Source organism: Hydra vulgaris, chromosome 12 (genome assembly GCF_038396675.1).
Source record: "Hydra vulgaris chromosome 12, alternate assembly HydraT2T_AEP".
In the NCBI taxonomy this organism is placed as follows: Eukaryota; Metazoa; Cnidaria; class Hydrozoa; order Anthoathecata; family Hydridae; genus Hydra; species Hydra vulgaris.
In genome coordinates, this window is record NC_088931.1 from 2,015,224 (window position 1) to 2,141,508 (window position 126,285).

Genomic DNA, 126,285 nt, shown 5'->3' on the forward strand with positions numbered 1-126,285 from the left:
TATATATATATATATATATATATATATATATATATATATATATATATATATATATATATATATATATATATATATATATATATATATATATATATATATGTATGTATGTATATAAGTATATAATATATATAGATATACATGTGTTTTTTATAACAAAAGCAGCCCATATATATATATATATATATATATATATATATATATATATATATATATATATATATATATATATATATATATATATATATATATATATATATATATATATATGTATACATATAATATATAGAGATTTTTATAAATAAATATATATATATATATATATATATATATATATATATATATATATATATATATATATATATATATGTATTTATATATAGAGATTTTTATAAATAAAGTAGCCATTATGAGTATTTTCCCGCAAAGGTTTTAACTTGTCTCAGACTTCCGCATATGAATTCGGATAATGCTGTATTGCTGAGGCAACAATTCTTAAACTCCTAATTTTAAAATATAAGTGTCAAGTGTGTTGTTACAATAAACTTATATTATAAAGTTAGGAGTTTTTCTTTGAAGCCCTGGGTATCTTTTTAATTAAAGTAAAAAAAAATTATTGTCATGTGTGCGCCCCTTCTGATCCTGCGCCCGAGTAAAAAGTACCTCGTAACTCCCCACCCCCCACCCCCCACGCGGCGGCCCTGGTTGTGCGTACACGTATTTTTGTATTTATGTGCGTTTAGTTATGTATATATGTATGTATGTATACTCATAAATATCCTGTTTTGCTAGTTTTCGAAAAGTCAAAAAACGAAGGACGAAGGACTAACAAAAAAAAGCTTTTATGACACACCAATTAGAAAGTATAAATACTTAAACGATGAATTGAAACTTAAAATAAAAATAATGAAATAAAAACTACAGAATGAGATATTGCATAGATTTTTAACAGAACGTTTAGTTCAGTTGGAAACTGGAAAAGTTCAAAAAAAAAAGAAAATTATTAATGGCAAAACTTTCAATAACGCCATACAAGGAGCCTATCTAATTATATAAAAATACAATATTAAATAATTTTAATTGCAAAATAGAAAAACTGGATACAAAAATGTGATATATTCAAAAATTAAAGAAAACTCTAAAAATTGTAGTCTCCGAACTGTATAAGACGTTGGAACTAAAAATATTTAAATAACCAAAAAATATGAAACTAAATATTAAAATATAAAATATAATTAAAAAAAGTAAAAGAAAAAATATTTATTTAAAAAGCCATTGACATATATTTACATAAATCAACTCCTTATAATTTAGTAGGAAAAACTCAATCATTTGATTATTACAAACACCCCAACCACTATAAACACCCAAAATAAGTTTAAATCTTGACGATTCTCTGCAACAAGAACTCACGGTCTTTTCTGAGTTTCCGTATTCTTTATTCTTTTTTTTTTATTATTGATACTATTCATTTATATATATATATATATATATATATATATATATATATATATATATATATATATATATATATATATATATATATATATATATATATATATATTATTTCACATATTGTGTAAAGATAAATAATAAATATAAAATAAGGAACAAAACATTTAAAAAATCAATAAAATCAAAAACAAATATTGTCCACAGTTTTATCTTCTATTCTGCATCGCAACTTATTAAAACTAAACCGGTAGCAACTTTACAACTGTAACCCTCAGACTCAGCGCTTGTCAACCAAACTATTGAAATAAGATCGTTTGTTTGAAATGTTTTTCTTGCACACCTTCCTCTTCAAAGAGCGTTTTCGTTTTTTTAGACACTTTTTTTTTTTTAGATATTATGTCAGCAGTATTTTTTTTTTTATGCTTGTTTTTTTTAGGTGCCCTAAGAAGTCCTAACGGTCTTGTGACAGAGCACCGCGGAAGTGCATTTAACCAGGAAGTTCTAACCACTGCGCCACGTACGCACAAAAACGAGCAGTATGTTTTGGTTGTTTTCCAAGAACCTAATATTTCATTTGTTTACAAATGGCTTTGTATATCTATTTTCTCTTGTTGATTTCTCAGAATTTAATTTTGCATTAATCTCTACTTTACTAACCTCAAAGTTAAGAATTTCCTTTTCGTTCTCTGCTGTAGAGCTCTTTGCTCTATTGCAGAAAGCAAAGTACAGAGTTTTGAATCTAAAGTCTTTTCTGATTTACAATACCCAACAGTGAATTGAAAATTTCTCGCTTTAGATTGTTGAAAATTGAAATCTATTGAGTATGTGTATCTAATAGATTTAATTTTTATCTGCATAAAGCTCTAGAAGATAATATAAATATCACCTGATAATATTAATATCACCTGATGATATAAATATCATCTGATGATATAAATATCACCTGATGATATAAATATCACCTGATGATATAAATACCACCTGATGGTATAAATATCACCTGATGATATAAATATCACCTGATGGTATAAATATCACCTGATGATATAAATATCACCTGATGATATAAATACCACCTTCTTAAGCTTTATGCAGATAAGAAACTATATCAAACAACTCCGTTTTTCATGATCAGAGGTCTATTCGTGGGATTTTCAATGATTAAACTTTGTTACTTTAGTTACTCATAACGAAAGTATACATACTGGTCATGTGACATACTGGTCATATGAGATGTTCACCGAGTATTACTATTACTCAGCCCTTTTGATTGTTGCAGTCACTTAAACAACATTGTTCGAAACATATATATATATACATATATATATATATATATATATATATATATATATATATATATATATATATATATATATATATATATATATATATATATATATATATATATATTTTATTGTTATTATTATTCAGTGATCAAATACAAATACAATAATCTATTTATAATTTGATGAAGAGGTGCTACACCAGGCCGCTCTATGCTGACGAACATGGAGATACAGACGCTACAGACAAAACAGCAATTGTATCTATAAAGTTACTTTTTTATCTTGTTTTTGAAAGCGTTGATGAATTGAGCGTTCACTGCTTCTTGCAAAAACGCATTCCATGGGGCGACAATTCTATTTGAAAAAATGTTATATCACTCCTCACAGTTTTTTACCGTCTGACGTTCTAGTTTATGGTTATGGCCTCTTAGAATATACTTATCTTTTTATTTTTTGAAATTTGGACTTGCTCGAGAATGGCAATGTCTGACTTTAAATGCGGTGACCAGGCTTGTACAGCAAACTCAAGATGGGGGCGAATGTAAGTGAGATACAGAGTGCGCCATAAATAAAAAATGCGATTGCGAAATGTTTTTGTGAGTCGCCCTAGCATTCTATTTGCTACTGATGTGGCTGACTCTACTTGCGGTCTGACGTTAAGGTCATTCAAGACCATCACATCAAGGTCTCTTTCGACTGCGGTTTCTTCGAGAGGACGACGGGTGTCGTCGGCGTTAGACATTGAGTATTTGTACGTTGACTTGTTACATCCGCGCTCAACATGCATTACTTTGCATTTCTCAACGTTTAAATGCAAGAGCAAAATATGTGACCATTCCACTGCTCTGACAACGTCATCTTGGAGAGTGATGTTGTCCGACTCCTTTTTAATTATCCCTATTATTTTGTTGTCGTCGGCAAACAGTTTCATATGATGAGTAATTCTGTCCGGCAGGTCGTTTACAAAGATTACGAATAGCAGTGGGCCCAAGACCGAGCCATAGGCACTCCACTAGTGACTGCTTTCCATTCAGAATTTATGCCGTTTATAACCAATCGTTGACATTGATTGCTTAGCCAAGCTGCGATCAAGTCAACGAGAGCGCCTTGAATACCGTACGCTCTCAGCTTATAAAGAAGGCGTTTATGTGGTACTTTGTCAAACGCCTTCGCAAAGTCTGTGTAAATGACGTCTACTGCGTTTCTGCAGTGAGTTGCTTCCGTCATGATATCCCGAGTTTCTAAAAGGTTTGATACGCATTCCTTACGATGAACAAAGCCATGCTGGTTTGGAGAAATTAGACCATTATCAACGCAGTTTTCTATTATTCTTTTTTGTAAAATACTTTCCATAATTTTGCAAGGTATGGAAGTGAGTGAGACTGACCGGTAGTTGGATGCTTTAAATTTTCTTGAAAATAGGTGTTACATTCGATTTTTTCCACAAGTCAGGAACTAAACCAGTTGCAAACGAGCACTTATAGATAAGCGAAAGAGGCTTGGCAAAGGTAGCTGAAAATTTACTAAGGACCCTTGGATGTAATCCATCGTAGCCGGTTGATTTTCTTTCATCAAGGTTGTTTAGGCATTTTTGTACTATATCGATAGAGAAACTTGCTAGATCGATGACACAAACCGCTTCAGTACAACTTTCAAAGCCTGGCATTGAAACTTCGGGCTTTAAAACAAAGACTGATTGAAAATAGTTATTTAACGATGCGCTTATATCGCCAGTATCGGTTGTGATGTTGCTATTGACTGTTTCAAGCGATGTAATGTTGTTACTGACGCGCTGCTTGCTTGCTTCTTACATATGCATGTAAGCGTTTAGGGTTGCTTTCGGAGTCCTTGACGAGTTGCTCTTCGTACTTCTGCCTACCAGCTTTGACCATTTTTTTTAACTTTTTTGCAGGCAGTGCGATGCGATATTTTGAGAAATTTGTGCGTATCTCGACCTGCATTAATGTACTTCCGTCAATCGTTATCTTGCTCTACAATCTTCATCTTTTCTCTTTCAGTAACTTACAACTTTAATTAGTGGCTGCTTGCAGCCTTGTTGGAAGCGAAGATTTTTAAAAAAAAAAAAAAAAAAAAAACTTGGCCCAAGAGGTGCGTTTAGCTTTGACTACCTCAATAAGTTCTGGTGTTACCCATTGCTCCTGTTTTTCTGTAAAGGGAGTGGTAGTTGACGGAATGTGTAGGTTAGTGGCTTCATTATACACGTTTGCTATATATATATATATATATATATATATATATATATATATATATATATATATATATATATATATATATATATATATATATATATATATATATATATACATATATATATATATATATATATATATATATATATATATATATATATATATATATATATATATATATATATATATATATATAGAGAGAGAGAGAGAGAGAGAGAGAGAGAGAGAGAGAGAGAGAGAGAGAGAGAGAAACTTGCTAGATCTAGATATATATATAGAGAGAGAAACTTGCTAGATAAAATTATGTCACTGAGTGTATCAACATTTTTTTTTTTTTTTATTATATTAATTATTTTATTACATATATGACGTTTGCTAATTTATTTACGTTATTTCTATGAAGTTGACTAATTTATTTTTGTTATTTCTATGGTGTATATTAATTTATTTACTTTTTATTTTTAAATCTTACTTTAAATTTTTAATTTTTAAATAAATGATAATATCTTATTTATTTTTTCTTATTCTGAAAAAATGATCTTACTCTTTCCTTAAAGTTTTATTCTTTAAGTTTTTCTTTAAATGACAACGAATTGTTATCTATTTTACTTTTTTATTTTTATTTTTTTTTATAAATAGTTTGTTAACTATAGATATTTAAATATTACGGTTTTTGTTTGTTTATGCGACACAATGGTCGCAAAAAGTGACCAACGGAGCCGTCCAGTCACGTAGATCTGGGAGATGTGAAAATAGAAGTAGATTGTAGATGATGTCATTGGGTGAGAATCATAAATGAATGTAAAGACTATTTTGTAGGAGGAAGAAAATTTTTGGACTCAGGGATTAGGTGAACAATAACTCACGCTCTAGTCATACTAAACAAATGATAAAACAATGGTCTATGAGTAAACAAGTCAATATCGATCCGCTGGTTCATTAAAGGCAACCATGGCTAAAATTATCGCACCATACAAAAACAATAAAATAAGTAGATAACAAAATATAAAGTAAAATGATACAAAATATAAGTACGAGCATTATAAAAAGAAAAAATAGGCTAGTAAATGTGTTACTATATATGGTCTAAACTCTAGATAACCAACTGAAAACTGATAATCACCTGTGTGAGATAAAAGTATATAAATGTCATTAATGTAACAAATTCATAATATAAAGCTCGCAAAGCGCTATAATACGTGGGTGTAAGAGGTAAAAAAATGTTGGTGCTATGGTAACCAATCAGAATTAAGTAGTGCATAATGGTGATCCCCCTCCTCAGGAATGCACTGCGATCACCAATGACGTTTCGGAGAGCCCGAGACCTGCACTAACGCCACTCGTCAGGGGCGTGTCCTTGCAACAGATCTCACCGCCTGCACTCTACGTCATGCTAGTCAATATTGCAATATAACAGGACTACACTACAAAAGCCAAAAATCCCAATCCCTATCTCAGTTTTTAATACAGCTCCAACATTCTTAGAGATCTCATGAGGGTGGTAAGGGATGCGCGTGGTGTAAATATAAGCAAATATGTTGATACATATAAATATCATGTACACTTACATTAGAAAAGACAAACGTGTACACATGCATGTATGCGTATGTATAAAAATAAACAATTTAATGTATAGAAATAACACAAAGTAAATAGGAAATAGAAACTAATAATTATGAGTAACTTACCGTTTCTTTTATGGCTGAAATGTGTCTTATAAATATAATACGTAAATATCACTTCATAATCATCGAAACTCAGAATGTTTGTCGTTAGTATAAAAGTAGTTAGTTGAAAATATGGTAGAAAATCTGGTGACTCCAATAGTATGAGAAATATAAATCTTGCCTGATAAGTAGAGACAAAAGCTATCACACAAAACAGACTCAGATAAATTAAAAAATGATTGGCCAGAGATAAAAAAATACAGACATATAATCAGTAGGCAGAGAATAGTGAAAAAAATAAACAGATGAGACAATAAATGCGATTTTATACTAATAGCTTATAACCACTGAAAAACGTAACGTTTAAAAACAATATTGTTGACAAAACGACCTAACGAACGTTAGTGAACACTGTATAGTGCAAACCACAACAAACTAACTTAGCGACGTCAGATCAAGAAAACTAGATAGAAACAAAAAAGAAACAAAAAACCTTATGAGATTGTGATATGTCTAAACTTATCTAGTGGTACAGTTCAGTACATACAAACCAAGAATACATTTGTTTTAAAAATACGCTAATACGTAATTTTGTGAAGAATTTTTTCGCGCTCTTTTGCTTCTCACAAATATGCGGTCTCATTCACACGTAATAACACAAATCTGAATAAATTTACAAGGATAAGGTCAAAAAAAGATTACGAACAAAAGTATATAATAAAGAACAAATGTTTGATAAACTGATTTTAGAGACTGTTGATGTCTACAGGTGTGATGGTGTAGTGCATTAGTATGTTTCGTTTGGTCGTCTCGTCTGGTCTCGTTATGTTTTCGTTCACTTTCAAATCGGGTGAATAGAAAGCTAAACACACTCACTCCTTGCGCTTATGGGCTAGCACATCAGAGCCAGACGTAAGACCTACAGAATGGATTTCAATTGATCGAATGCACACATTAGTCACCGTAGGCCACAAGCCATCGCTCTTAGTCAAAAGAGCTACTGCCCCGTGCTGGTGTGGAATGATGTGCTATGGAGTGAGATTTTAGATCCGAGCACATAGTCAGCGAGCGCTGATCCGATGTGCATTGTGGAGCTTCCGAATGAGCGTGTGCGTGAGTGTTAGCGTAGCCATTAGGTTATTGAGCGCCGTAACCACATCCAGCGGGATAGCCTAATGTCCGTATTGTCGTTGTAGTGTACATTGGAAGAAGTCGGGGCTCACCAGCCACAAAGAATAAATTTGTTTGTTTATGCGACACAATGGTCGCAAAAAGTGACCAACGGAGCCGTCCAGTTACGTAGACCTGGGAGATGTGAAAATAAAAACAGATTGTAGATGGTGTCATTGAATAAAAAATAAAAATCATAAGAAAATATAAAATGTGTGGCAAGACTTTTGTGAAGTAGAAAAACGAAGAATATATGATAAGGGGGTATGGGGAGGAACAACTAACGCTCTAATCACTCTGAGTGTTGAACATATGCAACAAAGAACAAATATTTGATATAATGATTTTAGAGACTGTTGATGTCTACAGGTGTGATGGTGTAGTGCATTAGTATGTACCGTTTGGTCGTCTTGTATGGTCTCGTTATGTTTTCGTTCACTTTCAAATCGGGTGAATAGAAAGCTAAACACACTCACTCCTTGCGCTTATGGGCTAGCACATCAGAGCCAGACGTAAGACCTACAGAATGGATTTCAATTGATCGAATGCACACATTAGTCACCATAGGCCACAAGCCATCGCTCTTAGTCAAAAGAGCTACTGCCCCGTGCTGGTGTGGAATGATGTGCTATGGAGCGAAGATTTTTAAAAAAAAAAAAAAAAAAAAAACTTGGCCCAAGAGGTGCGTTTAGCTTTGACTACCTCAATAAGTTCTGGTGTTACCCATTGCTCCTGTTTTTCTGTAAAGGGAGTGGTAGTTGACGGAATGTGTAGGTTAGTGGCTTCATTATACACGTTTGCTATATATATATATATATATATATATATATATATATATATATATATATATATATATATATATATATATATATATATATATATACATATATATATATATATATATATATATATATATATATATATATATATATATATATATATATAGAGAGAGAGAGAGAGAGAGAGAGAGAGAGAGAGAGAGAGAGAGAGAAACTTTCTATATCTAGATATATATATATAGAGAGAAACTATCTATATAAAATTATGTCACTGAGTGTATCAACATTTTTTTTTTTTTTTATTATCTTAATTATGGTATTACCTCTATGACGTTTGCTAATTTATTTACGTTATTTCTATGAAGTTGACTAATTTATTTTTGTTATTTCTATGGTGTATATTAATTTATTTACTTTTTATTTTTAAATCTTACTTTAAATTTTTAATTTTTAAATAAATGATAATATCTTATTTATTTTTTCTTATTCTGAAAAAATGATCTTACTCTTTCCTTAAAGTTTTATTCTTTAAGTTTTTCTTTAAATGACAACGAATTGTTATCTATTTTACTTTTTTATTTTTATTTTTTTTTATAAATAGTTTGTTAACTATAGATATTTAAATATTTCGGTTTTTGTAAATACGTGAGAATAGGGCTCGGTGATAAGGCTAAATTAGTCTTCTTCTTGCCCTGCCAATATTTATTTTTATTTATGTGCTTCGAAACTGTATGTATTATTTAACGGCAAAAAAAAAAAAAAAAAAAAAAAAAAAAAATATATATATATATATATATATATATACAGTATTGGACAAAACATTTGCAACCAACATCAAACAATGCTAAAAAGTGTTCCTAATTTTACATGTCTTAAAAGCGAAACGAACTATACTACCACAGCAAACAGTTCAGGAGTCTGGAGTCATAGCATGCCATGACATGAGCAATCAGCTGACAGGTGACAGCACGCAGGCAGAATTGGATTGGAACTAAGAAAGAAAATTATTGGCGATTACGTAAGTGGAATGTCACAAAAAAGTATTTGTGATAAATATCGCGTGAAAAAATGGACCGTATCAAGACTATGTTCCAAATATCGTTCTACAGGGAAGTTGGCAGCAGATAACAAAGGTGGAAGACCGCGTTCTACCACTTCTAGATAAGATTCTATGATCATCAGATCCGTCAAGAAGGATCCCTGGATATCATCAGTCGAGATACAAAAGCAATTAGAGCAAATAGACCAGAAGAAAAGACTCCTGTTTGCTACATCTCATATTGACTGGAATGTGCAGAAATGGCGAACTGTCCTGTTCAGTGATGAATCGAAGTTCAACATCATTGGGAGCGATGGCATTTGCCGTGTATGTCGACCGGCCGGAAAACGCCTCGATTTACGTTACTGCCATAAGACCGTGAAGCATGGTGGAGGCAATGTAATCGTCTGGGGGTGTTTTTCTGCTAACGGTCTAGGTCCAATACATCAAAACGATGGAATAATGGACCGTTTTATGTATAAAAATATCCTGAAAGATGTTATGTTACCTCATGCTGAATGGAGTATGCCAATAAAATGGGTTTTTCAGCAAGACAACGATCCGAAATACACTGCAAAAGTAGTCAAGTAGTGGTTTCAAGACAACCACCTATCGGTGATGGATTGGCCGCCTCAATCTCCGGATCTCAACCCTATCGAGAACCTGTGGGAGATCGTCAACCGCAGAATTAATCGTGAAGGTGTTCGTAATAACAATCAACTGTTTGAACAAATCCAAAAGGCCTGGGCAGCGATTCCACAAAGTTACATTGATCACCTGATCGAATCTATGCCTTGAAGATGCAAGGCTGTGATCGACAACAAAGGATTCGCCACAAAATATTGATAGCGAAATACAGCTTGGTCAACATTTTTTCGAGTTGCATATGTTTGTCCAGAAGGAAATCAACTTTTTTTAATACTTTTGATTAATTTATTAATTTTCGTGTACAAATAATGAACTTTGTGATGAATAAAACTTGAAGAACTTTGTCTCTAAACAGTTACATAGTTATTTCTCTAAATTGAAAAAATGCAGCACTTTTATATAAAGAAACTAAGTTAGCATTATTTGGTTGCACTCGTTTTGTCCGATACTGTATTTATTTTTTTTTTTTTTTTTTGTTCTTTATTTCAATATTTATGATACAGATACAAATAATATAAAAAAATAAAAGTTAACAAGTCAAGATATCGTTAAGAAATAAAGAATAAAAATAAATATAAAGAACATCCAACAATTAAAGGTTTGTCATTATGGGCTTGACAATCTCAGAAAAGGAATGTGCCACTTGTTATTGCTTAAATTCTTCTTTTTTTTTTTTTAAAAAAAAAATACACATAAAAAATTATAGTTTATAAGAATTATTCACATATTTCAAAGAATATGCTGGTGTAAAATCAGGATTATGCGTATTTGGTTGCATGCTTTTTAGTAATATAGTTTCTTTGTACTAATTCTTTTTTTTTCTTTTTTTTTTAATTTTTTTTAACCAATACAAAACAATAAGTTAAAGCAGGACTTTAGGACCAATGATTTCAATTTTACGGTTTGCATCAATCAAGTTACTGTGACTTCCGAACAACTCATGCGAACAATAATGTCCATAATTTTCTAGATAAATCTCTTGCGCACACTGAATCTAATTTGTCAAAAATAATCACTGAATCTTATCAATCGCTATTTATTATTTACTATATATCACTGAATATAATCAATATAATCTCATTTCCAGACTGAATACAATACATGTCCAGATTGTTCAAAAGGTTGTGCAAAAGGACCTAGATAGCCATACGATGGTTATCGCTGTGTGTAAAGCTACCAAAAACTACCAAATTTCCGTTTACGCTTCTGACAACAATAAACGCCAAGCCACTGCCAAATATATAAATTAAAGTTTACGCTTCTGAAGACAAAAACGCCAAGCCACTACCAAAGGATGGTTCACCTCCAAACGTAGCCTACACACATATATCGGCAGATACGCATACATCCATTCTTTTTTATTTTATTTTTCTTTTATATATTTTTAATATTTTTGTGTTTTTTTTAATTATTATTATTTTTTTTCAATGTTTTTATTATTGTTACTTATCTATTTTGGTTCAATTTCTTTTTATTACAAAATTAAATTTAATAATAAAAGTATATAGAGTTCGTTATATAATATTATAATTAAAAATAAAAATAAACATACAATATTACAATAGAAGAGTTCTAAAACTTAAAAACTAAAACATGTTAAATAATTCACTAAAATTATTAATAATAACAATCATAACAATAATAATAATAACAATAATAATAATAATAATAATAATATTTTTATTTGCATTAAAAACCATACAAAAAGAGTTTTAATACAAAAAGGTGAGACAGGTAATCACAAGATTACCTTTACGTAACACCACTAATATAAAATTTTACACAGATAATTGCAATATAATTAATAAAGTACACAATTACATTTTATATCATAAATATTTAATTTTTTTTTGAACATAGATAGTGAAGGAGAATCAACAATGTGAGCAGGTAAAGAATTCCATAATTTTACACTTCTTTCGCTGAAGAAGAATCTTCGAGAATCATTTGTACATATATTGTGTGATATAAATTTTTTGGTGTGATATCTAGGGCTGTAGTGACAGTTGAAAAAGGTAAAGAAATTACACAGAGGTAAATTGACAAGATTGTGTACAATTCTGTATACCATAAAAAGATCAAATTTGATTCTACGGTATTCAAGAGAATCGAGACCTAGAAGAATTAGTCTCGATGAATAATCAAAATAAGTAATATGGCATCTTTTACAGGTAATTCTGTTGAAATACCTATGGACTTTTTCGATACAACGAATATCTTTTAGAAGATAAGGACTCCACACTGGGCTGTAAGATTCTAAGATAGGTCCTACATAATTTGTAGGCTTTCACTAGGAGATGAGGATCAGTAAGTAAAGACGAGAGTAGGCTTTTTTGGAAATATGAGAACAATGCTTGGAGAATTTTGTATGAGATGATACAGTAATACCAATATCGTAAATACAGTTAACCTTGTTTACCGCGGTATCTGAAAAAAATGAGTACGAGGGAACAGGTAATGAAGACTTTCCAAATCATATGTGAAAACATTTATTGAACGCTATTTTTAGTTACCAATAAGTTGACCAAGCGGAAAAGTTTTTTAAGGAATTTACAAGGTCTGCATTAATGCTTGTGCTTTAATCTCTCGTTTGGTATAATTTGCTGTCATCTGCAAACAGCTTTATTGCGCAGTCACCCTCAATAATGGAAATTATATCGTTGATTAATATTAAGAATAAAGTGGGAGCCAATATAGTTCCTTGGGATATTCCACTCTTGATAGGGATATAATTTGAGTAAGAGTTACTAATGCAAACACATTGAGAACGGTCAGTTAAAAAGTTTGTAATCCAGTATAGAAGTTCATGCCTAAAGCCGTAAGATTTTAATTAGTGCAATTATTTGGGATGTGAAACAGAGTCGAAGGTCTTTTCGAAATCAATATAGATAATATCAACTGCCTTATGTTTGTTAACAGCTGTGGTCTATTCATTTAGAGAAGCTAACATTTATGTACATGTAGATCTGCGTTTAAGGAAGCCAAACTGATGGATAAAGATAAAGTTATTAAGCAGAAGATAAGTTTTTAACCTTTTGTCGACAATAGACTTCATAACTTTGCAAATAATACAAGTAATTGAAATAGGTCTGTAGTTGGAAGGTAAGCAGGGGTTACCTTTTAAACATGTTAAATAATTGCTTGTTGATAAAAAAAACAAAAATAAAATAAATGAAAAGAATATACATTAAATATATACATATACTAATATAGATAAAGGATTTTCAAAAACTTAAAAGTAGATTAGTATATTTTCAGTTGAAAAAAAGAGTTTTTTTAAGATTTTGTTTAAAAGAATCAAAATCACATTCTTGAGAAAAATGTTTAGAAGTATTTAGATCTTTACTATTCCATAAAAGTGGTCCGCAAAATGAAATAAAAAATTTTCCAAAATTAGTTTAAGAAAATGGTTGTCGAATTAAATTATCGTTTCTTAAAATATATTTATCTCTATCCCTCTGTAAATACAAGTTACGAAAAGAAACGGGTGAAAGGTGGTTCTTGCATTTATACATAAAACAAAGGATATTAAAAACATTGAACTCCTATATATTGAGTGCTTTCATATTATATAAAAGAGGCTTGGCGTGAGCAAAACGGTCATTGAAATTTATAAGGCGTACTACATGCTTCTGTTGCCGATAGAGAGGTTTACTTTTATGCCGACAGTGAGTTTACTTTTATAAGTGCTACCCCAAGCAATGTTTGCATAGTTAATATGGCAATGAATTAACGAATAATATAATTGAATTAAGATATGTTTATCAAGAAAGTATCTTATTTTGTATAAAATGTCTATACTCTTTGAAATTTTATTGTACAAGTTAGCAATATGGCTTTTCCAAATAAGATTTTCGTCGATATATACACCTAAAAATCTTGTCACTAGAACTCTTTTAAAAATTATGTTATCGATAAAAAGAAAAGGTAAGTTGCTAGGCAGCTGGTGCTTTTACCATAAGGATGAAAAAGAATCCACTTCGTTTTATCAATATTTAATGATAGTTTGTTTAATCTAAACCATTCGGAAATTTTGACATTTCAATGTTCATGTTGCTAAAAAGTGTAAAAATGTTGTTATGAGAAAGAAACAAAAAAAATTAAAAAGAATTTCGTGATTAATAGTATCAAAAGCTTTTGCCAAGTCAATGAAAATACCTTAAGTAAATTGAGGATTTTTTAAATTAGTCAGATATATTTCTTGTAAATTGTAGAATGGCATCTTCAGTGGAATTGTTTTTTTGGAATCCATATTGATTGCAGTATAGTAAATTGTTTATAGTAAGATGATTATAAATTTTATTGTACAAAATTCTTTCTAAAACTTTAGAGAATACAGAAAGTAGTGAAATTGGACGATAGTTGCTTATATTCTCAATGTCACCACCTTTCAATATTGGTATGACTTTTGCTAATTTTAGAGCTTGTGGAAAAATTCCCCGTTTAATTGATATTGAAAAAATCTTAGAGAGTATATTTTTTAAAAACCAAATGAACTTATAATAATGTTACCGTTAATACCATCAGGGTCTACTGCTTTTTTAGATTTTAACATTTTAAAGGCAATATCAAACTCTTCAAAATATAATTCAAAAGAGGTCAAGTAAGAGTTTAGAGGGAAACATAGATCATTCATTAAACTGTTAGCTATAGGAATACTTTTTTTGCAATGTTTAGTCCTACAGACACAAAATATTTATTCTTCCGTAATTTGTCTTTTATCATATAAAAATTCATTATTATGTTCAACCGTGTTTGGCAAAGAGTGAAATGTACATTTTTTGCTGCCAGTAATTTATCGTATTATAAATTATAAACCAAGTGGGTTTAAAATTTAATTTATATTTATCTAGTAAATTTAAATAATATATATATATATTTTTTTTCTTGAGGCTTTCAAAAAGTTTAACGTAATTTTTATATATAATTTTATTTTCATTTGTTTTACATTTTAACTAATTAATGCATAATTTTTGTTTAATTTTTGAAGACCTCCGCAAACCCTTTGTAATCCAAGGCGATTTAATATTTTTAGCTTTGAAATTTAAATTAACTTCAGGGAAATTAGTGTCGTAAATATCGTAGAAAGTTTTAAAAAAGGAGTTATAAACTAAGTTTGTATCATCAGAGGTGTTAATAATGCTCCAATCAATTAGAGATAATTGTTCTTTAAAAGATTCAAGGTTTTCATTTGTAAAAATGCGCTTTTTAAAAACTCGTTTTTCATTAGGAAGTAATATATATATATATATATATATATATATATATATATATATATATATATATATATATATATATATATATATATATATATATATATATATATATATATATATATATATATATATATATATATAGAGTTGTGAGAAAGTGTCTGTTGTATTGGTATTTTTTAAACAAATTTAAAGTTTAAATGGACACAGTGTCTCTAATACATCTCACAGTTTATCAAAACATTGTTTAAAATTACATAACAGTAATATAGTTCAGTTTTACACATCACTGATATCTGCTACACTGTCCCTTATTCTTAATTACTTCAGCGATTCTCGCAGGCATAGAATTTGCGAGATTTCTACAAACATCAACTGTTATATCTGTGCACCACACACGTGTAATGATGGCACAAATATCATCTAAACTTGATGGTTTCTCTTTATCAATCTTTAGTTTCATTATATGCCACAATTTTTTGATGGGGTTAAGGTCTGGGCTCTGCAACGGCCAAGGACCTAGAACCTCAACCCCATGATCCCGAAGCCAGTTTTTCACTAAAGCTGCTTGATATTAGGGAGCACCGTCATGCATAAACAGTTTGCTGTTATGTATCTGCATAACTGTTAAAAGCTTTTCATCCAGTATGGTAACATATTTCTGTGCATTCATAGTGGTATTTTGTGGGAGAAAGTAGAGGGAGCCTCGGCCAGACGCTGAGAAGCTGCCCTGTACCATCAAGTATGCTGCATGTTTAACAGTTCGTATGCAAAAATTTAAATCAAATCTGTTATTGGCAGGACGGCGAACATATCTTGTTGCTGCAGAAAACAACTTTATGTTACTTTCGTCACTAAACATTACTTCACTCCACATTTCACTAGTGTAATGTTTGAATTTCCTGCAAAAAAGTAATCTATCACGAACATTCTTCTTTGGTAACAGCGGTTTTAGTGCAGGTCGGTACGTTTTTAGATTAAAGTGTCACTCAAACCTCGTCGAATGTTTCTTGTACTAACTCTTGTGTGGCAACTCTGTGACTTGCTACGGCAGAGGATGATATCATTAGATTCTTAAACACGTGTCGTTTTATCGCACAATCTGTAGCAGGAGTTGTAACCTTAGGGCGTCCAGTTCGACGTTTTAATTTCACATCACCTGTCTCTCGCCAACGTTTCATTGTCGCTGACACAGCTTGCTGGGAAACATTAAGATGTTGTGCTAAACCCAAGTTAACTAATGCAACAATCTGACCACGTTTTTTAGGTGAAAATTTTTGGTATGAAATTATTGATCTTAAGTAAACAAAGAACACAACATAAACAAATAAGAAATGAAACTATTTCATTTTTTAAAACGAAATAGTTTCATTTTTTTGAGATAATCTTTCAAAAAATGAAACTTTTTAATTTTTTAAAAGATTATCTCAATTAGTTCAAGCAATAAAACCAACTGCTTTTTGGTTCATTTCTAGGCTTTCAACAAGCTTAAAACAGCAAAATGACGCAAAATGACGCAAAATGACGCAAAATGACGCAAAATGCAGTTATATTTGAGCATACAACAGACTTTTGGCCACAATTGTATATATATATATATATATATATATATATATATATATATATATATATATATATATATATATATATATATATATATATATATATATATATTAAACTGGTGAAAAGCGCTCGCTTCCTTGCTAAGCCACTGCACTTACCAAGTAATTCTCATTTGTTTATTGCTACTTTTTATTTCTATATCAAAAAATAAATAAACACTATAGACAGTATCCCTTGAAAATTTTATTTTCCCGATTGAAAATTTGACTACTCTACGCCCATGGTTAGAATAATAGGAAACTGTTCTGAAATATCTGTTTTTAAGATATCCAATTTGATATCACTATTGAAAAAGAGTGTGGAAATGATATTATCCAGTAAAGTTGCTAAATTTTTTATTCTTGTTGGGTGATTTATTAAAGGAATTATATATATATATATATATATATATATATATTATATATATATATATATATATATATATATATATATATATATATATATATAAATCATGGGCTGATCCAGCATTTTTTGATGATTAAGATAGCCAACTTCTAGACAGAACAAACTCCAAACATTTATATGTTTATACTTATGTCAAATAAGGATGCTTTCCAAAAAGTTTTGATGATGCCTGGCAAAAAAAAAGGCCCTAAAATTTTGGTCACAAATGCCACAAGCTGGAGAGCAACAAGTTGATTAAATATTTTATGTACTGTTCCTTAATAATTTATATTCATCGATAAATTTTAAATATGCATTTAAATTTGCAATTAACTCTTTTTTTTTTTTTTTTTTTTTTTTTTTTAGATTATTCACCTCCCCAAGGCCCGAGGGGGGGCCACTACAGTCGAGGAGGCTACTCATTTTTTTTTTTTTTTTTTTTTTTTTTTTAGTTGTTATTCGTGGTACAACCCTCTCTCAACTCTTTAACTCCGAAACACAAACCTTTCCGAGCAAGGCCGCTGCGCGGAGAAACTCTTATCTCGTGTTCATAAGCTATCACCTTATAAGTGTTTGTAACCCCTTCTAATTGAGGGGAGGGGGTTCAAACTTTATACAATAATAACTTTTAAATGCTAAAAGAATATTGTATGAAATTTAAAATTTATCGAATAAATATTTAAAAAAAATAGTGCATAAAACGTTTTATCAACTTGTTGCTCTTTTTAAGGCTTTTTTGCTCCAAAGGCTCCAATCAACAATATTTATATATTTGTATAACTTTTTTTTTCAGTTTAATAATGGGTTATTAAATTTTTTTCAGTTTAATAATGGCTGAAAATTTATTAAACTGAAAAAAATTTATATAATAATATACCTCAATATCACTGTAAAATAATAAAAATAATATATAATCAAACATGATGTAATTTTTTTATCATTTAAATATTTAAATGTTTAAATGATAAAAAAGATTAAAATTTAAATTGGAAAAGCTAAATAAAGTTAGTCGAGAATAAAGTTTCAAAGATTCTGCGGATTATGTTTAAGACAAAGCATCTTTTGAATAAAACATGTTTAAAAAAATATACTATTTACTTATAAATATCACAATATTGCCTGGGCAAACAATCATTCATCTCTCCTAAAAAACATTTGTACATTATAAAAGCAAGTCGAACAGTATTAACCGCAGATAGGTACGAAAGTGCCGAGCCGATACTCAAGGAAATAAATGCTCTAAACGTATGCAAAGTAAATAATAAAAAGTTCTTATCTGATCTTCTTATCGTAGAACTCGGTTTTTGCCGAAAATATGAAAAAGTAAAAACTATTGATATATTTAAAAGAACTATAAAAAATACTTACTAAATTTAAACAATACATACACTTTTTTTTTTTTCAAAAATAATTTTATTTTATGATATATCTTTTTTGTTGTATTTGTTTGTCTGTTTTAATTTTGTATGAAAAACATAAATGGATGAATTTAAATATTCAAAATGTTTTAAATCTTTTTAAATTCTAAATCTCTTTTAAATATTTAAGTATATATAAATATATACTACGTATTGCATTGAATATTTATACGTATATGTAACGATTTGTAATTTCATTTTGAAATCTTTTTCTTTTTTGCAAACTTTATAACTTTTTTAAAACTTTTTTTTGTTTAAACTTTTTAATTTTACTCTTTTGTATAATATTAGAACATGTAAATTTTTATTTTATTTCACAAAGGAGCTTGATGATAAGACATTTTGTCTTATGCTTACCCCAGTCAGATTGCAATTATGTATATATATATATATATATATATATATATATATATATATATATATATATATATATATATATATATATATATATATGTTTATTAGATCTTAAGGATAACATTATAAAATGTGTGCATATTGACAAAATAAATACAACTAATAGCTAATTTATATATATATTGCTTATGTATATATATATATATATATATATATATATATATATATATATATATATTATATATATATATATATATATATATATATATATATATATATATATATATATATATATATATGTATGTATATATATATATATATGTATGTATATATATATATAAGCTTACATATATAAATATATATATATATATATATAAATATATATATATTGCTTATATATATATATATATATAAATTTATATATATATATATATATAAATTTTTATAATTATTTAACTTTTATTTTGCTGATTAAACAATATTACAATTTTTCATATAAAATAAATAACATCGTAAAACCTTTATAAAAAACGTTTTTAATCTTTTTAATTTATAATATATATATATATATATATATATATATATATATATATATATATATATATATATATATATATATATATATATATATATATATACTATTATAATCAGTCAGGGACTCAAAGAAGGTAAAGATGATGCGTTTATCATCACAACCTTTTCATAGAGCCCCTTTAGTTTTAATAAAAATTTTAATAAAAATAAAAAAACACTTTAAATTTTTAAAGTAAAATAAAAATTTAATAAAGCAAAACACATTTTTTTTTTGTTTTTTTTTTTGTGTAAAAAATTGAAAACAATATTAAAAAATAAAATAATATTAAAACAATATGAAAACAATATTAAAAAACAATATGAAAAAAATATTAAAATACATTAGAAAAAAAAAATAAAAAATAAATAAAAAGAAAAAATACAAAAAAATCTGAAAACAAATACTGTAAACTATAATATATATGTCAGGAATTAAGGAGATGCATTTTAGTTTCTTGTTTAAACGATAAAATGCTTTTTAGGTCTTTAATATTTTTATTTTGGAAACGATTCCATATTGATGGACCTCGGTTTGTAATTAGAAAACTTGACTGCTGTGATATAATTTTTCCTAGTTGATAGTCGTTCATGGTATTTGAACGCAGATTATATTTTTCAGAAAATGATATAAGAAAGTTATCTGAAAAAACCCTTGGTAGAAGATTGTTTTTATACTTATACATAAAAATAATTATCTGTAATGTGTCAAGTTTCTCAATATCTAGAACTACCATGCTTTTCATCACTGGGGCCGGGTTTACTAACCTATTTAAATAATTAATTGCTTTGCATGCATGGTTTTGCGGACTTTGCAATTTTAGCAATTTGGTTTTATGGGGGCTGGCCCATACAATATTTGCGTACAAAAGCTGACTATGTACAAGACTAAAGTGAAGCATATTACGTGATTCACTATCGATAAAAGGTCTTGACATATACAAAACACCTATTACAGAGGACACCTTTGTTTCAAGAAGACCAATATGGTTTCTCCATGACAAATTTTCATCAAAAAGTACTCCCAAAAATTTTGTGAATTTTTCACGTTTAGTTTGATTTTTATTAATAAACAGTTTAGGCAGCTTTAACGGAAGATTAATTGATTGTTTTTTTTTTATGAAATAGAGTAGAGCTAGTTTTTTTACAATTTAGGGATAATTTATTTGCTATGAACCAGAGGTTGAAATTTTTGAGTTCAATATTCATAGTTTCAAACAAAGTCTTTGCATGAGTATGGTTAAAAAATAAATTTGCATCGTCATCATACATAATTGTAGATATTTTTTGGGAAGCTTTATGCATATTGTTAATATATATTAAAAACAATAATGGACCTAGGATTGAACCCTGAGAAACTCCACACGTAATATCAAGGGCTCCTGACTTTTCTAGAAGTACAAATTGCTTTCTGTTAGACAAGTAGCTTTGAATCCACTTAAATGTTGAACCTATTATGCCGTAATATTTTAGCTTGGAAAGTAAAATACTGTGATCAACTGTATAAAAGGCCTTGGAAAGATCAATAAAAACTCTTAATACCAGTTCATCACTATCAAACGACTTATATATTTTGTCAGCAAATTTAATAATAGCATGTTCAGTAGAGCAATTGCTTTGAAATCCAAACTGATTTTTGTATAATAAATTGTTTAATGTAAAGTACTTTTTAACTCTATTATAAATTACTCTCTCATATACGTTCGAAAAAACTGCGAGTAGAGAAATAGATCGGTAGTTAGAAGTATTATTGCAATCACCTTTTTTGAGAATGGGATTAATTTTGGCTAATTTAAGTTTGTCAAGGAATATACTATTTTCAAATGAAGATGATATTAAATAAAATAATGGTTAACAAATGCTGTCTATAACATAAATAGCTACATTACTGGAAATACCATCATATCAACGTGACTTGTTGCGTTCAATAATTGCTCTATTAAATTCAAGTTTAGTTATCTTTTCATTATTTATACTAGTGTTGGGTTTTTCTCCCAAAAAATTATTAAATGTTTTATTTGGTTGCGCAATGTTAGAAGCAAGAGAGGGCATTAACAAAATATTTGTTAAATTCTTGACATATATTTGTTTCACTTGTTATAATTTTTTTATCGGAAATTAATTTTTGTGGGAAGCAAGTATGCTTCTTTTTTTCTCTTCCTGTTAGTTGGTTTATAACAGCCCAAGTTCTTTTTTATATCGGATTTATGCTTATCAAGCTGATTAGAAAAATATCTTTTGTTTCTTTTATATTATGTTGAAAAAACTTTTTATAGTTTTTGTAGATTTTTTCATTATCTTTATTTTTTGATTTTAAACATTTTACGTAAAGTTTTTGTTTTCTCTTTGATGCTTTAATTAAAGTTATTGTCATCCATGGATTCTTATATCCTTTGTTTTTTTATTTCTGTAGTTATTTTTGGGCATATTTATGCCCAAATATATATATATATATATATATATATATATATATATATATATATATATATATATATATATATATATATATATATATATATATATATATATTGTTAGTTAGTTAGTACGTTTTGCTGTAACTGGCTTGGTAAGCCAGCTTGGTATGCCTTTAGGAATACTGTGACAGCCTAACCAATTGATTTTTGTTCGTCCAACAGTCGAATCTTTTAAGAAAGTTGAAACTTTAAAGGAGTTAACAGTCAAAAACTCCACAATTTCTGAAGACATTGAGCTCCATAGTTTTGCAAATCTGTTATTAAAAAAATTATGTCTAATGGATTCCTCTTTGTTTCTTTGTAGTGTTTAAAACTTGATTTTTAACAATTTTAATGCTATTTTCTGTTTCATTTATTTTACTCGTGATTTTTTATAGTTGGATCATATTCCCCCTTTTTCTCCGTTCAGATAGTTTTGTCATTCTAGATAACTTTCATAACATTCATAATTTAACCATTAGATTGATTTAACCAATTTTGTGGCTCGATGCTGCTACTCTTTCAATTACTTTATAGTCTCTTTTTAAGTATGGGGACCAAACTGACACTGAAAACTCTAGAAGAGAACGGATAAAAGTGATTTAACAATCCAATTTGGCAAAAGCTTTCTTCACACGACCCAACAATCTACTTGCATTACTTGCAGAGATCACTTGGTCCCTTCACTTGAGATTTTTTGAAAAATTAACTCCAAAATCTTTTGTACTTTCTGATTTAGGTAATTTTGTTCTATTAATATCGAGAGGGTTCTTTTTATTGTTTACTCCATAGTGCATTATTTTACATTTTTTGACATTAAAATCACTCTGTATAATTAAGGTACTTTCCTCAAAAATTACCTTGGATAGAATCTTGTTATCATTAGCAAATAATATGCATATATTGATTAACTTGTCTGGTAGATCATTAATATATAGAATAAACATCAACGGTCCAATAACAGAGTCCTGTGGCACGTCACTAAAAATTTCAAGCCACTCAGAAACAGCTTCATTATAAACAATTCTTTTTCTTTTATTTTCTAAAAAGCATTCTATCCATTTTAAAACTAAACCCTGAATACCATGGGCATTTAATTTAACTTTGAATCTCTTGTGCGGAACAATTACTACATCCACAGGAATACCATTGCTAATGCAAGAAGAAATAAAGTCTAAAGTTTCTAATAAATTTGTGGTTCAAGATTTCTCTTTTACAAATCCATGTTGTTAGGTTGTCAATAAATTGTTTTTGTAAAGATCAGTGACGGATCCAGGATTTTTTGGTGTTTGAGATAGCTAACTTCAATACATGGAGCAAACTCCAAACATTTGTATGTGTATACTTATGTCAAATAATGATGCTTCGCTAAAAATTGCGTAAATAGAGGTTGGGAACGAAAACACCCACTTTTAAAACTTGTAACCCCTTTAAATTGAGGGGGGTTTAAAATCTACACGGTCATAATTTTTGAACGGCAAAGATATGTTTCAATTTTTTCTCTTATAATAGATTCTTATATTTTGCAGGGAACAGATATTAATAAGATATGGCAATAGTTGCGGACTATAGTTTCGTCACCTTTTTTTTAGACTAGAGTTATGTTTGCAGACTTGAATTAAATTGGGAGCTGACTGGTCAGCGACAGTGATACTAAAAGATAAAAGTTCTAAAGATAAAAGTTAATGGTAAAGCAAACTATATAGCACAATTTTTAAGGACTGTTGAACAAAGTTTGTCAGATCTAGGGGATTTTTTTTTCTTCAGTGATTTAAATTTTGATAGAACTAATATAAAGTTTAATATCATCAGGTTTAATGTCTTCAAATTTAATTTACCATTTAGTTCAAGTTGAAAGACGGGAGGTCTCCTTCTTTTTCAGTAGTAAAAACATCCTGAAAATGTTTATTGAGATGATTTAAAATTTCTATTGGTTCATGTGATAAATCACCATTAGGATTCTCATTGCTTTTATTGAATCCTTGATTGATTTGAACAAATTGCATAGCAGATTATATACTTTAGTCCAGGTTATCATCCTTCCATTTATGAGCACAATTTCTGTATCTTAATTTTTTTTTATCATTATTAATTGCTTGATATCATTGTTAATCCAAAGGGCTATTGAACCTTTGGTAAGTGAAGTGTTTATAGTTGAATAAATAAGTTACATGACTCAGTTGTATAGTAAATTAATTCGTTACACATGTCCTGCACAGACTTTGTTTCGTATAACTTCACCTAACCAATATTAGACATATAATCAGAAAATAAGTCTTTGACCTTTGGCTATGTTACTAAGCACAAAACTCGCGTCAACATCATATATTCACACCATAGATTCAGTTGTGAATATTAAGTCAAATATATGAGAGGTAAAGTCATTAGCTAATTGAAAAGCATTGGTATGTTTATATGTTGATAAAGAAAAGTATCATTTAAAGTTTTAAAGAATTTATGTTTAATGCCACGGTCATTGGAAATAAATATTATGCCACTATTGAACCATTTAATGGCTGGAAACTAAAATCACCTTTAATTAATACATCTTTAAATACTTTAATGTTGACAAAATTTTTCGCTGACTTAAAAATATTATCCATATTGACCATATCAACAACATAATTTGGTCTGTAGAGACAACCAACTAGGTACTTGTTTCGGTCAAAGTATACTACAGCCCAGACTTGCTCAATCTTGCTAATCTTAAAACCAATGTCGACAAACTCATATGAATCTATTAAGCTTTTTATATATAAGCATACACCATCTCGCGCCTTCTCATACTTGTATTGTTTATCTGCAATACAAGTATGAGAGAACTGGCGATTGCCTCTGCGATCACTAGTTCTATCACACTTGTATGTATTGTATCCATTAAGGTCAATAACTGAGTTATTATTGAACCAAGTTTTACTTACTCCAATAATTTTTGGACAATGCACACTTATCACAACCTTTAATTAACAATATTTATTTTCTATTGAGGTATCATTTCAATGAATACACTTAAGTTCTGAAATACTTATAGATAAAGATGCTTTAAATAATCTGATGGTTCTTCTTGAATTTCTGTAATTGAGTTCCACGAATGCCATATTGAAATGGTGAGTTTGTTTCAAGGTTTGCATTAAGTCTGTTTCTTTTTTGTCGCAGCGATAAAATTGAGTTGTCTTTCAGTCTCAGTTAGATATGGCCTGATATAATGTTTATGATCATTGCTGTTTCTTAATATTTTTGCTGCTAAAAGAACTGAATTTCTAATGGATGGTTTATTCAGTTCCACTAATAATGGGCCAGGCTTTGTCTTGTCTTTTAATCTAAGTCTTCTAGTATAACTGGTTTAATTTCTGGTTTGCCAACAAAATCAACAAGCTTTTTTCTATGGTGGCCATTTTTATGCCTTTTGTAACAATTTCCATTCACTCGTTGCCAATATTGGTAGAAGTTACTGATTGCTTATATTCACTTAAATCATCTTTCAAACTTTCAATGATTTTCAAATTATTTTTGTTTTTATCCTCAAGATGTTTGACTTTGTTTAATAGTTCTATGAGATACTTTGAAATTTTTCTACACCATTCATGTAACATTTTAGAGGCATGAGAATGATTACCTAGTCCAAAAGATGACCAGTTTACTTAGTTTAAGAAATGACATTCCGTTTCCATTTATTCTTTTTCTTTATTGGAAGGCTACGACCCTTAACAGTGAATTACTTCCTATTGTAAACTATATATATATATTATATATATATATATATATATATATATATATATATATATATATATATATATATATATATAATATATGTATGTATGTATAAATGGAGCCGTAGCGCTGCGATCAGCGCGCTTGCCTAAGAAGCTAGAGATCCGTGGTTCAATGCCACCTTTGGGCAAGTTAGATAGATGTGAAGAGGCTAAGGTTATCGTTCTATACATTTCAAAAGTTATTGATAAAGTTTGGCATACTGGTCTTCTCCATAAGCTTTCTTCTTAAAGTGTATCAGGTAACATCTTTTAGATTAATGAATTTTTCCTTACCAATCGTGTATAAAAGTTGTACTCGATGGACAGCACTCTTCTTTATATCCTGTAACTTTAGGGGCTCCCCAAGGTTTTATCTTTGTCCCTATACTCTTTTTAATTTACATTAACGATCTTCCAGATATTCTCACATCTAAAGTGGCATTGTTCGCTGATGATACTACCATTTATTTATAACACTCTCTGCTTAGAGGGGGCATTTGAGCATGAAAAGGATCTCACTTCTGCTACAGCATGGGGCTTACAGTGGCTGGTGAATTTTAACTCAGATAAAACTCAATCTTTTTGGAGCTAATTGTTTACCATAATGATCTAGATCTTCGTATATTTATGAATGGTAATGTGCTCGATGGGTCATCTACCTATCATCTTCTAGGATTAACTCTTCTAATTTTTCTTGAAAACCATATATCAAATCAATTGCAAAATTAACATCTGCAAAGGTTGCATCTCTTTATCGTACTCGTCACTTTCTAACTCAGAATTCTATTTTTTATTTTTATAAATCTTCAGTCCGTCCTTGTATGGAATACAGTCGCCATATCTGGAGCGGATCTTCCAATGATGCCTTTTCTCTTTTAGACAAAGTGCAAAAACGCATTGTAAACATAGTTGAACTTGTTCTTGCAACCAACCTCTAACCATTCTCACATCGTCGTAATTCTGCTCTTTTTATTAATAATTTAATGGACTGCTCTAAAGAGCTAGCGTTTCTTGTGCCATCTATTAAAACCCATTCTCGTCCTACTAGTCATTCAATTAAGTCTCATCCTTTTACTGTGACTTTCCCTAAGAGCTCCAAAAGTTCTTATTTATCTTGTTTTTTTCTACGAGCATTATCTTGTTTTTTTCTTTCGGTTCTTTGGAAATCGTTTCCTTCATCTTGCTTTCCTGATTCATATAATTTGCAATCCTTTAAGTTGTCTGTCAATCGTTATCTTGCTTTATAAACTAGGGCCCTGCGAATCTTCGAGATTCGATTCGAATTTGCGAATCTATATGGAATTCGAGATTTGATTTCGAACTTTTTTAATTCGAATCCTTTCAAATCGAATCTTTACAATAATTTGAAAGAAACATTTGACAGTGCAATTCTGCATTATGAATGTAATTACTAATAATGATAAACTAATCTGGGCAAGAGCAAACAAGGACTTAGTTTTTCTTAGTTTTTGTTGTTGGTATAGGCCTGACTGGCCTACCAATTGATTATGTTGAAATTTAAATATTATTATTATTATTATTATGTATTTCGCCGATAAGAAAAGTTTACAAGTTTATGCAATACAAATATATAAATACATGGCTGGGGCAAGAAAAAGACAAGTTCTGTCTTATCACCAAGCCCCTTTAAATAAAAATGTCAATAATAAAAATACAAAACAAAGTAACTCGTTAAATAAACGTTAAACAAAACGTTGCGTTAAAATAAAATAACGATAAATAAAAACTAAAAAACATTTTACGCTATATTACAGTGTAATATATCCAAAAGTATACGAAGATTTTTTAGTTAATTATTTTAATTAAATTATTTTTTTCCTAACTGGTTTTAGATTTATAAACTTTTTGAATTTAAATCATAAAATAACAGATAATACACGAACAACAAACAAACAAACAAAAAAAACAAACATTTTTAAAAATATTTTAGTATCTTAATGAGTCTTTTATATATGTAAAGTTTATTATATCAGATAAAAAACAACGTCATAATGTACAAATTGAAATGTATATAGAATATATATATAAACCATATCTATAAAGAAATAGACAAACGTGATTACTCCTTATCAAAGGCTTCAGAAAAATAAATAAATAAATGTTTTGTGGAAGAATTTGTTTTTAAATCGAGATTCAGATTTGAGATTCGATTCGAAACTCGTCATTTCATTAGATTCGATTCCAAATCAAAATTTAGGATTCGCAGGGCCCTACTATAAACCTTATCTTTTTTCTTCTAGTAACTTCTAACCCTAACAGTAGTTGCTTGCAGCCTTGTTGGAAGTGAAGATGTCAAAACAAAATAAAAAATGTACATTATGCAAACATTAAAATTAGTACCTTTTAAAAAAATAATTCTAAATTCGAGAAAACACCCGCAACACAGATGTTATTCCGACATGCGTAAACGAGTAAGCGTTTTGAGTATTTTATTTTTTAATTATATTAAATATTTTTAAATTATACATTTTTAAAAAATGGCAGCGCTTTTTCCACAGAAATTAGATTTTCACAATTTAAATTTAGACTTTTTTGAGGACAACTTTATAAATAACCTATCAGAAGAAAATATAAATATTTTTCAAGAAACTCAAATGAACTTAATTAACACACCGTATATTGATCCTTTTGAATTTAAAGTAATAGCAGATGATGGCTCATTTTCTGTATTACACATAAACATTAGAAGCATGCAGCAAAATTTTGATAAACTTAAAGAATTTTTAAATATTTTAAACTACACGTTCGACATCATATCTATTTCAGAGACTTGGCATGATACAGAAAGTTCTCTTGAATTAAATTCTAATTATATATTACCATTTTATAAACTAATAAGTCAATCAAGAGGAAATGGGAAAAAAGGAGGAGGATTAGGAATTTATGTCTTAGAAAAGTATGCTTTCAAGATAAAAAATATACTATGCTTTTCAAATGATAACTATGAAAGCCTTTTCATTGAAATTATTAATAAAAAATACCGAAACATTTTAATTGGATGTGTTTATCGTCCACCGAGTGGAAAAATAAAAAATTTCGAAACCTTTATCAAAAATACGATTATGAAAATAAATAAAGAAAATAAGACTTTATATATAACTGGTGACATAAATCTTGATGCTCTTTCTAACACAAAATTTCCAAAAATAAAATATTTTTTTATATGCTTTTTAAATTTAATGTCTTGTCAACTATTAATAAACCAACGCGAGTAACAAAAACCTCTGCAACAGCAATAGACAATATTTTTATCAATAATTATTTAGAAACGACATTTGAAACCGGTATATTTTTGACAGATATTAGCGATCATTTCCCGATATTCATAAAAATAAAAAACTTTATATCTATGTCTGATTGTCATTCAAAAATTATACATTTAATAAAACGAAATTTAAAATTGAGTAACACTAATAAATTAACAAGTAGACTAAAACAAGAAACATGGAACAACGTATATAAATGTAAAGATACTAATGAAGCTTACAATGCCTTTTTAAGTACATTTTTGGAGTACTTTAATGAAACCTGTCCAAAAGAGATAATAACAACTAAGTCAAAAGCAATTGCTAATCCGTGGATGGATAAATCGTTATTAAAGTGCTAAAAAAAAAAAAAAAAAACTATACAATAAATTTTTGAAAAATAGAAACAATGATAATGAAAAAAATTACAAAAATTATAAATTTTTTTATCAAGATCTCATTAAAAATGCAAAAAAAAAATATTACAGTAATCAAATTAACAAATGCAAATTTGATAGCAAAAAAACATGGTCCATCATTAATCTCATAATAGGAAGAGAGAAACTAAATTCACCTTCTCTTCCTAAACGAATTGTTATTGAAAATAACGATATATTTTGTCAAAAACTAATTTCGGAAGAATTCAATAAATATTTTACAAATATTGGTCCTAATCTTGTAAATAAAATTGTACCAACATCTGTATCATTTAAAACCTATCTTAAAACCACGAATAACGTTACCATGCTTGATTATGAATTAGGCTATGAAGAATTAGAGGCAGCCTTTGCCTCCTTAAAAAAAAAAAAGGCTCCAGGATTTGATGAGATATCTAGTGATATAGTTATTGCAAACAAACACAGTCTTAATAGACCCCTGATTCATATACTTAAGCTCTCATTAAATTCTGGGATATTTCCGGATGTACTTAAATTGGCAAAAGTAATTCCATTATACAAATGTAATGATCATTCTGACATTTCAAACTACAGGCCTATATCAATACTTTCTGTATTTTCAAAACTCTTCGAACGTGTAGTTTATAATAGAATCTATGATTACTTCATTAAAAACAATTTTTTTTACCCAAATCAGTTTGGCTTTCAAAAAAATCTCTCTACAGAACATGCAATCATTGAAATAGTAAATCAAATAACTAATGGTTTTGAAAATAATAAATTTACTTTAGGAGTGTTTCTTGATTTATCAAAAGCATTCGATACAGTGGACCATTGCATTCTATTAGATAAATTAAGGCATTACGGAATAATAAATAAAACTTATTATTGGATTAAAAGCTATCTTACAAACAGAAAACAATATGTAAATAATGTCCAATCTGGAGTATTAAATGTCATATGTGGAGTCCCGCAAGGATCGATTCTTGGTCCACTTCTTTTTCTAATATATATAAATGACTTTTGTAATGCATCTTTAAAAATGAACTCGGTCATGTTTGCAGCTGACACAAACTTATTTCTCACCAACAATGATATCAAGAAATTATATGCAGACATGAATATTGAATTGTGTAAAGTAAACAACTGGTTTAAGGCAAACAAACTCTCACTTAACGCTGAGAAAACAAAGTATATACTATTTCACAAAAAAACACAAGAAGAAAATCTTCCTCTCAAGTTGCCTAACCTATCTCTAAATGATAAACTAGTAAATAAGCAATCCAATATAAGATTCTTAGGAATCATTGTTGATGAAAAATTATCCTGGCTTCCACATATAATATATATCCAGTCAAAAATCACCAAAATAATAGGTTTGATGTATCGAGTTCGCTCCTACGTCAATAAAAATAGTCTTAAATTAATCTACTTTGGGCTAATTCATAGCCTCATCAGCTATGCAAACATTTCATGGGCAAGTACTCAAGCGGCAAAGATTAAAAAAATTTATAGTCTTCAAAAACATGCCTGCAGAATCATTTACTCAAAAAATAGGCGTGAACACGCTAAGCCCTTAATGAAAGATATGAAAATGATGAATGTGTTTGAAATAAATAGCATTTAATTTTCATGTATCGTTATAATCACAATATCTCTCCTATAAGCTTTAATAACAAGTTTAAAATAAATAAAAATGATAGCTATAATCTAAGAGCGAATATGACCAACACATATAAACTGCCTCGGATAATAAACAAATATTCAGAGTACAGCATTCTATATCGAGGTCCAAAAGTATGGAATACTTTTCAAAAAGGATTCAAAGGTACGGTAAATTCGTTAAGTTCATTCAAGTTTTTAACAAAAAAAGAAATTTTTAAAATATAAGAAACGTTTTTGGTTAATGATACTTTGAATAATTTCTCATAAATCTGTTTTTGTTTTATTTCTACTTTTGTTGGTTGCTTATCAATTTTATTAGCGAATTACGCGTTTTATTACGATATTTTATTGAAATTTTATTACGCATATTGTAACATGTTACGATATTTTTTTGAAATCTTGTTATAGGGGCTCTATGAAAAGATTGTGATAACGTACTGTCATCCTCATCTTCTTTGAGCCCCTATCTGTTTTACTTATTTTATTTATTGAAATTTTATATTACGAAGTTGTAAAATCTTATATTATTATATTAAAACAAAGAATTCTTTTCATGAATAATTTCTTAATTTTGATGCAGTTGATGCAACTTCCTGGTTGCAAAATAACTACAGTTATCGCATAACTGATTATAACAACTCCCAACTTCCTGTGGAATAATTTTTCTATAATTTGAATTTTTTTTGATGTTTAGACATTCTTTCTAATAAACCTACTGATGGAGAAACAATTTTTCGAAGAAAAATCTTGATAAATGTTTTTACTAATTTATTATTGCTCTGTTCTTTAAGAGCATTGAGCACTATATTTGTAGAATACATTTAATTTATAACATAATATATATATATATATGTACAGGAGGCAATTACTTCTTTACTACCCTTTCTTTGTACCAACTACTGGTAACTACTATCTACCGTTAAATTTTAATTTATGAGTAGTAAATAGTTAATGCTAAGCAGTAATTAAAAGTTAATAAAAAAAATAATAATAAAAAGTTAGTTGAACGCGCGCACAAATTATAAAAGAATTAGTTGTACGCGTGTCCTACTAGATATATTATTCTTTTGAAATGATAGATACTCTTATTTTACTCGGAACCATCTTATTTCTTAATCCTTCAACTTAGAACTTTTCTCATCAAATTTATTTTTTAAAATATTGACATGACAGCAATAACAACAGTATTGGTATTTATTGTTCCATTTATTTCAACAAATATTGTTAGGATAAATAAATGTTCTTGATACTTTTTCTACGCTTATCAGCTGCAATTTTATACATGCAATTTTATGCAATATTGAATTTTCTTGTTCAAAATTTTTTTATTTATTCAAAATCCTTTAATTATATTTAAAGATTAGTTGAAAGATACCGTGATAAATAATTTAAGCTTTAAAATATATAGATACGTATATTTCAGATTTTTTAACGCGGCTTCGTATAAAATTTGAAAGCGGATTTTCTCCCATGGACTGTGTAACTAAATTTTGAAGTTTGTATCCTAATAACCACTTATCATATTAAATGACATCAAGCGTTTTTTCGTCAGTGCAAGAAAGATTAGAAATTAGTTGAAGCGTTAAAGAAAAAAATCTGAAAAAATATTTTTTTTCAGATTTTTTTCATTTACTTTATTTTTTATTTACTTTCTAAACGAAGAATTAATGATAATTTTTAGCATTATTTTGAAAAATTTACTTTATCTATTACAAATATAGAAAATAAATAACTTTTTTTTTTGCCAAATAGAGTACATTTGCTTTTGATAATCAGAGCTAATACTAAAATAATAATAAAAGGGATTGCGATCTGGTGGTTTTACACGAACCCGAACCCAAGCCCAGACACATAAAAAATGTTTGGGTCCGAATTAATTTATACACAACACAGATCCAAACTATTACAAATCCTAAAAAAACCCGTAAATAATGAGAGTTCAGTACACTAAAAACGATACATATATACATAAGATATTTACAAACTAAGTTAAAAACAGGTTAAAAAAATTCGGTCACATGTAATGACAACCACAGCCACACACAACTCAATGTAGTGCCACTCCCACAAAGTGTGGGGTGGTGCTAATCACACCCACACAAAGCCATATGTAGTTACAATCATAATCACATATAGTGCCAATCTAAACAAATTTTGTTTACTGACTAACGATTTGATTACTGAAACGCTCCAACGTCACATTGTCACATTTTTTTCTAAAAAAAATTTGTCACATTGATTTCTAAAAGTAAATAAAAATCAAGGAAGGATTTCTTGGTGATGTAATTTCATCCTCGGTGATGTAATTTCATCCTCGGTGATGTAATTTCAACCATTTCAACGAAAGGTGTCTTTTCATAAATAGCATAAATAAATCATCTTGTCTTTCGAAGTTTGATATTAAACGGGTGCTCTAAAAACAACAACAATAATGCTACGCAGATGTAAAACTATTACTAGTAAAACAATAAACATTATAATCTTAAGCATAATCTTAGTCCAAATATTTTGAAATCTAATCTAATAATAATCTGTTAATAACCTGTTTTTAAATAATTTTTAGGTTTTCAACCGCTAGTCATAAAATTCTTAAACTCATAATCCGAAATTTCGACTTTACTATTAGTTTTCAACCGTTAGTCTCAAAAAAAAAATTTGAAATTCTCAACTTTATAATTCGAGATTTATACTGTTCTCAATATTGACTGCCAGGTTGAAACCCTATCCACGCCTGATTATGCATTTAATAAATCATTTTATAAACTCCTGATTTTGCATTTAATAAATCATATAAATTAGTGAACACAATTTTACTTGTCAGAGAGTTCTAAACTAAGTACTAAGTATATATATTTTCAAAATTAAAACTTATAACTTTTTACCTTTTTTCAATATGTTTTATTAAAGTCAGCCATTATGGTAGTCAAAATAGGCCATTTCCGGCTGCTTTCCAAGTCTAACTACCATTTTCCAATATGGCGTCAAATTTCAAGCTATGTATTTTGTATTATGTATTATATATTACTATGTATTATCAAGCTAACTATGCAGTTGATAAATAATGATATCAGATCAAAATTTTCAACACCTATAACACCCTCAGTACGTGAAAAAATTCAAGAATAAATCCGGCCAAAATTCAACTCTGATCTTGAACTTTATCCTTCAGTAGTTTGTTCCAACTGCAGAAACTTGTTTAGTCTAAATAAAGGAGAGAATACATATCTTTTCAACTGGTTCAAGACTATGATATGAATTTCTACTTAAAGATTCAATTGTTATTTTTTGTATACTTTAACGCCCATTGTAGAATTTAGAGAAAAGAGAAAGAGAAGCAACATGACGATGTGACAATGGTTAAAGGTTGGCTGCAAGAGCAGGTCTAACTATGTTAGACCTGCTCTTGCAGGTCTAACATAGTTAGACCTGCAAGAGCAGGTTTGGCATCATTTTTAGACCTGCTGCACATAGTTAGACCTGCAATAGAGAATTGGCATCATTTAAAAATCCCCTCTAGATAAGGCAACAGTATTCCATTCAAGGAAGGATTTGAGATTTATAGAGATGAAGAATAGAATCCTGAGTAAAAAAGTGGCGACCACGATAAAGAGATGCAACCTTAGCAGATGTTAATTTTGCAATTGATTTGATATATGGTTTTAAAAACAGATCGGAAGAGTTCTAGAAGACAAAGGGTAGCTGATTCATCAAGTACATAACCTTTCATAAATATAGGAAGATCTAGATTATTGTGATAACAATTAGCTGAAAAATATTGAGTTTTATCTGAGTTAAAGTTCACCAGCTGAAATCCCCATGCTGTAGCAGAAGTGAGATCCTTTTCAAGCTCAAATGCATTCTCTAAGCAATCAGAGTGTCAGCTTCTTATTAAGACAAGTATAAATTGTAATATTATCAGCAAACAATGCTAAATTAGATGTGAGAATTTCTGGGATGTAACTAAAATAAGTATAGGGCCAAGAAGAAGAGTGTTGTCCATCAAAGAAGGAGAGTGTTGTCCATCAAATAAAAAAATTGTTGTCCATCGAGGACAACTTTTATGCTACGATTGGTAAGGAAGGATTCAATAATCTTAAAGATATTACCTAATACACAATGAGATCAGAGCTTATGGAAAAGACTGACATGCAAAACTTTATCAAAGGCTTTAGAAATGTCGAGAGCGATAGCCTTAACCTCTTCACATCTATCTAATGCACGATAAAACCTATCAGTTATTACCGTTAACAAACCAGCAGTAGAACAAGAAGATCAAAACCCATATAGAAGATTAGAGTGTAAGTTGTTAGATTCAAGATGAAAGATTAAGTGTTTGTTAGTTAAAAACTAAAAAACTTTGCTTATGATAGGGAAAAGACTAATGGGATGGTAGTATATCAGGTAGAATGTAATTAGTGGAATCAAGAGATGAGATTAATGAAAAGTTCTTAGCAAACAACTCAGCTTTGTCATTAGGTGAGGTAACAAAATCTGAACCATGCAAAGAGATGAAATAACAGATTTACCCTTATTATAGACATTGTTAAAGATTCTCCAGAAGTCTTGGAAACCTAATTTTTGAGATGAAATACAAGATTTCATGACCTGAGAATATCATGTTATTTTTTGGTTTTTTGGCTTTGGCATTAGACAAAATATTTTTTTCAATGGTTTCTGCCAATAGTAAACAGTTGTCTGTTTTCTGGAAAATTGTTTTAGTGATAGATATGGAAGAAAAATCTGAATCCAAGAATTTACATAAGAACCACATTTGTCAGCAGTAAAATGAAAGATTTCTACCCAAGGGCCATCACAATGAAAATCACCTTTAAAATAGTTGTGAAAGATTGGGTGATAGGGAGTTTCTAATGATGAAGAACAATGAGATAATAGTTTTAGTGAGATCAAACTGTGATCACAAGCACCTAAGGGTGGATGAATGTAAAGAAATTGAGCACTGACTAGGATCAGAAACAAGACATAAGTCTAGTAGAGAAGGTAAATGATTCGGATTGTTTGGAAAGCGAGTTGGAAAGTTGACTATTTGAGTTAGAGATTGAGAAAGGCAAAAGTTGTGAGCTTTAATGCCAGCAGAATCACTGACATTAGAGCCAAGCCATTCAGTGTGATGAGCATTAAAGTCACCGACAACAACAATGTAGGTTGATGGATAAAGAGAGAGGGCTTGGTCAATATGATCAGAAATAAGATCAAAAAGAATACAGTTTTGAGATTAAGGAGAGCAATATAGGATAAAGAGAAAGAAAAGAATAGTCTATGGATTTAAATCTAGCTTCCAAACAAATAGGTTAATTCTTATGAATTTAGATGCCCAGGCCAAGCATGTGGCTATTGGAATCTTTACGAAGTAAAGGAAGATAACCATCAACACTAAGATCACAAGATGAGACAGCTGAACTCAAATTAGTCTCATAAAGAACAAGTAGGCCTGGTGAACTTTGCAAGAGATAGAAGTCTCAACTTAACAGAAGAAAAGTTACTTTGAAGACCACAAATATTAGTGAATGATAGATTTAAAGAACTTGTTGACAACGATGGTTATTTGTGTTTTATAGTTTTTGGTACTTTAGTCATTTTTGGATTTGTTAAAGAACTTTACTCAAAGCACAGACAGTACTCAGTGCACTATTTAATACTCCAAGCAATTGCCTCTTCGACAGAGGAACTATTTGAAGGTGATCAAATACTTGTTAGGGATATAGTTTATGTTAAGAATACAACTGAGTTCATCAAACTTATAATTGAGGAAAGAGATATTGATATCTTTAATGCAATGGTAAGAATATCTACAGATGGCGGTCAAAACTTCTTAAAAATTATCATTAATGTTTTTGATCCAAGAAAAGATTACTATTTTTATCTGAAATATATTAAGATTCTTAAGTTGTTATAACCTTGTCGTTGTGGAGTTTCAGAGGATACTCTCCAAAAATTATTGACACCTTTGAAACTCGAAGAAGTCAATTTTAGTTTAGCATTTAATCTAAAGTTTGCAAACAGTATTTTTGGACTTTCAAGCCATTCTGGAAAATATGCTTGTCTGTATTTTGATGGATAATGCTCCTTCGAAGCAGGGAAACTAAGAACATTGGGTTTCATAGACTTATGTTATGATAAATATGTATGTGATGGAAAAAAAGATTAAAAATGCAGGAACACAAATATTATAAATCCTTGTTTAATATACATAGAAGAAGAAATATTTTTTGAACACATTGTTCCTCCACTTGACATCCACATTATGATGAGAGTTGTGGATAAACTTTGTACTTTACTTTTTTTGCAATTCTTTTCAAAACAGGTTGAAAACACATTACAAACTAATAAGAGGGTGGAGTAGGTTTAGATAGAAACAATGCTAATAAATTTATGCTCATCAGATGTTTTGGAGAAGGATGTTACTTTAACTGTAACAATTGATATGTTAGCAATAATTAATTGTTTATTAAAAGTTTTCATTAGTGAAATCAGCAGTGTTCGGTTCAAAAATGGGTACATATATTTCTGTTAAAATTATAGACTTCAAACATTCATTTTCAAGTTTCCAATTATATGTAAAGTATAAGACTACAACTGAAAGTTTCTTGGAATATACTTTAGCATGTTACATTCTTCTCTTTGTAGAACACATACATACTTTAGTGTATCACATTCTTCCCTTTGTTTCATGGAAAATACATACTTCAGTGTGTCACATTCTTTTCTTTGTTTAACACAACAATATTAGTTTAGGAAACTATGCAGATCTATGCAAAATTTATTGAAGCTGTTTATTACAAATTTAAAAAAACTTAGGTGAACTATAAAAGAACCATACGGCTTAAGGACAATAAAAAAAACATAGGACACAAAAAATATGGAGAAAAGCCAAAATCTGCTGTAGTGAATTTTAATTTAAACAATCAATAGCATTAATATAATTTGTGCTGTATTTTTTATATGTGCTTTTTGTAAAAAAACTAATATATGTTGATGGCTTATTTGTAATGGCTGACTTTAATAAAACTTATAAAAAAATAAAGAAAAAAATTATAAGTTTTAATTTTGAAATTATTCATACATAGCATTATATTTGTATTATCAACCTCAAAATTCTGAACCAAGGTTCAGAATTTTCTGACAAAATTGTTTTTACTATTAAACAACTTAAATTGTTTTAAAATTAAATTTTTTTTTGATTAAAAAAATCAGGATTGGGGAGAATTTTAACTTGGCGGTCAATTTGAAGAACAATGTTTCAACTTTACTGTTAGTTTTGAATCGTTAGTCATAAAATTCTCAAATAATTTGAGATTTCAACTTCACAATTAGTTTTCAACCATTAGTCATGAAGTTCTCAAATAATTCGAGATTTCAACTTTACAATTAGTTTTCAACAGTTAGTCTGTATTACATGACTTCATGATTAGTGTAGGATTAGTGTACCTCTCATACTTAACTAACTTTTACTCTCTTCGACAATCTCTAACTCTTTCGCTTTTGCAGCGCATCTTGCTTCATACTCTGCATCTAACTGCATCCAATGTTGCTTGTTATTTACACAAGCCATTAAAAACGATTTGAATTTTGTATAATGCATTGCCAAGTGCTACAAAAAAAAAAAAAAAAAAAAAAAATCATTTTAACATCTGAATGAACAAAAATAAAAACAAAAACCTTATACATAATAATTTTAAACTTAACTGAAGTGATTAATATATAAATAGGTTATACATAATGTTCTAGAATATGACTGGTCACTGCAGTCAATGTCAACGCTGTTTTTCAAAAGTTTTGTCTGCATATATATATGTCATTAACAGTTAAGGGGTTAAATCAGATTAAATTAAAATATTTTTGTAAATTAAATAAAAAGTTAAATTATGAAAGATTTTTTAAATCAATTCCTTCCAGGTTTAATATGTAGGTTTTAATTTTTATTTGAGACCCCTTGAGGATTCAAATTACATTAGTTCAACTATATATGTAATATGTAAAAACACAAGATTAACATAACTATATATATTTGATCAAAAATTTTTTTTTTTTTTTAAATCTTTAAAGTATTGAAAATGTTTTGTAAAAATAAACAAGCAAAAGATTTTTTTGGCATATAGTTGAAAATACACAAATAATGAACAAACTTAGACGTAGCTAAATATTCAAAAGTTTAACAAATTAACTGCTTTATACAGTGTTTATGTAGCTTTTTTGATTTAATTAAATTTAAGAAAAAGCTTTTTAGGACCCTAGAGTCAATGTACAGAGCAGGACTCTAGAGTCACTACATGAAGAAGCAAAAAGTGGTAATATTAAAAGAAAAGTAATATTTAAAGTTGATAAGAAGAGAATAGAAAAAATAAATAGCTATGACTAATACATTTTTACATTTTTTTTTATAAACTATAAGCATTTCTCAAAATATTTATAATTTCTTAAAATTCCTAAAATTATAAATTTCTCAAAATGCTTCCAGCATAAGTATTACATTTATAAAGAAGGCAACACAAAAATATAAGTTATTTTAAATATTTTAATATTAATTAAAAATTAATTTATTTATATAAATAAAAAGAGCCTGAAACAATAAAGTTCAATTTAAAAAAAGTAAAAATAAAATAAAAAGAAAAAAATTAAATCAAGCAGAAAAAAAAATATATATATTATAAAATAATATAAAAATAACATACAGTATATATTGGCAAGCAAATGCCATCTACAAAACCAACTTGCATTTTTGGGAGTTTATCTTTCTTAGCACGATCCATCATTTCCTTTATTTAAAATTGAATTAAACATACATCAACAACAAAAAAACGCTTCAAGAAATGTTTCGATTCAGTTTGAATTTAAAGTATGTATTTTTTAACTTACAATTGGTGTCTGGTTTAATTCCTTTTGTTCAAGATCGCCTTGTTGAAAAAATTCTTCTGCAACAAGATGTGCTACCTAACAAAAATCTAATTATCTTATGATCATGATCATCATTATAATGATCATCATAATTATCAAAATTATTATTCATTATTAAAATCGTGATGATAATTATCATAGTCACGATAATGATCACCATCATCATCATCATCATCATCATCATCATCATCATCATCATCATCATCATCATCATCATCATCATCATCATCATCATCATCATCATCATCATCATCATCATCATCATCATCATCATCATCATCATCATCAATCATCCTTATCATTATCAACACTACTAATATAAATACAAACTCTTTGTTGAATTGGCCACGGTTTGCATATTGCAGAAACATCACAAGCTGTCATTATCATGGATCTGAAAATAATGTAAATATTGAATTTATATTTATATGGTATTCATAAAATAAAATATAGGCAATTCAAAAACAAACCGTATTAATGATCGATTGGATTCAGCATTCCAATTAAATGTCGAATTTTTCACTAAATCAAAGTATTCCTGACGCTTGCTAAACAAAAAATAAAATCAAAAAAATTTTTTTAACCATTTAAAAATAAAACTTTAAGTATACATGAAATAAATAACAAGGTCTGTTGATAAAATAGCATGTTCTAGTAAAAAATTGAAACTTTAAGTTTACCTGAAATAAAGTGCAAGGTCTGTTGACAAAATAGCATGTTCTAGTAAATTGATGACAGTATTATATTCATCTGGCAGAAGTTTATTGAAGATTTCATTACCCTGAAAATAATTTCATTACCCTGAAAATAATTTTCAAGATTTTACCATAGATAAAAGTTTTATAAAACTTGTAGATTGTTGTTATTGCACAATGCCACTATATTACTATATTTTATATAATCAATAATGTAAACACCAACACTCACGAATGGAATCAATACTGTAAACACCTGCATTCACTTATGGAATTAATAATGTAAACACCTGCACTCACTAATGGAATCAATACTGTAAACACCTGCATTCACTAATGGAATCAACAATGTAAACAGCTGCATCCATTAATGGAATCATTCATGTAAACACTTGCACTTATTGAATATTAAGTAATTAATTAATCATAATTAATATTAAGTAATCAAGTAAGTAATTAGAATGTTCTTGTTTTTTTATTTTCTTATTATTTTTCTTTCTATTTTTCATTTTCTTACTAAGTATTTTTCATTTATAAGAAATCTGCGTTATGAAAATCTGTGTTATGAAAATCTGCGTTATGAAAATGAAATCTTATTATCTTCACAGCAAGCATAAAATCTATTACTAATTGAAAAATATAATCTTTTACTACATATTATAATATAAACACTTCCTTTAGCCTCAAAATGAATTTGACTATTTTCAGATTTTGAAGCAGCTTTTTTATGTCTATGAAAGCAAATAAATTACTGTTTTTAAACATTTATTTTCTGATCACCGATCCCCCCCCCCCATTCCTTTTTAGGTGTTTTTATTTTTTAATCTAAATATTAATAGTCTGTTTAATGTTTAATAGTTAAATTCACTTAATTGTTACTTTTTGTTATTCGAAAGATTAATAAGGATAATAATTTTTTTTTTTTTTAAATAATTGTTGCAGTAGTATAAGAGATAGACCTAGGCAAGATGAAATTAATCATCTACTAAATGTACAAAATGTTGCTATAAAAGGAAGAAATGTTGCTATGTTACAAGAAAGAATGCATTTTATAGCAAAAAGTAATACTATTATGATTATAATTATTAAGGAGTAATGAACGAGATCTGTTAGAATCGTGATGCTAATAAGGCTCCTTATGAAACACATTTCCTATGTTGCCATAATGGGATGGAAGTTTTGCTTCTACTTTTTATGCAAGCTTTAAAAGATTTATTTTCAGGGGGTTATATAGATCATAATTCCAATATGAACTTTTTAAATATATAAAAATTTATACCTGTCTTTCTTTTGCTTTAATTACCTCTAATGTGGTTTAACCTATTAATCATAGGCCACCATGCTTTACAATAAGTGATCAAGTTTGATATTGTGAAAGTAATCTTTATCCAGATCAAGATATTTTTGCAACATATTGTCAATTGTAAATCTATCACCCAATTGCAGCAATAAATTTTATAATGCAACAACGTGACAGTCATCTTTGCTTTCATAATTTAAAATTTAATTTGCAAACTATAGTGAGTGAAGTTACAGTTGTATTTGTTGGAGAAGATGGCGTTCCACCTGTTTCCAGGAAAATTAATCTAAGGACAGTGCTTGGTTATTTCTTGCTTTCACAGAAATAACCAAAACAAACTGAGAAGTGAGCAGTATGATGCCTTACATAAACATGCAAACAACCTTGGAAATTTTGTAAGTCTAATATATATATATATATATATATATATATATATATATATATATATATATATATATATATATATATATATATATGTATATATATATATATGTATATATATATATATATATATATATATATATATATATATATATATATATATATATATATATATATATATATATATAGCCATAGCAAAGGGTTCCAAATGTAGCCTTGGTAATGCACACCAAAAGTACAAACAGAGACACCATCCATGCGCAACATGGCACTGTTTATACTTTGATTTTTTTTTTAGCTACTGATGGAATCAGCCTCTCTTAGAGCTACCACAGAGTTCGGGAAACCTGACTATCAGCCAGCCTCAGAACCATAAAACTGAGTTTTAAAGCTGTACCCTCATTAGGAGATAATAGAATGAGTTGCCTAGTCATAAAAACAGAGACACAAGCAAAACCCATGCATAGAGTCAAGAAGATCCAGCATTCAATACCCTAAACTGGAAACAATGAATTAAAAATACATCTATGCCAGCCTAATAGATGAAGAAGGTGCGAGGTGCGAGGCTGGTCAACAGATAGAATCTGTTTACCCCTTAAGTCTTTGCCTAAGAGGCCTTCTACAAGACAGTAGCTGGATGCATTTAACATCTGCCCAAGATGAGTATTTTTATCAAGACACCATTTCTAGCCTTTACTCAACCATGAGTCCCAAGGCAGGGGTGTTTTAAGTCTGAGTTGGCATCTCCTAGCCTTTGCCTAAAAAGGCGTATCCTACAAGGCAGCAGGTCATGAAGCAGATTGTATTGGGTTATATGTTACCAGTAGCAGGATAAACTGACCTGAATTAGAGATTGAGAAAGGCAAAAGTTGTGGGTCTTAATGCCTGCAGAGTCACTGGCACTAGAGCCAAGCCATTCAGTATGATAAGCATTAAAGTCATCAACAACAACAATATTGACTGATGGATAAAGAGAGAGGACTTGGTCAATTTGATCAGAAATAACATCAAAAAGAGTGGAGTCTTGAGATGAAGGAGAGCGATATAGAACAAAGAGAAAAGCGATAGAGTGAAGTGGTACTAAACGAAAGCACATAAAAGAATAGTCAGTGGATTCAAACCTTGTTCCCCGACAAATGGGTAAATTCTTACACATAAATGCCCAGGCCAAGCATGTGACTATTGGAGTCTTTATGAATTGAAGGAAGATAACCATCAACACTAAGATCACAAGATGATACAGCCAACCCTAAATTAGTCTCACAAAGAGCAAGTAGGACTGGTGAACTTTGGAAGATATATAAAACTTAACAAAAGAAAACTTCAAAGACCACAAATATCAGATCATTGAATGATTTAGAGAACTTGGTGACAATGATGGTTTTTTGTGATCTTATTTCAATGATCTTATTTTTGTTGCAAAAAGACCGGTTGCAGAAAAAGCAAGTTTAGATTCGACACTGTTGGCCTAATAGTCATTAAAAAACTATATGCTCTTTGCAAAAAATCACATTTTCAAACAACTGCATTCCCTATTGAATTGTCACCGACAGCGTCTCACATTGAATTGGTATGCTGGGCAAATGTGCTTTTTTTATAGTTTTATTAAGTTTGTCTGTTATTCTTTTGCTCTTTTCAAGAGCAAAAAAAATAGATTCAGATGGAGAGTCAAAAGAATCAGAAGCAATTTCAATCAGTGCCTCATTTGAAACAGAAAGTTTAAATTCAGGTTCAGACTCGTTTAAATTTAGGTTCAGACATCATTCAGACGCTGTTAATAATGTAGCTGAATTTGAAGCATCTGATCTTTTGAGAAACTCAACTATAAATTTGCAACATTTTATTAAAGATGGAACTGTTACTATATACAATATACATTGATATACCTTTGTTGTATTCGAAGAATGTAAGATGAATGCAAATTTTAACTTATAACATTGTTAACATCTTTAAGTTTTTTTAACATAAAAGTTATGGCAACATTGGCTGTAAACAAATTAGCATCCTGATGGCAAAGGGCCTTAACTGTTGCTTTTACTGGGCAGTCTTTTATTAGAGTTGTTTGCTTCCCAAATTCAGCCACAACATACTTCTGCAAGATATCAGGGTTTTTTTTGGTGATTGTCTTTACAATCACCAAAAAAAAACTATTAATTATTTAACCATTTTTTCTGCTGGACCACAACTTATTAATTTTCTACCATTTTGTTCACTGGACCACAACTTACCTCAGTAACATCACATTGGTTTCCTCGATGCCTATTATTACTAGCATCAAGATCAACCATTTCATTGTTGTCAGAAAAATTATCATCCTCACAAAAATTACTCTCTGAAAAAATGTCTTCTATATCTGATTGTTTGCCTTCATCGAATTGCTGATCTATTTCTCTTTCTATATCCTGCTTTTGATATAGTACTTCAATAATGGTCAGTTGCACACCATGGGCAAAACATGATTGATTTAAATATTAATAAATAATTAAAAATAATAATAATAATGATAATAATGATTAATTAAATAATAAAATAATTTAATAATGATTTAAATGTAATATTCTTTGAGCTTTTTTCATCATTCTTGCTCCCTCAGTCATAATACCAACAACATCTTTTCGCAAATTAAGTTGATGTTGTGCTTTGTTCTAATAACTTAAAACACTTATCTGCAGACACTGATCCTGTTATACGAATAAGGCCTAAGCTCCAGAACTGACAATTTGTGCATGTAAATTATTATCCATGTAGCAACGGTTATGTAGTGATGTCCATTCGTCAAAAAAAAAAGAAAATCTTTCACCTACACCAACATCAGGATTTTTTTTGGCCGCTTTTCAGTAATTAAAATTCTTTTGCTGTAATCTACAACAATTTTACGCACTATGTTGACTGTTGTGGGTAAACTTTTGAACCATGTAGCTATAAGACCTGCATGTATACCACTAGAGTGGCATATAATGTTGAACAAAATCCTATCAAGGACTGTTAATCATGCAAGTGTTGCAGGAAGTGATTTTTCTTCTGGCTCCAATATCGAAAAAATTGTTTTTTTTTTGTTAGTGGTTCATTTGGTGTGTTTGCTGAAATAGTAGCGGGAGTAAGGTTAATTTTATGGTTAGAAAGTAAGTGCGTATGAAGACCTTTTGTTGAGCCACCTCCAATTTTTAAAATCATATTGCAGTCAGAATATTTACACATCATTGTCTGTCCTTTTTCTTCTTATAAGAAATGTTTCCAAACCGTAGAATTACTTCTTTTGTCATACTCCATGTAAGAAGCCATTATAATTTAAGAAAATTTACTGTTTAAATAACCAGCAATTTTAGTTTAATTAAAACTAGTACTATAAAATAGTCACAAATGAATAACGTCTAATTTACATTAAAATTGTAAGAATCTTGAATAAATGTGATTAAACACCAACATATTTTAAGAATGTAATTGCAATCCAATATCAATTATTATAATAAATCCAATCCACTTATTCAAAGCATAATTGCAAAAATTTCAAATTCACATAGTTCAAATTCGATTGCAATTGAAAAGAAAAATAATAATTCACAAATTTTCAATATGAAAATAGTTAAATCTCAACTGAAGAAACTTTAATTTAAAAATGTTCAACCAAAAACAATTTAAGTAAAAATCCAGGGAATTCGGGATTGTTAAAAACGCAGAATCCCGGGATTTCAGGATCCCAGGATTCCCAACCCTATTGAGCTCATATGGAAACTGCATGGTAAGGTTGCCTCTCTTTATTGGGCTCACGATTTTTTCTTATTCCTAATTCTGTTCACTACTTATATAATACTTATTATATAATACTATACTTATTATCTCTTAGTTGCCCTCATGGGAATTGTATGGAATACAATTCCCATACTTGGCTGGTTCTTCTAATAAGATCCTCTCTCTTTTAAACAAGGTCCAAAAATGCATTGCAAATTTGCTGAAACTGCTTTAGCTACCAAAATTGAGATTCTGTCTGATTGTCATAAGGTTACTTAATACAAAATGTATAAAAAACTATAATCCTAATTAAAAAGTTTTCCTCTCAAACTTTACATGTTAATTTTTGAAAATCATTGAAACATTTATCCTGAAATTAAATATTTTATTTTTATGGTACTATCTAAAATTATTAATTATAACAGTTTAATTAATAATTTTACAAGAAATACATTTTTATATTTAGCCTAAAAAACACAGTTTAAAGTTCAGAAGAAGGAGTAGAAGGAGTAAAACTGTTAAAAAGAGGATGAGAGGTTACCAAAACTTTTCAAAAGTTTCTTACTTTCACTTTAAATAGACAGAATTAAAATAATAAGAAAATAAAAAACTGCAAGAAAACAAAAAATATTTTTTTCTGACACCCTAATCTCCATTAACACACACACAACACAGATTTGTACTACTATACTTTGCTCTACTTTAATTTTAAAATATCAACTTAAATCACTTTTTAAATGTCAATTTAAGTCACTATTAAAATGTCAATTTAAGTCACTATTAAAGTGTCAACTTAAATCACTTTTAAAATGTAAACCTAAATACCTAAATCAAAATGTAAACTTGAAAAAATTACTTTCAAAATTTAAATTATTTTAAATGTCAACATAATGTGTATTTATTGCTTTAAACATATTGCCCATAAATATATTATTGCTTTTCCAGGCAAAAATAATATTTAAAAACATAAAATTATTATTTTTTTTGCATAAATTATAAAAAAACCTAATAAGCAGTTCACGGAAGACTTAAAAATTGAAAGTCAGAAAAACATGAAGATAGGAAAGTATTCCAAAGCACAGATGTTAGAGGGAAAAAACTAGCTGAATTAAATGTTTCTAGACAAAAAGAAACAGTTACAGTAAAAGGATGCAACTTTGCTAAATGAGAAGTTAAATAGGATTTTCAGTGGAACAAAAGATATTTGAGATTAATAGAAAAAATATTTTAATTTCTTTAAAAAGAAATAGTGAAATTTTCATTGGAACAGAACAGACAGAATTTGAAAACATTCTTATTTGCGACACTGTTTTCATTAATTAATTTTTAGATGTGTATTTGTTTTGCCTTAAAATTTATGGAATTAGCCATGAAAAATTTTTTTTGTGAGAATTTAAAAATCCTGTGCAATCCAGCAGGATTGAAAAGTGTGCAGGATTGCTATCCCTAGACATTTTGCATTGTCTAATAGTCAGATTAATCAGTATAATTTTCTTTTTTTAGTTCGAAAAAACTGTAAAAACCTCTAAATTCCTATCTTTCAAAAGGTTGTTTGTTAACTTTTTTGTGCATACTAGGGTGATCATTATTTTTGAAGTTTTAAAATTGGACTGTCTAAAAATAACTCTGAATAAAAATAAAATGCGGTACACACTAAAAAAAAATTTCTACCTTAGGGTAGGATATGTGATATACCCTTAGTAAGGTATAATTTTCTACCTTTTAAGGTAGAAAATTATATTAAAAACAATTATTTGTCATACAATTTAACTTAAAGGTATAATTTTCTACCTTATAAGGTAGAAAATTATATCTTACTAAGGGTATATCACATATCCTACCTTAACTAAAAATTTCTACCTTTAATTTTCAGTGTGTAGTGGTAGAGTGCTCACTTCATAAGCAAAAGGCTCCGAATTTGATTCCCACCATATCCCTGGTAGTACCAGGCTCAACTCGTTTCTCCGCGCAGCAATCTTGTTCGTAAAGGTTCGTGTTTTGGAGTTAGAGAGTTGAGAGAGGGTTATAACCACAAGTAGCCTCCTTATCTGTAGTGGCCTTCTCAGCCTTGAGAAAGTTCATTATAAAAATAAAAAAAACTCAGACCAAATATTGATTCAATTGAACAATATTTTGAGGTAGCTCAGTGATATCAAAGTATCAAAGTTGTACTGTCACTTGCGGGTACGAAATATGCACCTCTAACTTCTAGTAGGTACTGAATCAAACACAATTTTGAGATGATTTCCAAAATGTTATTGTCTCCATCATAGCAAACAATGTTCTATGCTAATCAATAATTTCAGAGTTGAATATTCTTTAGAGCTGATGTTGATGAAATTATTTTATTTAAATCTGTTGATGATTGATAATTCGATTTTTTTTAGTTTTCATAAGTTTAAAGTGCACAGTTCAACAATCAGATTAATGCTAATGGCAACCAGATTGCAAAGTAAGCTTTTTCTACTAGAATCAACAATCACAAAGTTAACGGGTAGCAAGCTGCTGTTTTTGGGTATGGTACTGGGCCTATTCTTACATCACCATATTGAATTGAATAAAACCATACATGAGTCGCTTGCAATTACAGTGCAAGAGGTTCAAACGTTTTGGCAAAAGGCGAGAATACCTATACAAGATAACCAAAATTGTCAAGCAAAACTGGAAAAAGTCTTTGAAATGTGACGCCTTATAAGAATAAGAGGCACCGGACACCGACTGACCAGAAGGCCTGAGAAAGTAATTTCATTTCAACTCTAGATGACCTATTCAATGTTGCACATGCTGACGCCCTCAAAATGATGACGATTGTAGAGGACAAAGAGTTTTTAACAGAACAGAGAGAAAAAGGCAGGTGAGGATTGATGGCAGGTGTTGATACAAAGCTTGTGCAAAAGAGAAAAGGACAGTAGAAAGACATGATAAAGCAGTGGTTAGACATCAACGGATGAATGAATTATTTGAAGCAAATAGTGAGATAGTGTAATTTTGGTGTCATCAACCAGTGGCTAAGGATCCTTACTTGTCATTCATTGGGATGGTAAACTCATGCATGACTTAACCGGAAAGAAGAAAGTGGACCGTCTTTCAGTTATAGTTATCATGAAAAATAAGTGTCTCAGTTGCTCACTGTCGCCAAACTGCCATCTGTAACTGGCCAAGCCCAAGCCTCTGTCATATTCGAAGCTCTAAAAAGCTGGGATGTTGGCTCTAGGGTCAACACCATGTGCTTTGATACGACAAGTACTTATACTGGCAGATGTATGGGGGCATGCGTTCTGTTAAAACAAATGCTTGGCAAGGAGTTGCTTTATTTGACATGTCATCACCACATTCTGGAGATTTTAGTTGGTGCAGTTTTTCAGGCTTGTATGGGATCAACTTCAGGTTCTAAAGTTCTGCTTTCAAGCGCTTTCAAACTGGATGGGTGTTCATTGACCAGGAAAGATGCAATACGAGCATATCTGATGGTAAAAATCATGCTTGTTGCATGACGTAAAATCTGAAATCATAAAGTTTGCCAACAAGAAGCTGGAAGAGCAACTGCCATGAGACACTGAAAGAGAGTTTGTAAAACTGTTGTTGATCTTCCTGGGAGAAATTCCACACAAAAGGAGCGCATTTCATGACACCTGGCCCAACGCACCATGCACAGTGGATGTCAAAGGTTATCTACTTATTGAAAGTATGGATGTTTCGTTCACAAATTGTTCTGACACCAAGAGAAGAAAAATGCCTGTATCAAGTGTGTCTTTGCAGTCCGCCTGTACCTAAAAGCATGGATGACAGCGCCTTGTGCATCAACAGCACCTTACAATGATATTCAACTACTACAATCATTCATCAACTACTCAAGCACTCACCCGGTGATAGCAAAGGTTGCATCTGAAAAGCTTTCCAATCATCTCTGGTATTTGTCGGAGGATCTGATTGGTTTGACATTATTTGATAACCAGGTCAGCGTATCAATGAAGCGGCTGATGGTGAAGGTGAAGCAAGAAGCAGAGGGAGTAGAGGAGCCATCAAAACGAGTAGCCATTAATTTGAAGACTTTCAAGGACAAGAAGTTAAAAGACTTTGTTTCTAAAAGATCTGTCATGCTGATGGAAAAATTGCAAATGCCAAGTGGTTTTCTTCAATTCGACCCAGAACTGTGGGAAGAGCACGATGACTTCATTACATCACTACAGTTTGTCCAAGCTTTGACAGTAACATTAATTTTAATTAACTAATCAGATTAATTTTTTGAATAGAGTGCTTTATTGCTTTATCTATCCAGTCAGTCAAACTAAATTATTTTTGAATTCTGAACTAATAATAGAGATAACGGTTATCAAAAAATGTTAATTTGTATTTCTTCTTATACTTGTGAATTTGTCAGCATTTTGTAGGGTAACTCAACTAAACTTACGTGCTTAGGTCGTCAATAATCACCCAGAACATGGTGTGGCTCTTGTTCAAGAGTATAGTGGCCTGCTCACTCTAGACAAGGACCAAATGCAGTTTTTACTACAAGTCGTTGAAGAACACCCTTTCCTGACAGTCGAAAGCAGACTGTAGTCGGACATTGACCTTAACCTACTCAAATATCTGCTGCTCTTTGTGTTTTGTGACTTTTTGTATAATTTTGTGACATGAAAATGTGTCAATTGTAACATAAGTTGATGATTTGAACATATAAACAGTTTTGAAATTGAAAAAAATTTTGATATTATTGTTAAAAGTCTTATATTTTATGACTCGCGACTCATGTGTATGCTTTTTTAATATGATGGAGCTACCTCCAAATATTAAAATTTCATGTTCAAACTTTTTGTAGATTGTTTTTATCAAAAAAAAAGGAACAACTATAAGGGGTAAGGTCACTAAAGAAACAAAAAAAAATTTCCACTTGTATAATAGTCACCCTAATGCAAACTACATAAAATAGTTTAGGATCTCTTTAAATTGAATTAAACAATACCAAGTAGTTGAATTAAATGGAAATTTACACTTGGAGTATCAAAATTTACACTTGGATTTATCAAAATTATTCCCCCCAAAAATATTCTTGAATGCAGGCATGTTAAAGATATTTTTCTGAGTTACAAATAGTTGTTCTGATTTTGAAACAAACACAAATACTGCTTATTATAATAATATTTTTTGATTATTTTAGTTTGTGTTTTTAGTTTGTGTTTTTAGTTTGTGTTTTTAGTTTGTGTTTTTAGTTTGTGTTTTTAGTTTGTGTTTTTAGTTTGTGTTTTTAGTTTGTGTTTTTAGTTTGTGTTTTTAGTTTGTGTTTTTAGTTTGTGTTTTTAGTTTGTGTTTTTAGTTTGTGTTTTTTATAAATATTATTATTATAAGTTACATAAAAATACAAATAGATTGAAGCCATATATATAAACATTTATACATGCATATATCCTCACAATCATTTATACATACATATATCATCACAAACATTTATTCATACATATATCCTCACAAACATTTATACAATCATATACCCTCACAAACATTTATACATACATATAACCTCACAACATTTATACATACATATATTTTTACAAATATTTATACATGCATATATTCTCACAACATTTATACATGTATATATTATTACAAACATTTATACATACATATATCATCACAAACATTTATACATATATATTAGTGATGTACCGATTAATAGGCATCAATATTGGCTTAATTGACTTTTTGCACAATTGGTATCATTATCAGCCTTTTTTTTTAATTTACCAACTTTGCTTTTTAAAAAAAATTTAATCCTGCTTTATGAAAATAGTTAAATACTAAATTAACCAAACTCTCTTTATATATAATATAGGTATACCTTATTTAATTAATTTTTTTGAGACAAAATTTAAAATATATATTTTTAATAGCTCCTTATTTACTCTTTATTACTTTCAAAATGCAAAAAGTTAAATAGCAAGAAAACGGTAGAGAGTAGACTTTCGAAACTGTAAACTGCATGTGTGAGAGAAGACTTTCGAAACTGTAAACTGCATGTGTGAGAGAAGACTTTCGAAACTGTAAACTGCATGTGTGAGAGAAGACTTTCGAAACTGTAAACTGCATGTGTGAGGAAAACATATAAACATGACTTCTGAAATACTGTGATTGAAGTAAAAAACTAGGTTTATATAAGATACTAAAAATTCTACTAAAAGAATGCAACTTTGCTAAATAATGAGTCAGGTGAGATTGAGTTTAGGAGAATAAGAGTTTTGTGTTGAAACAAATTGAGTTTTTTGAATTGACCAAGAAACACATAAGAGATGTACATTAGGGTTATGACTTTTTTTCAACCCCATACTCCTGTACTGTAGTTTGATGAACTTTAACCTAAAAAGCACGAAATGAACTATTATTTGCATATCTTTTGAAAAAAGTTCACCCCACCATTGAAAAACCGATTTTGACATTAGTACTACTATGTATTCAAATAGAATACATAGTAGTACTAATGTATTTAAAATGTCATAGTCATATAATACAATAAATTTTCAATCTAACAATGACTCAGACCATTGACCTTGCTCTTGGTTGTTGCATAGAAGGAATAGTAGGTTCAATTTGTCTTTATTTTTGCATGGCAAATACATTTCTTTCATTACTTTGATTGCGCGTAGCCAAGTTATTAAAGTTGTTTTTGTTGTACACTTCTAATCTATACAAGTTTTAAATGATTTTCAGCAAAGCCACACGTATTAGTTGTAGCATTAACAAGATTAAATAAATGATGATTCGTAATTTTAATTGCAGGGTGACCTTTTTTTACAACCTAGAGAAATTAAACATGTTTTCAATGTTTCCTAACAAAAGTTCATCGATTTATGACAAAGGAAATAATTTTTTTTTTAAAAAGTCAAAAAGTCATAACCCTAATGTACATCGCTTGAGCAGTGACTTAGTAGTCGTAGAAAATAGTAAATGAAGCAACCATATGAAAAATGCAATAGAAACACAAGCTTTGGAGCTAGAGCAGGTTAAACTACATTTACAATGTGTTTTTTGATTGATTGAGAATGAGCATAATTAGAAGGACCAGCCTAAATATGACAACAGTATTCCATGCAAGAATAAATAAGAGATTTATAGAGCTATAGAATGGAATGAGGAGTAAGAACGCAGGAGCACCATGCTGTCTTAGAAGAGAGATCATATTCATTATCTTTTGCTGCTTTCTATAAGCAATTAAAACATAACTCATTTGACCAAAGTATATAGTCATCTCATCTAGCAAATAGAGTCACTTTAAGGGAAAGATTATTGGAAAGTTCATTAAAATAGATGAGAAACAATACAGGAGTGATGATCAAGCATTTATCATCCAAGACAGGAAATAATGTAACGCAGGTTTAAATCTATGCCAGCTTATTAATGAAAATGGAGTGGAAGGTTGTCCTACAAACATTTATACAAACATATCCTCACAACATTTATACACACATATATTATCACAACATTTATACATACATATATCCTCACAAACATTTATACATACATATGTCCTCACAAACATTTATACATACATATATCCTCACAAACATTTATACATATATCATCACAAATATTTATACATACATAAATCATCATGTCCTACAAACATTTATGCAAACATATCCTCACAACATTTATACACATATATATTATCACAAACATTTATACATACATATATCATTACAACATTTATACATACATATATCATTACAAATATTTATACATACATATATCATCACAAACATTTATACATTCATATAAAAATCATATAAATATAGATTTTATTTCTATTTATTTCTATTTGAGTTTTAACACTTTTTTTTTTGAAATTTAACACATTTCAACAACTAGTTTAGTCAAGGTTTGCGTTATGTAGTTTGTGCTTTGTAGTAAAAAAACAAAACAAATACCCAACCAGCACAACTCAGAAAAAAAGTACACTTAGTTTCTGTTGCGTGTTTAAAACCTTCTAAAACAACAAGAATAACAGTGCTAAGATTGGTTTCCATTCTGTAAAATTAACTATTACTTTCTACCAAAAACACCAGCTAAAATAACAATGGCTTCACCATTACAGAAACACAGTATTTTATTATACTAATTTTCCATAAAGAATGTGAAACCACTGATAAAAGCATGTGACATTGAAACTTGACTTTAAAAGCTCAAAAAACGCTTTTTAAACTTGGGTAAAACTGCCTGTAATAAACACGTGTTTTTGATTTATGCCTGGATTTATGTCATGACAAACAAGTCTATACAAGTTTTAATTCCGAAAATAAAACTAGATGTGCCAGATGGGTACATAATAGAAATTAAGAAGCAAAACAGGATAAAAACCTACAGAACTATGCAAAATCATTATACAGTGATCAAAATGGTGGTGTTCCATCACAGAGGTTCCATAAAGTTGTGATAGAGGTGATGCACTTCTGAAATTAAAAAAGCAAGAAAAATTGAATATAAAGAAGGAATTTTCTAATAAAAAAAAAAAGTATATGATACATTGAAATTTCACTCACTTAACTTGAAAATTATTGTTAGTGCCTCTATGATCCAAATCATGACATAAACATCCTACTAGTAAAGCTAATTTCTCTTCATCAGAAAAGTTACATTTGAAATCAGAATTTTCCTAAAATTTCATCAGCATGATAAAAAATGACCATAACAAAACGAAAAAATAAAAATAAAAAATAAACTAAAAAAATAATTTATTTTTTTTAAACCTTAAGCATAAGAAACATTGTCTGAGTTACATTAAATGCATGCCTCCAGTTGTGGTAGATAACTTTTCTATAATTTTTTTTAACTGATAAAATCCAATTGCAAAGTACCTAAACAAATGAAAATATGTTATGGATAGAAATATATATAAAAAAATTTGGAAAAAAAAAATAACAACAAAAAAACAACCTGATAATCAATTTTAAAACGGGTTATCAATCTTAAATCTTGAAACATTCGAAGCACAGCTAAACATGTTTCTTTATCAGATAACGCTGCATCATCAAATGTAAGCTCACGAAGACGAAATGTTTTCGATGAAGGAACAATTTCTTTCTAAGTGTTGATTAAAAAAACAATTTTAAAAAATTTAATTTAAAAATGCAAAATTTATAGTCCTGAAGTTTTAATGCTTTAATAAAAAGTTTACCATGAGACTTGTTCCTTCAACATCAGTAGCAGTGGCATGATATGACAAAATCTGATATATAATATATGACAAATACATAATAATACATAATATATAAAAATATATAATATATATAATATATAATAAATATAAAGTAATAAGAAAATAGCTTAAATAAAAATTATCAAAAAAAATCAAAAGAATAAAACTCACATTCAAGTTAGATAAATACAACTAAATTAAACAGCAAAATAAAATTTACATCTAAGGCAATTTTTTGTCTTGCCATTGCTCGCAAACACTCTTCATATATTGAAGTATTGTGAATTGCCATCCCACAAAAAATTGCAAATGCCTAAAAAATTAAATGGAATTTATTTCTAAAAAATTATTTAAAAACTTTGGCATATAAAATTCGCCGAATGGTCACACACGAGCAGTGAACGCCTGAGGGAAGAAATGAAGTACATTAGAATAAAGGAGAATTATTTTTCAAACAAAGTTTATTTTGACAGCTGTCAAGACAAAAATAATGATTAATAGAGAAATATTTAAAATATAAATAAGACAGACAATGCACCTAAACACTACTAACAATAATAATAAAAAATAAATTGTTATATAAATACTAATATAAAAGAAGATATACAAAAAATATGTCACCAAACAAAAAATAAATAAAACAAAAAATAGATAACAAAAATAAAAAGTATGCATACAACAATGAAAGGCTTCAGAATGGAAAAAAACATTATTGCTAATGTGTAAACATAATTTGTGTAGTGATTAAGTACTAAACATCTCCTCAGAGTCGCCTCTATTATTACTGGCCTTTCGATGAGGATCAGCACTAATAACTAGTTTATCCCATCAGACAAACATCATCGCCACTTATGCTTTACTCCGCGGCTTACCCCAAATCCATACTGCAGTAAAAAACAATCAAATGGCAATAAACCCTATAAAAAACTCTTTTAAAATAAAATAAAACACAATATAGTCTTCAAAAAAAACTCTAACGCTGTCATGGATACCTTTATTCAAATTTTGTTAATCAATCTAAAGTGTAAGAAAATGAACAACCCACGCAACTTAAATTCCTTGATAATAGTAATATGCAAACCAGCGGATAGATAATATATTAAAAATACTGCATAAAGACAAAATAAATACTGTAATAAGCCAAATGGGTGGCTAATAAAAAGTTTTCGTTTAATACTACAATGATATAAGGCATGATACAAGTGATTTCAAAAGTGGGTAAAATATTGTTTAGAGGTAAAGTTTTCTTTACGGTCCGATTCAAAGTAACTTTGAGACCATAACAAAATCGAAATTTCAAAAAATAGAGTTTTCTCTATGGTTCTAATTAAACGATACAAAAGTGATACAAAAAACTTCATCAACAAATAAGTATGAACATAACTAAATCTAAGTTTCAAAGAGTAAAACAATATCATTTTAGTAAAAAAAAAAATACAATAAAAGAAAATCAGATAATTTTTGGTAAAATGGGTATATATTAAATAGAACATAAGAAGTATACCAAAATACAAGAATAATGTAAAGAGTGGGAAAACATATTTTAAAATGAGGCTTTTTCTACGGTCCAAATTTATGTATATTTGAGACCATAACAAATGCATGATAAAAAGTTTAATTCTAACTAATTAAATATAATAAAACTAGAAAATTGATGTAAGGGTAAACCAATAATATCATAACACCTAAATAGTAACACCTAGGAACTGTAATTTAGTAAAGAAAAAATAGATTTTTCATTTATGTTTTTTTATACGCCATTTGGATTAGAAATTTCTTGATCGATTTAATGTTTTTGTAACTCGCAATAGGTGGAGTTGGCCATATATTTTTAAGATATCCTGTTCAATAATATTCCAGTGCTTTTTTATTATTTTTTTGATAAGTTTTCCGACTTTTCCAAATGTTGTAACTATTGGTAAAATTCTCTCTTTTTCTCTTCTTTATATTTGTTGTAGACAAGTTCGTGTTGTGTATGTCTTAGTGCTTTTTTAAAACCTCTGTTAATAGATTAAATAGGGTAGTCTCGTATAACTGAAATTTGTGTTAATTGTTTTAGCTCTTTTATTAAGTTGTAATTGTTCGAAATAATCTTATTGTATCTTAACGCTTAGCTATATACTAAGTTGCTTTTTTGATAAGGGGGATGGAATGAATTATAATGTAATAGTGCTGTTGTGTCCGTTGCCTTCTTATATATTGTTGTTTCTAACTTTCCATCTAGTTTTTTGATAATTGTAAGGTCCATGAAATAAATAGAATTGGTAGAAAAATTGAAAGTAAATTTGATCGTGGGTTGGATGGCATTCATAAATTCGAAAACTTATGTTAGTTTCTCCGGAGGCCCATGAAAAATAAAAAATATATCATCTATAAATCTTTTATAAAAAGAAATCCACATTGAAAATTGGTCAACTATTTTCTTATCGATTCTTCCCATAAATAAATTAGCATAGGGCGGGGTCACACGTGTTCCCATGGTAGTACCTGTTTATTGTAAAAAGTGATCAGTCAAAAACTGAAAGTTGCTATGGGTTAATATGGTTTCTAATATAATGTCAATAAAAGCAATAGGTGGGCATTTTATGGGACCGTTATATGGCGGTGCTCTCTTTAAATAAAATTTCATAGCGTCAGATAAAAAAACACAAAAATTCACAAAAAATTGCAAACGCCTAAAAATTAAATGGAATTTATTTCTAAAAAATTAAATGGAATTTTTTCAAATGGAATTAATTGATATATTGAAACAAAAAGTTTCAATATAACAATTAATGATTTTTTTTTTTTTACCTCAAATAAATTTTCATCATTTTGGTTAAATGGTTTTCCATCCATTTTATTGAGCAGCTGGACAACTCCTAAATGTTATATATAAATGTCATATATAAATTAGATTTTAAATAAGCAAAACAAAAAAAAAACATAAATGAAAGAGAAAAAAAAACAAAAAAAAACAACAACAACTGCAGAACGCAAGGGAAGGACATACATAAAAACAACAATTCAGAAAAAACAAAGACAGAAGAGTAAAACATAAAAAACACTAGATAAACTGAAGAAGTTGCATTACACATCAAAAGAACATTAATACAAAACAAGCCGCAAAAATACAAAGAAAAAACCCAACAAACCCAACAGTGCACTGGAAGAGCAGTAATAAAATTTATACTTTTTTGATTTAAAACTAAAATAAACTTTTATTCAATTAGAAAGTGTATTTAACATGTAAAATCATAAAACAGTAAAGAAAATTGATATAGAAAGATGTTACAATAGCAACAAACTTAGTTTCTTAAATCAATGAATATATATATATATCCTTTTTTTTTTACATCTTCGCTTCCAACAAGGCTGCAAGCAACTACTATAAGAGTTGGAAGTTACTGGAAGAGAAAAGATGAAGTTTGTAGAGCAAGATAACAATTGACAGACAACTTAAAAGATTGATTGACAGACAACTTAAAAGATTATATGAATCAGGAAAGCAAGATGAAGGAAGCGAATTCCAAATAACTGATGTTTGAGGAAAAAAACTAAATGAATAAGAGTTTTTGGAGCACTTAGGAACAATAAAAGAAAAAGGATGAGACTTAACTGAATGAGGAGTAACACAAGAATGAATTTTAGTAGATGGCACAAAAGATGCTAGCTCTTTAGAGGAGTACCCATTATAGTATTTGTAGAAAAGAGAAAGAGAAGCAAGGTTACAACGATGTGATAATGATTGGAGGTTGGCTGCAAAAGCAGGTCCAACTATGTTTACAATGCGTTTTTGCATCTTGTCTACAAGAGTAAGGGCATCCTTAGAAGATCTGCCCCAGATATGACAACAATATTCCATACAAAGCTGGATTTGAGATTTATAGAGATATAGAATAGAATCCAGAGTAAGAAAGTGTCAAGCACTATAAAAAGAATCAACCTTAGCAGATGCTAATTTTGGAATGGATTTGATATACGGTTTCCAAGAAAGATTGGAAGTAAGAGTTAATCCTAGAAGATGAAGAGTAGATGACTCATCGAGTACATTACCGTCCATAAATATAGGAAGATCTAAATTATTGTGATAACGATTGGCTAAAAAAAATTGAGTTTTATCTGAATTAAAGTTCACCAGCCACTGTGAGCCCCATGCTGTAGAAGAAGTGAGATCCTTTTCAAGCTCAAATGCCCCCTCCAAGCAATCAGAGAGTGTTGGCTTCTTATCATGACAAGAATAAAGGGCGGTATCATCAGTGAACAATGCCACCTTAGATGTGAGAATATCTGGAAGATATATAAAAGTAGGTATATAAAGTATATAAATAATTTTCAGTTAATTACCTCATTTTTTCTCCAAATTTAATTTTTGTTTTTTGGCAGAGTAAATTGCTTTTGATATTAAATGAACATAAGTAAAAAATTCCGTCTTCATAACTATCGCGCAAAATTAATTTTTGAATGAACTTTTGATCTTTTTAGCTTGCTATTTTAGTTTAAATGAGGAAAACGAAAAAAATGAAACGTAAACTTTTTCCATATTCTCTTTGACTTTTAAAATAATAAAAATACAATAAAGATTACAATAACTTAATAAATGTTTTATTAAGATCTGTTTAAAATAACCCATAGTAAATGTAACTTATTTATTAAATGTAATTTTTTAAATTATACTTGATGATTAAAAAAATATTATATATTTTTTAAAATATAATATGTTTTTTAATCAAAAAAATATAACATTTTTTAAATTAACTTTACCATAATTATCTCTTCTTCAATTAGCTTTAATTTACAAGGTGTCTTAAAACCATTTTAAAAATTTTAGTAAAAGTTAAATGATTTGCTAACATTTAAATCAAAACTTTAAAATTAAAATAATAGTAAATATGTTTATTAAATGCTCATGTTTTTTGTTTGAAATAGTTATTCAAATACAAGATATAAAACTATTTTTTTAATTTTACAAATATTACACGATTTAATATATGTAAATATATTATGTAATGTAAACACTAATTAAAAATTGTTTAAAATATTTAATTTAATTACTAATTATTTAAAACATTAATAACTAATAAAATTAAATTTACTAAAATATAGTTAATAAATGTTTAAAATACTTTAAACAATTTTTAAATTAGTATTTACTAATAGTATTTGCAACAAAAGCATTTATTAAAGTCTTAAGTAAAATAGCTTTCTTATTGTAACTAAAGTAACATCATCCATTGTTAAACTCATGTATTCAAAAAAATGCCTTTAATTCAACTAAGGAAAACTAAACAAGATAAACAAATGATTAAAATGATGATTGAAAAAAAGATGATTAAAAATCATTGAGGCACCAGATCTAACTAGGGGAAAAAGAAAGGGGGGAGGAACTCAAAAACATCACACACATACACTCACACACACACCCCAACATTACCGGAAAAAAAGTGGTATTCCCAAATAAACTTTGGGTTCTTCACCGTGATGCCAGGCTTAAACAGGAATTGCATGCGATCGAACACTATTGCTGACCACGCAAATGATTTTATTTTTTGACAACTTGACCACAACTGTTTAGATGTTTAGATGATTTTTTAACATTTTAGAAATGCGCTTTAAAAAGAAACGAAAAACTAGGAAGAAAGTTAAAATAATAATAATGAAAAAAGAAAACTTAACGAAAAATGAAAACATTTAAGCACTAAAATAAAAAAGAAAACAATTCCTTACGAAAAATGAAAACATTTAAGCACTAAAATAAAAAAGAAAACAATTCCTTACGAAAAATGAAAACATTTAAGCACTAAAATAAAAAAGAAAACAATTCCTTACGAAAAATGAAAACATTTAAGCACTAAAATAAAAAAGAAAACAATTCCTTACGAAAAATGAAAACATTTAAGCACTAAAATAAAAAAGAAAACAATTCCTTACGAAAAATGAAAACATTTAAGCACTAAAATAAAAAAGAAAACAATTCCTTACGAAAAATGAAAACATCTAAGCACTAAAATAAAACTCAAAAAACTCAAACTTGAAGCGAAAGTTACTTTTTGTTACGTTTTTAATTGCGTTTAAAATAAAGTTACGCAAAACACTTTTACAAATTACTTAGTAATGATTGTTTAATGAATGAACAAATTTTATTTAAACTATTAAAAAGTGTTATATATATTATTTTGAAATTGTATAAACATTTATTTTTTCCAAAAAGTTGCACAAAAAAAAAATTGTTTAAAAAAATACCATAGACTATTTGAACTAGTAATTTTTCATCATTTCATTCTCTGATTAGTTGGTCAAGTTAAAAAAAAAAGTTTTAAACAATTTTATACAAAAATAGAATTTCTATTTTTTTTTGTTTAATAAAAAAAAATAAAAAAATAAAAATAAAGCAATTAAATCATTCCATTCTAAGATTTAATGTAACTTATTCATAATTTAAAGTAACTTAAAAAAATTATCTTTCAAAAGATTTTTAGATAGACATAATATAGTTTCAAGGAATAGTTTTAAGCGTTTAATTTATCATCAAAAATACATGCCTACACACAAAAAAAATTTAAATATAATATTATTAGTTAAATTACACAAAATGTGCTTATTTTAAATAACCACTAATGAATTTTTTATTTTATTTAAAGCCTTTGCGTAAAATAAAAACTTTAGAAATGATCAACAATTAAAAGTTATTTATAACAAAACAATTCATAATGTCACAATTTTTTTGTTGCATTTAAATAGTAAAAACATCAAAACTGCCGTGGTCAAATTGTAAAGAAAAAAATTATAAGTATGGTCAGTTGCAGCGCACGATCGCACACCATTCCCATCCGAGCCTTTGATGCATGAGTTTAACTCAAGTCAATATCTAATTAAAGTAGAAATCAAGTTTAAAAGTTGTTTTCAATCAAGAAATTCTTTTAAAACACAAGTTTGAACTTGTATATAAAACTTTATATCTTTATAATTTTTACTGGAAAAACGTGTTTAAGCTAATTACTGCTGTCTGTGTTCTGAAGTGGCTTGTGAATTAATGGGAGTAGGCTGGGTTTAACAATGTCTTTAATTTAACTAAGCAAACTATCAAAACCAAGAAATTCAAGAAATACCACATTTTAAAAATGTTAAAAACATTAGAAAGTAGCTACGAAAAGAAAAATTTTTTGAAATTTTTTTTTTGAAAAAGACCAATGCTCTCTTCTCTATTTATAAAACAAACATATTTGATTTAATAAAAAGTGATGAAAATAAGGATGGTGAAGCTAAGAGGAAAGACAAAAAGAAAAAGTGTCAGAGAAAATCCAAGAACATGAAAATAAGAAAAAAGAGAGTAACTGTTTTCAAGCACAGATAAAATAGACAACAAAACTGAATACAAAGAACTACATTTACCTCCAGCTAAAGTCAATAAAAAACAAAATATTTCAGAGTGACATTAAAGTTTGCCTTCAGTTAAATATGGAGGATATTCTTCATAATTGAATTTCAATTATGACTAGATTTGGGATTAGAGTCAGGCCTAGTATGTGTCTTTTGTCTTTTCTTTACAAAGCTGGTGGAGTTGACATTAACATTATGTTAATATCAAAATCAACTCTAAACAGAAAAACTCGTAATGTTTTCAAGTCTGAAGCACAGATAATTAGAGAAAAAAACATAGATAAAATAAGAGGTTTAAAAATTTTGATACCAAGATTTAAGTGATACGATTGGGAAATAGGAATATCTAAATATGAGTATAGATTTGCCATTAGCCCATGTTCACCAGAGTCTGATCCACTAAACTTCCTTCTTGGCACCTAAAAAATTGAAAGCTCTAAAGGAAGTGATCAAGCCATTGCAATTCAAAATATGTCTAACCTGATTAACAGATGTTGTTGACAATGTCCAGTAACACTGGCAAAATAAAGGTGCTTTAAAAAGTTATTTCATAGTTATGCCCTAGATAGACTGGTTCTCTGGTTAATGTGAAAACATCACATCTATAATAAGCACGTGGCTTATGCAATGAAAAAAATTTTCAGTCCATCAAATGGTCCCAGCAAGAAGCTTTATATAATTCTCCAAAAACTATGGCCACAAATTTACAAAGGTATAAACAAACTTATATTTGCTTTTAGACCTGGCTCATTACTGTTCAAATTTGCCTTGGATACTAAAGATTTCTGTATCACAACTGTTTGTAAGAATACTTTCCAGAGAGGTGATTATAAGTATCTTTGTAAGCTTCTGGCATTATTAAACTGAGTTATTAAACTTCTCATTTAAACAGCCTGCAGCTCATCACAAAGCAAGATTTATGGCTGACTGTATTTACTTACTGGTTATTCAGATAACTCAAATGTACCACCCTGTTAATTCCGAGACTTAATATGAAAATGTAATTTAATTTTGAAAAACACATTTAACCAACTGGGGGCTGCAACCAACTACATTGTATTTTTTCATGGACTCTTCTATCTGAAAAGCCCTAATACTTCTCAAGCACCCTCAAATAATTTAATAGCGTTCAATATTGCTTTTCAGCTCCAAAGAGTAGACAAGTTAAAGAATTTGCAGCCATAGAGTTCTTTACCAGAGCTTCATGCGTCATACTTGATATCTATCTCCGCAAATAATTTTTCTCTTGCTGATAAGGAAAAGAAAACCGAAATTAAGACTAACTTGTTAAACAGGCTGATTTCTTATGAAATCCTGGAGATAAGAGATCTGATAAAAAAGAAGCCTAAAACTCAGGTTGAAATTATTGCTACATCAAAATTAGAAGACTTTGTCAATAAGCAGTCCTACCTTTTGTTCTTGCTATTGGAGATCTTTAAAAAGGAACTTCTGTTATGAAAAGAAAAAAGGCATCGAAGCCGAAGGAAAATAAGCAAGTGTTTTAGTCTTACTTATTTTACACTTGCAGTTATAAATGAATGTGCAGAACACTTGCAGATATAAATGACCGTGCAGAACACTTGCAGTTATTAAAGACTATGCAGAACACTTGCAGTTATAAATGACCATGCAGAACGCCACATTAAATTAATTCAAGATTTTATTGAGAGAACACACAATGAAGACAGGCTTCAGGATACTCTCCAGATAGTTTTTTATATAACAGAATATAAATGGGATTTTTTTATTAGTTATTAATAATAACAATTGTTGATGTATAGTAGTATTTTTGTATGTATGTGTAATTTGTAATTTAATAAGTAGTAATTTTGTAATTAAATAAGTAGTAATTTTGTATGTATTTGTTATTGTAAAGCGCTCGCTTCATAAGCGAGAGGTTCCGAGTTCAATCACCACTACGTCCCTGGGAGTACCGCGCTCAACTTGTTTCTCCCCGCAGCTGCCTTGTTCATCAAGGTTCGTGTTTTAAAGTTAAAGAGTTAAGAGAGGGTTATAACCGATATTAAGTAGCCTCCTCATCTGTAGTGGCCTACTCGGCCAAAAAAAATTTAGGTAGTTAAGAGGAACGAGCAAATGATTTCAAAGAATGCTACAAAGAATGATCTTAAAATTATTAATTTAATATTATTTGTAATAATAATAATATTGGTTTACATTATATTACAATATTAAAATAAGATAATTTATTATAGTATTAGTTGGTATTAGTTGGTAATTTTGTTGAATGTAAATGATAAACTAAATCTTTAAACTTATTTTTCTATTTATTACAACACAGTAAAAAACGATTGAAACCTTGACATTTTTAAAACTATTTGCTAAAATGTTAATTTTTTTGCATTTAAAAAAAATTTCTCTTCAAAATCAATGATTTATTTTGTAAATAAATCATAGCAAATTTATTTGTTTGACATGCACCGTTAAATAAAATCAAAGTTTACTTATCAAAATAAAAGTAAATTCAACTAAACAACCTTTTGCTTTAGCTAGAGACTTAATTTCTTTTCATAGGTATTTATGGACAAAATAATCCCAAATGCAGTATTCTGCATATCAAAATTTAATATATATATTTTTGGAACACCCTTATATATGTATGTATGTATGTATGTATGTATGTATGTATGTATGTATGTATGTATGTATGTATGTATGTATGTATATATATATATATAAACATATATATATATCTGTGTGCGCGCATGTGTGTGTGTATATATATATATATATATATATATATATATATATATATATTTACATATATATATATATATATATATATATATATATATATATATATATATATATATATATATATATATATATATATATATATATATATATATATATATATATGAAGAATAGACTTGCAAAAAAACAAAAAAAACATGCGCTTTGAAATACACACAAAAAACACTTAAAAAATATATTGGCTAAAATAACAGGTATAATAAAAAACAATTCCTACCAATAATTTCGCCTTTGCTGTTTTTTATAGACATGCAAAGAATAGTTTTAGTTTTAAAATCTGACCCACCATCTACCTAATAAAATTTTAGGAAATTTATTATTAAATGCTTAAATATTTTACAATTTATTAAAAAGTTACTCTACTTACAGAGGGATCAAACCTTGGATCAGCATATGCATCTGGTATATTTAAAGTCTGAATTAAAAATAATAACTTTTGTATTCTTTATGTAACCTCATAAAATTATACTATTATATGGAATATATGTTTTTATACTAAATGTACCTCTCCAGTTGAAGCAACATATCCAGTGATACCAATGTTAATTGGAAAGCGAACCTCTGATAAACCACTTTAAACATAAAATCATTTTTTTTATATAACTCTTTATAATTTTATACATTAAAAAAAAAAACATTTTTTGAAAAAAAATAGATTAAATAGTACCATGATTGTTTTCTTCTCAGTTCACCATCTTCATCAATATAGTCTTTAGCTTCCAAATCAAATGCTTGTGAAAATAATGACTAATAAAAAATTACACAATGCACATAAAAATGAAACAATCACTGTTGAAAAAAAACAAAAAAAAACAAAAAAAAAAAAACTTGATATCATGACCCCAAGATATTCTTTGGAGATGATATCAATTTTAGTAACTGAAACTTAATTCCCATAATCTGGTTAAATTGTCTGCAGGGGGAAATCCAGCTTTTAAATTTTGCATGAAGTCGCACAAAGTAATTAAACAACAAGCATATATTGTTATAAAAAAAAAATTATTCCAACAACAACAATATCCAATAAATTCAATGATAAACATTTTCTTCTTTTTGAAACGATTCATTATAATTATCTGATTTTATTATTAAAAAATTTAGGATAAGAAGAAGTTTCATGACAGATACGTTTTTAGTAGCGATATACCGATAGCACATTTGTGGCCGATGCTAATACCGATGGATGGGAAAAGGCTGATACTGATGCTTAAAATATGTATTTAAAACTTGGAAAAAATAACAATTTTGAAATAATTATAAAATAATAAAAAAAATTTTTTAAGCTTGGTAATTTTGTCTTGGAAAAGTTAATTGCTCACTAATATTACCAAAATATTTTTTTCTAATTAGGTTAACCTGGATATCAAAAGGCTGATACTGATTTTAAAAAGAAAATGGTATTAAGATAAGCAGTTTACTTTAATTCTGTAACTTTAATAATTTATTAGTAATTTAGATATCTAAACAATAATCATATAGAAATATAAAAGGCTATACTTGAATACATATAGACATTATTGCTTAAATAGGTTACTTTTAGGTATAACAATAGAACAACATAAAATAAAACTATTCTAAAAATGACATTATGTTAATAAAAGTATAAGTAAATTCAGCTGTTAAATTAAAGCTTATAAACACCAACTTAAGAATAAACAAATTTGTCTGTAAACAAAGTCAAAATAAACAATTTCTCAAAAAAATTTTAAGTAACGCATAAAGTTTAGTTTATTTATTATTTAATTATTATTAAAATGCAGGATAAAAATATTAAAATGCCATCGGTTAGAAAATCGGTAAATTAATAAAAAAAGACTGATGCCGATTCTGATTGTGCAAAAAATGGCAGATTTAACCGTTGCTGATTAATCTGTACATCACTAGTTTTTAGTCAAGTATTTTTGTTGGTGAGTTCTATGATGTAATTAAAGGAACATCTGGAAAAAATGAATGCTGCTGAGCCATCCAATACATCTCCCCAGTACATCCATATTCTTTAAAATCTCCTGCACTTATTTCCAGCCAGTTGTCAACAAAGAAATTGCTACTGCTGAATATAAAGTAAAGTTATCCATTCAGGAGTATGTGTCCAAATTTTTAAGAGAAATCGTAGAAAATGATTTACAAATCCAAATAGCAGATAGAGCTACACTGAAGAAAACAACTTTTATTTTACAACTCCAAGTAGCAGATAGAGCTACACTGAAGAAAACATATCAAGGACTAAAGATTCAGAATCAGAGGTATTGATGATAAGAGCATGGATTAAATTTCTGAATACATTTCATGATATTTGCACCACCCACAATCTGAAAATCTCTCCTAATTGATCTAAAATTTTTTAGAGGGCAGTCTCTTGAATTGATTTCACACTTTTATTGTGGGTGCGGGTGTGCACTAATATATGCTTGTAGTCCACAAATTAACCAGCTTCATATCACAGGAGAAAATTAAGGTAAATTAAAGGAGGATCAACAAATCCAAAACTTATTTGATGTTGCTCATAGTTATTCTGGAGATTTTTTTTTTTTTTTTTTTTTTAAACATCTTCCAACAAGGTTGCAAGCAGCTACTAATTAAAGTTGGAAGTTACTGAAAGAGAAAAGATGAAGATTGTAAAGCAAGATAACGATTGACAGACAACTTAAAGGATTGCAAATTGTATGAATCAGGAAAGCATGATGAAGGAAGCGAATTCCAAAGAACTGATGTTCGAGGAAAAAAACTAGACAAATAAAACTTAGGAACTAAACTTAGGAACAGTCACAGAAAAAGGATGACACTTAATTGAATGACGAGTAACACAAGAATGAATTTTAGTTGATGGCACAAGAGACGCTAGCTCTTTAGAGCAGTGCCCATTATAGTATTTGTAGAAAAGAGAAAGAGAAGCAACATTACGACGATGTGATAATGGTTGGAGGTTGGCTGCAAGAGCAGGCCCAACTATGTTTACAATGCGTTTTTGCACCTTGTCTAAAAGAGAAAGGGCATCATTAGAAGAACCACCCCAGATATGGCAACAGTATTCCACACAAGGCCGGATTTGAGATTTATAGAGATAGAGAATAGAATCCGAAGTAAGGAAGTGACGAGCTTGATAAAGAGATGCAACCTTAGCAGATGCTAATTTTGCAACTGATTTGATATATGGTTTCCAAGAAAGATTGGAAGTAAGAGTTAATCCTAGAAGATGAAGAGTAGATGACTCATTGAGTACATTACCGTTCATAAATATAGGAAGATCTAAATTATTGCGATAACGATTGGCTGAAAAAAATTGAGTTTTATCTGTATTGAAGTTCACCAGCCACTGTGAGCCCCATGCTGTAGCAGAAGTGAGATCCTTTTCAAGCTCAAATGACCCCTCCAAGCAATCAGAGGGTGTTGGTTTCTTATCACGACAAGAATAAATGGTAGTATCATCAGCAAAAAATGCCACCTTAGATGTGAGAATATCTGGAAGATCGTTAATGTAAATTAAGAAGAGTATAGGGCCAAGGATAGAACCTTGAGGAACCCACGATAAAACCTATCAGTTATTACTGTTAGCAAATCAGCTGTGGAACGAGAAGATCGAAATCCATATTGATGGTCAGAAAGTAAGTTATTAGATTCAAGATGAGAGATTAAGTGTTTGTTAATTAAAGATTCAAAAACCTTGCTTATGGTAAGAAGAAGACTAATGGGACGGTAGTTAGACGCAGGCTGGAAAACAAGACTCTGATAAGCACTTGAATAGTTTTGAGAGTATAGACAACAGCTCCGGAGAACATTTCTGCAAAACATATGTAGTCCGGGCCACAAGCTGTAGAAGAGTCTAGGCAGGAGATGTTCAGAAATGATCTTTAAGGGTGGAATCTTTGGCTATAGAATTATGAGCCATACTGATAAGAGAGACATTTTTTTTTTTTTGACTTGGAGCAACTTGATTAAGAGCTGATACCATCTTTTTTATACCAGAATTAGACAGTCCTGCGTTCTGTTGCACAAAAACAACACATGAGGGAAAAAAAAAACTTTAAAGTTTAATAAAAATGTTACCTAGAATAATTGAAATCAGGTTGTCTTGGTCAGATCTACTAAAACAAAATGTTACATGAGGTGGTGCTTCCTTGTTATTGTTAGCCATGAATGGAGATGCAACTTTTCAGCTGCGACAGTGTCCTTCTGCTAGAGTTTTTTTTCCAGGTTAGACTATATGAAAAGCATTGAGAACATGTTCATTTAACAGTGTTTTGGTTTGTTTCAGGTTTTTGGGTTGGTAAAATTAAATGTAGAGAATTGTACTTTGCTTTGCTAAACAAATTAAAGTCATAAACAAAATCTATTACAATAAGGCTGACTTTGATTGTTGAGAAGTCAATAAGTTTTAGCAAAGTTTGAAGCTTTCCTTATTCAAGCCTCCTAAGATTGAAACATTGATTTTTCATTGATTACACAAGAATAAGTAGTTAGACCATGATTAGAAGTTTTTTAATTAAAAACTTAAAAGCCTAATACTAGTAAAAAAATGAATGAAAGTATTATCACCACCCTTCTTTAAAAGATCTTCTAGGGACATGACATCAAGCACCTTTTCAAACTTTTTTAATAGCGAAATATAAAAAAAACAATAAAATGAGATAAAAAAACAAATAAAAGAAAAATATAGAAAAAACACATTTTATTATTATTCAAAACAATATGAAATTTAACTTAACAAATAATAATAATAATAATAATAATAATAATAATAGTAACTAGGGTCGTTTCCACACCTACCGTGAGTCGACACTTATCGTAGGTTTTAAATATTAACATAAATTTTGCAAAAAGTTGTAAATATTTTTTTATTTTTATATTTTGTGTATCAACAACATCGTCATGCACTTCTATTACAATACATAGAAACCGCAATACATAGTTACTTATATGAACTCAGTGGGTTTATTATGTCAGCCTATGAAAAGACTTTTTTTTTAAGTACCAGCTGTTAGAAGCGTTTCAAATAAAAAAAGGAAATTTAAGAAGATAACATAAAATTTTATTTCTAAATTGACTTAATCAGGTAAATAAAACATGAATTATTAATAATATTATTAAAACAACTCATCATTATTGTATCAATGTAGTATTTTTGAATGTACGATAAGTATGAACTAAAAAAATATCATTCCATACATATCGTATGTCCAATGAATAATCAATTTGTTTCTTTTTTACTATAAAAATAAATAATATTTTACTTAGATTATTTTACAATGGCACGACAAAAATATAAGACAAAAGTTTGTAGTTCAAAACGAAGATTTCAATAGTCAAGATAGTCAATTACGTGATGCAATTAATGCTGTTAAAAAAGGTATGGTTGTGTACAAAGCGAGCAAGACGTTTGGAATTCCTTATCAGATGCTTCGTGATAAAATATCTGGAAGAACTTCTTTGAAAATACAACACTGCGGGTATGAATCAGTTCTTCATGAACAAATTTAAAACAAGTTAGTCAAATGGTTACTAACATGCACCAGAATGGGATTTGCTATGTCTATAGTGCAGCTATCAGATACTGTGCAAAAATATTTGAATTCCAGCAATATAAAAACACAATTTACTAACAACCGTCCTGCAAAAGGTTGGTTTTATGCATTTCTTCGCCGTCATCTCAAAAATGAAGTGAATACTTAAACCGAGCTAGAGGAGGAGTAACTGAAAAAACCATAAGAGATTGGTTTACTGAAATTCCGAAGCTTTTAGGAGAAAACGCTCAATATTTAAATAATTCGATGCGCGTTTTCAATATGGATGAGAGTGGTTTTTGGTTGTCACCAAAAACTAATTTATTAATTGGTGAACGAGGAAAAAATACATATGAAGAAAGTGCTCGAAGTAATAAAAAAAGCATCACCACTTTATTTGCAGTAAATGCCAGCGGAACTTTTGCTCTATCATTAACAATTTTTAAATATGTTCGTCTTCCAAATAGAATTATAAATGCTGCTCCATCAGGATGGGGTATTGGAAAAAGCGAAAATGGTTGGATGACCGCAGAATGTTTTTTTGAGTATATAACAAACGCTTTTCATCCATTTTTAATAAAAGAAGAAATTCCTTTACCAGTTATTATTTTTTTTGATGATCATGCGTCACATTTTTCTATCGAACTTAATGAGTTTTGCTCTAAAAATGGAATAATTTGTGTTGCTTTGTTCCCAAATGCAACACATATTTTGCAGCCGCTCAATGTGGCAGTTTTTGGGCCAATGAAAGCAAAGTGGAAATCGTTTTGCCGACAATGACGCATTGACCATGAAGGACAAGAAATAAACAATGAAAATGTAATAGAAGCATTAAATTCTTTTATAATCGATCCTTCTATGGCAAATAAAATTAAAAGTGGTTTTAAAAATACCGGAATTTTTCCATTTGATGCTAATAGTGTTGACTACAAAAAATTGTTCAAAAATTATCTGAGTCAACTGTTGTTCCGGCTCCTTATTTAGAAGAGAACCATTCAAGTGTGACTTTATCAGCTTTATCTCCCATAACCTTTATTGAAATCTGCATTGATTTTAGTATTTTAGAGCAGTTTAAATTGGCTGACAAACATTTAGGTTAGAAAGGTGATCTTGAATACGTCCAGTTGTATCATTTTTGGAAAAGAGCCTTATCTGAAGCATATAAGACCATAATTTTAACTGATGAAATACAACAGGGTAATAAAAATCTATCAACAACTTGTAATTTAAAATATGTGCAAGGGTATAACTGATATGGAAATGCCTGATTGCAATAATGCAGCTGTGATAGAACCAAAACCAGCTTGTTTCAGTTTAAAAATAGCAGCAGAAATAATAAATCTAATCAAAAGTATTTTAATATGGCCAAAACAACCAGTCCAATTCTCCAAGGAAAACTGCACTTTAAAAGATTGATCAAAGTAAGTACATTATTGATTTGAATTTCAGAGTGAGAATAATTTTAAACTAACCCTTATCGTATTACATTGACGGCTGCAAAAATTCATTTCTAATGCATTTCTACTTTTTGAGTAATCTAATATATTATAATAACTTTTGTTAAACTCACGGTAAGTGTGGAAACGACCCTATACACCACATATTAATACAAATAATTATATTCAAAATTTACATACAGCGAAACAAATATTCAAAAGTTAAAAAAAAAAACTAAATTGTAAAAAAAATTGTAAATATTTACATAACTTGATGTACCAACTTGATGAATAATCAATCAAATCAATCAATAAAAATTACCTTGGAAGAAGGATCAACAAGAAGAACTGAACAGCGTTCACATTGAAGTAATGACTGTGTGTTTAACATAATCTTATGTACAACATCATGAAGTGTGCTCTGTTCCTCAAATATGACTCTTGCAAGATCAAGAAGTACCTGGAAGCAGAATATGTACTTTAACACAGGGCTTTGTGATAAGACTACTGTTGTCTTCTTTTTGCCCCAACCATTTAAATATTTATTTATACATTTTGGTATTGTATCAATATTTAAATGTTGAAATATACATATATATATATATATATATATATATATATATATATATATATATATATATATAAACACAAAAAACCTACAAACAACTAAAAGTATCTATTGGCAACAATTTTATACTTGAAGTCTACACAAAACACTTATTAGCAAGGATATAGTAAATGTTTTTTTAATATAATTTAGTATATCTTACACCTCAATGATCTATTTTACACCTAAAGTTGAATCTTATATAAAAACTTATTAAAAAGGTTTTTAAAACACATTGAAAGCTACATCATTTTTATAACTCTGTTTGCTAAAATTACATCCTATTCTTAGTTCTGCCATTTGTATAGTGCTAGGTACAAATGTCTATAAGTGTAAATGTCTTTAGCATAAGTTGGGTTTGCTAGGCGTATATTGAAAGATTCTGTATAATATATGTATTATATCAGAAAAATTTTATTTTACCAAGCAGAAGTTTTTTTTGGTATTTACATATTTTTCCTATAAATATATACGATAAGATTAAAAAAAATTTAAAATTTATTATGCTTAGGGAAGGACTCCCCAGAAACAACACTGATGACAATGCACTAAATCACTGAGTTGTCAAAGAAATGCGTTTAAGAGAAAAAAAAACATTTTATAAACCTCTTATAAGCTCTACGTATGCGGAAAAGAAAAGTAACGTGAAAAATTGCTTTAAAAGCAATTTAATTTATTTTTTTACTCTTAAAGCAATTTTTAGAATGAATTATTTACTAAAAAAATATTGAACCAAATAAGGAATAAGTATAAAAATAATTGGTGTGGAATAGATAAGTATAGAAATGGTTAGTTTGGAAAAGCTGTTTTTAATCTGTATTTTATGGGTAGAAATAGCTAATCACTTTAGATTATCATTAGATTTAAAAGGAAAACTTCTTTGCAAATAGTTCAGCCTTATCCATAGGAATGTTAATAGGATCATATGTAAGAGAATGGTTAGACTTGCATTTGTTATTGAAACTATTAAAGATTTTTCATGTCTTTAGAATGCAGGTTCTAAAATACTTTCAGTAATTTGAGGATCTTATTATGGTCTTAACCACCTGAAAGATGATTAAGAGAAACAATGATAAGGAATGATAAATATTCAAGTCAATAAAACCAAATATAATGAAAAAAAAAACACACAAAAAACTCGCTTAATTTGACAAAAAAATAAAATTAAAAAAAGCACATTTTTGAGAAGAAAAAAAAAAAAGAACAAAGAGAAAAGAGATTAAGTGAATTAGTTCTAAACTAAAGTACAAAAGAATAGCCAGAAGATTCAAACCTAATTTCACAACAAATAGGTGAATAGATTTGCCAGTATATACCTAAAAGTTTTTTAACTTGACATAAAGTTCTTTGGATATAGATAATCTGATCTAGATACAAAAGAGAAATATGGTAGTAGTGTTGTAGAGAGCATTCACTTTGTAAGCAAAAAGTTTCAAGTTAGATCCCCACTACTGTTTCTGGTAATCATGGCTAGTTTTTCTAAGTTAAAGGATTTAACCTAAAGAGGGTTGGTAACAACAGTTATATAAAAATTCGTAACCTCCTCAACTTTAGTGGCTCGCTTAGCCTTGAGGAAATAAATTCAAAAAATCATTTTACGAATACATGTATTTGCTGAGAAATGATGAAACAAATAAAAAGAATAAATTACACCAATGAATAACAACATGCAATCATGCTTGGTACAACTTAGACAAGAAATGTGTATATATAATATTTACACAAACACACACATACATACACACACTTGCACACATACACACATATACACACACACTTGCACATACACACACACATATACACACACTTGCACACACACACACACATACATACACACACTTGCAAATATACACACACATGTACACACACTTGCACACACACACACACACACACACACACATACACACACACACACATACACACACTTGCAAACATACACACACATGTACACACACTTGCACACACACACACACACACACACACACACACACACACACACATATATACACACTTGCACACATACACACACTTGCACACACAAACACACACATACATACACACACTTGCACACATACACACACATATATATGCAATCCTATATTGAACTTACTAAGTTTCTTTTCATTTCAACTTGAAATTGTTCAAACAATTGAGCATTTGAGATACCTAGTCCACAAAATACCAAATATTTTTGGAAAATCTAAAAAAATAAACAACAAAGTTTATATATATATAGAAAAAAAAAAGAAAAAAAAAAAGAGAAAGAATAATCAAACAACCTTTTCGTCTTCTTCAGTAAACACATGACTGCTTCGTACACCACTTTTATTGATGACTTGCGCTACTGCTATAATCTGATTTCAAAAAAAATAATAATAATTTGATTTTAGAAGAAAAAACTAGATTGTAAAAAAAAAAAAAACAGTGCTATTGTATTTGCAAGCTATTAAACACTACCTGTTTCCATGGATACTTATGAATGAGAATATAAGTCCCTATAACTATAAAACAACTTTTTTTTTTGCAAATTTGCAAAACTTAATAGTTAACACTAAATTTTTGTAATTTAACGTATGAACTGAATAGTTGCTTGTGTACTACACCAATTTATGCACTAGAAATTGTAAAAAAAAATTTGCAGCCCATGCTTCTCTGTCATATAAGGTTCTTAGTTTTGAAATGTACAAGTGAAAGATCATAATGTGAAAACTGTAGAGGCTTACTGTATAAAAAAATTGTTAAAAACTACAAAAGACTTTCTGCAAGATGAAACTGTAGAGGCTTTCTGCAAGATGAAACTGTAGAGGCTTACTGCAAGAAGAAACTGTAGAGGCTTACTGCAAGATGAAACTGTAGAGACTTACTGCAAGATGAAACTGTAGAGATTTACTGCAAGATGAAACTGTAGAGGCTTACTGCAAGATGAAACTGTAGAGACTTACTGCAAGAAAAAACTGTAGGAAAAACAAGAGTTTGATACTTTAAAATAAATTCACAACTCTTTTGAAAGTTGAAAAACAAAATATTTTTATACTTTCAAAAAAAAAGATAAAAGAAAAGGAAGAACATTTTTTAAGAATAGTATTCACCTGTAAGTTATTATTCTATAAATTCATCTGTAAGCTACTGTTCTGTAAATTCATCTGAAAGGTGTATATAAATTCACAGCCACATAACTCCTTATGCTGTAAATTGAACTGTCAACGACATTGTACCACATAAGACTTTTGCATTTCTATTTGTATTATTTACTGATATATTCAATATTTGTTAAAATAAAAAGATTTTAAAAAAGAAAATAGAAACTTTGTTTAAACTTTAAGATCAAATTTTGTGTATTTGGGAAGTAATGCAAAAAAAAAAAAAAAAAAAAAAAATTTTTCTATATCTTTATATTTAATCTTAAAGTCTTAAATCGTATGATTTTTACCCCTTTTTATATCATAATTATAAAATTTTCCAAAATTTTGATATTTTAGAAATAATCAGATATTTCCAGAAAACAGTAAACTGACAGAGTGAATTTGTTACAGGCACTGAATCTTTACATAAATGCAGATAAAGATACAGTTTAGCTTCACAAATTTTTTTTTAACCTTATGTTAAACATTATGTCAACACTATTTTATTTTATATGCTGTTATATGTATGCCCATTGAGATATTTATCTTATCTTGTTAACTTCAAATGTTTAATTTACTTTTTTTGAGCTTAATAAGTTATTTAATTAATTGCAAGAATGAAATAAACACTGACCCTGTGTAAGTCAAGACATTTATATGCAAAAACTGTTCTATGCAGACCTCAGGCCTCTAGCATACAGTGTATATAAAGGCCACACTGATCCTGCGTATGTCAAGACATTAATATCCAAAAATTGTTTCATGCAGACCTCAGACCTCTAGCATGCACTAAATAAAACATGCACTAGACACTTATTATATTAGACCAGGGCGCGACAAATCGACAAATGTTTGTTAAAAAAAAGACAGAAAAAGGAACGTCATGTTTCCTTACTTTTTCATAAACGAACGCATAATTTCAGTAATTTTTTTCCAAATAATTATGCGATTGATAGATTCTTATTTATGAAAAAAACATATTTTTATATAAAGCAAAAAAGTTACTAAGATTTAAAACGCATTTTCAACGACTTTAAAAGAAATGCTAATACTTTATTTAATAGCATTACTTTTAAATTTAATAAAGTACACAACTGAAGAAAGTTTTAGCATGGTTTTTACATGCGCTTACAAGCATCTAAATTTTAGTTAAAATGAATGTATTTGCAACTACTTTTAAAGAAACCGTGCTAAAACATTGCTGTTTTTAAAAGCGTGCATTTTTTTTTTAAATTTTCCTATTGTCGTTAAATTAAAGTTTGCTTGCCCTTTTTAAAGTTTTGAAGAATTTTTTTAAAATTTGCAGAAATTAGATAATTTAATAGAATATATAGAACTATTATGTTTATTATAGTTTTCATTTTTTACTGTGCGTTTAACAACACTAATAATATGATATTTTATTATTAAATACTTAATATTATAAATATAATATTATATTAAGTATTTAATAATAACTTAATATAATAACTTAATATAATTACTTATTACTATATTATTATTTTTTAATGCTTTAAAAAAAGAAATGTCAAAATAACTTTCATTTTATTTTTAGTTCTCTATTATTTAAATTTCTTCTTTTTTTTATAAGTAAATAAATTGAATAAATTGAATTAATGGTTAACAATTTTTTTTTTTTTTTTTTTTTGTAATTCACCTCCCCAAGGCCAAGAAGGCCACTACAGATGAGGAGGCTACTTGTAGTTATAACCCTCTCTCAACTCTATAACTCCGAAACACGAACAAAGCCGCTGCGCGGAGAAACAAGTTAAGCGCGGTACTACTAGGGACGTGGTGGGAATCGAACTCGGAACCTCTCACTTATGAAGCGAGCGCTCTACCACTACACCACTACCGCATTTACAATAATGTTGTATATAAGTTATAATTATTTTGCGCCCAATTTGCAAATGCGTGAAAAATTGTTTCAAATTAATAAAAAATTTATAAAACTCAATAAATATCTTTGATATATCTAATTATTATATATCTTAACTAGAATAAAAGTTATTAGAAAATAAAACTTCCTTATAATTTAATAAAAAAATAAATAAAAAAAATAAAGCACGGGTTTCGAAGTGGAGGTGCACAACCATCTATTTCTAAAAAAAAGGCCTTTAGTAGTTTTCTTAAACAAAAAAAACACCAAAGAAAAGGGCCTTTAGAAAAAAAGCGGGGGAAGGGGGCACATATAGACCCCCCCCCACCCCAACTCTTTATTGCTGTTATTCAACAAACCTCTTAAATTAGGCGTTCGTCAATAAATAAAGAAACGAACGTCAACGTTTATTTAAAAAAACGATTTGTCGCGCCTGGTAGACACTTATACATACCTTTTAATGCTTATAAAAAATTATCCATACCTTTTCATTGTCCTATAAAAATTATATATTTAATAAATTAAAAAGAAAATATATTAAAACTAAAAGTAAAAAAGAGAATATATTAAAATATAAAAGAAAAATAATTTAAAAAAAAATTTATACTTCAACAGTTGAGATAATAGGCATGCATAATATACTTCTAGTGTGATAACCTAATTGCTTATCAACTTCTTGATTAAATCGTGGATCCTAAAAATAAGATTTAATATATATATATATAAATATATATATATATATATATATATACACACATATATATACATATATATATATATAAATATATATATATATATATATATATATATATATATATATATATATATATATATATATATATACATACATATATATATATATATATATAATTAAGTTTAATTTTGCTGTGAGCATATATTCAGCAAGAGTGCTCGATGAATGATATCAGAGCTATATAATTGATTTTTTGATGAGATCTCGTTAAATCAATTATATACATATTTATATATATATATATATATATATATATATATATATATATATATATATATATATATATATATATATATATACACATATATGTATATGTATATATATATACAGTGGTGTACCCTTGTGGTCATCCGGTGGCACGGGACGACTCATTTTCTCAAAGGGCGACTGAAATTTTAAAGAAATGTCTGTCAGTAGCCCGGCAGGACGACCAGACAGTTTGTTACTTTTAAGAGTGTGTTTATTAATAAAACTATATTTTCATCAAAGTAGAAAAGCATCTAGAAAAATAGAGTTATTATTAGTAACGTTTTTCATAATGCCAAACTTTTTATAAAGTACGTTTTTATAAAGTTGTTTAAGTTTTGTAAAAGTTCCTAAAGTTTTTAATAATATTTGAATATCCACTTTATATTTGCTAGATGCTTATCTACTTTTATTAAAGTTTGGAGTTACTAATATTGTTTGAACAAAGAATAAACTTTAAAAATTATAAGTGCTTTATAAAAGTAATAACACTATTATAGTTTTATTATTTTTATAATGCAGTTAGTGACTAAAGTGTTGTTACTTTTGCAGTCGTAAGTTTATTTGTTGTTTTTTTATAGCTTTTACCCTAACAAACTTATAATTTGAAACCCTAATAATTTAATAATAATTTGCTCATTAAAAACAGAGTACTTTGCATAAACTAAAATTTAAAAAAAATCATTAGTTTCACCCGAGAAAAAATACAAAAAAAATTTTTTACACCAGACTACTGATTATCATAGCGGACAACTCAAATAAGAAATAAAAACTGTTTCAGTCGCCCACAGGGCGACTGGGAAAAGGGTACACCACTGATATACATATATACATATATATATATATATACATATATATATAGAGATGTGAAGCGTTTTTTTGGTTCTTGTTTTTTTGGTTTTTTTGGTCATTTTTTTGGAAAAAAATGCAGGGTTCTGTTTTTTTGGTTTTTTTGAGAAATATTTATAAATTCATCATTTAAGCTACTAAATTTAACTTTAATGGCACTATTATTAAACATATTTTAATTTCAGATTTATATAGGAAAACTAAGGCTGAATTTGACTAAAATTCTTTTTCTTTTGGTATGTTTAAAGGTAATTGTTTTATTATTAATGTTTAGGTTTACATGGTTATAGCAGTCCTGTATAAAAAATTATTAGTTAATTTTATCTTCCTCTATTTAATTTTTATTGACTTTATTGTTATATATTGAAACAATAAACACTTCTTATCTAAGTTTATTATACTTAACTACATTTACTTAATTTTATTTACTATTTTATATATATATATATATATATATATATATATATATATATATATATATATATATATATATATATATATACACATATACATATACATATATATATATATATATATATATATATATATATATATATATATATTATTATTATTATTATTATTATTTTATTTTTTATTTATTTACTGTACTTTTAAAGTTTTGAGTTGCGAATAAAAAGTTATAAGGAGTTTTAAAAGCTCTTTTTAATAATCAATTATGTATTATATATAATTAAATCTATTTAATTATATTTAAATTTTAGATATTTTGCTTAACATAGTAAATTTTAATAATAAAAATGAGTAAAACAGGCCATACAGGGGGAGAAATAAAACCGTAGTTTCCGATTTATTTATAAAAAAAGAGTTAAATGTTCTTTTTGCTTTGACATTATCTCTAAAAACGGAACTCGAATGACTAAGCATATTGAAAAATGTTGAAAATGTCCTGAAGAAGTTAAAAGTCTATATGCAAATAAATCAGGTCATAGTCAAAAACAGCAAGACTCTTCTGGAGATGCTGAACCAAAAACAAAAAATCTAGGATCTGATTCTTTCAGAACATCCTCTTCTGAATTAATTTGTAGAAGTAAAACACCATGTTCCATGTTTGACAGCATGACAAAAACTGAAAAGGTGTGTATTATGTTTTGAAATTTTAAGATTTATTTGAAAAATTAACTGATATGGCAACTAGCTTAATAAAATTTCATAATTTTTAAATTTAAGATTTGTTTCATGATTCACTGATGTACCAGTATGACATTATCTTTTGCAGGAATTGATTGATACACACCTAGCCAGAGCAATATATGCTAGTGGATCGCCAGTCCATATAGTAGAAAATAACTATTGGAAAATCTTTTTGAACAAGTTACGTCCTGCTTATAAGCTTCCGCCAAGACTTGAAGTGTCAAATGTGTTATTAGATAATGAATTTTCAAGGATTTCAGCAAATGTTAAAGAAATGGTAGCAACTGCAGATTATCTTGGATTTATGTGTGATGGATGGAGCAATTTAAGGTACAGTAACAATTTATTATAATATTAGTTGATGCAATTGAACCTATATTATTTAGTTAATAAACAGATCCTATTTGTTTATATGCTGTTTCTTCTTTCATAAACATTGTAATGACATTACCTTCTTCATCACCCATTTTGTGGAACACATTGCCTACAGGTAAAACCATAATTCTAGTACTGTATACAATGGATTTACTTAACAGACTGTTAGACTTTTAAAATATGCATACTATTTTATAATTAACTTTGATATTAAATTTATAACAAACAACACTGAAAACCATTTCAGTAAGCAGAAATAATATATCAGTAAATAGATTTATAATATTTATATAGTACATTATATATAATATATCCTAAACTGTTTTGTAGGAACATTAAGCCATTCTGGTGAATATATGGCAAATGAAATAAAGAAAGTTTTAGAAGAAATAAATCCTAACAAAGTTTTGGGCATTGTGACTAACAATGCTGCAAATATGAAAAATGGGTGGACTCGTCTAAAGGATTGTTATCCCCATCTTCATTGTTATGGATGCATTTCACATGGTTTAAATTTGCTGTTCACAGATTTTTTAAAATTGACAACTTTAAGTGTTTTGATGTCACAAGTAACTGATTTTGTTAAAGAAATAAAAAATACTCATTGATCTGGTAATACAACTAAAAATATAAATATACTGCACATTACAAAAAAAATTGAACTATGTAACTAATTTTATTATACATTCATAAAAATAGATTTCATTTAGTAAATTACTTTACTATAAATTTATTAAATTATCATAATTTCTTTGTATTTTATTTAAAGGTGGGGATCAACTGTAGCATGCTTAGATAGCATACAGAAAAATAAGCAACCATTTAAAAACATTGGCTATTTCAGAAAACAGTGGACTTAATTCAGTAACAAAAAATATTCTTTTATCAGATGTTTTTTGGGACAGGATTGAAGGTTTTTTCAAATTGCTGTCACCAATAGCTGATGCAATAAAGAAAACTGAATCAAATACTCCAATGTTATCTACTGTTGTGGAAACTTTTCACTTCTTGGAAGACCACATTTTAAAAACTTAACAGTTAGCACATTCTCAAAGAAGGAAGAAGAAGAAGCCAAAAAAATCTTTAAGAAAAGAAAAGATTTTTGTTTAACAAAAATTCACTTGGCTGCCAATATACTAGATCCCAAATTTCAAGGCAGAGTCTTGACTGGAGAACAAAAGGTATTTACTACACATAACTCATATATGCTTCTTAAAACCAAATACATTTTAGCCTTGGGCATTAAAAGTAAAAATTTTTGAAAAATTTCGATTTATATTAAATACTATTTTCAAATTTGAAAATACTATTTAAATTAATAAAGTAATTTTAAAATTATTGAAAGAAAAATCTTTTTATAGATTGATGCATGTGAGGCGATACACAACATTGCTGCAAGTATGCCTGAAGTAAACAAAGAAATTATGATGTTTGACTTGGCTAATTACCAATCAAAGGGTGGTATATTTTCAAAACCTTTTATTTGGACTGCAGTTGGAATAACTCAACCCATAAATTGGTGGAAAGAATTGTGTTCCTTTACTGAACTATCAAAAGTTGCATCTAGAATTCTTCAGCTACCAGCTTCAAGTGCAGCATGTGAGAGAAGTTTTAGCACTTATTCTAACATTCATAGTGCGAAAAGAAATCGCTTAACGAATGAAAGGGCTGGAAAACTAGTTTTCATTTCACAAAATTTAAAACTTGAAAATATTGAAAACACCAGTTATAAAAATAACTACTCCTCAAATTAATAACTCGAGTGTAAATAAAGTTCCTAGCACTTCAATTCCTTGGTCAGAGTCTGAAGCAGTTAATATAAAAAGTGACAGTGACTTTGATTATGAATCATTAGATGAAGGTAGTCTAGGGCGGGAAGACTCGGACTCAGAAAGCACATCCATTTAGAATATCTTTTATAGTTTAAAAACATGTTAAAATTACTAGATTATTGACTTTTTTGCTTAAATATTTATACTTTTTTTTAATTGTGTATACTACACAACCCAGTGCTACAATTCTTAGCACTAAATTAATAACGAATTAAAACTTATAAAACATTATTCAAAAATAACAGATATGTAAATTAAATAAATTTAAGGCTTTTATTATAAGGGCTTACTGGCAATATAATTCAAAATATGTAACAAACAATGTAAGACCAATTTATTACATAATAAATATTAGGGTTGTCTAAATAAGCATGATATCGTATATTAGTATATTTATATTATAAAAATGGGTATTTTGTCATGGACAAGTATAGTTTCTGTATATAATGAGTGTAATATTTAGGATGTACAACAATATTTAAGAATTAAAACATGACAAATAAACATTTTCATACAATATACCTAGATTTATATCTAACTTAATGCTAAACCGCCTAATAAATATACTTAATAAATAGCTCTTTAAATTTTTTATTAAAATATTAATTTTAAATTGGTGTTTATGCATTGTATTTGTGATTATAATGATCATATACCATAAATAAACAGAATAAGACAAAAACTCTTCCAAATTATTTACCAAGAAAAATCAAAAACTTGTTTACAAAGTCAAAAAAACACCAAAAAAACCAAAAAAACACCAAAAAAAAAAAAAACACGTTTATTTGACCCAAAAAAATGCAAAAGGAAAAAAACGTGTTTTTTTGCAACTCTACATATATATACATATATATACATATATATATCTATACATATATATATATATATATATATATATATATATATATATATATATATATATATATATATATATATATATATATATATATATATATGTATAGATATATATATGTATCTATTTGTAAAATACACTAACATAATTTACATATATATATATATATATATATATACATATATAAAAACGTGTTTTTTTGCAACTCTACATATATATACATATATATATATACATATATATATTTATACATATATATATATACATATATATATAAATATATATACATATATATATATATATATATATATATATATATATATATATATATATATATATATATATATATATATATATATATATATATATATATATATATATATATATAGAACCCTTAGATGTTGTCCGAAAGTTTTTTCCATATTTTGTTGACAAAAAGTAAAAATTAAAATGCAAGACCGGAATTTTTTTTTTTTAATAATGATAGACTGCCTGCCCCAACCAAGCCCTCAGTCGATGTAGCAGCACTCCCTTGCGGGTCAGGCTATTTGTCAGTCGATGTAGCAGCACTCCCTTGCGAGTCAGGCTATTTGTCAGTCGATGTAGCAGCACTCCCTTGCGAGTCAGGCTATAAGATAGTCGATGTAGCAACACTTCCTTGCGAGTCAGGCTATAATATAACACTCCGCGCATGATTTACAGTAAAAAAAAAAATAATAAAAACATTTTATTAAAAAAAATAAAAATAAAAACATTTTATTAAAAAAAATAAAAATAAAAACATTGTTTATATTTTTAAAAACATTCAGAATGTTTTAAAAACATTTAGAATGTTTTTAAAAACATTCTGGTCAATTAAATTTGCGTTTTTGTGGTTTTTTTATATAACAATTAATTTGTAATTAAATTAATGGTTTTGACTTTCGTCCAACACGGAAATGTTGGACGAAAGTCAAAAGTAATTAAAAGTGACGTATGTGTTGGCGTAAGAATCACTTTTTTCCTTCCGCTCTTCCTAAAGCCAACAAACTATAGATCTATATATATATATATATATATATATATATATATATATATATATATATATATATATATATATATATATATATATATATGTATATATATATATATATATATATATATGTATATATATATATATATATATATATATATATACAGAGCCAGCTCACGCGTATTTCTTAGTGTGTGCAAAAAAAAAATGCTGCTTTAATTCTTAATTAGCCTTTTAAAAATATCAGAGAACAACAATCGGCTTAAATGAATGAAATTTTCATCTTCATAGTGTTGATCGGGCAAAAGTTGCTCTAACAGCAGTTTATAACCTTTATACTTTTATATTTAAAATATTATCTAAAATGGTCTATTTAAGTAAGGTGAGGAGAGTGTTATATTTATACAAAAAAATGAAAGCAAAAATATACAAATACTCCTTCAAATCTCAATAAAATAAAAGTCGCTCTAATTAAAGAAAAAATCATTATTCTAAATTGAAAAAAAAATTAAACTCATATTAAAATCTGGTATTTATCATGAAATTCATACACTATTGACTACTTTTTTATACATATAAAAAATGAAAATATAATCGAATTTTTAAGTTTGAAATAAAAGTATGAAAAATCAGAAAATATATCGAAACCTAAATTATAATTTTTTATTGTTTTGGAAGTGGCACTCTTCTGGCTTTCATTTGAGCAAATTCAAGTCTCAGCTCCCTCATATTTAATGACTTTGTTGTTTTGCTCTCAATAGAAATAATCGAAAGTCCATTCAGCTTATCTTGACTGATGTTTGATCGTAAATAGTTTTTGATCAACTTTAGTTTACTGGAACTGTTAGTAAGATTCTTAATGCAATACAAGTATTGGGGAATATTTCTTCAAGATCACGTGTAAATATAAATGTTAAAACATCTCGTGGATTTTTTTAATCTGTTTTTCGTGACAACAAACAAAGTTCAGTCATCAATTCTTCACCAGAAATATCCTTTTCGTCTTGTTCAGTTAAAGTTTCTTCCAACAAATTACAATTATCTCTCAATACACCTTCTTTCATGTTTGAAATATTCAGAATTTCAAATAAGAACTGAAAAAGAGACATGGTTGTTCTAAAGTCTTCAAAACGCTCCTTCATAGATTTAATGGCCGACTCAAAAGTATATCAAAAAATTTTTTTTGAATTTTGATCTGGAATCTAAACAGGAACTTGGTTTGTTTTAACATCGTCAAAAAAAAATTTTTTTTTCCTGACTCTTTCAGTTGACAGATTGGTAAACTCGAATGTTAGACCCGAAGTTGTTGCCAAAATTTTTGCTGTGGTAACGTACTCATCAAATTTAGTCTATTTGTAACTGGATTTCAAAAATGCTACAGTGGATTTTAATACTTCAATGGAAATTTTGACAATTGATAAACTTGACTGAATAATTTTGTTTGTACAGTTTATTTCGTTTAATACATCATGCCAAATAACAATTCCAAACATGAATTCCAAAGTATCTATTTTAGCAGCAATAGATTCAGCTGATAATTTGGTGGTTCCATCACAATCACTTTTGGCAACTTCACGCAACGCTTCATAAATCTTTTGCATATTTTCCTTGATCGCTTTTACAGCTCTGATGTGACTCTCCCATCTTGTATCACTTAAAGATTTAATTGTAAGTGATGGACACTTCAATTCTAAAATACTCCAACGTTTTGTGGAACCGGAAAAAAAGTTATAAAGGCTTTGAATAATTCTGAAAAATGTCACAGTTTTCAATCCAACTTTTACAGAATCAACAACAACAAGATTAAGTGAATGTGCTGTACAAGAGACAAAGAGTGCTCGTTTATTTCTAAAATTTTCTTTTGTAAGCCCTTGTTTTTGCTTCTCATATTTGCACCATTGTCGTATGCCTGACTTCTCGTATCTTCAAGTGGAAATTTATTTTTATTCAATGAAGCCACAATTTTTTGCTTTAATCCATGACCTGTCAAATTAAATTTTTTTTATATACGTTTCTTAACTTTTAACATATATTGCATTAAAAAAATCAGGAAAATTTCAAAAATTCACAAACCTGCAGTATCATCAATAATAATAAAATTTAAGAAAATCTCTCTGATGTCGACAACCACTAAATCATTATGTTTTTCTATGACTAGATATCGTATAATAAGAGTTAACTGTTCCTGATGACTGGCATCTGGTGTGCAATCCACAATAATGGAGTAGTATTTAGCTTTCCAAATTTTTTTAAGGATTTCCTCTCTAGTAGCACGAGCCACTAACTGAACAATTTCTTTTGGATATTTTTGCTTAAGTAATGAGTTTTGTTAGGATTTTCCCCTGCTTTGGAGACATGATATTCCATAATTGGGTCAAATTCTGCCATAAGTTCAACTATTTTAAGGAAATTTCCATTGTTTTCTTCATACAGTTTATCAGATGATCCTCTAAATGCTATGTTTTGTGATGCCATCATAATGATTATGGAAATTATCCTTTTTGAAACATTACCCCATCGATCAATTTCATTCAAAAGTTGCTTTTCCGTTAAACAATCAACAGTTTTTGAACTTTGTAATCTTCTTTTCAACTCGATCCAATTGCCAAAGCTTTCAAAATGATCAACACTAACTTCATACCTCGTTAATTTTTGTGATAAATGCCTCCAGTCAGCAGATCCTGTTCTCGCAAGGGAAGTATCTGTAATGTTAAATAGTTTACAATAGAAACAGAATATTTTATTCACTTTTTCTGAATAAATTAGCCATGATCTAGGATGACTTTCACCATTTAAAATTTTTCGGCAAAAAATATTTTATTCACTTTTTCTGAATAAATTAGCCATGATCTAGGATGACTTTCACCATTCGAAATTTTTTGGCAAAAAAAGCTTGAGCTGAAGGAACAATTATCATAATTTCTTGGGTAACTGTTTAATTAACGGTTTACAGGGCCATTCATAACTATTTCTTGAATATTATGATTTGTAGGAGTCTGAGGCCAATCAGAAATTTCTTCCCATGTACAAAAAGAGAGCACACCAATTAAAATCTCGATTCTCGATCGAGTATATATATATATATATATATATATATATATATATATATATATATATATATATATATATATATATATATATATATATATATATGGGCTATTCTAGGAAAAAATTTTGGGCAGCGGTACCCCTCCCTCTCCCCTGTCCTGGAGAAGTTTAGTGGAATAATTGCTAAATATATGCATTTTTTCGCAAAAAAAACAATATTTGCCAGAAAAACAATATAAACAATGCTTTTATTTTTATTTTTTTTAATAAAATGTTTTTATTTTAAATTTTTTTAATAAAATGTTTTTATTTTTATTTTTTTTACTGTAAATCATGAGCGGCGTGTTGCTACATCGACTATCTTATAGCCTGACTCGCAAGGGAGTGCTGCTACATCGACTGACAAGTAGCCTGACTCGCAATGGAGTGCTGCTACATCTACTATCTTTTAGCCTGACCTGCAAGGGAGTGCTGCTACATCGACTGAGGGTTTGGTTGGGGCAGACAGTCTATCAATTAATAAAAAAAAAAATTCCGGTCTTGCATTTTAATTTTTACTTTTTGTCAACAAAATATGGAAAAAACTTTCGGACAACATATAAGAGTTCTATATATATATATACATATATATATATATATATATACTTTTTTTTTTTTTAGATTATTCACCTCCCCAAGGCCCGAGGGGGGCCACTACAGTCGAGGAGGCTACTCATTTTTTTGTGTTTTTTATTTTTTAGTTGTTATTCGTGGTGCAACCCTCTCTCAACTCTTTAACTCCGAAATACGAACCTTCCCGAGCAAGGCCGCTGCGCGGAGAAACTAAGTTGAGCGCGGTACTTCCAGGGACGTGGTGGGAGTCGAACTCCGAACCTCTCGCTTATAAAGAGAGCGCTCTCCCCACTCCACCACAACCGCATATATATATATATATATATATATATATATATATATATATATATATATATATATATATATATATATATATATATATATATATATATATATATATATATATATATAGCTAAAAAAAAAAAATATATATATATATACATATATATATATAGCTAAAAAAAGGTCTTGTCAAGGTTTTTGGATTATTTTAAAACTGTCTTAAGAACACTAAAAAAAACTTTTCTAGTTTCTTCAGTTTTGCTTCTTTACTTCTGCTTACAAGCGTTAAGTCGTATTTTTTAAAATTTTATTCCTTATTTTAAATTTAATAATTTTTATTATACTATATTTTTTATAAGATTTCAATTGATTTGTGTGGATTTCATTTGGTAAACTTTTATAAACAATAACTATATGTGGTATATTTGATAAACTTCTATAAAAAGTAATTTGTATGCGTTATATTTGATAATAATTATATGAGCTATATTTTATAAGATATAATCATATGTGGTACTGGTGGCTTGCTTCATAAGTGAGAAGTTTTAATCCTTAAATGACCCTGGTGTGCTCAAATTGTTTTTCTGGTCATGTTTATAAAAGTTTGCATTTCGGAGTTAAAGAGTTGATAGAGTAACCACAATAGATGTAATGTATTTTCTATAATATGCATTTTTAAAATATCCTTTTCAATGTTTTGAAGTACTGCTTACAGAAGTAACTTTTACTCTAGGTTAGGTCTACTCTACTACTCTAGGTCAGGTCAAGTTCAGGATAATATTGATCACCTTGCTACTAGTATCATGTAACCCAGAACTACCTGCCTTATGTCCTGCTGCCATGTGGGGTTTGGTTTTTTAGGCAAAGGCTAGAAGAAATAAACTTTAAAGTTTGCTGCCTTGGGACTCTTGGTTAGGTAAAGGCTAGAGATAGTGTCTAACATCTGCCCAAGATGTATAAAAAATACCCATCTTAGGCAGATGTTAACTGCATCCAGCGACTGTATTGTAGAAGGCCTCCTAGGCAAAGACTTTAGGGGTTAGCAGAATAATTTGGTTAACTAGTCTTGCACCCATTCTGTTTTACATTGTTTTCTGCCTAGGATGATGAATACTGGATCTACTCATAGTCTTTTGCTTGTTCCTCCTTTATAGTGGATATGCAACTCTTCCCGTTAAGTGGATATGCAACTCTTCCTGTTATCTCCAAAAGAGGGTACAGCTCTAAAACTCAGTTCAATGGTTCTGAGGCCAGCTGGTATTAAGGTTTCTCAAAATCTCAGGTAGTTCACAGAGAGGGTGATTCCATCAATAGCTGTAAAATATCGGAGTATTAACAGTGCCAATTTTCGCATGAATGGTGTCCTTGTTAGTGCTTTTCATACATATTGTAAAGCCCACATAAGAGGCCCTAAGTTATGATTTCGGGTTAATTAGCAGGGCTGAGACAACTGCATAGCTCATTGCTAGGGATGCCATGCTTCTATCTAAGAAAAAGTCAAGTTATCTTTAACTTAACCATGTTCAAAGTAACCTAAAATATTAAACATAAAAATCACCACCACTTAACTGTTTCAATATATCATTTATAAATATTTGTGGCCTTTAAAGTAACTTTTTATCAGTTGAATTGTACCTCTTGAAAAATTCATCAAACTTGCTCGCTCATTATGAGACTAGTTTAAACATGGCTGTTTTGTCTTGGCTGCTATTATCCTTTGATTCACAAAGACTCCAATAGTCACATACTTGGCATGGGGGTATACTTACACATCAACTCACCTATTTGTCAAGAAATCAGGTCTGCATCCTCTGATTATTCTTTTATACACTTCTGTTTAGCACCTCTTCACTCTATCACCTTTTTCTTTGTTCTTTTCCATTCTCCTTTCTTCTCAAGACTGTACTCTTTTAGATGAAACTTCTTATCAAATTGACAGAAACCTGACCCCACTATCACTATGTAGCTTATTATCAAATTGAATAAGCCAATTTACCCAACTACCGCTCTTTTTGTTATTAGTGCCTTTAATGCTCACCACACTGAATGGCTTGGATCTAACACCACTGACCCTGCTGACACTAAAGCTTACTTAATACTTCTGCATTTCTCATTATCTTACTCAGATAGTCAACTTTGCGAATCATTTTCTAGACAACCCTAATCATTTCCTCCTTGATTTGTGTCTTGTCTCTGACCCTAGCTTGTGTTTAGTCTCCTTGATCTCCTTTAGGTGGTTCTGACCATGCAATAATCTTTATAAATCTACTTACTACTCGTTTATTATTTTTTCATATTCATCACTTCTTCTCATTCTTTTTATGATTTTCTTCATGCTTGTCTTTGGGCTGGTGTCTTTTGTCTCTTCGCTGATAAACGCACATTCTGCGTAACCTACTGGATCCAGATTGGAATGAAAGCTTTTATTCTTTCAAGTCCAGTGTTTTCTACTACAAGGTTTTCATCTTCAGTGCAGTTGCAATATCTAATCGTAATCATTTTTTTAAATCTTTTTCAAAAGAACAATTATTGAAAACAAAAACCTTTCTATTATTGCAAGAAATTAATATAAAAAGGTGGTGTCTAATACTAAGCTCCATTATTCCCAGTTTGCTAAATCTTGTATATTGTCTCAGAAGTTGGCATTTAGAGACTTTTAGAAAATCTTTAACTGTGTAATTAACAAAGGTAACTCAAACACTTCATCTCATTTCAATTTATGGGTCTGATTTTAACTCCAACAAATTTACTGAGGCAATACTGTCTATACTCCTATATTAATGAATGGCAACCCTCTCACAGAGTCCTCTTCTTTTATGTTCTTCTTGCATTGTTATTCACTACTGACCTCTTATGGAAGCCTGATATATAATCTATTGCAAAGTTAGGATTTGCTTAGGTTGCTTATCCTTATCATGCTTTTCACCATCTTACTCCTGGTTTCATTCTTTACCTCTCGTTATCTCTTATTGGTCCCTGTATGGAATAGTGCTGTCATATTTTGGCTGGCTCTCCTAATGATGCTCTTTCCCTTCTAAACAAGATTAAAAAGGCATTGTAAATTTATTTGGACCTAGCTGTATCTGCCATTATTGAACCCTTACCAATCATAGTATAAAGTTGACTACGATAGACAGCACTCTTCTTCATTTCCTGTAACTTTTAAGGTTCCTCAAGGTTCTATCTTTGGCCCTATACTTATTTTAATTTACATTAACAATCTACCAGATATTTTCACATTTAAGGTGGCACTTTTTGCTGATGATACTACCATTAATTCTTGTCAACATGTGACCCTTAGTGGCTGGTGAACTTTAACTCAGATAAAAGTCAATATTTTTAAGCTAATCGTTATCACAATAATCTAGATCTTTCTATATTTATAGATGGTAATGTATTTGATGAATCAGCTATCCTTCATCTTCTAGGATTAACTCTTACTACTGATCTATCTAGGAATCCATATATCAAATCCATTGCAAAACAAGAATTTGCTTCTTTCTTATTCCAGATTCTAATCTTTATCTCTAAAAATCTCTAATCAGTCTATTTATGAAATACTGTTGTCTTATCTGGTGCAGATTTTCAAATAATGCCCTTTTTCTTTTAGACAAGGTGCAAAAACACATTGTAAACATAGTTGGACCTGATCTTGCAGCCAACCTTCAACCATTGTTACATCATCGTAAAATTGCTCATCTTTTTCTTTTCTATAAATACTTTAATGGGTGCTGCTCTGAAGAGCTCTTGTGTTATCTACTAAAACTTATTCTTGTGTTACTCATCATACAATTTCCTCCTTTTACTCTGACTAATCCTAAGTTCTCCAAAAATTCATATTTTTCTTGTTTATTCCTTCATCTTGTTTTCCTGATTCATATACTACTGTGACCAAAAAGTAAGGTGAATTTTTTTATAAAATGAAAAATCTTTATTTATTCTTCCAAATCTGTATCGTCCCCCTCAAAATAATCCCCCCCGACCCCAATGCACTTTTGCCAACGTTTTTTCCAGTCTTCGAAGCATGCTGAAAAGTCCTCGGTAGGGATAGCCTTCAATGCCCGTGCCAATTCACATTGGATCTCTTCAATGGACTCAAAACGATTTCCCCAGAGTGGTCTCTTGAGCTTTGGGAACAGTTAGAAGTCACACGGTGCTAAGTCGGGCGAATACGATGGTTGTGGAGCAACATGGGTAGAATTTTTGGCGAAAAACTCACGAAGAACCAGTGCTGTGTGCGAAGGCGCATTATCGTGGTGCAAAATCCAAGAGTTATTGGCCCATAATTCCGGTCTCTTTTTGCGAATAGCTTCACGCAAACGTCGCAAAACGCTTAAATAATATTCCTTGTTGACAGTTTGGCCAGTTGGAAGGAATTCGTAGTGCACGACACCACAATAATCAAAGAAAACAATCAACATGACCTTGATTTTTGAGCGACTTTGAAGTGGTTGCTTCGGTCTCGGCTCGCCTTTTTCACGGTATTCACTTGATTGGTCGGTTTTTTCAGGGTCGTATGCGTAGACCCAAGTCTCATCGCCAGTAATAATTTGTTTGTAGACGTCTTGATAGTCAGAAAGCATTGCTTCACACGTTTTAACGCAACGCTCTTTTTCAAAGAAATTGAGAAATTTCGGCACCAAACGTGATTTGAGTCTTCTGAGGCCCAAATGATCCTTCAAAATCGCTTGCACCGACCCAAATGATATTCCAACCATGTCAACAAGGTCTCGAATGGTTAACCGACGATTTGCAAGCACCAATTCTTTGATTTTGTTGATGTGGCGATCATCAATCGAAGTCGATGGTCGTCCGGAGCGTTTCAAGTCATCAACACGTTCTCGGCCTTCTTTGAAGTCTTTGTACCACTTGTAAACATTTTTTTAAACATAGTCTCTTCACCGAAGGCCTTTTGCAACATTCGATACGTTTCAGCAGCAGAAATATCATTCCGCAAACAAAATTTAATAGCACTTCTTTGCTCAACAAAATTAGACATCGTGAAAAACGCCGAATGCACTTTTGGTACTTCAGAAACAAGCGTAAACAAAAAAAAATAATTATGAGTTTGACATGTAATTTGGCGCAAATGTTAATGACATTCCTACCAACTTAAAAATAAAAAAGATTGGACAATTCGAATAAGACGGGAAGTTTAAATTAAAAATTTACCTTACTTTTTGATCACAGTAGTAACTTGCAATCTTTTAATTTGTCTGTTAATCATTATCTTTCTTTATAAACGTCTTCATCTTTTCTCTTCCTGTAACTTTCAACTCTAATATTGGCTGCTTGCAGCCTTGTTTGGAAGTGAAGTTGTTTAAAAGAATTATAATAATTAAAAAAAAAAATTAAATTTACTTATATATTTCTTAAAACAACTTTTTAAATAACATCATAATCTTTTGTTTGCTTAATCACAATTTTTACGTATTTAATGAACTATTTATAAAGTTATAAACATTTTATAGATAAATTTTACTAGTTACCAGTAAGATATGTGATATTGAATTAATGAAACCAAAAGTTTTAAATTAATTTGTGAGAAGATTCTCCTGAACACTTCTCCTTTCTTAAAACAAAAAAGTAGTTTTTAGGTTGCTTTCACACATTTTAACCTATTAATGAGCAACTTGTTTTAATATTTGGATGTAATGAATTTGTTTGCAAATAACAAGAAAAAAAATATTTCTTCAAAAAATAGCATTAACTATTTCACATTCCTTCAAAACTAAATCTAAATTTTTCATTTTTAAAATCATACTTAACTTAAAGCTTTTTAATACAAAAAAAAAATTATTAAACAATCTTTTTTTTTTATCAACATGAACAAAAATAAAAATTTCAAATAAATATTAAATAAATTATTTCACAAATGTAATTAACATGATTTTTACAATAATTATGACTTAAAATTACCGGTTTTTGCATCCATTTAAAACAAACATGACATCCATTTAAAACAACCATGACATTCATTTAAAACAACCATGACATTCATTTAAAACATCGTGATTTTCAATTAAAACATTTAATGCATTTAATGCGCAACGTTCTATATTATTCAAAAAAAAAGGATTTCTTTATATATTTATTTATCTAATATTATATAAATTTATTTTTATTAATATTACATTAATTTATTTTAATTTAATGGAATTTATTTTATTTTAAAACGGATGCCATATTTGTTTTGAATGGATGTAAAACCTGGTAAGGCATACACACGTGTATATATACTTATTAAGCTTCAATTATTCCATGCCATTTAGGTACACATTTTTTACATGGCCTTATCTTATTGGTAAAACAACCATAACGTTCATTTAAAACATCCATGATGGTCAACACCTTTTTATTATATAATATTTATTTTGTCTGTATCAGCAACTGCGCATTTAGCTGCTTTGGATAAGGCCTTCTCTTCATACTCGGAAAGGCCCTGGTTCGAATCTACGTTTGGACAATTTTACTTCTTTTTCTTTAATATCTCGTTGCTTGTATATTTGCTGTGACACCATTCCCTTATTCTTTTTTTATAGAATACACATCTGTCAACATCAAGCCTCTCAGGATATTTTCTAAGTAAGGCGTACACACATACCAGGTTTTGCATCCATTTAAAACAAATATGGCATCAATTTAAAATAAATTAATATAATATTAATAAAAATAAATTTATATAATATTAGATAAATAAATATATAAAGAAATCCTTTATTTTTGAATAATATAGAACGTTGAGATTGCACATGCGTTAAATGTTTTAAGTGAAAATCACAATTGTTTTAATTGAAGATCACAATTGTTTTAATTGAAAATCGCGATTGTTTTTACTGATTGTCATGATGTTTTAAATGAATGTCATGGTTGTTTTATATGAATGTCATGGTTGTTCTAAATGAATGTCATGTTTGTTTTAAATGGATGCAAAAACACTGCATAAACAATATCAAAAAACAAGTAAAATATTCCAATAGAAGTTTTTGCTCAACATAAATTGAACGCATAATTGAAATTTTAAACAAGATCTGATATATCAAAAAAGGCTGAAAGTAATTGAAGTACCGACATAAGAAAAAGAAAAAAATTTTGTAAATTGTATAATCAACCAGGTTTTAAATCATATTCAATAAAATTCACAGTATGAAATATTCAAGGAAATATATAAATGTTAACCCCAAAACAAATTCATAACTAATAGAATAGCAAATGATTGGAACAAACTATGAAATTTAATAACAAAGTCAAATTTAACTGAATAATAAATTAAAAAAATAATAATGGTTAAAAAAAATTAGACAATTAATTTTTGAGTTGAATAAAATGGTTGTCATAGTGTTTTAACGAGTACAGCAAATCTAATATAATAATAATAATAATAACAACAACAACAACAACAACTACAATAATAATTAATATGAGATGAAGATATAATCCATGAAAAAAAAGCCTTAAAAATGTTAGAAATTAGCTTCTTTTCTTTTTTCTTTTTTTTTTTAAATTAAGTAATAGTTGTTTTGTTTTTTCTTACTTTAGTAGCAAAAAAAAAATTTTTTTTAATAATATAACTTAATGTAAAAAGACCTATTATCATTCCTCATTACATTTTGACATTTTTTTATCAAGCCCTCAACTTTATCATTATAAAATTGCTTAAGTCATACATTGGTTTTTTTAAAAATTACTTTTGATAAAAATCAAGACAAAAATAATTTTCAAACAATATCTGCTTTAATTTTTTTTAAATTCTTAAATTTCAAATTTGAAAATCTTTTTAAAAAATTTGAGAAAATATTGATAAAAAAGAAATTGGTCACAAACGCAGATCATAATAATCAGACTACCTTTATCAGAATAATTTTTTTACAAGAGCAACTCTTTTGTAAACAAACAATTTTTTTATTATTATAAGAAATTAATGTAAAAAGATGTTAAGTTCTGGTACCAAGTTCAAATATATTCACTTTACTAAATTTTGTACTTTATCTTAGAAGTTAACTACTGTCATCAATCCCTGTTACAAAATTTTGTAGAATAACACAAAAGTATAATGCATGTAAAAGTAACTCAAATAAGCTAAAATATTTATATCATTTAAAGTCAGACACTCCAGACAGGAACAAAGTGTATTTTAGAGTCAGTGAAATTCCATTTAAACTTGGATATGCTAACCATGCAAAATATTATAATATTAAAAAATATTACAAATGATACTTAGCTAAGGTAGTCTAAGGAAATATGGAGGTTGAAAACCCATTGATCAAATGGAAAATTTTAAGACAATAAAGATCTTACAATTTCAAAACAAAACGACACAATCAATGCTTATATGAAAAATACATAACAATATAAAATATCTTACAACAATGAGAAGTTGTCAAATAAAAAAGAAATGGATTAGTTTCTAAATGGTGGCATAAAACTAAATTATTACTTTTAAAATACGATACAGATGATTAGACAGTCGTTGTCAGAGATTTCTTTTCTTCTCATCTTTTTTTTTTTTTTTTTTGATGACCAAGTGCAATTTACAGTATTTTTACATTTTTAAATGGTTTTTTGTTTCTTCTTATACATGCAAAAGACATTAAAGCAAATTTTTATATTTAGGCACACATATTTTTATAACTTTAGGCACACATATTTTTTTTACACATTTTATATAAACTTCATTTAGTTAAGAATTATTTATGAAGTATAAAATAGTTCAAGAATTGTTCACTAATTAGAGACTTCTGATTTATGTTCTAAACTGAAATAATAAGCATTTAACCCCTTCAGTACCAGTCACTTGATATGCGGGGTTTGATATTTTTTATTATAAAGTTTTTTAATTGATAATAACATTTCACTTACAATGTCTGGTAATAAAAGGGTTAAATCAGTTTAAAAGGCAGTTTAGCTGTCTAAAATAATTATATTTTCGCACACTCTTTCATAGAGACTTTAAAATATCTTAAAATATTTATTGTAAACATAATCATTATTATAAAAGATTTTTTTTTATGAATAATAATAATTACTATTATAAATATACCAATTATCATTATAAATGATTATTTTCATTTATTATTATTTTATTAATATATATTTTTACACTCTTCTCTCTTTTAAAAAAACCAAAAATTTTATTTTATGCCATAAAACTGCAGATTTACCTGTAGATTAAAAAATGTAGATGATTAAAATATAAATTCAACAACTACTACTAAATATAAAGTTATCTACCAATATTTGAAAAATTTTATTTAATATTTTAAAACAACAAACCAGAAGTTTAAACTAATTAAATCATTAACTAATTAATTTAAAATAGTATTTATAATATAGTTAAAAAGTATTAAACATTATAACATAAAAAATTTTGAATCATACTTACAGCATATGCATCTGGAATGTTAAGTGTTTCTCCATACTTTGCTACATGACCAACAATACCTGTACCCCATGGAACAACTATTTCTTTTTTTGCTTTCATTTCTTCAACGCAAGAATCAGCATTTACATCATAAACTTGAGAAACTAGTAGTTTTGGTCCATGACCATAGTCTTGAACAAGAAAAATGGAACATCTATCTCCATCAGTAAGTATGCTGACATTTTGTAAAATTTTATGACATAGGCTGTTAATTTCTAAATCGTTAGCAATGTCTTTAACAAGCTCCATAAGTAAAGCTTGTTCATCTAATATTTTTAGCTCTTTAAGTTCTTCTTTAGATTTCCGCTGGCGTAAAGGCCGAGATATAGATCTTTCAAGTCTTAAAAAACTAGGAACTCCATCAACATGACTTAGTATGGGCTTTAGAAAACCTTTTTCAAAATCTACAGATGAAATTTTTCGAGCAGGAGTGATAGTTCCTGAAGCTAAATTAGTTGATGAAGTAGCATGTTGCATCAAAAATGACCCTGGTAAAGGAGAAGATGTCCTACTTTGTGTAGATTGCCTACTGCTTCTAGGCATAAATTTATCTAGCATTAATTTTTGAGCTTTTCTAGAAAAATAAGAGGCAGCAAAATCTTCGTTAGCATCAAGCCACGCTTCCACTCTCTCTTCTGAAAGATCATCGTCATCGTCTTCATCGTCGTCTTCATTAAAACTTAATCCGAATTTTTCCAAACATTCCTCACTTCCATTAAAATTATTGACTTCATTATCATCGTATTTATCCATTTTAAAAATAAAAACCACACGCTCTGCAATCAAAGAAAGTAATCAAAAATTGTAAACAAAGTGCAAAAAAAAAAAGATCACAGCCGTAGCTCAATATTCATTGCGGTATAAAATAGCTTTCCGATTATGATCTGTTTTGTGAATCGCACAAAAGATATAGTTCCGTTTACACGACGTTATTTTGGCTTTATTTTTGACGTAGAATTTTGTCAGAATTCATTATTAATTTTTTAAATGAAAAGGTTTGGACTTATTTATTTTCTAAAAAAGTTGTTCTATATCGCTTATGCAATACAATCCTATAGTAATATATTGTTTTTATTTTATTGTTTTTGAAAGTTTTAAAAGAATTATATTTGACAAACTCTTAAAACTTACATATAAAAGTTTGAATGAGAAGTTTGGTGAAGAATATAAAGTAACCTTAAATGGAATAAGAAAATTTTATTTTTCAATATTGCCTCAAAACCAATTGAAATTGAAAAAAAAAATGAATAGAAAATATAACAAGTATTCTTAAAGATGATATTTGATAATTGCTGGTTTAAATCCTTCAAACATGCATATTTAATAAGCGATAAACATCTGCGGACTGCAAGGTTGTAACGTCAAAATATTCTTTTGTTTTTTCAAACAATTTCAATTAATTCCAAACAGAATTTTCTTTTGTAGTTAAGAATTTTTGCTTTTAGTTCGTTTTAATAGTTAATTACTTACATTTTTTCAATAGCTCGTACTAATAATGCTGCTTTTAAAAGCATATATTTTAATTGTGACAATAGTTAACTCGGATTAAGTTTTTTGTCTAAGATAGAAACGTTATCGTTTAACAGCTAATCTCATAAGTAAAATAAATTAAATAATTTTACTTACTGAGGGAGAGGGGGCAGAGTCTCAGACATTTAGAACAGTCTCCACACACATTTGTTATTAGTGTGATGAGTTTTTCTAAAAAAGAAAAATAAATAATGGCGGAGCTAGTTGACTTTTCCTGCAACCCACTCTAAATTCTGAACTTTTTATTTTTTTAAATAATTTTAACAGTTTTTATTTTTGATAAGCAACATTTACAAAAACGTCATTAACGATTTTGAAAAAACACTTTTGAACGTTATTATTTTGCCTTTTTTTTTTTTTACAAAAAATCTCTTTTCTGTGTTCAAGCTCGGCAACTTCTTGGTATAGTGCTAAGTGAAAACATTAGAGGTAGAAAGGTAGGGGAATAAAATTTCAAAAATAGTTGAAATATGGGAATATTCAGTGGGTTTGCTGGGGTTATTATCACCCAATGTGCTAAACTTTTGTTGTCACTTTCACTAAAAGGGCTGAAGACACGGGTTTCAAATTTCTAAAAAAAAAAAATGGTCCCTTAGAATAAAAGTTAGGGCATACAAAGTATAATCTTTTGATTTTGGATAAAAAGCTAAAGATTATTGTGTGAAACAATGAAATAGCAGAGGTATTAATGAAGAATATCAAAACGCAAAAATAAATTTACACGAGCATGACTAGTTCTGTTATATTTGCATTTTTTTCACTTTGGCATCACCCCTTCTCTGTTAGATCGTGATAGTATCATCTGGTGCGGCCTGCACTCCCTAGTGACTCCACTGGGAATATTATTGAATGAAATTTTTAAATAAATGACCCCATATTAGGGAAAGCGTTTATTTGCTAACTGTTTAGATCGAGTAAAAAAAATTCTGGTTTTTAGAAAAATAAATTAAGTTTTTGTTACCAGTGTTTTTGTCATTAAAAGAGAAAATTGCGCTCTTTTAGAAAATATATACTTTTACACGTTTTTTGTATATGTTTTTAAAGTTTACTTCCTTTGAAAACATATTTTAAATTTTCCTCTTAACAACGCCCTTAGCAGCAATGTTCTTTGGTTGTTTTAGGCAAAAACTATTCACTAAGCTTCATAATAAAAGAATTCTTGCAGAAAGTTTTCTTAAGGAAGCAGAAACTTTAAGCTTTTATAAAAGTTTTCTTAAGGAAGCAGAAACTTTAAGCTTTTATATATTGTAAACTGAGCTGCAAAATATACGTAACTTCAATATTAACAGCTGGAAAAACTACTTAAACTATTTAGTTACTTTTCTCTGTTTGTGATTACTTTAAACACACAACTTCAATTACGCGTTTTGAATGATATCTTTAGGGTTTGTTCATCTGTATATATAAGTTAGTATGTGAATCTAATCAGTTTTTGAAGTAATTTTAGAAATTATGTGATGGTTTTCGTTTAATTTTATCTTTTTTTCAATTCCCCATATTAGTGTAGCTGCCATTATGGATTTAAAAACCAGTATAAGATTTTGCTTGTTTACATTCTAATTATATATATATATATATATATATTGGATTTATACAAAAGTTCATGCAAAACAAATGTACAGCTACTAGAACCACTAGAACTACTTGTTTTAAGAACGTAATGTTTTAAGAATATTTTTGCTGATTCAGCTTTAAAAGACGTTAAAAACTTTGATCTTTCGTAATATAAATATAGCTTCTTTATGTTGAAAAATAAAAAAACTTTGTTGCAAGTTGTATTTTTATTTTTTTTTACTAGGCGACTTAACTTTAAAACGTCCAATGGATTATTTATAAAAATTTTAACCAAAAAAGGATTATCAAGTTAATATTGTACAAATTTTTGTCTTAAAAACTCTTTCAAATGATGATACCAATCCTATTTTTCTTAAATTGTAATAATCACGGTTTTGTAAACATCATGATTCTGATCACCATGGATTTTTATAACCTCTGTCATTGTAATCATTTTTTTTTATCCAACATAACTGCAACTACCATTTTTAATTGACATATTAAAGTTTATTTACCAAAAAGTAATAAATATTTAAAAAGTTACAATTATGTGTAACTTTTTAAAATATTGTAATTTTTTTAGCTCTGTTAAAAAGTATAAAGTTTTTAAAAGTTTTATAAGAAACTTTTTAAAAACTTTTAACTTTTTTAGAATTTACTATAATATTCTATTATAAGCGTTAATAATGATAAATCTGAAAAATTAAAAATTTTTGATAAAGTGTCAGGATACTGATTTTGTTTCGAAAAAACTAAAGTATTTATACACTTTTCACAAATCAAGAAGAATTTCTTTCAACAAATTTAAATTACAAAAGAGATTTTCACAAAAATTGTGCACACCAATATCTTCAAAATTCACTGATGTGTCATATAATTGATTTCTGCCGGTATCCGGAAATTAATTATCAAATGATCCCGGGTATCGGAAACCGGTTGATAATGATTATCTTAAAAATTTCAAGAAGTTTGCTATGTAAAACAAATTTTTATCATGTAGTTAGTGTTTTGCATTATAATACTCATGCGCGCGTACAAACGCACATATATATTCTAGCACGATATTCAAACCAGATGTGTTTTGTCAAGGTGGTATTCATCCAGACAGCATTTATCTGGGATGTCCAATGGCTACCGTATGGGTTTTGACCACTGGATCTGCTCGGGAACTATAGGGGAAAAATAAAAGTATTTTTACAATTTTTTTCTTTTTCCTTAGCAATATATAATTTACTTCAATTTACTGAAAATCCACTTTAAAATGACTGATTTCGCCGCCACTGGTATTAAAAATATAACTTAGATATTTTAGGAAATAAATTGTTTGACTCTTTGTCTGTCTTTTATTTTTCCTCAGCATAATTATTGATAAAAAAAGATTACAAAAATTTTTGATCTGTGATAGTATATACTTCATAAAGTATTTAAGGCAAAAATAATTACGAGGTTATGCAAAAATAGTTATGTATTTAATCATTAGTTATTTACATGTATTAAATAATTATGTGTTTGTTTTTTTATATTCAACTGAACTTTGGCAAAAATATTTTTATAAATTTCAACATTTTTTTGAAATTGAGTTAGAGTTTGATGTTTTTATTTTTTATATCAAAAATTAAAATAATGTTAAAAGTGGTTTTAATTCAATTATAGCATGTAGAAAACTGCTTATTAAAACAATGGAAGGTCGTTTTAATAAAACAAAAATAAGAAGTGTCGTATTTAAACGCAGATAATGGGGTATACTCTCAGTAGCGTAACAACGGCTTGGCATTGGAGCAGTTACCAAGAGCGCCCCCAATAAAATATTTATTTAAAATTATTATTTAGTAAACAAAAAATAATAAACTTGTTCCTGTTTTGATGTTTACTTTGATACTACTGATGTTTATGTTTTTATGACTGTCAGCAACAGGCTAAGTAACTATTGCTATAATTAAAATAAGAAAAATTGTTATTTTGTAACAATAAAAAAAGCCACAAAGCTAAAATTTAACAGTATGTCAAGGCTGTAAAAAATAAAAAGCCGAAGATGGTACTGTATACCTCTGTGTACAATATGGTATTGTATACCTCTGTACTGTATACCTCTGTATACTATATATATTGTAAAGAATTTTATTTAAAAAGTAGCAAAGTGTACTTTTTAAATAAAATTCTTTTAAAAGTTAAGAACTTAAGAGTTAAAACACGCAGTTTGGAATACTGAAATGATATGATAAGTGATTTAAAATTGTTCAACTTAAGATTTTTTTTAATTTATAAAAACAATAAAAACCGAATTTTGAAACAAACTGAAACTAAATTTTATAGGTTTAAAAAGTTCTTCTTCCTCACTGTGTACCTTTCAAAGACACACCTGGCACCCTTTTTACACCACTTATATATTTTTAATTAAAATTTTTCATTTTACTTTTTTTTTAATTTTATCTTTTATTAGACACGATTGATAATTGATCTTCTCACGACAATCCATTTAGTCACTATAATGTAATGTTCAAAATAAATAATCAATGAAGTTAACAGTAGTATCTATTTAAAATAAATTTATAATTTATAGTTTTATATGTATATATATATTTTATATATATAATTGTAATCTAATAAACTTATAATTTATTTAATATTCTTTTTGTTTTTTATTATATTGTTTTCCGAAACTGAAGTATACCTTTTAAAGTTTAGAAAAACATTAAAATTAAACAGCAAACTGATTGTAAAACCAGAAAAATACATTAATTGTTTGTTTTCCAAATATGGAGAAAGGGAAATATGTAAAAGAAGATCTTTTAAAATGAAATCTTATATAGACGTCTCCTCCCCTCAATATTATCAATAATTAATAAAAACACATTTTTACTTGCAAACAATTTATTATTAAAAAACGCAGATTATATTAAAGATTAGGGTTGTTGGTCAAAGGAAGAGGAACTAGAAAATTTTTAAAGTATGGGGGTTGGTGAAAGGAAAGGGAACTGTAAATAATCAAAATTCAGGGAGTTTAATAAAAAATTAAAAAAAAATAATATACTAGTTATTAGTTTTCTTTTTTTTTTTTGCTCAATAAAAAATTAGGAAAAAAAAGTTTATTAACAATTAATGTAATCAAAGAAAGTGCATTATAAGTATTTAGGTGTTAACCATAAGTACCACTTATGATGTTAACGTTAATCCATCAGTGCTTGTCTTATTTCAAAAGTTTTCGTCGTAATCTTTGAGTGCTACTCAACTGTTTGAATAAAATTCTTGTATTCCTACTTTGATTTTTAAAATAAATTTAATAACTCTAATAACAATACTTTCTTTAGGTTGAATGCGAAACGTTTTTGAATTGTAAAACTTATAACTACGTATATAAGAAAGTGAAATCTCTGCTACTTATTCCGCATTTTCCGCATTTTTCTGATAATACTACATTAACTAAAAAAATAGAATAAATTGAATATTATTTAACACTTTAGAAATATAGTTAAAAACATTAAAAATTATAATTGCATAACTTTTTTAGTTAAGACCAACATTTGTTTCTCTAAAATAATGTGCACACAAAATTTATCAAATTTAATAAAATCTGGTCTTGTAAGTTTATTTTTGTAAATTTCTAAGATTATTTTAAAAAACATTCCTTGCTAACCGCAGTATGAAGTTGCCCTTAATCGACACTCTCTTACATTTCCAGAAATTCTGAGATACCACAAAATTTCATCATGCGTTTTTTATTATATATATATGATATTTTATCATATATAGAAAGTTTCATCATCTGCGTTTTATTCATATTAAAGATTTTTCTGATAATCTTATCTCGATAATCTTACCTTGATAATCTTACCTCGATTGCCTCGAAGCTGGTTTTACTTGCTGATTACACAGCTATATACTCTAGTCTTGACAAAAAGCGAATTTTGATTGCTTAGAACAGGCAGCCTATCTTATATGGGATCTGTATTCTGTGACAGCTTGGTGCTTGTATGAATTTAATGAAACAAAACATAAAATTATTATTTTATTTCTTATATTGATGAGTGACACTCATAATGAGTTCTCTACTTTACGTCTTCTTGGACTATGTATTACTATTGACCTCTTGTGGAAATCATATATTGTAGAGATCATATATTCAATCTACTGCAAAGTTAGCATTTACTATGGTTGCTTTTATTATGCTTTTTTTTTTTTCTTCTAATTCTATTCTTTATCTCTATAAATCTTTATTCCATTCTCTATCTCTATAAATCCTGATTCCATTCTCTATCTATAAATCCTGATTCCATTCTCTATCTATAAATCCTGATTCCATTCTCAATCTATAAATCCTCATTCCATTCTCTATCTCTATAAATCCTGTTTCCATTCTCTATCTCTATAAATCCTGATCCATTCTCTTTCTCTATAAATCTCTTATTTGTTTTTGCAATACTATTTTCATGCTTGAGCTGGTTTTTCTAATAATGCTCTTTTTCTTTTATAGAAAATCATTTTTTGTGTCAAAATCATTTTTTAAATGTCAAAAGAGCCTTCAAGTAAAAAATCTTTTACAAATTATTTTTACAATATAAAAAAATTGTTAATTTTAAATTAAAATAAAACCAAATAATACAGGTAAAACATACAAATGAAACATACAAATAAAACATACAGATAAAGCATACAAACAAAACATGCAAATAAAACATACAAATAAAGCATACTAGTAAAGCACACAAATAAAACAAACAAATAAAGCACACAAATAAAACAAACAAATAAAGCACACAAATTAAACATAAGGTTTCAGAGTTTGAAATATTTTACTTCTTTTTTACTTTTTAAGAACGAGAAAAAAATAAATAAGTTGCATTTACTTAAATTTAAAAAATGCAATTCTTGTTTAAAAGACCTCATGTTATATAAAATGTGAAATTTATTTCGGGATGTGTTAATAATATTTCAGTATATCCAGCCGTCGATTTGACCACAATTATCTCTGAAATACGAAATCCTCTGAAATTTTTATTACTCGTTTAATTGCGAAATATTTCGCAACTCAACGAGTAATAAAAATAAAAATGCCGTTTACATATGCCAAATATGTAAACTTTAGTAAATAACTGTAGGTTTTACGTTACCTTTCAAATAAAAAAAAAGAACTCATTGTATAGAACTTGTTACAATTTGGTATTTTTTACTCCATTTTATTTAACCATAAAATATGAAAATTTGCAATAATATTTTTTATAAACTCTCATAATAAGGTTAGGTGTCACTCATAGAGTTAAAAACTAGTCAATGGAGTGACACCTGAAAAAAAAACAAAAAAAAAACAAACAAATAAAACACAGAAAGAATAATAAAATAAGAAAAAGAATTAAAAAAAAATAAAAAAAAATTAGAAAATAATAAAAAAAATTAAAAATAAAAAAAAAAAAAAAAAAAGAAGAAAGGAAAATAAAGCACTAATAAATAAAGATGATATTATTAATTGCAATAATAATATAATAAAAATAATAATATTAATAATAATGTGAATAAAAAAATAAATAGTAACTATATCATGATAACTTTACAAAAATTATAACTAATGGTAAAAATAGTTATAGTAAAGTTTATAATACGACAGAAATTAATAAAATAAACATAACAGTTGTAAAAATTAGGACAATAACCATAAAAACTATTACTACAATTGAATCACTATCACTATTATTATAAATAATATTAATAAGATTTAAAAAACAAAGATTAGTTAATGATAATAGTAATATTAGTAGAGTTAATAAAGACAGTATATAATAAAAGTAATAATAATTTTATAAATACAGTAATATAAAAAAAGCAATAATAATTAAAGATAAAATTTATATTCATTAAATATATACTTACTATATACTTGCTACAACAAATAAAAAGTTGTTTTGTTCATGTAAGGCAATTTTTTTTTAATCAACTTGCATTTTCATTTTTTTATTTAGAGTTTTAAGTTTTATGAACTTAATAATTAAATCTAAATATTATTAGATAATATTTATTATCTAATAATTACAGTTTGCAAATTAGATTTTAGTAAGTTTGTACTAATTAATGTCTGGTGCGGAAGAGAAAGAAGTGTTGGAAGGGGCAGATACCAACCGCACTATTATTTCTTTCTATGCAAGAACTGTTGTCTCATTAATTACTCTAGTTTTGCCTCTACCTCTAGCCCTGCAACTACAGTTACTACACCATTTTTTTTAGATTATACGTCAAATTCTAATGGTTTTAACAGTACTTTTACTACTGCATCTCTTGCTAACCCTGACACTGCTGCTACTACTTTATTCTTATGTTAATTCTATATCCACTGTTACTTCGGCATCATCTTCTATCTCTGTCTTTAATTTTTCTTCTTCGATTACTAACTCAGCCAACAATGATGTTAACTCTGCCACCACTGTTACAGTCTACCAAAAAAAACAAATAAGTAATAGTCCGCATCAACCTGTGTTAGTTTTTGCAAAACGTACATGTAGTAGTCAGAAGCAATCATTTTGTCAACAATGGTAGCAACTGTTTTCATGGTAGCATTACAACGAATATAATGATACAGTATGCTACTATTGTATGCTAATGGAAATGCATAATTTATCATCTTCAAAATGCAGCAAGGATGTTTTCACAAAAACTAGATTTTCTAATTGGAAAAAGGGTTTTCAAAAATTCCAGAAACACCAACATACTCTTTCTCATCAAGAAGCCATCGAGAAGGTTTTTACTATTCCTTCGACAGCTAAAGATATTGGTGAACTTCTCAGCAAAACTCATACAGAGGGAAAAAATGGAAAATAGAGCAATGTTAGTAATAATAATCACGAATATTTAATTTCTCGCCAGACAAGGTATTGCTCTGCGTGGTGATTACAATACAGAAAAAGACTATAAAGAATTCGAACTTTTCTCAGTTACTTAATCTCAGAAGCAAAGATAATCCCGCTTTAACTAAATGGATGAGAAAGTTGCAAGATAAATTTACGAGTGCAGCTATCCAAAAAGAAATTCGGTAGATAATGGGTCTCACTATACTCAGAAAGATTACATCCAACATTTCTGAAAAATGGTTTACTATTATGATAGATGAAACCACAGATCAGTCAAAAACTGAGAAAATGGTGATTTGCTTACGATATGTAGATGAAGACGACTTGGAATTGCATGAAGTGTTTGTCGGACTTTATAGTATGGAAAACACATCTGCTGAAAGTATTACTGCAACTATCAAAGATGTTCTTATGCGGATGAATCTTTCAAATAATAATTGTTGCGGTCAATGTTATGATAGTGCCAGCGTCATGACAGGTTGCAAGTCTGGAGTTGCAAAGAGAATAAGTGACCTCAAACCCAAAGCACTATATTCCCATTGTTATGGTCATGTTTTGAAGTTAGCAGTACAAGATACACTTAAAGCTATCAGCATAATGAAAAATGCTCTGAAAACTGTTCATGAAATTACAAAGTTGATAAAAAAATCTCTCAAACGTAAATGGTTTTTCCAAAAGATAAAAGAAAATATTCTCCCTGGGACACCCGGTATTCGTATACTTCGCCCTACACGCTGGACGGTAAGAGCAGAGTCATTTTATTCCATACCTGAAAACTATGAAGCACTACAAGTTGCTTGGGAAGAACCTAAATCTGAGACAAAAGACAGTGAGATCTTTGCTCGAATAGGCGGAGTTGCAGCACAAATGGAAAAAATCCCTTTCTTGTTTGGAATTGAATTGAGCAAGACTATTTTATGCATGGTAGACAATTTATCAAAAAAATTGCAAAAGGTTACACTTTCGGGTAGTGAAGGTCACAAATTTGTCGAAAGAACTTTGATTACATTGAAATCTATCCGGTCTGAAAATTCCTTTGAGCTATTCTGAAACCGTATTGAAATCAAAAGAAAATTATTTCAACTAGAAAAACCCGCTTTGCCCCGCCATTGCAAAGTACCTCGTTATTTTGGAATAGAAGTATCTGTATCAGTATTATCTGAAAATTCTAGTATTTACTTTTTCGAGAAGATGTATTTCGAAGCTATAGAATGACAATTGGCAGTATTCAATCTAGATTGGAACAACAAGGATATTTAATGCTTCAAAAGATAGAATCAGTACTTATAAATGTTTCATCTGAAGGTAGTTCAATAAATAACAAAGGTCTTGATTTCTATGCTACAGATTTGAATGCTTCAAGACTGCATGCACAATTACAAGTTATGCATGAATCCACAACTGAACTATTAGACACTCTACAAAAAGTCCTTAATTTTGTCAGCAAAGATATGAATAGATTTCCTATATACCTTATTGTTATTTATTTAATAATTACGACTGCAGTGTATCTCAAATTGACTAACATATGCACTAAAATGCGTATTTGTATGCTAACATAACTCATAAATTTTTGTGTTTTACAGAGAAACAAATGAAGTTGAAAAGGAATCATTATTAGAAATCAGGAAGTTGATAAAACTTATCCTTCTGATACCAGCAACAAACGCCACTAGCAAGAGAGCTTTCAGAACTTTAAGAAGAATTAAAACTTGGTTAAGAGGCACCATGAACCAAGCACGGTTAAACTGATGTATGCAGTTAAATATACACGCACAAAAAACTGATGAACTTAACATCATAGATATAGCCAATAATTTTTGTAGCCGAGGTGAAGGTAGAAAAACTGTATTTGAACAATTTTGAAAAAAAATCTTGAAACTGCTGTAATGTTTTATAAAATTCTTATACTATATAAAACTATAAGTTTGTAAAAACAGCCAAAATTTGTTTTCTGTTTCTGATCTATATATAAATTTCCGAATCACGTACACATTCGTAAATTCGTAAATTTTAAGGCCGAATTTTGCTTAATATTATTAAAAATATTTTTAAGAAATAAATTACTTCAAAAACCTACAAAATATCACATTTAAAAAAGTTAGTGTCATACATACAGTATATTACTACAGAGTACCGAAGAATTTTATTGTTAAGAGACATTATTTGTACCTCTACTCTTTCTAGTTCCCCCCCCCCCCCTCCATACTCTCCAGATTAAACAAGTTGTCTACGGCTATGTATAGTATTTTAACATAAATTCAATTTAAAAATAGTTTGGTATAATAAAAACATAATAACAATAATAATATATATAACAGTAGTAATAATAACAATAATAATAGTATAATAACAATAATAATAACAATAATAATAACAATAATAATAATAATAATAATAATAACAATAATAATAACAATAATAATAATAACAATAATAATAACAATAATAATAATAATAATAACAATAATAATAACAATAATAATAATAACAATAATAATAACAATAATAATAACAATAAAGTAGAATTATTTTAAACATGTCGAGTAAAAACATTTTTAGTAAATGAAAAAATTTAGTAAACCACTTACATAATTTTTTTTCAACAACTTCTTTCTCCATCACTAGGTTCATCAGGAAGCTTCCTTCTTTTATTTGACTTTTCTGCAGATATTTATATTTAAAAAAAAAAACGTTTTCGAAAACAATTTTATAGAATTTTATAGAGTTTCTATAGAAATTCTATTAAAGATTCGATAGCAATTTTATTAAAGTTACTATAAAAATTATGAAAGAATTTCTATAAAAATTTTGATAAAAATTCTATAAGAATTTTTATTGAAGTTTTTTCTGAATTTCTATAGAATTTCTATAATTAATAAATAATAAATAAATAAAGATTCATTAGAACAAGTTTAAAAAAAAATACATGTTCTAAAGGACATACAGGTCCAATAAATAGACACTGACAATATGCCCTTAAATAAGAAAACAAAGTACATAGGAACAAATATAGTTTATAATAGAAACATTCAAGATTTCATTCATTTACTTTATAGACACAACGTTTATCGAAATTGCACGATTTTATTTTATTTTTAAAAATACAAATGTTATCAGCATTTACAGCTTCTGATGTCAGATTATTCCAGATATTTACAACTCGTTGAGAAAAAAAATATTTGCGAATGTCGAGTTGACGTCGTTGCTTTCGAATCCTAAAAGTATGACCACGGGTATAATTATTATTGTTAATTTCAAAAAACAAGTTTTTAACTATGCAAACCAAATTATGCATTATTTTGAAACATATGACTAAATCATGTTTTATTAACTATTTATTAACTATTGTATAAACTTTTAAAACATGATTTATTGAAATTTAAATATAATCAATTTTATTAGATTTTCTATAAACCATTTGTTTCAAAAGTTTACTAAAATTCTATAAAAATTTTTTTCCTTGGTATGGAGTTTCCTTGGTTGTGAGTTGACATATATTTAGAATTATGTGCTGATATATAAAGTGTGGAAATACTTTTATGCCGTTTTGAATTTTTGAAACTTCGAAAAATAACAATTTATCTTTGGCAATATTTTTTTTATTTGAGAAAATAAAAATTGAGAAATAAAATAAGCTAAGTAATTAAAAATGAAGAATAATGTTTATTTACTTTAAAAACAAATACATTTTCAAAGGCGCCACTACATAGCGACGGACACATTTTTGTAGAAGCATGTTCACTTACGTTGTCGAATTTGCATGTTGAATTTCAAAGTAGCATGTGAACGAATTGTTCTTTTGTAAACTAATTGTAATTAAAAAGACTAGTTTGTCTGAGAAATGTTTGAGTGTCCGGAGAAATACAAAGTCGAGATGTTCATTAATTAGACTAATCCAATTGGGAGCTGCATAGTTATAAATTATGTAAAATACTATTCATTATAAACCTACTCATTTTTAATAGAGATGAGTAAATTTATTTTCAATTATTTCACCATAAGAAATTACCCTTAAGATCATCTTACAACACAATTTACTAAATGTAGCGATTTACTACAACTATTTACAATTTATTAAATGAAGCGAATTTATTTTCAATTATTTCACCATAAGAAATTACCCTTAAGATCATCTTACAACACGATTTATTTGCTTTAATTGAAAAAAAATAGTTAAATTAAACTTAACGCAAGTTAAAATAATTAAATTTTTTTATTACAGAAAGAATATATATTAGTAATGTTTTTTTTTAAATGTAGCCAATTTTCAAGTCAACTTGGGATATTTATCTTTATTTTGGGTATTTATTGTAAAAATACATTCTTTTTGTAGTGGACAATAACATAAAGAAATTAATGAAATGCTGATTAATTTTGATTGTTTATGTTATTTTTATTTTGTTGTGATTGGATACAAAATTATTTCATAACTTTTTTTGCTTTTTTTTAATTAACTCGTCATTTACAAATTAAAGCGTTATTTACAACAATTTTTTACATTATTTTTCATTAACTTATTTTAGTTATTAAATTTTTCAGTCGCTTTTAATCTTTGTGCGGTAACTAGTTTCGAACATCATGGTCACATATCACCCTCCTAATCAATCATCCTACGTGGCAGATAACATGTTGACTGCGTGATAACTGACACGTTTTTTAAATAAGTTTATGCTTTTATATTGCATTAAATACTCAATGAAAATTGTTTTGATTTAATGTTTAAAAACGTTTAAAAAAGACATTAGACAATATTAGAAATATTATAAAACACGTAATAAATAATTTCTTTTGTAATATAGTAAATTCCGCCCTAAAACATGATGCAAATAAAAGGGATAAAACCAATAATAGGGAAAATTTACAATTTTACAGTTATAAAGCAAGGTTAATAGATATACATAAATATATTAGCATAAACTTTATATTTTAAGACAAAGAAAACATAATAAATGCTTATCAGATTGATGCAAGTTATAACAGAATATAAAAAAAACAATAATAATTTAGTGTTCTATGAGTTGAAAATTTATTTTTATGTAACAAAAATTTATTTAAATCACTTTAAACTTAAATTTAAAACCATATTTAAATATTTTTTGAGTGTTAAAACTTCACGCTATCTTATTCTATATTCTGAAAACATGCTATCTTTTTGACAATTTGTAGGTGTTGGATTGGTTTATTTTTTAGAGAGTATTTTTTAATTACATTAAAAATTCATTAATAACGTTTGTTAGATTGAAGTCACTGTATACACACACACACACACACACACACACACACACACACACACACACACACACACACACACACACACACACACACACACACACACACACACACACAACTTAATATATATTCATATATTCATGTATTGTGTATATATGAATATATATTATACCCCCCTGCTTGGTTGAGCTCCTGTTTTCGGATAAGTTTTAAAAAATATTTATGTTCAAATATGGTTTTAACTCCTGCCTGGTTGAGTAGCTGCTTTCGGTTGAGTTACATTATCATCAATGCTATCTTCAGTATAATCTATTCTTTTTAAAGCTGATCCATTCTAGCTTAAACAGCTTTTATGAGTTTATTATTAACTAAAACGTGTACACGAAACAAGTCTGAAAGTAGGAAAACAACTAAAATAAGGTACTCATCAATTTTTATTTAGAACTAAGTATTAATTTCAATACATTAATATAAGTAGATAATTTATTTCTGTGGGCATCTAATAGAATATCAAACTTTTTTTTGTAGTACCCATAAGTTTGCGCACAGAACAACAATCAAAACTATTTAATGCTTTTTTAAATGATATTTTTAAATCTTTAATGTATCTGCATAGTATTTTTTTTTTCCCTTTTAATAATTACCCAGTACTTTGCAATAACTTTCAATTTCGGACAATTTGGAGGATTTTCCCTTTTTTTTTAATTTTATTTAGGTGCCCCAAGAAGTCCTTACGGTCTTATCACAGAGCACCACGGATGAGCATTTAATTGAAAGTTCACGCCTCCTTCCTAACCGATGTCGCAAAACTTGCCCTGAGGTGGGGTTTGAACTACGAATCCTTTGTTTCTGAGGCAAATTTGCTGCTACTGCGCTACTGCTGCTACATGGCTGCTCCACGGCTGCTGCGTGAAAGTTGTGTTTAGACACAACTTTCACATCTTTTTGTTTATAGTATTCCGTAGCCAGTTTACTATAATGACTTGTTGATGGATCAGGCCAGAATATGTGTCTTCTATCATGTGGTTGAAAGGTCCAACGCCGGCTTTAGCCCAATAAGCGATATTGGTACGGAAGGAGGCGTGACTTCTAATTAAATGCTCTCCCGCGGTGCTCTGTGATAAGACCGTAAGGACTTCTGGAAGCACCTAAATAACTAAAAAACATAGCACATTTTGTGATTTGAAAGCTTAAAAAGCATGTTTATTTCGAACTTTTACAACGAAGCTATGAGAAAATTCTTATTATTTTGCGCGTTCCTCTTGAGAGGCTTAGGTCTTTCATAAAACCGTTAACCAGTTTTCTAACCAGCTTTATATCTTGAAAAACCTCTTTTCCTTCATTACTAGATTTGCGTTTGATCAATTTTGTTTGGGAAAAACGTTAAACAACATGATTAACAGCATTGTATTTGGGTATTGCGGTTCATCTTCCTCTGGCTAATTGCTATATAGAGGCCACATACCCGGGCCAGCGAAAACAATTTCAGCTCACTAAAGAACATCATAATCCGCTTCGCTGACCAAGAGTAAGTGAGTTCAGGAAGAACGAAGGAAGTTAGAGCGAAAGTCAGAAAATAAATCGATTTAGAAAGAAAGCTTAGAGATAGCGGGCAGAAAACTGCACAGAATCTTAGAATATGCAATTCATACTATTAATTAGATTACCTAATTAATGTATTAGTATAAACGTAGTCAACATTGCTGATGTTTATTATTTGTACATTATACAGTGTTGTATTAGCAAGTTTTTTGCTATTGAACTGTAGCTTCTATTCGGGTTTTCCAAATATTGGTGCTAAATATTTTTTCTAACAATTTCCTTCAACAATGTCATTTTAAAAATTTATGTCATTTTAAAAATTTATAAATTTTCATAAATTTTAACTTAAATGGGAAAACTAAAATTTTTTTTCAAAATTATTCCATGTTGCCAACAGAATACAAACAAACTAAAAATATATTGATACAACCACTGAAAAAAACGTGACGTGTTTACTCTTTCACATTTATTTCGTGTACGCGCTTTGTTTCTTAGTTTTATATTTTTCAAAATCTCTTGTCTTTTTTTTATATTCATTTGCTGGTTTATTTCCCATTATTTTCCATTCCCTCTCAACATACACATCTGCATCTCTTGTATCCATCTTAATAAAATTGTTAGCGACTCTCCAATCCAAAACGGGTCTGATTTTACTATCTTTATTTCGTTGGATAACAGCCATTAAGAGAATTTGCCCTTTGGGTGGTCCCATTTTTTTTTTCATACTCAATTAACTTTTTACGGTTGGTTTAATCCTGTAGTTTGTTTTCGTAACGTATTGGGCAACAATATTAATTATACATGATCTTGTTTTTTAACGTCAATTTTATTGACTTTATCTTTATTTGAGGCTGCCATTCCATACGAGTTGGACCCAAACTTTGCCATTCCAGATGGAGAATTAAAAACTCCTCCTAGCAACTTGTCGAAACTCATTCCAAGATTGTATCATTCAAATTTGTTTGAATAATTCTTCCAAATTTTGTTACTTCTGCTTTGAGAGCTGCCAAATTTGAATATGTTTTGAAAGCCTTCTTCAACTCCATGAAGCTTTAAATAAAAATAAAATAAATGGGGTTTATATCTGAGCTAGAAGGGGGCTACATGTCCGGCGACCACAAGTGAGAAATATTCTCTTGGAGAAAGGCAAAGGTTTTCTTGGCACTGTTAGCTGGTGCAAAATCTTGTATGAAGACCCATGGAATGTCACCGAATTTCTTCTTGGCTCAAGGCAACATGTTAGCTTTTATAAAGTCAACATAAAATGTTTGGTTCACCTTGACACCTTCGGGAACAATGACAAGTGGAGTTTTACCATTAATACCATTACTCCTATAGGGTGTTATCTTCTTGGTATAGTCCAAATTTCCAATGAAACTGTTCTTCTAGACTTCCCTAGAACTCTGTCGTTGTATCTCTAAGGCTCAGGTTCGATTTAAAAAAATTTTTTGTCACTGTAGATATCTGGAACACTTAGGTGGGTTTTGAATTATTCTAGGAGCTGCTTTGGTTTATTTTATCGATTAGCTCTTGTAGCCTCACTCAAATTTGCCTTCCAGAGTGAAAAAACAAGTTTTCTTACTTTTTCTTTTTCTAGGCGATTAATTCAACCCATTTTGTTTTACTAATTTATAAAAATTGCCAGTGTTTTTTATTATTAACCAGTTAAGCCGTCATTGATTTCCCGCCAAATTTGTTTTTCCTAAATTTGCGGACATTTTAAGCGCGAAATTCAAATAGTTATTTTTTTCTGCGATAACCTGTGCACCCCTGTACATTAATGGATTTTTCCGTCAAAAGTTATCACCTAAGAAAGATTCTGGGGTTTATTTTGATTTCTTGGTAACAAATTTTAATTTATGACTGTCTTTGAACATCGCAGCCTACAATAGATGCTGTTACCATACCACTAACTTTCAGATGAATAATAGACGATGTGCTGATTCATTGTTCAGGAGCGAGGTAGCGCATATTCTTTACTATTTATTTATTTCAAATATCCATTTAACTAATTAAGACCAGAATTTTTTAATACTATGTTAGAATTTTATGTTAAACATTTTTTTTTCTTCTTATTTAAATGCTGTTAACATACCAGGGTAACTCTACATCAAATTACCCAGTATACTCAACCATGTGTTTTTCTTTGTTTTAAGTATTCTGGAAATTTATATAAAAAAGCTGTGCTGTTGGCATACCAAAAAATCTTTTGCTTATTTTTAATTTAAAACTTAAAATAATTATTTTAATTTAAAGACCAAAATTTAACTTTAAAAACGTGAAAGTAAATAAATTGTTAACAATCTTCCACTGAAATCATCAGAAAGTAAAATTAATCAAAAGAATTATGAATGTCCTAATATTCCATAATTCAACTAAAATCCATAATTTAAAGCTGTCTGGCTTTTTTTTTTTGTTTTGTTTATTTTATTACATTTTAAATAAGCATTTCGTTACAATTTTAAAATACAAATATATAATAATAATAATAATAATAATAATAATAATATATATATATATATATATATAATGATCGTAATTATATATAATGATCCGGCAGCAACCCTAATCAAACTTTGTTTAATTTGTCTTCGAGTATACCATATATAAAGACTACTTTTATCGTAAAAAAATATATAGATAGATAGATAGATAATTATTACGCATCTAATTAATAAAAATACATTTATAAAATATTGTTATAAAATTTAATATAAATTTTGTATAACGACTATCATATATACTTATTTTTCCAAATTACAGAATATGTTTATAATATCTAAAAAAGGAAATTAAAGAAGCTTCAGTATTTTTGGGTATAAATCTCCAAAAAAAATCTTATCGCTGATTCCATAAACAGTGCCCTTGTTTGCCAGTGTTTAGCCTGGGTGTGCAAAAGTTGTCTATTCATTTCAGAAATACTCTGGAAAAATATCAATGCTTTAGGAAATTATCTTGAGGTGCCTCAAGATCTATAAAATTTTAATGGGTCCCTAATATTATGTAAAAAAAAGTTTTTCAAAAGTATGTCATGTTGGGTCTCAAAAGAAGCAAAATTTTATAAAAATTTCAAAAATAACTATTATTTTTTAAAAAAGATTGTTATTTTATAGTTTATTGCAGAAAAAATGACCTTTTAAACTAAAAATGAAAAAAGTTAATTTTTTTTAATTATAATTTCAAAAAAATCTTAAATAATAATTTTTTTATAAACTAATTGTTATTTTTGAAATTTTTATAAAATTTTGCTTCTTTTGAGCACTGCATTAAAATTGATAGATCCTTTAAAATATTGTTTTTAAATAATATTCATATCATAAAATTTATTGAAAGATAACATTTTTATAGGATCTATCAATATTAATGCAGCACTGATCATAAACTCATCCCTGGTCGCGGCTATGTGTTATCAAACCTGGCCCCGGCCATAGCCCCGGTCGTGTACTAGTGACAAACATGATGATGATGATCATCATTATTATTTTTATTTTAAATGAATAAGATTTTATAAATCTTTAAATTATAAGTCATTAAAACCTTTTTTAGGTTAAAGATCATGTGATGATGTGGTTACATTAAATGTATATGAATGGGATCTTAGCATGTTTTATGATGATGTTGGTCTTTAAATTAGGCGTAAACTCAGATAAGAAAGTATTCAATTTATTCACAGTCAAAATTGCTTCTAAATTTAGCCGCAGAAGTTTTTCAAATCAAAATGAGTAAAAAGTTTTTTCTTTAATAATCTTGGTATTTAAATTTTTTAAGGTTTGAATATTGCTGGTGATCGACTTAGTTACGGAAATTATCATGAAAGAATGCAGAAAGTTTGAAAAGTTGATACTACTGACAAACTTTGTTCTGCCAAGGAAAAAACCACGCCAATATGTTCATTATCAAAATTGAATAATTATGACTTGAGTTATAATTATCTATTTTGTATCATAATTTATTTCTATACTTTAAAGTTAGCTTTTGTTAAACAAGTTTAGTATAGAAATTTAAATAGAATTTTGCGGTTTTGCTTTTTTTTATTTTTGTTCTTTATTGTGCATTTCAATTAGCTGGTTCTTAAAACAAAATTTTTGATAAATATTTGCTGGCACCTTATTAATGTGTTCTAAATAGTAAAATAACACTGGATTTCTACCTTTTTTACATCAAAGCAAATTTTCATTATAAAATTGCTGCTGCAAATTAGAGCAAAATTTTAAACAGATTTTAATTTTCATCAAGATATTTTTAGCGTTCAAAAGATTAGTCCATATAAAAACTTAACAACTGATAAGTATGGAAATGACGGTTTTTAATTCATTTTTAATTGTTTCTATCTATGTAAACTAATGGAAAGTTGTTAAAGGGTAAGAAACACTTAAATCTAGTGGCGTAGTGAGGTGGGAATCACTTTTCATGGAGCAGCAGATTGATGAAAGTTATTAATTTCAATATAAGTCGAGTAATAGCTTTGATTTCTCCAATCATAGGATCGCTTAAAAAATTTTTTTTTTTTTTTTTGATATGCTTTATATTCTTGAGATTTAAATACTTGACCAAAGTATGGCTGCATTTAAATTTTCTTGCAAGATCTCTATGCGGCTGACATATCTTTAAATTTTTTCTTTTTTCTTCTTTCAGCTTCTTTTTTCATCGATTAAGTCTGTTAATTGCCCCAAAATAAATTGAATGAGGACAACAATTTTAAAAAGAAACATCTAAAAATTATGTAATACTTGCTTACTCATTTTAATCCAATAACAATGATGACCAATACTTATTACCGTTACAATCAAACAACAACACATTATTGGCATTAACAGCATCGCATTAGTTCTGCGTGCAAAAAAATTTTTAAGTAAATTTTTAAAATAAATTTGCGCACTAGCAAAAAAAGAAATACTTAAATAATTTAAAATTTTCTGGATACAAAATGAACAAAGTTAATTACGTGATACAAAAAAAGGGGTTCTAGTTAAAAACAAATTTTTTGATAAATGGAGGCACTTAAATTTAACTGGGAACTTAAATTTTTTTTTTTTTTTGTAGTTTTGGTCAATTTTTTTAATTACTTTATTGTTAATTTAGATTTATAATCAGAGTAAATTTTAAACTCTAATTAAAGTAAAAATTAAATATTTTTCAGAACTTTTTATATATGTATATATAATTATATACAAATAATATTTTTTCGTAAATTGCATAAACTTGATTACTTGCACAAAACAATTATTAATTTCCTTTTTATATTCATTTTTTTAATATCAAAACAGAATATAAACATCTGAAAGGTGAACCTCAAAGTCATTTTATCGAAAAAATTTAACGAATTTTAGATGGTTTACATACTTCAGAAGCGCCGTCCGACTTTAGTGAAATTGTTTACGACTTCCTATTGTATTATGAACAAAAGATTTCGCGCATGGTTTTAGGAATTTCAATAGCGTTGCACTTCCATCTATAATACTTCCACGGTTATACATAGTAAAAAATAAAAAATATATCCGGAAAAATTCTGGGGTCAATAGGGGAAAAAAGAAAAAGCAGCAGATAAATATTTCGTTTTTTTTATTTGGCCCGTGTGGTACTCATATAGATCCCGCGGCTAAATCCCGTATGGTTGCCATTTATCATCCCGTACTGGTCCCACACGGCACCCGCATCATAATACTGGCTGGACTCCTTTATTCATACCTCTAAAGAAAATAAAAATCAATGAAAATAATTTTTAATTGATTTCACTGGTGTCTTTTTTTAAACAAACGGGCTGTTCCCATCAAGTATTTAAAGTGTTCAAATATAGGAAACCGATTGCAACAAAATCTGAAATGGAATAAAATCATACCCCGAGAAAACTGAATATATTTTCAACTTTATAAATATGTATCGAAAAAATTGAAAAAATAAATAATTAAGTGAAAAAAATATTTGAAGAGTATTTAGGTGTTTAATTTATTCACAGAACTGGAAAGATGTTGAAAACTTTTTTAGTTTTATTCCTTTTTCTGTGATTTATTGCAATCTTTAAAATACAAAAATATAAAAAGACAAATTTGCAAATAAAGATCTCCATTAAGAAAAAAAAAGAATAAAAATAAAGAACGCGAAAACTTGAAGAAGACCAGTGATATAGTAATAAAAGTTTTTTTTTGTTTTATTATTCACCTCCCCCAGGCCCAGAAGGCCACTACAGACGAGGAGGCTATTTAATTGTGGTTATAACCCTCTCTCAACTCTATAACTCCGAAAGACGAACCTTGACAAACAAGGCCGCTGCGTGGAAAAACAAGTTGAGTTATTATTTATTTTTAATGTATTTCCACCCACTGAATTAAAAAAGTTAAAAAATATATAAAGCTCTAGTTTAAGTAAAAGTAAGATGCTGTGGTGAGTTATGTGGATGTTGTGGTGAGTTGTGTAGATGCTGTGGTGAGTTATGCGGATGTTGTGGTGAGTTGTGTAGATGCTGTGGTGAGTTGAATTGGAAAACATATATATGATAATATATGCTAAAATATGATAAAATATAATGAATATGATAAAATATACTTCATATCTCCAATGCAGGACATAGTTTGTTTCCATTTATGACACTAAATCTGATTTAAACGATTGCTCAAATGGCGTCCCAAAAGGTTTAGTTTTAAGGCCACTTCTTTTTCTTCTTTTTATTAATGGCTTAAATACTTCTTTTACATTTGCAACTGCTTACCATTTTGCTGATGATACTAACATGCTACTGATTGACAAATTATCAAATATATTTATCATGATCTTTGAAATCTTGTTCAGTGGCTTCGTTCTAATTAGCTTTCTTTCAATTCTAACAAAACAGAGCTGATCATCTTTAAATTCAATCTGGCACCAACTAATAAGCACTTAAATTTCAGACTAAGCGGGAAAAATTTTATCTATTAAATATCTTGGGATTATAATTGATTCTAATCTTTTTTTTCAAGACCATCTAAATGACTTAGCAATGAAACTTAGCAGATCAAAAAAAGTCAAAGCCAAAGTCCGCCATTATATAAATCTAAAAACTCTGCTAAAAATAAATCATGCTACTTTTGGGTCCCATCAAAGATATGCATGTCAAGGAATGATAGATATGCATGTCAAGGTTATGGTATTCCATTAACAAATCTTTTTAAGGTTGCCCCATCTCCAAAATAAGCCTTGAAAATAATATATTTTCAGTATAATAACTTTAAATCTAATGTGCTCTACCAAATCTCTTATATATTAAAATTAAGTGATCTTGTGGTATTCTCTAACGGCCAATTTGTCTGAAATTATCATCAGACTTTCCACTATCATTCAACAATTTCTTTACAAGTACAAACTGTCGCAGTTCTTTTCGTTCCATCAGTAGCTTAAACTTAGTTCTTCCAAAACACCACTTTGCTAAATTTGGAAATCCATTAAATATCAATCTATTAGCTTGTGGAACAAACTACCTCCTGATCTAAAATCACTTAATTCAATCGCTGAATTTAAAATCAAGCTTTTTAATTACTTGTTAAAAAAATATCATTAAATATTTCTACAACAAATATTGAAATTCTTACTATATTTATCAATTCGTGATCCTTCGCTTTTTTGACATTTTTAACATTTTGGAAATCTTTATTTATTCCTCTATATCTAATTCTTCTGGTTTCCAATCTGCCGTTTTTAATACTTTTATTAAATTTTTCATTCTAATATTAATATTAATATAAGTACTAATATTATTATTAATATTAGTACTAATATTAATACTAATATTAATAATAATAATAATATTAGTACTAATATTAATAATAATATTAGTACTAATATTTTGGTATTCTTTATTTTTTTTTTTTTTTTTTTTTACAACCAATAAATTTACACATCGTTACGTTACAACTACATCGCATATATGAATATAATGCGACGTAAAAAGTAAAAAATAAAAATAAAATATACTATTACCGCGTACTACATATTATAATAAAAAATGGTTTAACAAGTATAGCTAAGTATAACGTAAACTAATAGTGTTTCTTATCATAAAACTATCAGTATTTAAAAAAAAAAAATAATAATAATAATAAGGAAAAAAAAAAAGAAAAGACAAGAAATTTTTTTGTTACTTGATATATATGCATGTTGTTGTAAAGAAAAACTCGTAGAAGTCTATGAAGACTTATCATCGAATACCTCTTTAAATGGTTAAATAAAGTCTGTTTCATATTTATATATAGTCAAAAGTGGTTAAACAGTATACAGTCAGTGATACACATGAATATTTTAGTATAAATTTTGTTGTTAAGTTTAATACATGTCAATATAATTGTTAATATTAAGTATGAAGGGTTTTAATTTATTTTTCAAGGTGGCAGGATTATTTAATACTTTAAGTTCTATATTTTTTGATTTAATTTTGTTATATAGGTACGGACTCCGGTAGGAAATAGAAAACCGTGAGAACTTTGTTGTTCTTTTAGGCAGTGTGAAGTTGCCTGTTGCTCTTGTTAAATATCTATTAGAATTAACTTGAAAGAAGTTATCTAAAAAATGCGATGGGACTAGTCCAAGTTTGTATTTAAGCATTAATAGTATGTTTTGGTAGATGTTCATTTGGTAAACATTTAGTGCATTCAAGGTTTTTATTAAGGGTTCAGCATGGCTGAGTTTATCTTTATTATAAACTAATCTTGATGCATGTTTTTGACTTATATAAATAGTACTCAATTTGGATTTGTGTGAACTTGCCCATGTAATATTACTTACGTAAGATAACTTTGGATGTAAAAAAAATAAAGCAATTTAAGATTATGTTGGTACAACATAGGTTTAACTTTGTATTTATTTATCAATTTATTTATTTCTTTTCATTCAACTTTTCTACTTTGTATTAAGTTTTTATTGTTGCTGTCATTAGTTACTAAATTTTGTTGCTGCTATTATTGTCTTTATTTATAAAATTCTCCTACTATTCTTATTCTTATTATTATTATTATTAGCAGTAGTAGTAGTAGTAGTAGTAGTAGTAGTAGTAGTAGTAGTAGTAGTAGTAGTAGTAGTAGTAGTAGTAGTAGTAGTAGTAGTAGTAGTAGTAGTATTGTTATTAGTATTATTGACTTCAGTTATTATTACCATTACTATTTTCATCATTGCCAATATTGCTATGTTGTATATTCAGGTATTTACTTTATATTTATACTTGTGCTATTGTAAATTTCCTTGGAATGTTATGGAACTTATTTCCAAATATATTTGATTTGCATTTTGACTACACAACTCTATTTTATTTATAACAATTTACAATTTAGTTAAAAATCCAAGATGTTTAAAAATCCAAGATGTTTAAAAATCCAAGATGTTTAAAAATCCAAGATGTTTAAAAATTCAAGATGTTTAAAAATCCAAGATGTTTAAAAATCCAAGATGTTTAAAAAAACTTAAGTTAAATAAATATTACAAAACTTATAATAGAGATTTTGTTAAAAATTTTGTTCTTGCTTCAAAAGAGTTCACAGAGCGAAAAAAGGAAACATGGAAAGCTCTCAAAGGAGTGGTTTTTGGATTTTTAGACAACAAAAGAAATAATAACAACATTCAACTGGTAACAGTACTTATTCAAAAAATACTATCAACCTAGATGTAACATATCCCTAATATTAATTTTCTCCACTCTTACCGAGACTTCTTCGCCCTCCATCCCTCGCCAATAGTTATGGACCTCTTAGTGATAATCATGGGAAAAGGTCCCACAAAAATACTTAATGGAACAATGATATCAAAGTCGGTGGGATGAAGCTATGAAATAATAAATTAACGAAATAGTATTGTAAATATAGTATAATAACTCTACAAACAACCAGTTGAAAATTTAAAAAATTTATTAAACAATTATTTAATTAAAACCAACTCGGACTTATGTTTACTTAGTTGATGACTTTAACATTTACATTTTAAGTCAAATTTTAAATGCGAATTGAAAAACTTTATTGATACAATTTTGCAATATGTTATTCCAATAACAAATAAGGCAATTATCGAGGCAATAAGACTTCGATAATTTAACAACTTCCATAATTGTTATTTAGGTTATGGCATTAATTAAAACTGAATTTAGTGATCATTTCTTAATATTTCTAATTACTGAAAAAATTACATTAAACTGGTTAAAACCAGCAATCTTCAGCAACAGATCAGTGAAAACAAGATTATGTATCAAGTAACAGACCTATTACTGTCTTATCTTGTTTCTCTAAATTGCTAGAACACACTATGTACATATTGCTAGAACGCTTTTTATTCATTAAACATAAAAAAAAATGTTGTACAGAAAACAATATGGGCTTAAAAAGTACTTTCTACGGATCATGCAGTAATTGAGTTAATTAATCATATATTGGATGCTTTTAATAAGGATTATTACACACTAGGGGTTTTCAATGATTTCTATAAAGCCATTGACACTGTTAATTCATAAAATCCTTATAAAAAAAATGTAAACACTATAGTGTGAAAACCCTAAACTTACTTTAGTTTAAAGAATACTCGACAAACAAACAAAAAAGCATAATCTAAAAAAAAAAAACCTAATCCATAGCAAAATTCTCCAATTATCTAACCTCAGATTATTATTTTTTAAGTGTATATAAGTATATAAATATCTTTTTAAAGATACAAAAATTATTTCTAAAATATTTTACGAATAATTATAAAATAAATAAATATTAAAGTAAATAAATGGTTTATAAATAACCGGCTTCAAATGGATACAGTTAAACTTATATTTCCACTTATATTACCGAGTCTTTTCTTAAATAAAACAATAAAGAATCAATCAAGCTGCATCTTAAGACTGATTCTAGATTATTTCCATTCTATAAAGAATAAAACCATTTTTAGTTTTGTTACGAAGAAAAATGTTTCTGCTTGCCAAGGATAAAATTAATCATAA

At 28.3% G+C, this 126,285-nt stretch overlaps 2 protein-coding genes and 1 long non-coding RNA gene across 8 annotated transcripts; 1 reads left to right on the plus strand and 2 right to left on the minus strand.

Moving 5' to 3' along the window:
• Positions 1–3,707: 3,707 nt before the first annotated feature.
• On the minus strand, positions 3,708–4,091 carry LOC136087867 (uncharacterized). The gene has a single exon (XM_065811482.1). It carries the CDS (start codon positions 4,089–4,091, stop codon positions 3,708–3,710), a length of 384 nt encoding a protein of 127 aa, XP_065667554.1.
• Positions 4,092–33,290: 29,199 nt separating this feature from the next.
• Positions 33,291–99,552, minus strand: LOC100198317 (dual 3',5'-cyclic-AMP and -GMP phosphodiesterase 11). 5 transcript variants are annotated; one of them, XM_065811215.1, is made up of 24 exons: positions 98,623–99,552; positions 78,833–78,919; positions 78,710–78,721; positions 75,504–75,578; positions 75,335–75,424; positions 72,940–73,077; positions 66,351–66,430; positions 66,189–66,255; positions 66,051–66,098; positions 65,901–65,976; positions 58,346–58,413; positions 55,773–55,865; positions 55,532–55,582; positions 55,291–55,437; positions 55,104–55,211; positions 54,897–55,009; positions 54,719–54,806; positions 40,941–41,041; positions 40,731–40,808; positions 40,591–40,654; positions 40,222–40,296; positions 40,038–40,121; positions 38,812–38,956; positions 33,291–33,760 (listed from the first exon to the last, which is right to left on the minus strand). In XM_065811215.1, exons 1-24 carry the CDS (start codon positions 99,412–99,414, stop codon positions 33,723–33,725), a joined length of 2,718 nt encoding a protein of 905 aa, XP_065667287.1. In that variant the 5' UTR covers positions 99,415–99,552; the 3' UTR covers positions 33,291–33,722. The 5 variants fall into 5 exon arrangements, with proteins under 5 accessions (XP_065667287.1, XP_065667289.1, XP_065667288.1 ...); XM_065811217.1 differs by having other exon boundaries at positions 38,794–38,956; XM_065811218.1 differs by lacking the exon at positions 33,291–33,760 and adding an exon at positions 34,230–34,548.
• Positions 99,553–102,748: 3,196 nt separating this feature from the next.
• LOC136087761 (uncharacterized) lies at positions 102,749–119,383 on the plus strand. Of its 2 annotated transcripts, XR_010642046.1 has the most exons (3): positions 102,749–102,933; positions 118,899–119,006; positions 119,121–119,383. It is a non-coding gene; the product is annotated as an uncharacterized LOC136087761 (long non-coding RNA). The 2 variants fall into 2 exon arrangements; XR_010642045.1 differs by having other exon boundaries at positions 118,899–119,383.
• Positions 119,384–126,285: the final 6,902 nt, after the last annotated feature.

Bases quoted from the DNA above. Each gene is read 5' to 3' on its own strand.
- LOC136087867 (XM_065811482.1), bottom strand. From the start codon at position 4,091: ATGGAAAGTATTTTACAAAAAAGAATAATAGAAAACTGCGTTGATAAT.
- LOC100198317 (XM_065811215.1), bottom strand. From the start codon at position 99,414: ATGGATAAATACGATGATAATGAAGTCAATAATTTTAATGGAAGTGAG. The intron at 66,431-72,939 runs GTAATTTTTATT...ATTTTTTATTAG, and splicing joins TTGTTGATCCTTCTTCCAAG to TCATTATTTTCACAAGCATT. The intron at 55,010-55,103 runs GTTTAAAAAAAA...ATGAAATTTTAG, and splicing joins CAATGTTTCTTATGCTTAAG to GAAAATTCTGATTTCAAATG.